The 121,976-nt window shown below is 39.1% G+C and overlaps 12 protein-coding genes and 2 long non-coding RNA genes across 26 annotated transcripts; 9 read left to right on the top strand and 5 right to left on the bottom strand.

Moving 5' to 3' along the window:
* The first annotated feature begins 4,093 nt into the window (after positions 1–4,093).
* LOC116601390 lies at positions 4,094–7,973 on the top strand. Of its 2 annotated transcripts, none has more exons than XM_048727452.1 (3): positions 4,094–4,167; positions 6,114–6,179; positions 7,362–7,973. In XM_048727452.1, the coding sequence occupies exons 1-3, from the start codon at positions 4,156–4,158 to the stop codon at positions 7,731–7,733; spliced, it is 450 nt and encodes a 149-aa protein (XP_048583409.1). In that variant the 5' UTR covers positions 4,094–4,155; the 3' UTR covers positions 7,734–7,973. The 2 variants fall into 2 exon arrangements, with proteins under 2 accessions (XP_048583409.1, XP_048583408.1); XM_048727451.1 differs by lacking the exon at positions 4,094–4,167 and adding an exon at positions 4,210–5,483.
* A 5,268-nt stretch (positions 7,974–13,241) lies between these two features.
* LOC5517590 (protein fem-1 homolog B) lies at positions 13,242–20,421 on the top strand. Its single transcript, XM_048727449.1, has 3 exons — positions 13,242–14,075; positions 17,890–18,067; positions 18,978–20,421. Exons 1-3 carry the CDS (start codon positions 13,463–13,465, stop codon positions 20,080–20,082), a joined length of 1,896 nt encoding a protein of 631 aa, XP_048583406.1. The 5' UTR covers positions 13,242–13,462; the 3' UTR covers positions 20,083–20,421.
* Positions 20,151–25,575, bottom strand: LOC5517589. The gene is made up of 3 exons (XM_048727450.1): positions 25,340–25,575; positions 24,812–25,258; positions 20,151–21,889 (listed from the first exon to the last, which is right to left on the bottom strand). The coding sequence occupies exons 1-3, from the start codon at positions 25,490–25,492 to the stop codon at positions 21,566–21,568; spliced, it is 924 nt and encodes a 307-aa protein (XP_048583407.1). The 5' UTR covers positions 25,493–25,575; the 3' UTR covers positions 20,151–21,565.
* A 3,067-nt stretch (positions 25,576–28,642) lies between these two features.
* Positions 28,643–32,673, top strand: LOC5517599. Its single transcript, XM_001637616.3, has 2 exons — positions 28,643–29,587; positions 32,270–32,673. The coding sequence occupies exons 1-2, from the start codon at positions 28,844–28,846 to the stop codon at positions 32,567–32,569; spliced, it is 1,044 nt and encodes a 347-aa protein (XP_001637666.2). The 5' UTR covers positions 28,643–28,843; the 3' UTR covers positions 32,570–32,673.
* A 572-nt stretch (positions 32,674–33,245) lies between these two features.
* LOC5517598 lies at positions 33,246–40,880 on the bottom strand. The gene is made up of 5 exons (XM_032362159.2): positions 40,679–40,880; positions 36,738–36,895; positions 34,858–35,052; positions 34,088–34,348; positions 33,246–34,045 (listed from the first exon to the last, which is right to left on the bottom strand). Exons 1-4 carry the CDS (start codon positions 40,737–40,739, stop codon positions 34,124–34,126), a joined length of 639 nt encoding a protein of 212 aa, XP_032218050.1. The 5' UTR covers positions 40,740–40,880; the 3' UTR covers positions 33,246–34,045; positions 34,088–34,123.
* A 5,274-nt stretch (positions 40,881–46,154) lies between these two features.
* Positions 46,155–47,295, top strand: LOC116601402. The gene is made up of 2 exons (XR_004290002.2): positions 46,155–46,198; positions 46,906–47,295. It is a non-coding gene; the product is annotated as an uncharacterized LOC116601402 (long non-coding RNA).
* Positions 46,353–55,184, bottom strand: LOC5517592 (aldehyde dehydrogenase 1A1). The gene is made up of 12 exons (XM_001637551.3): positions 55,038–55,184; positions 51,969–52,073; positions 51,718–51,858; positions 51,119–51,245; positions 50,565–50,755; positions 49,691–49,804; positions 49,066–49,350; positions 48,498–48,662; positions 48,096–48,253; positions 47,677–47,751; positions 46,777–46,816; positions 46,353–46,616 (listed from the first exon to the last, which is right to left on the bottom strand). The coding sequence occupies exons 1-12, from the start codon at positions 55,086–55,088 to the stop codon at positions 46,584–46,586; spliced, it is 1,485 nt and encodes a 494-aa protein (XP_001637601.1). The 5' UTR covers positions 55,089–55,184; the 3' UTR covers positions 46,353–46,583.
* On the top strand, positions 50,602–53,058 carry LOC125563167. Its single transcript, XR_007308180.1, has 2 exons — positions 50,602–50,744; positions 51,122–53,058. It is a non-coding gene; the product is annotated as an uncharacterized LOC125563167 (long non-coding RNA).
* A 1,833-nt stretch (positions 55,185–57,017) lies between the features above and the next one.
* On the bottom strand, positions 57,018–89,082 carry LOC5517595 (neuropeptide FF receptor 1). 11 transcript variants are annotated; one of them, XM_032362149.2, is made up of 9 exons: positions 88,965–89,082; positions 88,388–88,460; positions 78,537–78,643; positions 73,337–73,391; positions 65,340–65,509; positions 61,204–61,395; positions 60,468–60,634; positions 59,716–60,040; positions 57,018–59,299 (listed from the first exon to the last, which is right to left on the bottom strand). In XM_032362149.2, exons 5-9 carry the CDS (start codon positions 65,503–65,505, stop codon positions 59,055–59,057), a joined length of 1,095 nt encoding a protein of 364 aa, XP_032218040.2. In that variant the 5' UTR covers positions 65,506–65,509; positions 73,337–73,391; positions 78,537–78,643; positions 88,388–88,460; positions 88,965–89,082; the 3' UTR covers positions 57,018–59,054. The 11 variants fall into 11 exon arrangements, with proteins under 11 accessions (XP_032218040.2, XP_032218041.2, XP_032218043.2 ...); XM_032362150.2 differs by lacking the exons at positions 88,388–88,460; positions 88,965–89,082 and adding an exon at positions 85,004–85,156; XM_032362152.2 differs by lacking the exons at positions 88,388–88,460; positions 88,965–89,082 and adding an exon at positions 84,297–84,457.
* A 2,849-nt stretch (positions 89,083–91,931) lies between these two features.
* Positions 91,932–101,729, top strand: LOC5517597 (ras-related protein Rap-2b). The gene is made up of 5 exons (XM_048728082.1): positions 91,932–94,914; positions 97,657–97,713; positions 99,288–99,361; positions 99,585–99,761; positions 100,799–101,729. The coding sequence occupies exons 1-5, from the start codon at positions 94,848–94,850 to the stop codon at positions 101,138–101,140; spliced, it is 717 nt and encodes a 238-aa protein (XP_048584039.1). The 5' UTR covers positions 91,932–94,847; the 3' UTR covers positions 101,141–101,729.
* Positions 101,652–104,426, bottom strand: LOC116601409. 2 transcript variants are annotated; one of them, XM_048728083.1, is made up of 6 exons: positions 104,270–104,426; positions 103,555–103,644; positions 103,047–103,115; positions 102,833–102,907; positions 102,164–102,272; positions 101,652–101,827 (listed from the first exon to the last, which is right to left on the bottom strand). In XM_048728083.1, exons 2-6 carry the CDS (start codon positions 103,628–103,630, stop codon positions 101,812–101,814), a joined length of 345 nt encoding a protein of 114 aa, XP_048584040.1. In that variant the 5' UTR covers positions 103,631–103,644; positions 104,270–104,426; the 3' UTR covers positions 101,652–101,811. The 2 variants fall into 2 exon arrangements, with proteins under 2 accessions (XP_048584040.1, XP_048584041.1); XM_048728084.1 differs by having other exon boundaries at positions 103,062–103,115; positions 104,270–104,425.
* Positions 104,427–104,613: 187 nt separating this feature from the next.
* Positions 104,614–108,130, top strand: LOC5517594 (RIIa domain-containing protein 1). Its single transcript, XM_001637613.3, has 4 exons — positions 104,614–104,932; positions 106,772–106,848; positions 107,291–107,337; positions 107,885–108,130. Exons 1-4 carry the CDS (start codon positions 104,834–104,836, stop codon positions 107,971–107,973), a joined length of 312 nt encoding a protein of 103 aa, XP_001637663.1. The 5' UTR covers positions 104,614–104,833; the 3' UTR covers positions 107,974–108,130.
* Positions 108,131–110,517: 2,387 nt separating this feature from the next.
* On the top strand, positions 110,518–112,385 carry LOC5517588. The gene has a single exon (XM_032362177.2). The coding sequence runs from the start codon at positions 110,777–110,779 to the stop codon at positions 111,335–111,337; it is 561 nt and encodes a 186-aa protein (XP_032218068.2). The 5' UTR covers positions 110,518–110,776; the 3' UTR covers positions 111,338–112,385.
* A 2,930-nt stretch (positions 112,386–115,315) lies between these two features.
* On the top strand, positions 115,316–117,334 carry LOC116601412. Its single transcript, XM_032362173.1, has 5 exons — positions 115,316–115,499; positions 115,979–116,092; positions 116,226–116,363; positions 116,458–116,592; positions 117,028–117,334. Exons 1-5 carry the CDS (start codon positions 115,359–115,361, stop codon positions 117,151–117,153), a joined length of 654 nt encoding a protein of 217 aa, XP_032218064.1. The 5' UTR covers positions 115,316–115,358; the 3' UTR covers positions 117,154–117,334.
* Positions 117,335–121,976: the final 4,642 nt, after the last annotated feature.

Raw genomic sequence — 121,976 nt, 5'->3', positions numbered from 1 at the left:
GCCGTTATTGTCTCTAATCTGAAGAAGGGTTTGACAAGTGTTGCAAAAGGTGTTGGAAATGGTCTGAAAACAATAGGCAAAAAATTAGGAGAAATACTCCCAGGAATGGTTGGTGCGATAGCTAGTTTCATATTTAGAACGGCAGGTAAAGTTGTTGGATTTTTAGCTAAAAACGCATGGCTTCTAATCGTTGCTGTCGTCCTATATTTTGTAGAACGATTTAAAAGGAGACGAAAATCATAACAAATGGTATTACTCTACATTGAAGGTAAAGTTGGTGACTTCACCGTCTATTTAGAACAGCCTATTGAAAAGCCGTGGTTTATTACGTTGCGAGGTTGTACGTTTTATTATCGCTGGAATAATCTTTCAAGTGAGGGAACTGTTTCTGATGGTGAAAACATTATACTTAGGATCCCTGCGGGACAGTATACGGTTGAAACGCTAAAACGTCAAATAGATGAGGGTTTGCGTCTTGGTGAAAAGTCAATCTCTATTGAAAAATCATCACTCAAAGCTCATCAAAACGTTGTGTTGAACGAATCGCTTGCCGACCTGTTAGGACTCAAAAACAAAAAGCTGAAAGCAAAAACTCAACACGAGATACAGATAAAAGGTCTTGAGGCTATTTTTATCCACTGCGACCTTGTGAACGCATCTGGCTCCCTCAAACAAGGAGCTCCCTCACAAATCTTAGCATGTATAGAGCTTGATAAAGGAAAGATAAACTTTAGTCCACACAGTCCGATACAGCTTAGTGCCACATCAGTTGATTACGTGAGTAGTCTTCGTTTTAGTATGAAGGACGGTGATGGAAATACAATAGAGAGTGGTCTCTACCCGATACGTCTAATTTTAGAAATTACTTAAAGAATAACCTCTCTCCATAATAAAAATATGGATGAATACAATTCAATCTACCCAAATGTACCACAAAGTGGTGATAACTTCAGACTTCAAAAGACCTATGATGCTTTGGGAAGTTTGGAAAAAGAAGTTAAACATTATGAGAACGTGAGAAAAAAGTATAAACGAACACAGAGCACGTTTTCAAAGGTAAGCGTAGGCTCAGGACTCGTATCCGTCATTCTTGGGTCTAGTGGTTTAGGAACTTCTCTGTCAGGTTTGGGTATTGTAGTAGGAGTTCCGTTAGGTGCATTGGCCGGTGTTTTTGGTCTTACGTCTGTAGGCTGTGCGGCGGTTTCTAAACGACTGTCGCAAAAAGTCTCTAAGCACGACCAAACGGTGGCAGTGGCAAGGGCAAAAGTAAATAGCATACGTGACTTGGTTTCTAAAGCTTTGAAAGACAACAAAATATCAGATGAAGAGTTTTCTTTGATCTTGAATGAGGTGGATAAGTTTGAGGCTCTAAAGCTCCAGATTCGTCAAAAGTCAAGAAAAGAGGATGAAAAAAATGTAAACATTACCAAGCTGAGGGAAACAGTAAGAGAAGAGATTTTGAAAGACCTGGCGAATCGACCCGCTCGGTAAAATTTCTGTTTGAAAGAACACCCTTTGGATGGATCTATGAATTGAGATATGCAAAGAACTGATTTAGCACCGTTCAGTGCCAAAATCTCAAAGTGATTTAAAAATCTTATATGTTTAATGAAAAAACATATAAGATGAAGTTTACAGAATTTGTGAAAAGGTACCCTTACTATTCGCGCTTTAGGTTCTCTGCTGATGAGCATGGCGATGTGCAATTCAATTTCAATGGAGATGAATATGACCCGTTTGACAAGAATGGGGATCTAGTCAAAACGTTATACCGCTTCCCTGGTAATAGCTGGAAACCTGAGAATATCCAGGATTTTCTGGTCACCGATGATGCGCAGGCATACAAGGAAACAATTCAGCAACTCTTTGGATTTCCAAAACAATATAGATTAAACACACATGCAGAATACAAAATATCGTCATGGGATGAAAACCCTACGAAAAATGATTATGTCTCTTTTGATGTTTTTATAACACCGAAGCTAAAGACACACTTTGTTTTTAGAGATATATTCGCTGATAGTGAGCTAGTATTCAGAACAGCAAAGGAGGCTAGTAGGTGGCTCGACGCCCCGAACCTCAGTTATTGGAGTCAAGCCTTAAATTTTGCTATGTTTTGCGCTACTGCTGGATGTGGTGTGACGCGTGACATGATTGACGACTCTCAAGTGGGGTCATTCTACAGATTTCATATCATTTTCACTATCAGACGAATATTAAATGAGCTACAATGTCCTCTTCCTAAAGATAAGCTCTTTAGTTGGAATAAAAACTTCTACAGCAAGGCAGCTTACCAAAAATTAAGAACAGAGTTTCGAACTGGAAGTGATTTCCGGTTCCTTGGGCCGATAAATCAAGGGTTAGGAAATGTTTATTCCTATGATTATCATGGCTTGTCATCTTCTAATGACTCGTATAATCCCTATAAATCCGTTGATCAATTACATGATGAATGGAATGCTGCTAAAAGTGATGATGAACATATGAATCATATCGAGATTGAATATTTAAAAGATCCTAGAACCAAGTTTCAGTATGAGTGGTTCTTTCCAGAAAAATCAATGGGGCTAAGTAAAGCTGGGTTGTCTAGGATAAATCAAAGCATTGATAGAAAACGATATATCAAAAAGTATACAAAGGTATCAGTTTGCTTTACAACAGGCGAGGCAAAAACTAGACTTGGCTTTCGCCCTCGGTTGTTGGTTGAGTCCATCGTATCTTGTGATAAATAACAACACTTCAATCGCTGATTATAATAACAAATTACAAAAAGCCACTACTGATATGAAATTGGGACTAAATCCAATAAATAATGAGATAAAAACGATTCCAAAACATAATATGGGTCATTCAAAGATTGTGTTACATCATACCGAGCCAGTCACGACTCTCAAACCGAAACCGGATGTGAAGACTCAGCGCGTGACAACAGATCGTCACGAAAATAACCTTGTTATGATCACAGCCTTCATGGCTGGTTTAGCTTGGTATCTATTTCGATAGCATGTGAGATGCACGCGGACGGATGTGACGTATTGCAAGAAAACAATAACTGTTCACGTGCTAAACAATAGACTGCATACCAGATATCCCTAACAACTACGAACTCTCGATGTAAATACAAAATCTATTTTCAGAATTGCTCGTTGTTAGGGAGGTTAGGAATGTATGACGTCACACCGAAATGAGTTTTTGTTATCAATGAGGGTACAATATAATACAATACATAATGATAATTGATCCTGTTTAATTATTTTACTCATTGCAATTACACGTCAAGTTGGAAGAAGCTAGAAAATTATGCTCTAGGAAAAAAAATTACAAACACAAGTGTTAACAAGTTATGTGACTAATTTACCTTGATGACTAAAACGTGATTCAATTATGATTATGTAACATCGTACACGTGTCAGTGATTCTACTAGCTCCTAATCGTTCTACATAAATTTCAAACACAAATGATCAAGTGAAAATTCAAATTCAGTTCAGCGTGGGTCTGTCCAGTCCATAATACGTCTCTAACCTAATGAAATCATTAGAATCATCCACTTTAGCTTGTTGTTGGGGAGGGTTTAATGTCAATGAAGTTGTTTATATTCCGTGCATCCACCAATCGCAAAGTTTTTCGTTCGCTAGCATCCCTCAGAAGGGCAAACGCGTTGTCTTTGTCTTGTGTCCTGAAACGATCTAAGTCCTCTTGATTTGGGAAATATTTGACAGCTCTATTTACCATTCCCTGAATTATCTCTGCAACGGCACTTATGTCTTTTCCTTCAAGTTCCACTCTATTGTTACTATTTGGAGCTTCTTTTCGATTAAGGTAGTATGTTTTTTCTTTTTTATCCATCTCAAAAACTCAACGAGTGTAGCGTCTGTAGTAATAATCGTCAAAAACTCAACGAGTGTAGCGTCTGTAGTAATAATCGTCAAAAACTCAACGAGTATAGCGTCTGTAGTGATAATCCGTCGTATGTTATCAGCAGTTATATGCGAAGTTAATCCTGCAACACTCTCACTATCCAATCAAGTTTCTCCTTTAACCCCGAGAGCGTGACGACCATGTTCTTTTCACGTGATCACTGCTCACTGCTCACGTGTTAAACAATAGACTGCATGCAGATGGATGTCTCATGACCGGAAAACAATTCCAACTAGATGAGTCACAAGGTAAATTTAGTTATGTAACACAAGTCCGTGTTACATAACCTAGTGTTTTACTAAATTAATCTTGTCGTGTCTCTTGTGTTGCGTTACAAGCTCTACAATGAAACTTTTGTCTGTTGTGCTCGCATATTTGAGACCCTCCGCATAACTTACAAAACCATCTCTGTCTGCCGTGGATACATATCCCTTTTCCACCACAATCTTTACAGAGATATCTCACTCGTTTATGCTCACAGAAGCTACTACCGTTACATGCTTTGCAATATGATTTACGGCAGTTATGAGGGCATATTTGAGACCCATGACACTCTTTGCAAAAATATTTTATTCTGCTATGAGGACATTTCTTAGGATCGAATATCGATTCATCATGAATACTCGATGATGTGTTAAGGACAATATCGCGTGGGGGTGTTGGTGGCGGTGGCGTATTATCCAACGCTTCGATGAGTTCGGTTGGTGGTGGTGTATGCGCTTCGAGTTTACCCAAAGCCTCAATGAGTTCGGCTTTACGTAATTTATAGTATCCTTTGATACCTCGCTCTTTGGCGAGAGCTTTCAAAACTTTCACGGTTTGTTTCTCCATTTTTATTAAATAGTTATATCTTTAAACCAGTTTTCAATTTTAGATGTGAGTCATATGTGGTTAATAATGATGTTGCTGTGGCTCGCTCGCTGGCGCTCGGCCGCCGCGAGTCATTGTTTAAGGGGAGGGGTGGGTGTTATACCAATAACGTAAAATTACCGTCAATCCCGTAATTTAAGCAGTCTGCGCTCGTTGCCGCCTTCTGCAACTACTACTTGGGAGTTTGTTTTTGTTTTTCAAGTTATAGCCCGATATTGGAGAGCGATTTCAAAGTTAGAATTCGATAATAGACTTTAATTTGAAAGTTGGAGTTTGATTGTTATCAAACAATTGCAATTTGATTGTTGTCACAAAGTCGCAAAGTGAAATTGAAAACTAAACTTCACGCGTGACCGGCCTGGGCTTCCGTACAAAGGTCATTGGCCAAAAAAAGATTAGAGACAATTTTATTATCGGAATTGAGCAACGTGTCCATGTTTTATTTCTATTTCAAATATTTTCTCCACAAATGTATTTCTGCATTATTCGCACTCGCGTCTCAGTGACTGGAATTTGTCTAGAAAACAAACTTATATGTACGGTGACCCATAAGGGACAGCCAGTTTTAGCACCGCCAATTTTAGAATGGGCGATGAAAAATGAGCAGCAAATTTCAATTAGGTGCGTATCACGCATGCGCGAGTTGCACGTGGAACAAGATGGCGTAAGCGAGCCCCGTGGCGATAAAGAGAAGGTGAGTCTTTCCCCTACTTCATTAACCAAGTAATTAGTCCAGAAATCTTGTGAAATTCAGGTAACGATGTAATGTATACCTTGCCGTGATTTCTGTGTTTGCCTTTGCTGGATGAAAATAAGAAACGCGCTTTCTCGATGGAAAACAGAGATCAAACGCTAGCATATGATTAATTCCACTTTCATCTTTTGAAATCTGCAAGTTGGCCGTTGAAAAGAGCATCTTAGAATTAGGAAATCTGCCATGTTTCATGGTGAAAAGTTGTAAAACTGGGGAAGGTACAGCCCCGATTTTTAAATCAAGAAACGATGTTTCTTATTTTCATCCAGCAAGGGCAAACCCAGAATTCACGGCAAGGGGTATACATTACATCTTTAACTCAATTTCCAAAGTAAACTCAAACAACAAGTCTAGCTCACCTCTTTTCATCTGTCATTGTTCATATGTATTACAGCAACTAGATAAATTTGCGGCAGTATTTGCAAATGGATGCCTTGACCATCAATGCCTTTGCTCATGCAAAGGCAATGAGCAAAGGCATTTCATTCAACATGCAAACATTAATAACAACACATGTGGATGTGACTGTGTACAGTTCCTCAAATAATATAGGTTTTTTTGTATTCCTAGGTTGTTGGGTTTCTGGAAAGCATAGGACTTACCACTGTCATAATTGAGAAATTCCAAAAGGAAGGCGTAAGTACCACAGTATGTAAAGACTGATCAGCAAAGAGGTCTGTTTTGCCGGGGAGGGCCGGGGGGCGGGGAGGGGGGCAAAAATGCTTTTTATTTCCTACCAGAGACGATTAAAATTGTTTATACCACAACACACATGTTTCTGAAGCTCTGATTGGCTAGCATCCATGAGTAGATGAGAGAGTACATACCATGGATGGCGCCATAACAGTGCGCGCCATGAAGAAAAGCGTTTGCTGTGCACTTTGCGACTTTTAAGCATTATTGTTGCGGTATAAAAAATGTTCTCTGGCTTGCTGTGGTATGTCCTCTTATGTACCACAAATTTGCGTCATCAAATGGTCACAATTTATTGCAGATTCACTAAGCAAGGCGACTCGTGAATCCACAGAATTTTGACTATTTGATAACGTAAATTTGTGGTACATAATAGGACATACACAGCGCACCAGAGAACAATTGTTAAATACCCTACCACAGACCTAAGATCAAAATGTATTTATCTCCCTATGGTTTAATGTGATATATTTTTTTAAATTCTTATTTCCATTTTGTGGGTAAAATAACATTTAATGTAAACAACTAAAAATCATGAACATAAAACCACTTTTGACATGAACAAAAATAACTGGGTACCAAAAATTCTGCCTCCCATATGAACTGAACTAGTCTTGAGATGGGCTTCAGCAGACTGGTTCATAGTTCAGTTGTTTATTGCTTGGTTGCATATAGTTGCATGTTCTTCACTTTTTGAAATAATTTTGGAACAAAAATTCCATGATAGTAAGAAAATTGAATCTGTTGAATACCGAAAATATACCATTTTTATTTTTAAATTGCTTTAGGATACATTTTGAAGCCAAATTTCTGTGCAATTTCTCCCTATCCACCTGCTCATGAATTGGCCAAGTTTTCTGCATAATAATAAGCTCTTCAATTTTCGCATGATTTTCTATATTTTTCCCCACTTTCAGATGCCATGATTTATGGGATGATGTATGACGATAATGATCTTTTTGGTGTGATGATTCAATCCATAACTAATTGGCCTAGATCCATGCCTATTTCTGCTTATAATAATTGCTGATAATAATATTGTGTAGATCTCCTGTAAAAGAGAGAGGAGAAGTCCATTTTCCTGTTAGATGTCACCATAGTAACTGTTGTTTTTATTTTTTTCAGATGGATTGGCTTGCCGTCATTCACTCTCCAGAAGACCTGTTGATGGAATTAGGTGTTGTCAAAAGAGGTGACATATATGCCTTAAAGGCAATGTGTGAAAAAGAAATGAAAAATAACGAATGGGAATCCAGGAAGAAAGCGCTTCTCAATGAATGCAAGGCATCAAGCTCAAAGAGGGTTGAAAAGACAAGTAGTAGGAAGCCTAAGAACACAAGAAAAATCTCTCTTGGATGGAAACACTTTGATCGGAAAAAGGGAAAGTACATTACTGTTGTCCGCTCTAAAGGGGATTTTTATGAGAAACATAGACGTCCCAGACACAGCAAACAAACTGTATCTTATAAGAGATGGGAAAAAGATATTTTTCCCTAATAGACAGTCTTACCATGGGAATGTCAATTATAATGATTTCCTGCTGATAAACTTCAAGAAGGAGGTAGTTCCTGATGATTTTACTGTGCAATCCTACAACAAAGAACACAAACTGTCAAAAATGCCATACAGCAATGACAATCTCTCCCTCACATAGAATTGATTCATTTAATGGCTGCATCATACACATGAGGTCCACATGTGAACCAAAAAAATGTTCAAGAAATATTTAAAAATTTTCAAAGGCATTCTTATTTTGTACAGGACCCGAAATGATCCCAGGACCCGAAACGATCCCCAAAAGTCCCCCAAATGATCCCGGGCCCCGAAACGATCCCAAGGAGTCCCCGAAATGAACCCCGTGGAATTACCAGAATGGACAAAGGGAAAGTGGAAGGAAATACTTTTTGAAGCATCATAAAAAAAATTAAAACAAAGGCCCGATACTAAGGCAATGTACACTACTCAACCACCGGCCTCGATGACGAGTGCCACTCAATGTCACTTACGTCATAGATCACGTGACTTTAAAAAGCTTCAATATCTCCTACCCTTTAAACCCTAAAGGCCCGATACTAAGGCAATGTACACTACTCAACCACTGGCCTCGATGACGAGTGTCAATCAATGTCAATAACGTCATAGGTCACGTGACTTTAAAAAGCTTCAATATCTCCTACCCTTTAAAACCCAAAGGCCCGATACTCAGGCAATGTAAACTACTCAACCACTGGCCTCGATGACGAGTGCCAATCAATGTCAATGACGTCATATGTCACGTGACTTTAAAAAGTTTCAATATCTCTTACCCTTTAAACCCCAAAGGCCCGATACTCAGGCAATGTACACTACTCAACCACTGGTCTCGATGACGAGTGCCACTCAATGTCAATGACGTCATAGGTCATGTGACTTTTAAATATCTCCTACCCTTTAAACCCTAAATGTTCGACACTCAGGCAATGATGACGACTTTCAATGTCTATGGCATTTTATTTAAACCTCCGCATGTCCTTATATGAATGGTTCTTTGTGAGAACTTAGGATACTATGTTCTTGTTATTCGTAAATTAACAGTGGCGGTCATAATTATTTATTTTCGTTTTTTGTTATTTTGCATAGTTTAATACCATTTCCTCTTTCCTGCTTATTTTGTTTGGTGTGTTGTTTTGTATCGTGGCACTTAATTTTTTGATATGTAAAATTATTTGTTTTACAATAAAAACCTGTTTTTGATAGCCTAGAGTGGTTCTTATCTGGGGGTGGTCAGGGTAGGTTCTTGTCAGTTTTTACTCGCAATGTCCACAGTTTGCGATGACGAGTTTCAGTCAAGCAGCGTACAAAAGAAAATCACCCGATACTGAGGCCAGTAATTAGTTAGGCAAACGGCATCACAGAAATACTGTATAAATGATTTCTTATAAAAGTTTTAGTTCCAGAGAATTTCCTTGAATTAAACCATCAAAGCTGCATCATGTATATCAAAACCGTTATTTTTGGTTTCCTGTTTAATACTCTGCAACACTTCTTTTTAATGAGTGCACTGGACGAAGAACTTGACAAAAATCGCATGGCTTAAAAAACTAGAGCTTTGTCGGAAATAATATGAATACGCTTGTGAGAAAAAAAGATACACTTTTTTGTCAAATAAATCTAGATTTCTCCAAGAACCGGAAATGATGTTAGCCTTTTTATAGGTGTCATGTGTAACGGAAGTGCTAGTGTTCAGAGTGAGAGAATGGTCAGCGTTACTCCTCAGATTCAGTTTGGTTGAATGTAGGTTGTAGGTTGTGTTATATTGACTCTTGGTAGCAATTTAGTTGTGGCTTTCTCTTTAACCCTACATTCAGAGATTTTACTATTTTTATACAAAAAAATCAGATTGGTTACTTCTATTAGTAAAAATCCCATCAATGGATTGGCGTTTTCTCCTCGTTTATCTGGTGTTAGTGGTCTTAGTGATACCCACGTGCTTCGGGACAAGCGATGATGAGTCAAATCAAGACAAGAAACAGGACAAAGATGAGGACAAGCAGGTAAATACCTATTAATATAAAAACATGCAATGTGTTTATCACATAGAATTGAAATGGATTTTGCTCAATGGGCAGTCAACTAAACCCAGAACCAGCTTCAGGAATGTTTGGAATCTCAAAACATGGCCATCTGCAAAAACAACGCGAAACTTAGCGATAAAAATCAATCAGATAAGTAAAAAAAACCGGCACAGAGGTGTATTGTATTTGCTCTGCTGTTAGCTTTACTAGGGGTACAATAGGTAAATCCGAGACTTGCCGAGGCCGTGTTTCAGAATCCGGAAGTTTTGTCAAATTTCGAAATCCGAGCCCGAAATTTTCCGGTCTCAGCTTTTTTTTTCTAACGAGTTTTCGGATAACTTGATCGAGGTATGTCATAAACATCAGTTGAAAAAAGAATAAATAGAGTTACAATACATTCTTGCTACATAACGCAAAAGAAGGGGAGCCCGTAGCATTGTAACAACATAAAACAGATCGCGTTTAATTAAAAATCCGAGACCGTGGTAAGAAAAAAAAAAGGTTGGCTCCGAGACCCCTAAACTTTTGGGGAAAAAACGAGATTCCGAGACCTTTTTGCAATTTTTTTGCGAGACTTTCGAAATTTCGTGGTACCCATCGCTACTCTTTTAACTAGGGGTCATCGAGTGGGGACAGAACTTTCCTTCCTCGAACCTTGTGGTAGCCTCCAGTTATAAACGGGAATTTATTGACAAGTAAATATTACAATTTCCTAAGCACATCGATGGTTTCCAATAAAATCATACCTATAGTACCTTTGCGGTGCACATAGGTTATCTGCATTACAAACATTGCTGTTTTAACATCAAATGGTGTTTTCAACATCCGGTGAACAGTACCAAAGACCGGTGTGTGTGTGTGTGTGTGTGGGGGGGGGGGGGGGTATCTATCCTACACTGACTCCCCCCCGGGAGTAATGTTAGTAGAAGCAGGCATTATAACAGCTGAGATTATAGAATTTTTCTGATTTAACATCATGTGATGACGTTATTGCTTCATGACCTTATAAAAATTCAGACATTCAAAAACAATGATGACATGCCTAAATTAATTAATTATTTGGCGAAATGATCGCATCCAAAGTCTCTCTATTAACGTATACTGACGTATATGAAGTTTGTTTAATGCGCATTGATTTAACAAGACTCTACAATATACAAGAGGAAACAGCACCAGGGCCGTAGCAGGGGGTGGGGCACTGGGGGCACGTGCCCCCCCCCCCCCCCCCCAAATATTAAAAAATATATATAATGAAATGATCGATAGGGGCGTGGCTGTGCCCCCAAATATTTTCTTAATGTTTCTGTATTGTGCCCCCCCCCCCCAAAAAAAAAAAAAAAATCTTACGTGGCCTGCTACGGCACTGGGCACCGATGAGTTCTCAGCGTTTATGTACAAAGGCTATGGGGCTATCATTTCCAAAACGATACCGGAGAAAATATGTGAAAAATATAGAAATGAACTAATATGATCTGTGTTTATTTATGTTTAGTTTATCTCAAGAAATGTGCCCCTTAACGAAGACGAGTACGATGCCCTGTTTTCCCTTCTAAGTGTTGTAGCATCGTTGAAAGACTGGCCTAAAACAGAAAACAAAGCTTTACGGCAACGAGTGTATAGAAAGCTGAAAAGCAACAAGTTCGAACTGCGTGAGGTCCATGATCCAATGACAGCGATAAAAGTCCGACGTATCGTGCACACAGGAACAGGATGCATCGTTGCTAAGAAGTCAGAGCTCCCGAAAGTTGTTGACAAGTTCTACAAAGAAAAAAAGGGCGGAGGCGCCAGGAAGCTCAATCCCACTATCCGTATATCATTTACGCCGGTTGATCTCGAAAAAGTATTCAAGATATTGAAGCTTTTTAAAGTCACGTGACCTATGACGTCATCGACATTGAGTGGCACTCGTCATCGAGGCCTGTGGTTGAGTAGTGTACATTGCCTTAGTATCGGAACTTTAGGGTTTAAAGGGTAGGAGATATTGAAGCTTTTTAAAGTCACGTGACCTATGACGTCATTGACATTGATTGGCACTCGTCATCGAGGCCTGTGGTTGAGTAGTGTACATTGCCTGAGTATCGGGTCTTTAGGGTTTTAAGGATAGGAGATATTGAAGCTTTTTAAAGTCACGTGACCTATGACGTCATTGACATTGATTGACACTCGTCATCGAGGCCTGTGGTTGAGTAGTGTACATTGCCTGAGTATCGGGTCTTTAGGGTTTTAAGGATAGGAGATATTGAAGCTTTTTAAAGTCACGTGACCTATGACGTCATCGACATTGAGTGGCACTCGTCATCGAGCCTGTGGTTGAGTAGTGTACATTACGTTAGTACTGGACCTTTGGGGTTTAAAGGGTAGGAGATATTGAAGCTTTTTAAAGTCACGTGATCTATGACGTAAGTGACATTGAGTGGCACTCGTCATCGAGGCCAGTGGTTGAGTAGTGTACATTGCCTGAGTATCGGGCCTTTGTTTTATTTATTTTTTTTTTTTATAATGCTTCAAAAAGTATTTCCTTCCACTTTCCCTTTGTCCTTTCTGGTAATTCCACGGGGTTCATTTCGGGGACTCCTTGGGATCGTTTCGGGGCCCGGGATCATTTGGGGGACTTTTGGGGATCGTTTCGGGTCCTGGGATCGTTTCGGGTCCTGGGATCATTTCGGGTCCTGGGATCGTTTCGGGTCCTGGGATCGTTTCGGGTCCTGGGATCGTTTCGGGTCCTGTACAGGTGGGCTGTACAATCTTTGTCATACATTTTACAACACAGGGCCCAAACAAATTGCAGATCTCAGGTACCAGTCAACCTTGCGCGCAGGGTCTAGTTTTATTAAGTGCGTCAGATTTTATTACAAAGCCCTCAAAATGTATTCTAAGGTATTACAAAGTGCGTCAAGTCCGTTACGTTTTTTTTTTATTACAAAGTACAATGTATTGGAAAGTGCGTCAATTTGTACAAAGTGCTTTGGTGTAGGCCCAATGTTCGGTAGAAGTGAAGATGATTGAGTAAGTAAGTATTGATCCTATGAGGTCGATTTCTTTATTAATCTAGCCTATTAATCCCCATTGACCGATCAACGTCTACGTAATATATTCTACAGTATAACACACCTTTCTCAAGTTGCTATCTAATCGCGGTTTCGATTTGCATCCCTTATGTCTTCAACGTGCTCTGCATCTAGAAATAAACGTTACTTATGCCAGATCGTCAAAGTCCAAAGCTTTTTGTACTGAATTTCTGTCAAGTGTCCCCCTCAGATAGTCCGTTCTTTATACGACACATTGAAATTCGTACCTTTCCCAACACAGTTTTGTAAAATGAACATAAGTCGAAAATTGCGAGGAAGGACTGTCTGGTGCCCGTTTAACACATGGTAGTTGTCTAGCGCTTCTGGAGTGTACTTTTAGATATTTCTATTTATGTGGGAGGGGGCTAAGTATCTAAGCTTTGGTTTCTAGTGGAATTTTTTGCAACGTTCAGCGAACTGAGAAAAAACAGCGCACTTTCTCGGCGAATGGCGTCAAATGAGAGGTCACCGGGTTATATGATATTATGCTAAACCATCGATAATCAGTCATTCCAGTTCTAAGCACTCGTTCTACAGTCGATGTATAAGCGCGCTGGAAAACACCAGCTAAATCTGTTCCCACTCTTGCCTCGACGAGTGAGAAATGAATGGTGCCCCCGCGAGAAATGAGAAAGCAGAGGGGGAACCCCACACTAGCGAGAAAAGGGATTCCATGAGCAAACTAAAAGACGGTTTGCAACTCTTGCGCAAATTAATCGACGACCCCAAACTTACGGAGGAACGCAAAAAGGTGATTTTGAACGAGACACTGGTTCGTGTGAAAGACAGCGTAGGAACGCCGTTGATTTTAGCAGCGTTAAATGGATACACTGAAGTAGTTGAGGTGCTTTTAAGACACGGTTTGGTAGATGTAGAGCAGACATGCACGGTCTGTCTAGATGGAGGAACTCAGGCGGAGGGTGTCACTGCACTCTGGGCAGCGTCGTATAGTGGACATGTTGATATTGTGGCTCTTCTGCTCCGATTCAAAGCGGATCCAAATCACACAACTGCCTCGAACTCGTCGCCATTACGCACAGCGTGTTTTTGGGGATGGAAAGAGGTTGCAATGTGTTTGATACACGGCGCTGCGGATGTGAATGGAGTCAACAGTCAGGGAAGCTCATGTCTAATGGCCGCAGCTTACAATGGGCACAAGGAGCTGATAACAGCTCTAATCAACAAGGGAGCTCTCATCAACTCGCGGGACAACAAAGGTAAACAAGGAAACTTATGATTTACGATAGCGGGGGGACGACCACAGCGCGCACACTAGAGAATTCAGCGCGTGTTATCGTATGCTGGTGCTATCGTATATTTTCTTAAAATTAGACCAATCACGCCGCCATTTTATGCTCCCGCTCAATGCCGAATCACAGAAAGAATCCATTTTCATCGGCTAATTCAAGTATAAAATATCATTAATAAAGTATCAGACTTCAAGCGTGGATGGCTATTTTGAAATTTTCTTGCAACAAATGAACAGCGTATTTTCAATTGTAAACAATAACAAAAGAGAAGTTGATCTTTAAGCACGCGAATAAATCTTACGTGCGCGTCCGTCTTCGACGTCCTCCAGCCGTCTTTAATCTAATGTCACGCTGGTCAAAACAAGAAAATTTATTTTGCTGTTTCTGCTCCTATTTGAGCTTATGCCATAGTATGAACCGAACCTGATACAGCCCCAGTACACAGCTAACATTAATTTTGATTTATAAACAATGTACTTAAGCGAAGTACATTTTTGCTCAATAATTTTATTGATTATAGATAACTGCCCTAAGGCGATTTAGCGTTTCCAAAATAACTTGTTAAGTTAAGTGTGTTATGAAATAATATTAATTGACCTTACGGACTATTTGCTATTTACTTCAACCCGACTATTTTAAGTTCCTTACACCCTTTTTATTATAAGAACGTCTAATTTTCTGTTAAGGGTGAGCCGTCCTTATTTTTTGCAGAATTTTAAGGCTGATGATGTTCTTAAATATAATACCCAATGAATTATTAGAAAGAGAATTATACTAATGATCAATAGCAATAATAAAGTTTTTACTATAAGCACAATTTGATTCTGCCTTTAAGAACGCATCAGGACTAAAAGAGATTTTTTCTTTGCAATCTGAGCCTCGGTATGTTCTTAGCATGTTTGGTGAAATCTCAGCCTGGACGTTCTTATAAAAAAGGTTCTTATAAAAGTGTATACAAGGATTTACAATATTTTGGCGGGAACAGCATGATTTTGCCTAACGTTTTTGCCAATGTATTCCATAATAAGTTGGTTTCAGATCATGCGTTTGTCGAGGTAAAACCACAGAGACCCCCGGCCAAGATTAAATCCCTCTTTGCATTCAAGGGTCTTCCATTTTCACCAATCACACGGCGCTCTTTATTATACATGTTGCGTCTCGGGCTAGCTCATAAGCTGACACATGTTCTGTATCCGTCAGGAAACACAACGCATATTACGTGTCCGTCTAAGGCTAGCTCTTAGGCTAGATGCTCCTCTGGCAACACGAGGCTTTATTATACATGTTGCGTCTAAGGCTAGATGCTCCTCTGGCAACACGAGGCTTTATTATACAAGTTGCGTCTAAGGCTAGATGCTCCTCTGGCAACACGAGGCTTTATTATACATGTTGCGTCTAAGGCTAGATGCTCCTCTGGCAACACGAGGCTTTATTATACATGTTGCGTCTAAGGCTAGATGTTCCCTTGGCAACACGAGGCTTTATTATACATGTTGCGTCTAAGGCTAGATGCTCCTCTGGCAACACGAGGCTTTATTATACATGTTGCGTCTAAGGCTAGATGCTCCTCTGGCAACACGAGGCTTTATTATACATGTTGCGTCTAAGGCTAGATGCTCCTCTGGCAACACGAGGCTTTATTATACATGTTGCGTCTAAGGTTAGATGCTCCTCTGGCAACACGAGGCTTTATTATACATGTTGCGTCTAAGGCTAGATGTTCCCTTGGCAACACGAGGCTTTATTATACATGTTGCGTCTTAGGCTAGATGTTCCCTTGGCAACACGAGGCTTTATTATACATGTTGCGTCTAAGGCTAGATGCTCCTCTGGTAACACGAGGCTTTATTATACAAGTTGCGTCTAAGGCTAGATGCTCCTCTGGCAACACGAGGCTTTATTATACATGTTGCGTCTAAGGCTAGATGTTCCCTTGGCAACACGAGGCTTTATTATACATGTTGCGTCTAAGGCTAGATGCTCCTCTGGCAACACGGCGCTCTTTATTATACATGTTGCGTCTAAGGCTAGATGCTCCTCTGGCAACACGAGGCTTTATTATACATGTTGCGTCTAAGGCTAGATGCTCCTCTGGCAACACGGCGCTCTTTATTATACATGTTGCGTCTTAGGCTAGATGTTCCCTTGGCAACACGAGGCTTTTTTATACATGTTGCGTCTAAGGCTAGATGTTCCCTTGGCAACACGAGGCTTTATTATACATGTTGCGTCTTAGGCTAGAACACGGCGCTCTTTATTATACATGTTGCGTCTAAGGCTAGATGCTCCTCTGGCAACACGGTGCTCTTTATTATACATGTTGCGTCTAAGGCTAGATGCTCCTCTGGTAACACGAGGCTTTATTATACATGTAGCGTCTAAGGCTAGATGCTCCTCTGGTAACACGAGGCTTTATTATACATGTAGCGTCTAAGGCTAGATGCTCCTCTGGCAACACGAGGCTTTATTATACATGTTGCGTCTAAGGCTAGATGTTCCCTTGGCAACACGAGGCTTTATTATACATGTTGCGTCTAAGGCTAGATGTTCCCTTGGCAACACGAGGCTTTATTGTACATGTTGCGTCTAAGGCTAGATGCTCCTCTGGCAACACGAGGCTTTATTATACATGTTGCGTCTAAGGCTAGATGCTCCTCTGGCAACACGAGGCTTTATTATACATGTTGCGTCTAAGGCTAGATGCTCCTCTGGCAACACGAGGCTTTATTATACATGTTGCGTCTAAGGTTAGATGCTCCTCTGGCAACACGAGGCTTTATTATACATGTTGCGTCTAAGGCTAGATGTTCCCTTGGCAACACGAGGCTTTATTATACATGTTGCGTCTTAGGCTAGATGTTCCCTTGGCAACACGAGGCTTTATTATACATGTTGCGTCTAAGGCTAGATGCTCCTCTGGTAACACGAGGCTTTATTATACAAGTTGCGTCTAAGGCTAGATGCTCCTCTGGCAACACGAGGCTTTATTATACATGTTGCGTCTAAGGCTAGATGTTCCCTTGGCAACACGAGGCTTTATTATACATGTTGCGTCTAAGGCTAGATGCTCCTCTGGCAACACGGCGCTCTTTATTATACATGTTGCGTCTAAGGCTAGATGCTCCTCTGGCAACACGAGGCTTTATTATACATGTTGCGTCTAAGGCTAGATGCTCCTCTGGCAACACGGCGCTCTTTATTATACATGTTGCGTCTTAGGCTAGATGTTCCCTTGGCAACACGAGGCTTTTTTATACATGTTGCGTCTAAGGCTAGATGTTCCCTTGGCAACACGAGGCTTTATTATACATGTTGCGTCTTAGGCTAGATGTTCCTCTGGTAACACGGCGCTCTTTATTATACATGTTGCGTCTAAGGCTAGATGCTCCTCTGGCAACACGGTGCTCTTTATTATACATGTTGCGTCTAAGGCTAGATGCTCCTCTGGTAACACGAGGCTTTATTATACATGTAGCGTCTAAGGCTAGATGCTCCTCTGGTAACACGAGGCTTTATTATACATGTAGCGTCTAAGGCTAGATGCTCCTCTGGCAACACGAGGCTTTATTATACATGTTGCGTCTAAGGCTAGATGTTCCCTTGGCAACACGAGGCTTTATTATACATGTTGCGTCTAAGGCTAGATGCTCCTCTGGCAACACGAGGCTTTATTATACATGTTGCGTCTAAGGCTAGATGCTCCTCTGGCAACACGAGGCTTTATTATACATGTAGCGTCTAAGGCTAGCTCATAGACTGACACATGCCCTGTATCCGTCAGGCAACACAGCGCTTCATTACGCCGTTGAGCGGGGCCAGCTTATAATCGTCAAAATCCTGATCAAACATGGAGCTGAAATGAACAGCAACCAGGATGGCATGACTCCACTGAAAATGGCTTGCAATGCTTGCCGGGATGATATCATGAAGTTCTTCGTCCTTCTGCGAGATACATCACGGTACGTCAATCATGCAACACTCCGTATACAGAATGTGCGCGTACCAAGAAGTGGGTCATTTCTTATTAGGGAATCTTCAAATACTATGCTTTTTCTATATGATACCCATGACTGCGCACCCTCCCCCCCCCCCCCCACTTGGCGGCAAAAAAGTGGGTCATTTCTTATTAGGGAATCTTCAAATACTATGCTTTTTCCATATGATACCTATGACTGCGCGCCCCCCAGCCAATCCTGGGTACGGGCCTGTACATTGACATGCGGACAAATGCCAAAAGACACGTATAATCATTGCTGTCTTCAATCATTATCAACACTCATTATTACTATCATCATCACTATCAACTTCATCATCATTATCATCATTTTACTATCATTTCAGTATCGTATATATTACACTATCAATACCATACCATCATCATTGTCTTAACGACAACGTATCGACACCATCACTGTTACCATTATAGTCGCCATCAATGTCATCATATACCACATCATTAAAATAATCAACATAGCATAATCTCTATCTTCATCATCACCGCCATCACCATCAAACCGGTAGAATGTTGTTATCTTCATCATGTTTACCCTCAATGCCACTACGTCACCTTCTTAATCAGCAACACCTTTTTTATACCGAGGTCCGTTATTGATCCCTTTGTTTTAAACATAGCATCATCTCTGTCTTCATCATCACCGCCATCACCATCAAACCGGTAGAATGTTGTTATCTTCATCATGTTTACCCTCAATGCCACTAAGTCGCCTTCTTAATCAGCAACACCTTTTCTTATACCGAGGTCCGTTATTGATCCCTTTGTTTTAAACCCTAGCTTTGAAATATATAGCTTCCAAACTGTCCTAGTGTGTCCCATATTTGATGATGGACATGTGATATTGCTTCTCACAGACACGACATCGTCGAGGCTTTAGAACTCCTAGGAGCAACGTACGCAAACCACCCGGAGAAGAGCAACCTTGATAAAGCATACAAGTTACTGTGCAGCGCAATGCAACATCGCTACCATGACCCGGGCGCTGACGTCCTGCATAAGTTCGTTCGCCCTCCCGTCAAGGCTTATGGCTACAGAATGGAGTGTCAGACACCCGAAGAAATCGAAAAAATCAAGGATAACCCTTACGCTATCCAGATGGAAGGTTTGATTGTAAGAGAAAGGATTCTAAGAGCAAGGAATCCATCGTTGACATCGCATATCAGGTATCGCGGGGCGTGCATGGCAGACGAGGGGCAATTCCAGTGGGCCATGGATCTTTGGAAATACTCTGCGAAACTCGATCAACGAAATGGACATTCAATTTATGATCAGCTTCTTCGGATTGGCCGATTGATGGTTCGGATGGTGCTCGCTGAGCGTTCGCCGACGTTCGCGCAAATTGAGGAGGCGTTTAATATGCTACTGCACGATTTGGAAAAGTTGCCCCCCGCAGAGGACATGCCTGTTACGGAAAAAGCTAAAACACGAAGTGACTTTGAGAAAGCCCAGCGGGTCGTTCTCTACTACCTAGCCATCGCGTTACAGCTTGACATGCGGAGAAAAGAGGAACGAAGGTGCGTCAGACTGATTAAGAAGTTTCTAGTATTTGAAGAGAAACACATGGACATAGGGAGCAACTCCTTATTACACCTAGCAGTCTCAGAACAGACCCTCTCGGCCGACAAAGACTTCCTGCAAATCTGCGAGTTCCCAAGCGTTGACATTGCAAGGCTTCTAGTAGGTGCTGGCGCGGATGCTAACGTCACCAACGAGCACGGTAGCACCCCCCTACACATTATAGCGTCCCTAGAACCCACTTTCGATCCAAACAGGAGACTTAGCACTGGCTCGATTCAGCTTGAGATCGTGCATGATCTGCTCGAGGCTGGCGCCTCGACTGAGGTACCCGACGAGGAACACAAGACGCCCGTGGACTACGCCAAATTGCAAGCGATAAAAAAGATGATGAAGCAGTTTTCAGTGGAGACTGAGGAGGACACTCTAGATATGCATATATAGAAATCGATAGAAATGAGGCTGGACCCGAGCCGGGCCCACCAGTGTGACTAGGTACACCCCAAGTGAACTTCTTGTGAACACCTTTTATTAAGAACTTAAGTTGCTCGTGCAGATGTTGTGTACACAATAAGTAGAGTTGTACAAGAAACGTTGGGTAAGGTTGGCCTGGTAGACGTGTAAACGACGATATTGCGTAGTTGTGTAAAATCAACTGGGTATTTCCCATCAACTAGGTATTTCCCTAAGTTCTCTTGTGAAAACGGCCCACTTTAATTGTCGACTGAATGTTGCTAGTGTAGACGGTGTATGTACACAAACAATTAAAGTTGTCAACTTTAAGTTGTCCGTGAAGCTTAAGCAAGTCCCCTCCAAGCGTCCAATTCCACAGTTAAGGTGGTGGTGGTGGAATGGGGGGGATGCGTTCGTACCTCGATTTGACGCGAAAAAGTGGGTCATTTCTTTTTGAAGGATCTTCAAATACTATCCTTCTACCAAATGTTTCATATGACTATTCATCTCTCCCCCACATCCCCGTAAATTCGTGGGTACGCCCCTGATTTCCATGTTGTTAAGGTAACTCCTATGAGATGTGGTGAAGTAAGTAGTGATTGTAATGCGCCTAAAAGACTTTTATCGTAACAAGGTCGGTCTTAGTGCGATAACAAGACATAAAAAGGTTGATAATATTCCAGTGCACCCCAAGCCTTGAGACCTCTTGTGACATTCCATCATTTACTGTTCTTCTTTAAAGAGAACAGTGACGTATGTCGCTTTAATACTATTCAAGGGACAAAAATGATTTATGACCATAGCCAGCTTAACTATAAGGACGGGAGACGTTGTTCTTGTTGTCATCATTGTGCAACGGTTAAAAATGATAAAAGGAAAGTAAAGTTTAGCCTATTGGAACTAGTAAACAAGCATTACCTGTAAGTCGTAAAGCATGTGAGCCTACGCACATCCCTTGCGTTACTCCCTATGGGACTACTTACATCCCTTGCGTTACTCGCTGGGTCTACGTACATCGCTTGCGTTACTCATTAAGGCTTCCCAAATCCCTTATGTACTTACGAATTCTACGTACATCCCTTGCGTTACTTACTAAGTCTTCCTTTATCACTTGCGTTACTCGCTGGGTCTACGAACATCGCTTGCGTTACTCGCTGGGTCTACGTACACCCCTTGCGTTACTTACTAAATCTACGTGCATTACTTGCGTTACTTATAGTCTACGTTCATCGCTTGTGTTACTTATACACTACGATACCCATCGTCTTTAGACTAAATTACATAAGTGTGTTGATCGAATGTGACCACACTGTACCCTGGGTACCACAGGCTTGTAGAACGCTGGCTTCAAATAATTTGCCGATAGTAAGTCGCGGGAAGCAGACGACCGACCGCCCCGTCTAGAGAGAGGCACGCCGATAGGAGGACGTGAAACATTAACCGTTAAGGCAGAGTTCGGCCAGTTAGAAAAGGCTTATCTCTTGGGTTTGACCATCGTGATTAGCTCCACCCACTCCCCTGATTGACAGCTCTTATGGGAGCCAAGCCGGCCTTTCCCGTACCAAGTCTCTAATACCCGGATGGGGTCTTTTGGGCACCAGGACTTGACGCCCATTAAAAAGCACTCCTTCAAGGGGAATACGTCCCTCTTGGCGTAAGTGACAGTTTTTCCTTCTGGCACTGAAATCAGATTATCCTCCTTCTCTGTGTAGTGATAAAAGTCCATGAATACTGAGCCTGCAATAAGTCTGGCTAGTGGTTCTTGGATGGAGCATGCGTCCACCAGCTTGGCTACTTCCTGCGGATAAGAGGATATGTTTGTGGTCAGTGTGTCATACAGGGAAGCTAGAAGGATGAGGAATATCTTTGTGTTTGTGGTCACTTTGTCGTATAGGGAAGCTAGAAGGAAGAGAGGATATGTTTGTGTTTGTGGTCATTGTGTCGTTCAGGGAAGCTAGAAGGAAGAGAGGATATGTTTGTGTTTGTGGTCAGTGTGTCGTACAGGGGAGCTAGAAAGATGAGAGGATATGTTTGTGTTTGTGCCATACAGGAAAGTTAGAAGGATGAGTGGATATGTTTGTGTTTGTGTCATACAGGGAAGCTAGAAGGATGAGTGGATATGTTTGTGTTTGTGGCCACTGTGACGTACAGGGAAGCTAGAAGGATGAGAGAATATGTTTGTGTTTGTGGTCACTGTGTCGTACAGGGAAGCTAGAAGGAAGAGAGAATATCTTTGTGTTTGTGGTCACTGTGTCGTACAGGAAAGCTAGAAGGATGAGAGAATATCTTTGTGTTTGTGGTCACTGTGTCATACAGGAAAGCTAGAAGGATGAGGAATATCTTTGTGTTTGTGGTCACTGTGTCGTACAGGAAAGCTAGAAGGATGAGGAATATCTTTGTGTTTGTGGTCACTTTGTCGTATAGGGAAGCTAGAAGGAAGAGAGGATATGTTTGTGTTTGTGGTCATTGTGTCGTACAGGGAAGCTAGAAGGAAGAGAGGATGTGTTTGTGGTCAGTGTGTCGTACAGGGGAGCTAGAAAGATGAGAGGGTGTGTTTGTGGTCAGTGTGTCGTACAGGGGAGCTAGAAAGATGAGAGGATATGTTTGTGTTTGTGCCATACAGGGAAGCTAGAAGGATGAGAGAATATCTTTGTGTTTGTGGTCACTGTGTCATACAGGAAAGCTAGAAGGATGAGGAATATCTTTGTGTTTGTGGTCACTTTGTCGTATAGGGAAGCTAGAAGGAAGAGAGGATATGTTTGTGTTTGTGGTCATTGTGTCGTACAGGGAAGCTAGAAGGAAGAGAGGATGTGTTTGTGGTCAGTGTGTCGTACAGGGGAGCTAGAAAGATGAGAGGGTGTGTTTGTGGTCAGTGTGTGGTACAGAGGAGCTAGAAAGATGAGAGGATATGTTTGTGTTTGTGCCATACAGGAAAGTTAGAGGGATGAGTGGATATGTTTGTGTTTGTGTCATACAGGGAAGCTAGAAGGATGAGTGGATATGTTTGTGTTTGTGGTCAGTGTGTTGTACAGGGAAGCTAGAAGGATGAGAGGATATGTTTGTGTTTGTGGCCTGTGTCATACAGGGAAACAAAAAGGTGAGAGGATATGTTTATGTTTGTGGCCTGTGTGTCTTACAGTAAAGCTAGATGGTGCAATCAATCTTTTGGTGATCTTCATAGTCACTAGGTCACACATTTTTAGGCAGAAAATAACAATATCAATTACAAAAACAGCAGCAACAACAACAACAGCAATAATTCGATATATAACGAATTTTCCTGCTATCACTACTAGCTAGGATGAACAACCTAAGAGAAAATGGTCCGCTAAATGGGTAAACGACCAACTTCCCCCACCCTCCCCGCTCAAAACCCCCCTCTCCCCTCCCTGCTCAAAATTCTGTCTACAGGTCTGCTCCCATCCTTGGAGCGGTAATTTTTTTTATTGATTAATCATCAAATTTAAAAACTTCTTTTATGATATTTCATGTGTGCACACCCCCCCCCCCCCCCATCTTAAGCAAATCTGGAAACTTAAAATGACCTCTCTACTTCCCTAACTTAGGGCATGTTTTTTCCCTATCATTCTGGAATGGGAATGGTTGGTAGAAAATGTTCAGAATGGCATTCGAGGCATTCTGCTACAGGCAGCAAAATTGGTGGAATGGGCTTCATTCCATTCAGGAATGGGAATGCGGGATAAACGAATGCGTGCTTTTTCTATTCTAATCATTCTCATTCCGAAATCACGAGTAAAAAAAATGTGCCTTAAAATTGACAGAATGCTACTTGAATATTGTATATGAAAAGAAGTAGAATGTACCCTTTTCCCATTACCTATAGATGAATTCGGGTGCTTTTCAGCTTATTGTCTAGAGTTTACTTCAAAGCGGGCTGTGCTTATCAAATAGAATCATTTTGGATATTTTTAGCCTTCTATGAGAAAATAAGGCAAAGATTAGATCCCTACTAAATGAAAGAAATCTATTTAGCAATTTTGATAGTGTCAATCAAATGCAGTAAAAGATAGAAGTATTGTCTATGATTTTTCGTGTCCACACCACAGGCTTCCCTGTCGGTTGATTTGTATTTTCATTTCATGCAGATCAGCGGTCTTTTTAGCGCATGTGCGAGTTTCATATAGTGGATGTGATTTTTTGTGTCCACACCATAGGTTCCCCAGATGGCTGATGTGTATTTTGATTTCATGCTGATCAGCGGTCTTTTTCAAGAACCCCTGTACTGAAACATGTTCGTCCCGTCCTCCGAGCATTCACTTTTTATTAGAAACTTCTAGTTTTAGTGTTTTTGACACGGGTGCCCTATGGTTTTTGGAATACAAAAATATTGGAAAAAGATATAAAACAGGGGCAATTTGCTTTGTTTCGATACCCAAATGGGTCTTTAATCAACTTTGACCAATGGTCTTTTAAATGTACTGATTGAGACGTGTATTTTTTTTCCGTTTCAGCGACGCGGGTACCCTGTGGTTTTGCTACGAAATGGAAAAATCACATATTTAGAGTGTTCCACCAAAGGGGACTTTTAGTATGTTTACTAGGTTGTATCACTTGTTTAAAATCCGCTTAGAGAAATTCTATTGCAATTACTTCTACCTCAAACCCAGATTGACTGGATTTATATCTGGTACAACCGCGCGTACATAATTCCATAAACAACACAAGAAATAGTAAACCACTGACCAAAAACAAACCTTACCTTGCCAGCACAATCAAATCTTCGTCTATCATCCATAAAGACATTGTGCTCGGAGTTTGGTAAGACAACTAAATGAGGTAATCCGTCATTTATGTCAAAATGACCTCGAGGGTCGCATATATTTGCTATTCGTTCGAGCTTCAAAATACCATCGTAGCTAACCATGATATCTAAATCGTGGTCCCATGGCAAAATATCCGCTGTTCGCTCTACGCCAAGAAGGGAACCGTACATTAAAGAATATGTTATATTGTGATGAGATGCAATCAGATTCCACGTTCGTAAAAGAGTTACTAACAGTTTACGCTTTTGGAGATCATCTTCGCAATTTTCTTCGCCATAAATTTCTTTCCATCTATGTTTCAGAGCTCTTCCCCATTTAAGCTTAGTTCCATTGGAAAGAGTTGAGGAATACGTCGAATACGAATCAGTGATAATTTGCAATCCCTGTAGAAGTAAAAATAGAAGTTACCATTCACGCGTAAATACGGTAAATACCCACGAGAAACACGCTTCATAAACACTAACCATGAATTTCGATGAATGGCTTCTTGGATGAATTCGGCCTTTCAGACATATTAAAACCGATACTCCGACTATCAATATCAAAGGAAAAACGCGTTTAAAGAGCGAGAATGGGTGCTTGCGGCAATGATTTAAGTATACACACAATCCGATCATAATTCCTCACTCTTTCTAGCAGTGCGATCTGTACCATTTTTCAGTTGAATGAGTCGATGTAAACGGGCACAATTTGCCCGAGGGGGTGGGAGAGGGGGTAAAACAACGTCACCACGCAAAAGACCTCAAAACCGGGAAAACAAGTAAGACAAATATTCCACACACATCTATGTAAGCAGAGGGGACCATAATCTTTATTATTTTTTATTGTTCCTTAGAATAAGAATAGAAGTTCCCACGTTTTCCAGTGTTTGTAAAGCACCTAAGTTTTGGCACAATTTCAGTGCAAGGTGCGCCGAGTATGTGCGCAATCTACGCGAATATTTGACTCATTAAAGCGCACGTATATTCCGAAAGGATGTGTTTTCCCGTGGGCATTTCGTGAAGAAGGTTAGCGAATAGTTTAGCCTAGTAGTGTTCATTAGTCCCTAAGGAATCCAAAACTACTTGTCGACAATTCTGAAAAGCGTTTGGGGGCTACTTTGGGGAGGTGTAGAAATGGCCCCTTCGAGCCAGCGTGGAAACGAGGCTAAATCATAAAGAAGTTTAACTCTGTTTAACGTCATCCAATCTCTGCCAAACTTTTGAAATGGTCATGTGACCATTTTTGAATGGAAACTAGGCTCAAAGCCAGAGTCAGCAATTTTAATTTACATCCAGTAGCAGTCAACCTATCTGTCCAAAACTCACCAGTTATATTTACCTCTGTTAAGGTCATTTAACCAAAGTTTGACAGGGAATGGATGACGTAAAACAGAGTTATACTTATTCCTACGATTTTAGTCACAAGAAACCGATAGTATATAAAGGCTGGTTCACACTAGCGACATAACGGCAAAGTCACGCACACTCTTATTTCCTATGTTTAAACTGACGAATGGTTCAAAATAATGACATAGCGACAGAGACATGGAGAAATAACATGTCTTTTTCTCTTATGTCGTTATATAAGCACATTGGGGCGCGATGTTATGTCGCTAGTGTGACCAGTCTTAATAATTTACATGTCGTTTTAATTGATGAATAATTTAGTATGCTCAAATGTAGCACGACATGAATAGAAAGGCATCATCTTTTTTTTTTATATTGACGCACTGACACGTAGGTGATAGGTGACCCGTTGGCTCACCCAGCCCATTTATAAAGTAAGAATCATTGTGACGATTTTTTACATTTTGTTAAGATATTTCTAAAAAAAAACAAGTCGTAAATGACTGTATTACTGTCGAATCCGTTGTTTTGCGACCCGTGTTTTCAAAACACAATCTGTTTTGGTTTTCTGTTCCGTCAGTAAAACCATTCTGAGTCTTGCTTTGTGCACTTCCCTGATCCTCTGGACGAAAACCAGACAGTGTCGCGACAGAAAGCCAGGCAACTACATTAGGCGAGAGATGGCAAGAATATGATTGGCTTAGAATGATTTGACTGGCGGAACAGAAAATCCCAAAAGACAAAAACAAATCGATGTTTTGAAAATGCGGCGTCGCGATACAACGGATTCGACAGCAAAGGAAAAGCAAGCTGATTTTTTGACAGGTGCTTTTACACGACGTTTTATTATGCTCTCTGTACTTCTTAATATGGAAGAGACACAGGTAGCCCAAGCTCTTTATTTGTCCCTATCTTTTACGGTAAACATAGGGCGAAAATCAAAATTAGTGAAAATAAAAAAAAATAACTTGTTGAAAAGACGTGTTTAGTCTTCTTTCGGTTAACATTTCAAATCGTGAATCTTGTAAAAGGCGCTTTAATACGACCAAAGAACACGCAAAAAGTATGACATAAACACAACACTAGACTACACACACACGTCTTTTCAACAAGTTGTTTTTTTATTTTTCACTAAGTTTGATTTTCGTCCTATGTTTACCGTAAAATCGATGATAGGGACAACTAAAGAGCATGGGCTGCCTGTGGAAGAGACAGGTCTCATGAAAATCGCGGGGTGGAGGGCTGGCTCGCATTTGACTCGTCATCCCTTATGGCCTTTTCTTTATAGGTCCGTTATCAATAATTGTCTCGAGAAAGAATAACACTTGAAAAATATCACTTGTGCATTGAGAATTAGCGGAGTAGGTGGCAAGAGAGCATATGCGCTCTTGGCTGTTGGATTTTTTTTTATATTAATTGAAAATATTGGGGGGGCCCTAATTTATGTGACAAGTTACTGAGGCGACTCTTTAAATCCATCTTAACTTACTTTTGTGGAAGGGAGAATATTACATTGGTATCAAGAGAGCATAAGATAAGAGAGGGACACTTTGGTATTACCCGCGCGCCATGTCGATTCCAAATCCGGCTATTTTTAGTAACCACCACCCCACCACTGCGCGTGAGGATTTGCGATAAAATGGCTGTGATACTGCGTTTGATTCAAATCCCGACTCCAGCACTCCAGCTTGTATAATAACAACATAATGATATAACATATAAAAATAACAACATCAAAGAAGTACAGTAATATCTACCTCTTTATTTTCTAACTTTTACAAAAGCTCAGATACTTCAGCTTGCTGGCTTTGATCATCACAAGGATAGTTTTATGAAATGTATTTTTCTTGGATTCCTTCTCAATTCACCAGAATATTCACAAAAAAATCAATATTATATCTAATGTCTAACTTACAGATTTCGTTTGACCATTAGAAAGATAATGACTGTTGAGAAACCACGGAGAAGCAGCAAGTTAGAGCAAAAACGGTGATTGAAGCACGAGGTTTTCCGCTCTTGATTTTGAATGAAGTCTCGTTTTGGAAATCTTGCAATCCTCGAAGTAATACATCCCCTTAATAAACTGCAACTGCCCGTATCCTTGATGCCAGAATGACATTTCCGATGGTATTTGTGCGAATAGGGTGTTTTTTTCGGTTTCAAGTCACAAAACAGCGGCAAACAACAAGATGTAAATGCCAAAGCGCGGGGGTAGGGGAGTAAAAATGCTCACACGCAGTGATGGAGTGGTGGTTACTAAAAATAGCCGGATTCGGAATCGACATGGCGCGCCGGTAATACCAAAGTGTCCCTTTCTTATCTTATGCTCTCTTGATTGGTTTATAATTTTCAAAAATGAAAATACGCGCGCAAATTACAACGAAAAACATTCTCGACGACTTGCATTGCTGACTCCAGGTACCAGTCCTCGCTGAATGGGGCGCCACGCGGTAACATTACATTTTCTCATCTCAACATGGCCGACTATTAACACATATGGTACAGCTGAATACGCAATCTTGAACTTTACGCTTCTTTAACCGACCTATCCTACTATAACGTTTGTACTCCATCAATTAAGACCAAGGGTGGTACAGAAGTCATTTTTATCAATTTGAATGCTCTTTTCGAAGCGTAAGAATGGCATTTTCTGTGCAACAACAACAACCGTCTCGTCTTCGATGCCTCAAGCTCTTTCTTCTTTTTCTTGTATCGACGGGTGTAATTGTGGCATTAATGTTTATCGAGAATGAAGAAAATGAATTGCCTTCCGTGAGAGCTGTTGGGTACTGGTTGGAATTATCGAGAATGAGCAAAAGCAAAGTAATTAAAAACGAGGGTGTATTATACTCCATCAAAACTTCCGATAAAAATGTTACTCTGTCTCACACGAGCGCGACCCTTCCGTCAACTACAGCTGCGACTGAAATTATGCCAAGTTCGACCACAGAAGAGACAAAAACGGCTACTACCACGCCAGTCCCTAAGTATTTTGAGTATAAAATGCCGGCGAAGTGGGGCAAAGATGATCCGACACGTTGGAAGGAAATTTACGGGGATACAAATTGCCCAGACAACGGGAGACGGAAGCCCCTAACGGCGATTTTGCAATACTGGACCGAGATCACCGCTAAACATAACATCACTTATGCGCTTATGTGGGGAAGTTTGATAGGCGCAATACGCACAAATGATGTGATTCCTTGGGATCATGATATGGACCTGGTAGTACCCTATAAAGATATACTTGTACTTGAGAAATTAGGGTGGCCCAGGTCTTCGGACCCATACAAAAGTGACGGTCGAACTTACATTAATGCTATTCCTAGCTCTGAACATAACAAATCTATGGATGACCGATTACGCTGGGACTGCAGTGGAAAGGTAAGACTAAAATTTAGAAATCACAGGCTTATTTGCCAAGACATTCATAATTATGCAAAATACTAATTAAAATAGTAGGGGAAGAAATCAGGGAGGCTGTCATGTGAGTTTTTATTTTTTTTGCGGCACTGGATTCTGTAGTCGCTCCATTTGTTTTATTTTGGTGTTTTCGGTAAAACACAAATTATTAAAGAAATGATAATTAATTCGAAAGTGCTCAAGAGTACGGTAATAACAATTTTTATCAACCAATCATCAGAGTATTTGAATTGGAAACAACCCCTTTATTATTTTTCTACATTTTATACACTTACTATGTAAATTGCTCGAAAACAAATATTGAATACGTTTTATGAATGTTGAGGGATGGGTGCATTAAGCCAAGCATGCGTTTTAGAAATGATTGAGAAATTGTTTTTTTTTTTATTTTTCAAAGGTCCTGAAATCCAGATTATTTGATATAATTTTAGTTTCTAATACATTAACCCTAAATCCATTCTTGGCCATATGAAGGAGAATTTAATAAAAAGGAATACAAAAAAAATATTGCGTTTAAAAATAACTTGGCGACAAAAAAAAATTTTTTTAGAAAAGGCAAAACCGGAAGTGAAACAAAGCCAGCGCGTGCTCATTTGGTCTGCTCAGACACACTGATATCTCACATGATGAAATTTAAATGAAGTTTAAAAACAAATTCCAATAGTGTTTCGTGGTATTTACACTTCAAAGGAACGATATCCGTCATGTCATTATGAAAATGGAAAAAGTATTTTAAAATTCTGATACAGCGCGCGCTACTTTGAAATAAGATTTTCAATGCGTGCGCAAGCGTTCGGTGTTTGCAGCATGCGCAGGTAGTGAAAATTGAAAACTTTGGCTTCAAAAAGGTTGGCTTGACTAAATCTTCGTTTTTGCAAAATATGGGAAATATCATCACCCGAAAAGGCTGAGATCAACTTAAAGTCAATTTTTGGGAACTTGAAACACATATTTTTGCTTCTTTTACTTCAGGAAAGCTTGGAATGACGAATTCCGTGTTATGTATATGCGCGCGCTCAACGCCATCAGCGTAGCAACGTCGTTACTGAGCAACACTAATGTCAGTACACCCTTAAATTAATGAAATTTTAAATATGGGGACAAAATGAAAATTTATAAATTTGATAATCAAGTCTTAACATATGATAAAGTGGAGGTGATTTTCTTTGTTAACATGAAAAAGAATGGGTTATTGGTTCAGACTGCTTACATTCTTAGTGACCTATCTGATTGCTAAGATACCAAAAGCTCTTGAAGAAACAAGTCCATATGCTTTTATATCTGCTTTATATCTTTATATCTTTATATCTGCTATATATGCTTGGGGCATATTGGATGATTTATTAATTTCTAAATTTTATGTCTCAATTAATTTCTAAATTTTATGACTCAAATCAATAATTTTCAAAATTTTTCCCAAAACAGCTGATAGAAATGGATTTCATTCTTAGTATTTTACTAGGGTAACAAAGAAAGGGCTGATGAGACTCTTGAAAAATAAAACTTTGAAAAGTATCAGCGCGGTAGCATGGGGCACGTGCCACACCCCCCCCCCCCCCCCCAATATTTAAGAAAATTATGAGAAAATGACCAAGTGTTAGATTGTTTCATTGTGTAGGAAAAAAAACTTGTCATCGATACAGAGAAACTGGTGTGGTTACATGGGAAACTGAGAAAAGAACTGCTATGTTATGATATTTCTCTGGACAAGACACATTAAATAAGACACATTGAATATGACAATTCCTTACAGTACAGCAAAGTGACAGCAGACAAAATGTCAAATGCATCTTTTTATTTGATTCAAGTTTGTCTCATTGAAATTTGTAGCTTTCAACCCAGTTTTTATGAATAACATGAACTTAACAAATTTAGCTGAAAAGCGTAAATCTTTAAGTAAGAGCTTAGGCATCCTCACAGTATCAGTGTTTTGAATAGAAAAAAAACACACAGAATACAAGGAACCAATAGCCATTGTAAAACTTTGTAGCTTTTTTACAATCAGTTTGTATTTTGGGTGTTTCTTAAGCAAACTGTTTGAATTTTTTTTCCCTTTTTTGGGTAGTAAAAGAGTGCAAAATGAGTAGACTAGACTAGAAGTGTGTGTCGATTGCCTTTGCCAGTAACTTACCAGAACACATGATATCTACACTAGAAATCTGACACCATATAAGAGGATACAGCCTGGTGTTAGCATTGATTCCATCATTATGATTGTCTATCTTAAATTTGATCTCATGCACATGATATCTATGGCATTTTCCTCATTTCACCCATTTGATACATGCCAACTAGCTCAAGGCCTCAGATAAGCATTAGCAAAGAGCTGTAGCAGGACATGATATATAAAACATTAAATATTGGGGGCAAACCAATGCTTGGAGGGGGGGGGGGGGCAGGAAAGATTGCATGTGTGAAAGGCTGCAATTGTTCTATGGAATTTAGGGCACAAATTAACAGAAATTTTTGAGTGCATTAGCACCCACAAATAGGGGTACATTACATAATAGTTGCAAACAAAAACAACTCCAACAGAATATGGTACTTGATATTTTGCTTTACTGCAAAGCATTGAACTGTTTGGCATCTTGGGGCAAGCATGGGTCTGTATATTTCTAAAATTTTCAAATGTTTCATTTACAGCTGACTCCTAGCCATGTGGATCTCTGCTCAATCCAGGAACCAATAGTACGTCTTTACAATAATGGAGCATTTCTAGATGTGTTTCACTACTATGACCAGGGGGAAACGGTTGTCACGATTCCAGAGGGACACAAGCTAGAAATGAAGAGAAATGACTTCTATCCAATCCGAGAGTGCTTATTTTTGGGTATTAAGTCAAAATGTCCTAATAACCCAGCTTCTCTATTATCAAAATGGTATGGTTTAAATTTTATAAAGTCACCCAAAACCTGCAAAGATGGTCATTGGGTCAATGCATAGCTAGTCAATTATGAATATTAATAATATCTCTCCAGTCATCTCTGAGCATATAATTTTATGTATTTTATAGAAATTTTGGAATAAAAGATGGCCAAAGAAAAAAAGACTGTTTATGAGTTCATTTTTTAAATTACCTGAGCTTAGATGATCTTGAAATGTTTTCCTCTGCTGGGTACAAAAGGACTGCTGTTTTACCAACGCATTAATACCCATTTTTTGAACCAGGGTTACTGTTTATTTTTTTCCAGACTATAGTACTATTATTTGAAATTTGAAAAAAAAAATACATTTGACTTATTAATAAGTATGATTATAATCTTTATTTTGTTTTTTTTATAGAAACAGATCATCAGCAAAATCAATTTTAACCCTAAAGAATAGCGCTTTTGGTCAACAGCAACCCTAGACAGCACAGTATGTGTGGTCAAAGCTATTTCTAACTCCAAGCCATAAAATTGAGCTCATTTTCGGTTCTTAAAATTCTGGTCCTCAAGCACATCCCTCTACTGATTACATCAATGTCCAGTTGTTGTGAAGTGATGATACACTAGTATGAGACCCCCTTGAGGATAGCAGTTTGTAGCGTTTTATATCGTACAGACAGAACGATCGGTGCTGCTTTTTCCATTCACCCAGCTTCGGAAATAGATACCTTTAAATTCACAAACTACACACGTTTAATAAAGTATTCCATTTTATTAATGATCAATTTTGTATAAACTTTAAATTAACAGTAACTATTGTGTGTGATAGAAAATAGCGTATACTACATCGCACTATAACATATCGTACTAATATTAGCTCCTATATTCTCTGATATGTTGACCTTCATTGATCGATACTGTAACTTTTTCACTTCCGCTGAGGTTTACAAAGTTTCTCTCACAGAGAGCTAAATAATTGGAGACTCAAAAATCGTCAATACAAATTATACTATAAAACAATACATTTCAAAGTATTTTCAGTCACTAATTAAAATTTCCCCTTTCTTTGTTTTCAAAAGAATGTATTTACATTTTTTCGTTTTATTGCATTAGTCACTACGATGTTATCAAAGTTAATGACATAAATAACGTATCAAAAAGTGACCTGAATTTATGAAAGATAACTTTATGAATATATAACCTTAACATATATTTACAAAACACGTTGCTTGATACACCGAATTTTCAGCGGAAATCACATTTTAGTAGCTGCCTCACCAAACACTACTGTAATTTCAAAAAAACAATATCCCACTTTTTAGAGCTGGAATTAAACATTGAAGTTGAAGAAAAAAATGTTATAATGTATAAGTAGGGGACAAATTCAACTGTTCCAGAATGCATTGCATTGTTGTCAAGGAAAGCCTTTAAAAAAATGGCAATTGTTATAAGAAATAGCACTCATAGCAATGCATTATGGGTAGGTCGAGTAAGCCTCTTTAAAAAAACGTTTTTACCATCGTGGCTCACGGTAGATGGTAAAATGGATAGTGGCACGCAACCCCTTCAAGTGCCTTCCTAACTTACTCTAAGTTAAAGAATGACGCATCAGTACAAAACGCAAGTAGCTTTAGAAAGGAGAGCATCGTGTTGTCCGTTTGCTGCGAAGCAGGAACGACAGGCTGTACGTCGGATTGCTTCGGGTGCCGTCGAGATACACAATGTATACAACGAGTCGAAATCGATTTCTTCGGTCAGAGTCAACAGTTGAGAGCTTGTAGACCGGGCACCCTGTGGCGGCGGACTCGTAAATCGAATCAAGGTCCACGGAGAAGTATTGATGACTTTGGTAGTCCTAGAATAAAGTGAAATGCAGCTATCAGTGATATACTTCAAAAATATTACTCTTGCTATACATCTATGGGATTTGCCACCATTGTCCCCATCCTTGACAGGCTAACTGGGATCTAGTCCCCCTTGTGTTTCGAATGCATCTCCAACCTCTGCAAGTTGCAATGTACACGCACGACTTGTGCGAAAAAAGCAAATCTTACCCCCCCCTTCCCTCATTTTTATGATTTTACCTTCCCTTTCGCTTTTGAAATGTTTGCTTTCCCACATCGCATGATTTTCCCTGATCCATACGCGACTTATTTTTGTGCCCCCCTTTTGTCCCCCGCAAAGTGTTTACCCCCTCTCCCCCCTCTTGCCTGGGCAATAGCTGCTCTCTTACCACTGTTAACATGATGTTATCCATACGCGACTTATTTTTGTGCCCCCCCCCCCCCTCGCTGCCCCTTTACCTCCTCCGCAAGGTGTCTACCCCCTCTACCCCTCTTGCCTGAGCAATAACTGCTCTCTTACCTCTGTTAACATGATGTTATCCATACGTGGCTTGAGAGGGACTTGTCCATTGTGATCGCCGCAAAGTTTAGCGGCCTCCGGGATTCTCTCTACGTACACCTCGAGTCGCTGAATCTGCGCGCTATACGTCACCATCATATCCACTATCGCTTGCGTTATGCGTTGCTTTGAGTGCTTGTTCTTGCGACATTGCACCTGGAGACAAAATGGAAGTTGTCATGAGTTGGATAGGCAGCACAGTATGATCCTTTTACACATATTTCTCTCATTTTACTTAAATATATCCGTCCCTCCCTTCTTGTTACCGCTCCTCTTCCGTTTCTTGTTATCATATTTTTGCGAGTCTCTTCCCGTATCAACAACGTTAGATTTAGAATACGGTGGAACTCTATGGCTATATTTGTCACGCCACACCCTAATACATGGAATAGACTTCCGGTTTATGGTACGTGTGGTACACACGCTTTGTGCTTGTTTCTATTTCCGTACAAATGTTCTCACCTATGACAGATATTGATTTTACTTATTTATTGCTTAGATAGTACTGGGCATTTCTAAACTACTTTAAGTTATGTTTCTTTTTTTCTTTCTTCAACTTTTTTCTTTTACTTTTTCAACAAAAAGCGAAAATCATCTTTGGGGTGCCTGTGGACTCTCTAAAACTTGTTCCCAGGCTAACACAGTACCCCAGTATTTCAAAATGGCGGACCAAACTAACCGGATGATCTTCTCGTATAATCAAGCATTCCAAATCTTGAAGTCCTAGAACGTGCTAGTACTCATTTTCGCTCCAACCGAAAACTGAAGTTTACGGTACGTATGATCAACTCTTTTTCTAAACATAATAAATTCTTTTTCATGAACATAACAAATTAAACATCGATGTCTTTAGGTGTATTACTCTTATTATCGAATTAAAGTTAAAAAAAATTTTTTTTCTCATTTGCATCCAGCAAGTCCAGCCCTCTTGTTTATACATTGATCAAGGTAAATATATATTTTTAAGTCATATAAATGTGCAAAGGAATGAAGGAATGTCATCATTGTACCAATCTTGCAAACTATACATCGATAAGCCACTTAAGACTCCGGCTTTGGCTCTTCCTATCATAGCCATAGCAGGCCTCAAATTATTAGGGGCACGATACAGAAACATTAAGAAAACAATGCGGGGCACAGCCACGCCCCTACTGGTCTTTTCCTTATAATTTTTGAAAATATTGGGGGGGGGGGGGGGGGGGGCATCCAGCAAGTCCAGTCCTCTTGTTTTTACATTGATCAAGGTAAATATATATTTTTAAGTCATATAAATATGCAAAGGAATGAAGGAATGTCATCATTGTACCAATCTTGTAAACTATACATCGATAAGCCACTTGAGACTCCGGCTTTGGCTCTTCCTATCATAGCCGTAGCAGGCCTCAAATTATTAGGGGCACGATACAGAAACATTAAGAAAACAATGCGGGGCACAGCCACGCCCCTACTGGTCATTTCCTTATAATTTTTTTTAAATATTGGGGGGGGGGGGGGGGGCACATGCCCCCAGTGCCCCAGCCCCTGCTAAGGCCCTGCCTGTGAATATTATAACCAAGTTTTACCAATTAAAAATTGATTGATTGATCCTTGTTTTATCCTAATGTTCCCAGTCATGGTAATCTAAATTTAAAGTTGTAACAAAGGACTAAAACGAATTTATCATAGATGTTTAAAGTTTTCTTGCAAATACATTTTTAACTTCTTTAATGAAAACAATGTCAATTTGGCTAGAAAAGCAGGCCTCTTTACTGGTAGGTTTGGAAAATTGTATGGTAGAAAAGCTAATACAATAAAAAAAACGGTGACAAAAATATTCAACTTAAAAAGATTTGAAACCTTACCTTTTCATAAACACTTCTCAGATTGAGAAAATGTACACGTTCCCAGGCGTGTCCTGGATGAAGAGCATGATATGTACTAACCGTGTTGCTATAGCAACACGAAGAGTACGTTTCATGGTCTCGTTGCTCTCGTTTTGGTTTCAGGTCTTCATCGCATCCTAAAAAAAGCAAAGGAAATTATTACATAATAAAGATCAAACTTAGATAGAAATAGGGTCTAATGAACCCAGGGGCACTCTGATAAAAACAGACGGGGTGATTGTTGGTAAAATCAATTTTAACTTTAGGGGATAGAACTTTGTGTGTGATCAACAGAAATTCTAACTTAAGAGATGGCAAATCAGGTGTGGTCGAAGGGATTTTTCAACCCCAAAACTTAGCAGAATCGGAAAAACCGCTACACACCCTTTAGGTAATAGCAGTTGGTCGAATTTTATACCATAAGAGATAGCAGAATCGTGAAAACAATAAAAAAATCCTTTTAGGAATAGCAGTTGGTCATATTTTATACCCTAAGAGATAGCAGGAAATCTTATACCAGCACGTGGACTTCTCTGGGAGGGTTTAATTACCTTTATTTAAATACTATAATAAAGTTAGAAATGTGCACTTTTCATGTGTGGAATAGAAATTTCTAGAGCCTCAATGTTGTAATGCTTTTGGAACACTATACCAAATCCCAAGTTTGTTGTTAATTCATTGAGTGTATAGATTTCTTCCAAAAATAGAGTGAAATATTATTTCTGTGAAACTGAAAGACCACACAAACGGAGCCTCCCAATCTAAGTATTTGTAAATAGTCATTGTAAAAATCAAAGATTTCATAGTATTGTTTTACTGATAATTGTGCTCACATAGATAACTGAACTTTGGTAGATAACTGAAGTTTGGTTATTCAAAGGCGTTGGTTCTTCTCTTTACATTAGTGATAATTAGGCTTCAAATATATCTCATTTTTTACTCGGTAATAGGAAATGCCTTGTGAATGTGGTTTAACCCACATTCAATCGTTTGTAGTAAAAAAAAATATGTCGCTGTTCATCCAAAGTGGCTCTCAAATGACGAAAGTTGTTGTAAAATTTATACAAAAATAAGCCAAAATATTTGTCTGTTTAACAAAATAGTATTTAACCTTTAAGATACACCTTGACAATACGTTTTTTCGCACTTGAGTATAAAAATAACCATTCGAATAAAAGATTGTTTATGCTCTTTATACAGCATTCCAGAGGTCCGAACTTTACATTTTTCCGGCATTGACTAACAAACAGTGATCTCGATCAAAAAACGTGCTTTTGCTGATTATCGTTTGTTTACGGGGCGTAACCAAACTTGGGCTATATTGACTAAGGATAAGATGGCTGTATTGGCATTTCGATCAGGAAAATTGACACCGAACAATGGAACTTCAATTAAAATAAAACAGTCGATTTCCCTCAATTTATGTCTCTCGTGTTTGGTAACTATGCGTTAATTTACTTAATTTTTTTCATCTTGTTGTTATAGTCTTCTTTCATAGAGAATCCTCGAATTAAAGTAAGAGCGATGACAGAACGCCGATGCAGACTATTCGATACCCATCAGAATTTCTAGTCTATGGTTGTCGAAATCATCCTCGCCTTTTCCGGATCTTCAAATATGAAAACAAACTTCAATTAGGCTCTTTCTACACCCTAAAGGCATTTCCGTATCTAGAGAACAAACGAGTGCCAGTGGAAGAGTCGGGAAACCTCCACAACAAGCTGAATAAAATGCAAATGCTCCTATACAATCAGGAAATATATGGCCAAAATGTGCCTCAGTCGCACCGCCATGAAATATTGTTATGTTGATCTTCGCACAACACTCGAAAAGGTACTGATAATGATATTGAGTTTAGAACACCGACAAAGCTGTAAACAAATCGCAATTCAAACTCGTTTTGACTAAGATCTTAAACGAAATCTTTAACAAATTGAGTAAAGCTCTTTTTATTTTTAGTGCTCGTGTTTGCTTGGACACTATTTTTCTTCTTTATCTTAAGATGAATCTTTGGCAGAAGGATAGAGAGATAGTGGTTCTTTAAGCCTTAAAATAAATGTTGCTTTGTCACAAGTCTCGTCAAGTTCACGACTACCCCCAAAACTAGAAAAGCTACTAAACGAAGGCCCGGAAAGATGCGGTCATATGATGATCGAAGTCGGAAGGAAAGATTTGTTACAGTGTAGTTACATTTTCACATGGCGATCACTGCAAATGCATTATTTCCTGTCAAAGATAAAACTCCTGGACAGTCATATTTTGTTAGTTTGTGAATCTGTTTCGTGAATCTGTTTTCTAATTCGTATGCACTTACAAGCTAAGGTAAACATCCTTGTAAAAGCTCACTTTTCCTTTGTTTGAGTTTGTTTACACCGCTTTTGGAAATGCCGCGCTTTGCACCCGAGTAACAAAGCAAACTTGGCATCAAGATTGCATGCAACTTGCACCACGCTATTGTCTAGTTAAATGGCTAATACTCTTTACTTTCTAAGGATACGCGTCCTTTATTGCCTTGTTTTGTTTTCCATTGAAATTGGTAAAGATATTCAAACAACAAAATACTGCCAGTCGCACCTCTAGTTATATGCAACCGGCATGCTGCGTCACGAATTGCAAGCAACTTTTAGAACAGTGACTAAAAACAATCAATTTAGAATAATTTTCCATTTAAGTCGTTAAGTTTTGAAAGTATTAAGGTAACGTGCGAGAAGAAAATGGCTTGCCGACTCAAAATGCTTTTAAATTTGTAAACATGCAGTTGTATTTTCAAAATTATCCACTGAAGTTGCATAGAAAATTCAAGCCAAATTCCAAGCGCTATTAGGATCCAAACCTAGACGTCACGCCGTCAAACAAAAAACTAATAATAAAAAAAATAAAAAAAATCACACGTATTTTTCAATCCATGTACACATCAGATTGTTTGCTTTTTTGAAGGTTTCACAGAATGGCGTTAGGAAGAAAAAAGTTGTTATTTTGTTGGGCAAAATTGAAACAAATCTTGTCTTCTTAGGATGCCACCAGTAGAATGGTTGGAGATATGAAAGCGAAAACCGCGCATTTTTCTGTCTTTAGTTTGTTGTAAAGACCGATGAGCCTTAGCTTTATAGGAAGTGGTTAGAAAAGTCACTTTCGCATTTAGTCTTTATTTTATGGCGAAAAGGAAAACGTTTAATTTTCTTATAGACTTAGAAAAGTGAGCTCTAAGTGTTATCGATGTCTTGTTTTTATTCTGCGCGAATGCGGCAGCATAAAATTTGAACTTCCTCTCTCTCTCTTCTCAAACAAAGAAAAAAAAATGACCAAAGACGATTATTAAACAATTCTTAGCGTGGTGTTTAAGAAACATATCCTGTAAACAAAGGCATGTCGTAATTTCAGAGAAAAAAAGCATCGATAAAAGGAAGAAAACGTCCGACCTCTCCTTGTTTCTTCATGCGTGAATTCAACTGTCTAATGGATCACGGCCTGTTACACCTTAAGAGAGCAATGATGCTCAATTATTATAACATCTTGTATCACGCTATTTCAGTGAAACCTCTCCTCGAAATCGCAATACACTTTTTATTAACTTTACAATGTTTTGCCTTCATGGGTTCTGGTTCCCTTCAAACAAACAAAGCTGGCAGCAGATTTTTTGGGGGAGGTTTTTGACAGACCATCTAGGATTTCTCAGAGGTCAGAACACTTGTGACAAGAGAGCCTGGTTTGTTGCATATTGCCTTTTGTGATCATCAGTGTGAAAAGCTAAGCAACGAAGCAACGTGTTTTTTTAACAATTATTAAATTTGACAACTTCACAGCCCTATTGCAATATGTTGACTTTAAATAAAACAAAAAGTATTTCAGAGGAGCTCTGTGAGATTTGGGCGCTAGATACATAGGTCTTATATTTGTAGAGTATGGAATATAGCACCTACCATATGTAGCCATGATGTATCTTTCGTTATCATTGAAGAAGTCCCGTAGAATATCTTCCATTCCAGCGCGGAGGTGACGATTAGCCCCAAAAAATCAGAGGATAAGACACAGTTCTAGGCCGACAGTTTTGGGTGTCTAAAGACAAATGGCTGAGAATTGACTGAGATTCGCTTGCAGCGTTATAAGCTCTTGCTAGGTCTGTCTAACGAGTGCTTGAATGTTATCCGTTTTATACAAGGGTGGGATGATTTGATTGACAGCTGGGCGGGGAATCGATGATGACTGTGTAATCAACAAGCCACGTGTCTCGAGTCGAACGCAAACCTCGAGGGATTTGCTTCCTGGTTAAACCGTCTTCGGTATTATTATAAATTCAGGAACGATTTAAAAAAAAAAGTCTGGTCTTGATCAGAGGGTTTTCCATAGTTGAAGGAGCCCGGTGAGCGAAAATTTATATTAAGATTTTGAAGTGCCCAAGCGATGACCCCAAAGATAGGAAGTTTACAATAAAACACTGGCTTAGTTGAGAGTTTGAACAAAGTTCGCCAAGAGACTCTATATACGGGCAAGTTTGAAACCGGTGATTCGGCTTTGAGTTAAACTTTTCCATCAATTTCCGTCTTTTATGTAAATTTTCATTTGACTTTGTCAAACAGATACAATGCAGGAAATTTACCATGGCCCTTTATTGCTTTGTAAGTTTAGCTAGTATCGTTTGAACTTTTTATCACGCTTTTCTGACTGCTTTGTCGGAGAAAGGGAACGGCCGGAAATCCGACGTCCGAACTGGTCGCCATATTTGGGAGAGCTTGCCGCACAGGCCATGAACTGTAACAAAGTTTCCCCCTGTTTTTAAGGTCTCAATGTACTTCCCATCTTGTCGTAAAAAGCCTAACAGTTAAACGTAAATATTGCAACAACAGTTGCTTTGATTGATTCAATATCGGACTGTTTATTACCTAACTTGCAAGTCGCATGTAACTGGCATGCATGTCGCACATTCGGTCAACAAGCCAAGCCTCGCTTTTTTGGCAAAATTTAATAGATCATTTCAATTTGAAATTCAAAACTCTTTCGGCGCAAAATGCAACACAAGTTTCAGGAGATTGTCATTGATTGCCGTGAAAAGTAGAATATGCGTCTTAGCAATCAATAACGATTGCATAAATAACGAATCACCGACTATTAAAACTTGGTTTATTTAGAATTGAAATTACCGGCATTGCTTAAACATGCGCCTCGAAGTGAGAAAAACCGTTTAATTCCTGATTAGCACAAGCTTAATTTGTTTATAATAGAAATTGCCGGCATCGCTTAAGCGTGCGTAACAAACAAAAAAAGGAAACTATCGAGCTAAAGAACCGGCAGTTTCAAATTTCTTTCCTTGCAAAAGTTTGCATTACAATACATCTATAGACCTAAGGCTTCGTGAAGTGTTTTTTTTCTTCATCGACATAGCAATTTCCTGCACAAATCCTCAATGGCTTGTGTCCTTAATTAAAAGCACAAAAACAGGCAGTTTTGGACGCGTTTTTCTCTCTTCTGACAGTAATTTGCCAAGATAACCCCAGTCACAAGTCAAAGCTTGTCTTTCGATTATCCACAAGGGACAAGCGCGAAGATGCTTGCCACTTGGCCAAACGAGGAAGGCAGACCGGAAGTTTATATTTTTCCAGCTATTACTAAGTGTTTAGTAACGTCCTGAGAATACAATGACTCCGTCGGTAAACTCTTTTCTTTGTTACAGTAATGCGAAAGGAATTTGGAGATTTTTGTGAAAATATTTTCCGTATGGCATTGGGGAAATTCGCGCGCTTTAAGTTAGAAAAAGGTATACTTGTAGGGCTTCGAGACGATGTAAGGTTTCGCTTTCAGTTGTTTCTTTTGTGTGGTGTATTTTCTAGACGGATACAAGCTTCAGCTGGATGCTACGACGAGCTCAATGAAATTCGCTTTTACCTTTAGGTGATACGTATGGAAAGTATGTTAAAAAATAAGTCGATGAGATTATTTTTTTTCGAAAGTAGAAGAGAAATAGGGGTCTGATTCGGGAGTTGTAATGAATGAGGAAACCCTGACCCTTTTTGCTCTCAAAAGTCAAATGGCTCGTCAAACACTACACTCAAACTCAGGAAACGTGAGCCATTGATCAGGAAGAATTAAGATTTTGTCAGATAATCTTAAATTGCAATTTTTCGTCGGCTCCCTGAAAGATTTTGCAAAGATAACCAAAAAGGCCAGCAATACTGATACCTCTTGCACGTGGAGGCCGAGATTCAAGCTAAAACTGTTTTTGTTCTTTTACTAGTAAACAACCCACTCGGCCATTGTTCATTGAAAATGCGAGAATATACCGAAGTTGCCTAACCATGGTGATTCTTTTTGTTTTTATTATCTTTATAATAAAAACTCAGCCAAGATATTGGTGATATGGAAACTATTTCATAAAGTTTAGCTCAACAAAATATTTGCGTGATGAAAATTTAACACTAAAAGTTTACCAAAATATTGGTGTGATGGAAATATGTAATTAAGAGCTCAACAAAATATAGCCTAATGAAATATTGTTTCTTTTTAGCTTAACAAAATATTGATAATCATTAGCTTACCAAAATATTCGCGTGATGATTTTCTTTTTACAAAAATATACCAAAATATTTGCCTTATGATGAAATGGTTTCCTTCAATGCCTCACTTAAACAATTGTATTGTTATATACTTCTATGTTAGACTATAGCTAAGATAGATACATTCTAATCGAACCCTGTTTCCGTAACTGGATCTACCGAATGGACTCGGTGTGAAATTTGGTGATATATTAGAGATAGTTCTAACTTAAAGTTAGTTATATATATACTGTATATATGTGTGTATATAAAAGTCTCGAATACTTTGCTAGAGAAAGTTCTTTTTTTTTTTTCATGGGTTTGATTGACTTTAATTTGAAGCACCTTCTTGTATTATGTTTATATTAAAGAGTATATACTGTTTAATATATTTATTATATAAAGAGTATATGCTATACGATAAGGCATTTTTTTATTCCGTGAGTGCGATAATTACTTTAACTAGCGTTGGTCTCGTAACCCAATACTGTATCGTAAAGAACTCAAAAGTGATAATATAGTTTGACCTAGCAACCGACATACTTGATGCAACTCCCTTTTGACTGTCCAGATAATATTTATAGACACTGGTATCAACATTGAAGGGCCTACAATGATCCCCCTTTCCGAAACACGTTAATGGCATATTTCGTCGTTTAAATATGTTCTGATAAAAATATCCATTTTAAAAGTTGCTGGGAAAAATTATCTGTTTTTCCCAGGAGGGACCATTCCTTTTTTTCCCCAGCAAGCATTGGTTGGGATTTTTTCCTAGCCAGCAGTGGTTAGGCATTTTAGCACATGAATAATTGCCCGTATAACCGGTCGGGACAATTTTTATCCCAAGCATTCGCTCCAACGCCCCCCAAAATATCCCCAGCACAACTAGTTCGAGAAATTTGCCAGCAGAACCATTCGTGACAAATTTTTTTCCAGCAACCGAGGGGTCTAACATCTTCCCAGTCAGCAAAAAACGGGCTGTGGAACAGATATTTTGCGGAACAGATCCGTTTTGCGCCCTTAAACATTAATGCAATAAAGTTGAGGTGATAAGTAAGACTTGGCTAAAAAGGGCACACCTTATGCAAATAAATGCTAATTTGGGTTGAAGCCTTGTAACTTAAACGAGAATGATAAAACCGACTAATAATAATTTTAAAAAACTGAGAATAGAATACTCGAATCCTTTTAAACGTTCATTAAACTTGGTCATAAAGTTTGAAAAGGGAAAATTAATGACGAAAGTTTAGGATAGTGAAATGCTAAAATATACAAATATGCATAAATTGATTGCTTTGTGCTCATAGATGTAGGGAGACAGTTGAAGGAAAAAAATCTTAGTCTATGATATCTACTTCTAAATGCTAAAACACTTGTTTAATCGCTTTGCGGTTCAGAGACACGTTTTTCTATTGAAAAAACACAGTACGCTTTTAAAAGCATCTCGTTAGGCAACCTATAGGACGTCCATCAGAGAAGGAAAAAAGCACACAAAGAGAGGTGTTTCTCTCTGTCTCTCTCGAAACCTACAAATGCATAAGCCAAAAAACAAACTCAACAGGCTTAGCTTGGTCTTTATGTTTCTATATTGAAAGTTTTTGTCCGGAGGGGTTTCTATTGTATAAAGTGCACAAGTTTCTAGATGTTGATTTTGCAACACAGGTGTGTGCCTTTATATACCTTCTTCAGGGAGGCAATCGAGGGCAAAGCATCGCTAGGGTAACAGTTCTTTGCGTTCTCTAGACATGCAGTCCTGACAATGGAGCAACCGGCATTGCAAGACCATTGTCGTCTCGCTTTTAACATTAATGAGAAATGTGTCATGCTATATTTTGGCAGTGAAATGCACAGTGCTTTCAAAAAGGGGTGTGTCAGCATTGCTGTGTCTTTTGGTGCATAAAAGCTTTAAACGGTCAGACCAGTGATTCTCACGTCTATCGTCGAAACGCTTTTTGATGCAAATTGGTCTGCGCGTAAAATTAAGATTATCACAGGCTTGAACAATTACGCAAAGACTTTATTAAGATTTTGTAGCTTTTTGCGCTTACTAAGGGGGTGGTAGTCGGGAGATCAAAGTCGGCCTTATACACTAAAGGCGGTCAAAGTGAGAGTTGAGCATACCAATTTAATTCCCTGAATATTCTTACAGAGCGTGTCAGATTCTTTTTGGCATTAAAATATAATCATTCCATATACTTTTTTTAATAGCGTTATATTGGGACCTGGAATCTACTCAAGTAACACTCAGGGTATGATCGAGGTAATTTTTGATACAACATTTCGTGTCGCTTTTCGTCCTAGACTGTTGAAAATAGCCGTTATGATTGTTATGTTTATATAACATTAATCATGCTTTTGGGTTATATAATTCCTGTTTGCTTTATAAAACACAAATCACAATGATAATGGGTATGATAATAATGGTTTTGGGTTCGTCGAAATGACCGCAAATTGGAAGCATGTACTTATCTAACAAGCAGATTCTCCCCCCCCCCCCTCCTCCGTGTGCAAACAGCGCTACCGCCTATATTGAAATATTATGTCAGTGTAGAAACACAACCTGTTGGCTAGTCCTCGCTTGACTAGGGTCGATTAACGAAGCTGCACCCGGAAGGTACTTGTATACAGTCTTGACGTAAGTGAGGGGGGTCGGTTTGATTATTTTAGGGGTTGCAGAGTTTTACTGCTATACATTGAAATGTAAAAATATTTCATCCAGTTAAAATGAGTTCTTCTGTGTAAACCTGAAGCAAAAGGAGGGATGGCATACACTGGATGCATTTCTATTCACGTACACGTTATAACGAGCCTCTGGCTCTTAGGTGTTTTAACGTGGTTAAATATACTATTATTATTCACGATTATTTTCAGTCGCGTGACGTTGCGAGATAATTGGCTTCAAAATTACAAGAGGTATAATGAAACCCAAGGATGAACAATGAATCCTCCCCACCCCCTACCCTTTTCTGAAATCCTTCCTCGCCCACCTCCCCCTTTCGAAACTCCTGGATGCACCCCTGTTTTGACTTCATCGCTCAATGATTGAAACAACCACAACAACATAACATTAGAACCTTTTTTCTATAATTTTTTTCTATAATTTTCTATAATTTTTTCTATAATTGTCTATATAAATTACGATTTTTATTCTAGATTAGGTGTTTCTAGCAGGCTATTTAATTTCTTCTCTTCAGTAGCTTGAGATTTTGTCGTCACTAAATGACTTTTTAGTGTTACTTTCGTGATCAAGAGATGATGTCAAAACTTCTCCTCTGTGGCTTGAGATTTGGTCGTCTCTTTAATAGTTTTTCAGTGGTACTTTCATCGTCACCTACGAATAAAAGAAAAGATATATAAATGTGACGAAAAAGGCGGTTACCGTTCTACCCACTTTTTCCGTCACTTTTGCAAAAGTTTGATAGAGAAAAAAATGATTTTATTTATATTTAAAAAGTACTCTGATTGAAATTCCTTGCATTGTACATACATACCGTTTTCACTTCACAATAGGGTAGCACGCCGTATTCCCCCCTGGAAAAAAATATTAAGATAGGGTATGGGGTAAATAAGGACAATTTGCACCATGACGCAGTAAGCCAGCAGCCATTTTGTCATCTTAGCAAATTACAAGTGCTATAGAGAGTATTCATCTCCATCGGCTGCTGATTTTGAGGAGGATACTGAACACCTTCGGTTTAATTTGTAAGTGAAAGTATAAAACTTTATAGATGGTCACTTCGGGATGAATTGTCTTCCAGTTTTGGTTAAACAACGATAACAACGTTGTGGCTGACTAGAGCTCTTTTAATCTATTTTCGGATGACAAAAGCTACAACAACAAAAAACGGCATTGATTGGGACATGGGCTGTATCAGTGGCTGTGTATAAACAAGAGAAAGGATGAGTAAGTTGGACTTACGATCGGTGGTATTGCACGTGAAAAGAGATAAAAGTTGTTATGTTCGATTGGAAGTAAATCGGTTTCAATTTCAAAAACCCTGAAAAAACGTTAAAATATCACGGAAATGGGGCAAAATGTCATTCATTGCTTTAAATCTCCCAAAAACATTCTGGCATGTTATTCTCTGAGTAAAAGGATTCCGGCACAGACCAAATCCACCCCTAGGGTGTGTGGCACTGGGGGAACCTGCTCCCCCCCCCAATATTCCAAGGCCCGCTACAATCCTAACCCCCCCCCCCCCCCCCCATCAACACAGACGTGTCGCCCCTTAGTACCAACCACTACCCCCCCCCCCCCCCATCAACACAGACGTGTCGCCCCATGGTACCAACCACTACCCCCCCCCCCATCAACACAGACGTGTCGCCCCTTGGTACCAACCACTACCCCCCCCCCCATCAACACAGACATGTCGCCTCTTGGTACCAACCATTCACGCCCATATCCAGACATCTTGTAGCCCCCGAAGGGTGCTTGCGGCGCCCCGCACTCGTAACAGTTGATCCTGAGGAACCAAATGACAGTAAAATTATTACCACATAACAAGCTCTACCAGTGGTATGTATAAATAAGGGCATACTTTGATAAAGAACACGACTTTTCAAATCAGTCAAAATCTCTGTTCCCAATGCATTCCGTACCAAGAAAGGAGAATTCAATAATAGGAATTAGAGCCTTAGAAATAGCTACTTATGCGATGAATTTATTACATTTATATCTATTTTTAGACTTGTAATATCAAAGGCACCCTACTACATGGAAGATGAAACAACTCAGGAGTAAGAGAAATACTTTTGATTCCATTTCTGAAAAAAAAAAACATAATTGGCCGGCTAGCATTTGTCTTACCAAACAGTCCCTGCTCGCAGACCGCTTGATACTGCTATGGCAGTGTCTATGTTCTTAGTGAAGACGCCTGCTGCAAGTCCATACGTCGTGTTGTTGGCCCGTTCAATAACCTCGTCCACCGACTTGAACTTGATCAACTGCTGCACAGGACCGAAGATCTAAAAGAGAAGAAGCCCAGAATACAAAGTCTGAAAGAAAGGATAATGCCTGTATTGGTTCCATCAAGAAGTCTTAAAACTCCGCAAAATCGGTGTTTAGAGAAATCTCAAAGACTTTGTTTGTTCTCGGCGATTGGCTAAGCTCAACTACACTGTCATCAGATTACCAACATGTTGATGGCAAAAAAAAAACATATGGGAATTACCGCAGCATGAAAATAAATATAACATTGAAGGCTATTACCTCCTCTTTTGCAATGCGCATGTCATCTGTGACATCAGAGAAGACAGTCGGCTGGATGAAAAACCCCTTATTCCCATGGCGGGCTCCCCCGCATTGCATCTTAGCACCTTCTTTTTTCCCGCTCTCAATGAGGTCCATGATTTTGTCAAACTGCTCTTGGTCGATCTATGACAAACCAATACATACCTTTTCAAAGCTCGAATGGTTAAGGTTGAACACGATTACTATGTACATTGAAGGTATGCAGCTCCCAAACTGTTGTTAGCTTAATGTCTTCAGCCTCCAAGAAACCCACATCTCCATTACCTCCCCCCTACGTTGAGCTACTTTGTTAAAGGAGGCTCAAGACAAAATTTCAAAATGGTAATTTGGGATGAAGGCGTATAGTTATGGGGTCCTGGAAAAACAGCTAGGTAAAGATTTGATCAAATTTCATTAGGAGACAGTGAGTGTCAAAGCGCGCTTTTATCGAATTTCACCTCCATAAGCCTCTCTTTCCTTTATCTGCTATGTCCAGGTGATTACATCAAACAACATTCTCCATTGGGGGTTATATTTGTAAAAATACCTGAGGTCCCTGCTCTACTGAGTCAAAGGGATCCCCCACAGTTCTAGCCTTGGCCCTCTTCACACTCTTCTTTACAAACTCATCATAGATCGTATCCTGGACGAACGTGCGGCTCCCTGCACTACAACACTGCCCTTGGTTGAAGAACAGAGCTTCGTGGGCCATCTCTACTGCATAATCCATGTCACTGTCAGCAAAAACAATGTTTGGGCTCTTGCCGCCAAGCTCTAAGGTGAGTCGCTTTAGGTTTGACTTGGCCGATGCCTCTTGGATTAGCCTGCCAACCTACAGGTGATCAGATGTGGACCTTTTAAATACTCAATATCACTACATTCAATTATAGAAGAATTGGGATATTTTTAATGTTAGGAGTTTTCTGCAAAAAACGTAAATCTCTACAACCAACAGATGAATACAAGAAAGATGCTGTACTATAAGGATCTGATCTTGCTCCCTTGTAGAATTTTGTTCCCAAAACAAAACACACTTCTTCCATTTGTATACGTTTCAGTTGTATATTTGTCAGTTAAATCCAATATCATAAACCCAGCTTCGACCCAGTGAAAATGACTTATCGTTAGATCCAATAGATAGATAGATATCATTAACTCAGTCTCATTTTTACCTCAGTCGACCCAGTGAAAGAGACTTTGTCAATGTCCAGGTGTGTGGTGATGGCAGCGCCAGCCGTAGGGCCATACCCAGGGATGACATTCACTACACCAGCTGGAAACCCAGCCTAAACAACAATTGGAAATATTATACAATAATTAGTTATGTTGATATATTTGATATACGAGCCCTTTATTGAATTCCCCTAAAAAGCCAGCTGAAATTTCCAAAAAAAAAAAAATCGTCCAATAGCACAACTATCCTTCAGAAAAAAAATTAACAGTAGAAAAAAATTACCATCCAATATCAAACTTTAAGTTCCTATTCTGATTATTTTTAGGAGGCTTTCTGCTAATTACTGTTCAGGTAGTGTTTTAGCTAAATGTTTGGGCAGTATTTTCCTATTGAGTAAGGAAGTGACATCATATAAACTCTCGTACCTCCCTTGCTGAGTTACACTCTTAAATAGAAAGGAGATCAATGAGAAAGAAGAACTTAGCTGCTTTGCTACACAGCTCTCCAACTTAAGGGGTTACTGTATATACATATACAAAGAAAAGCAGGACAATAGCCAGGAGGAGATCAGGAGTACCCCCCTGACCCAACCCCCAAACACACACACTAGGGTGTGTGGTCTACACAAAAATTAATAATGGTCTGCTTAAGGGGTAAATAAACCCTCAGCTTAACTTACTAACTATGGGCAGGGCTCAAAAAAGCGGCCGGCTGTTTTCTGGTCTTTGCCTGCTTTTTTTTCTGCATCACTCTTGTCATATTTTTACTATGCAGGCTTTTTTCCCCAACAAAATCCACAAAGCCGGCAAAATATAGTGCAGATTTTGATTTTGAATATTTTGAACCCTGATGGGTCTGTAAAATAGTCTCACCTCTTTAACCAAAGCACAAAAGTAAAGAGCTGTTAGAGGAGTTTGTTCTGCAGGTTTCAAGATGACCACATTACCACAAGCCAGGGCTGGAGCGATTTTCACAGATGCCATGTTGAGAGGGAAGTTCCATGGGGTGATTGCACCCACTAGACCCACAGGCTCATGTCGAGTGTACACAAAGTATGGCCCATCTGTAAATAGTACAAATAGAGAGCACCATTTTGTTTACATAGACTGATAAGGATTGTCAAACAATATCTTAAGCCTAAGAACTAACTTAAAAGGTCCATGTTTCTGGTATGTGGATAAAAACACCTTTCTATTACCCACAAAAGTGAAAAGGTTACATGCCATATGTCCCACACCGAACACATACACTCCTTCCCTAAACAAAATCTAAATTTAAACTTTTTATATTGATAAATATGAAAATAACTTTTAATTAAAAAAAAATCTCATCTGTACAGCCTTTTTTAATTATTTATTTACTCAAGATCTCATTGGTTATGTAAAGAAATAATATATATATTATATATATATATTTCTTCTTTTACCAGCAGGGATGGTCTTGCCCGTGACCTTATCCGCCCAGCCAGCATAGTATCGAAAGCAATTAGCACTTGACTGCATATCACCGACTGAGTCAGAGAATAGCTTGCCACTGTCAATGGTCTCAAGACTCTGAAAGAAAAATTCACAATGACGACACACATTCCTATATAGTGAAGACTGAGAGAAGTAAGAATGCCTAGAGAGTGAGATATGAGAGTGAATTGTCATTCTTCCTTCTCCATTCATTGAAGTGCCTCATTAGAGGTTCTGTTGGTGCAAATTTTCTGTTTTTTCTTGGTTTTGCATTTTCATTTCCTTCCATTTTATCCTTTGCCATGATTAACATTGATCAGAAAATGTTTGGCTTGGTGACTAAATATAAAAAATTGAGAAAGGAATTAGTTCTTTACTCCAATGTTTTAATAGTGACAATTGCAGAAAACTATTGTGATTCATATTCTAGCAGCCAACAATGAGTACACATTTTTATGAAAATTGATTTTTCTGGAATCACACATATAAAGGGATCACACAATTGCACACATAATGATTATGTAAGTAGCAATGGTAGAACCTTATTGTTTTTGGCAGCTAAACTTACAGCAAGGTAGGCAATATCCCTGTCAATAAGCTGTGCTAATTTGTACAGTAATTTGCCTCTCATGGAAGCATCCATTGTGCGCCAGGCACTGCCCAACTTAAAGGCCTCTTTGGCTGCTTTCACAGCTTTATCGACATCCTCCTACAACAAAAATAGTAATTGAGAATTGAATGACATATATGAAACAAGCGGGTAAACCGACCAAAAAAAGGAATCACAGACACAACAAAAAATATACATAAATTTCTAACCTTATCTCCTTCTGAGATGTCACATATCTTTTCTCCAGTTGTTGGATTGATTGTTGGAAAAACCTTACCGCTGGTGCAGTCAACAAACTCATTGTTAATAAACAGCTGCAAAGGTAAAAAAAAACAGTGATTAGTTTGCAGACAGTGTAAATTATTGGGCAGGGTTGAAGCAGGGTAAAGTCAGATGCGTTAAAACATGCATCACTATTAATTAGCTATGCAGGTGGGGGTTGATTTGAGGCTGACACTAAGGGTCATTAATTATTGGGGAGGGCTGCTAAGTTGAATTTTTTTTGGTTCAAAAATTTGGACCCTCACCCCACCCTGGTTCCAGAGCCTCGTGTATCTCTCTATTTAGTGGCCAGTGAGGTGGCCACTGAATAGAGACGCTCGAGGCTCTGGGACCAGGGTACCCTCTACCCAATCTAAAGCACTAAAATGGTGACTCTTATGCATGCCCATGAAGGGGTGGCAGAACTGGCTAAGCCAGGAAGACTGTTGATAGGAAGACTGTTGATAGGAAGACTGTTGATAGGAAGACTGTTGATAGGAAGACTGTTGATAGGAAGACTGTTGATAGGAAGACTGTTGATAGGAAGACTGTTGATAGGACGACTGTTGATAGGAAGACTGTTGATAGGAAGACTGTTGATAGGAAGACTGTTGATAGGAAGACTGTTGATAGGAAGACTGTTGATAGGAAGACTGTTGATAGGAAGACTGTTGATAGGGAGACTGTTGATAGGAAGACTGTTGATAGGAAGACTGTTGATAAGAAGACTGTTGATAGGAAGACTGTTGATAGGAAGACTGTTGATTTTGAGCCCACATTTCGGGGCTGTAGTTTTGTATTGGGGGGTCTGGGGACATGCTCCCCCATAGAAATTTTGCCATTTTCAAACATTTGGAATGCTCATTGTTAAAACCTAAATAGAAAACAGTATCATTACCTCCTCCCCAACTGAAATCTTATTTGCATATCTTTTTTTATATCATCAGTCTGAGAGGTTAGTGGGGGGGGGGGGGAACTTTGACATGAATGGAATTTGTAAATTCATGTTATTATAATAAAACCATAACAAAACCAAAACTGCAAAAGATAAAAATAAATTAGAAGCTACACTTAGGGGACAACGATTTTCAGGGCCAGCAAAACGAAAGTTATGAAAATGCAAACAGAAGGTGCATCACATTCATTTATCTATTTTGTAGGGGTCTGGTGTTATCCCCAGAAAATTAAAAAAATATATATAGGAACACCTGTTCAAAAAACAAGGCCCTCCCCTTTCCATGTATTAATATTGTAGGCCCTCCCATTAATCTGAGGTAAAAAAATCGCAACTATCCCCCCAAACACAGCACTCCCCCTGTTAAATAATGACCCTGAGGACTGCAGCACAGGGGACTATGTAGCCTGCGTAGCAGCTCAAGGGAGTGGGATGGGGAGAGGGGGCGAGAGAAGAAAAAGCTAGGATGCAGCTGTCTACTACTCCCCTTCCCTCATATGTATGTTGGGCACAAAAAGCTTTTAATTTTTCTTTGGTAATCATTCCATGTCGAAAATAGACAATCTTCAAGGGTTCTTTGTGCTTGCTTAAAGAAAATAATTTGCGGAACAGCAGGCATTCTGTACAGGACCCGAAATGATCCCAGGACTCAAAATAATCCCAGGACCCAAAATGATCGCAGAACACGAAACGATCCCCAACTGATCCTCAAGACTCCCCAAAATGAACCCCAAGGAATTGCAGTAATGACAAACAAACAAAAGAATGTGGAGGGATTGGCCTTCAGTTTTAAAAACATATTAAACATTTTAGCATTATTTGTGTTACTATCAGGAAATTTACATTAACTAAAACCATAGTATTAAAGATTTTAATATACAACTGCGCAGGAAATAAAGTGGTTGGGTCAGAAATTGGGGTCAAATGACAATTCCCGTGAAAGTAATTTGAAGAACCAAGCGTGAATAAATCATTTGTAGATAACAAGACTTAAAAGAAAGTCTCCACATTGATCCACAGATAAAACCAAAGGTTGTTCTTAAGGTGACTTTTGTGCATGTTTGTTTGTATTCGTTGAATGAGAGACCTATCATGAGATCATGCAGGGTTTTACGGCCAACTACATGAAGAAAATTAAAAAATCACATAAATATTGCTTTCAACTAAAGCCACATTTTGTAACGGTAGTCAAAGGGTTGTTCGAGTGCATTACTTAGTGTGCTTTTGTCTTTCGCCATCGTCTCGGCCAAACCGGCTGCCTAAAACATGTCAGTAAATATTAGCTCATGTGGACATGGATTTTGTGGTGAAATACACGTTTGGTTGTCAAATGAATATGGATTTTTAGGGGTGATGTTTACCGGAAAAGAGATTTATAGTGTCAGAGTCATGTGTCGGAACTGCAAATGTTTAGAGTCTGATGGAAGGTCAACAATTTGTTCTTATAAGCAAGGCTGTGCTATGTTTATGTTGTATTCCTTTCAGTAGCAATTAAAAGTTGTGTACTTGTTGTGGACTCTGTTTATGGGTTTACTGCCGGGGCCAAAACCCTTTATCAGGCTTTAAGAATTGCAAGTGATTTTTTCCGCTTTCCCTTTGTCCATTACCAAAATTTCTTGAGGTTGATTTCGGGGACTCGGACTCCTCGGTATTGTTTCGGGTCCCGGGATCAGTTGGGGTACTTTGGGGGATCATTTCGGGTCCTGGGATCGTTTTGGAACCTGCGATCATTTCGGGTCCTGTACAATTCTCCTGCTTTCGAGAATGACTGCTTTAAGAGACTTGACTTAAGAGTGGACTAAATATTTGTTTTGTAAGCAGATCTGGACTACGCCGGCTCAATAACAATTCCCAGAGAAAACTTATGTGTTCAGCTCTGTTTTCATAATTTCGTTCTACCAAACAAAAGACGTTTTGTGGTGCAACTCGCCGTTGCAAGATACACATTTCTTAAACCGGAGTAGAGCCTGAACACTGCAGAAAACAACTTTTCTCGAGCAGAAATGGCATGCATTCACGGCTAATGATGGTAATGGTAGGTAAGATACACGATTATAGCTACCTTTGTGTATTTAATCTGTGGATTTCTGATCGGTTCGACATCTCCGCTCATTTTGAGTTCAAAATAAAGCTGAAGTGAGTATGAAGAAGATGGAAAGATGGTACCAAATGACGACCACCCTAAAAGCCCTAATGAAAACAGCGATCAGGCGTTCCTTGATTACAAGGAAATCCCTGAAACAATTATTTTTAACAATACAGACACAAAAATAAGGTCAAATATTTATAGGTGTTCAAAACATAAGAATATTCGATTTGTCGAACAAATGGTATTAAATATAGATTCTAGCAGGCAGTTTTTTAGGCTGTTCTAGGCAGTGCTTTCCAATATGTGTTGGGTTCCCTGTGGAATTTGGGGCCGAGGAATCCTAATCTTTGATTCCGCGCGTATCTGCGTATCGGCGTTTATTTGAAAAGTACGACTCACTGTTTTCTATGACAGTTTCAAGTTCCCTGTTCCTGTATAGGTAAGCTGTTGCCTTCCAAAATACTTGTTTTCCAAACTAGAATTGATGGGGATTGCCCTAGCTTGTAACAGTCGTCACATAGAATGCTGTTGTTAATTTTCTGCTTGCTTGACATGAAAAGACTTCTTGCCATAATGGTGCATTACACCAAACAATCGATAAGGATATGGGTTGTCCATCAGGCCGTGGCATAGTCCAGCAATGGTGATTTTAAAACTTTTTTTTTAAAACTTAGATTAGGAACCTTCGATTTGGGTGGTATATCTTCAGGGGCAGATCTAGCTTGTATTACCCGAGGGGGTATTTATTTTTTTATTTTTTGTTGTTGTTGTTTTGTTGTTTTTGTACATATGTCTTTCTGGCAGCACAAAGGGGGGTTTAAACGCCCTAAACCCTCCCCCTAGATCCGAAGAATTTCTGATGATCCAAGGACAATTCCACAATTCAGCCAGCCAGCCCTTTTCAACTCTAAAAGATAAAGTTTTTTTTTCAAAAACATTCTAAAAATTCCAGCCTGTCTTGTCTTACTGAGGATGGGATACCGTATACATATACAATCCTGTTTATTCATTATTTTACATTGTCACGTAATATTATTTTTTTTTTGGTGAGCAAAATCTTTATTTATTAGAAAATTCCCTTGTGAGGATGTAAGGGGGTTGCATCAAAAATTGTGGATGGGGTTTTATTTGCAGGGCATGCAGTGGATGCAGGGTGGATTACACAGGGTGGTTTTGCAGGATGGATTCAGATTTCCAAGTTTGTGTTTATAGGTTAAAACTGCCTCACTATTCAGGGCCGTAGAAGGCTTCGAAATATTCGGGGGGGGGGGGGCACACAATACAGAAACATTAAGTAATTAGCGGGGGGTCACAGCCACACCCCTACTGGTCATTTCCTTGTAATTTTTCAAAATATTAGGGGGCATCTGCTACGTGCCACACCCCCTGCTATGGCAATGCAGGTGGAAACAGATTCAAGGCTGACACTAACTAAGGACCGCTCCACAAGGAACTACGCAGGCACAAAGAGTGTTTAGTTTTTCTAGGTAACCATTCCCTGTCAAAAAAGGGAATCTTTCAAGGTTTTCTGTGCCTGCTTGAAGGAAAATAATTTACGGGACAGCAGGCATTCTCCAGGGTTTAATTTGATTGGTGTAGCATACACTTATGAAAAGAAAGTGTTTATGTGGAGGGATCGATTAACATTTTCCTCCTCCCCTCGTTGATAATGGCCAGATAGAAGGCCTATAACTGATCCAGTGGTTCTTGATAGGTCACTTACATAGATCATTTGTGGGTTCTTACAAACTATAAATGAAATGGAATATAAATTAAAGACCTCTTCACTACTGTACAGGGCCCGCAGAGACCATTTAGGGCTATATTAGCCCCTCCCTCTCTGCCCTGTGGTCCCTGTGGTAGTGGTGACCCTAGTGACAAGAGAGTGGTCATATTCTCAGTGTGATGTGCTCATCCCCTACCTTGTGCTAGCCAATGCTCATATAGCAAAAATCTTCATCCTTTTTGTTTATTTTTTACTTTTTTGCACAATAAATAGACTATATACATCTTCCGGTATGGGTATAGTGCAAGGAATTTAACTAATGCCAAAAGGCAAATCCAGGCTACATATTCTTTTTAAAGAGAATGAAAAAAAAACAAGCTAGTTAGGATATACTATGGATACTTGTTACTTACTACTTTATCGGAATTAACCTTTTTCCTTGTGATTGCAAAATCATTCCTGAATTTCAAGACATAGCAACTCCACAATTGGGGACTTCCCTAAGAGATCACATGACCTTTCTGGGTGGCAAATTCAAATCAAAATAATCAAACAAAAAAATCAGAAATGACTGCGCTGTCACACCAGAGAACTAATATATTAGTAAAACTAATATATTAAAAACGATAAAGATTAAGATTAAAAACTCAGATATTAGTAAAACTAATATCTGTAAATGAAACTAAACCCTTTCTGAAATAAAAAGAATTCTGGCTTTTTTCGTAAGCACTGAATAAGTTGTTTTTTGTTACTGTTATTTTCCCGCTAAAAGCCTGAGCGCGTGCTTGGTTGTCACACGAACAGTCAAGTGATCTCTTAGCGCAAATCCCCCTATTATACCTTGTCCATGGCTCAAAATTCAGCTAGATGTGCAGTTATGTTCTGCATGTTGACAGAAACGGCTGGAATTGAGCCTTTTTTTACATGAAAATTACTTTATACTTAAAATTTATCTTCAATCCCTGGATGAGCCTCAGAGCCTACAAGTAGGAACAATTAAATAATACAAAGCATAATTTCACTGCTTCAGTCTAACGTTTCGAAAGCACCTTTATATTTTGACTTTTGCCCATTTTCTCTTCCATACCATGGACAACTACAATTTGGTATTATGACTTTGGTTGTGTTGACAACTGAGTTTGTTCTTTTTAAGCAAGGAACATTTTTCTTGCTTAGAAAGTACTTTTGAAATTGTGACTGTAATTTACTACAATTAAGCTGTATTGCAGCTTTTTAAAACATTGTTAGCAATAAAGTAAATACATATTTTTTCTTTTTTTGTTAGTTATTTAACCAACAAAAATGTTACAAACATTTTTTTTCACTTCATTCTATAACTTTCACAACCACCCTATTCCATTGCTTTAATTTCTCATATCATTATAATTATATTTTAGTACGCATCGAGATCAACTTACTAGAATATAATTTTAAGTTCGCAATAACCCTTTCTACTATTTTCTGGACGAATCATTCATGTCTCTTAAAAATCGCGAGTTTTCAGCATTTGAATAGGAGTTTTAGAGGGCTTCATCAAGGGAAACAAGTTATAAAAAACTCTAAACTAATTGAAATGATTAAGAAACTGCTGCTCAAAATACAAACACTCCAGGATGTGTGTAAAATTCATGAAATTGATAGTGCACAAAAAATATAAATTATGAAATTTCTCCGTTCTTTAGTGGTAAAATCTCTTTCTTATCTTTAGAAGAAATAAGCTTATAAAACGATAAAACATTAAAGTTACCGTGAACAATAACATACTTTCTGATCCTTTATACTTTAGATTATGGTAAGGTTCATTATTTGTTTTGTTTTAATTTCGATTTTACGTTTAAAAAAAATAGTGTCGTCGACTAAAGTTTAACTTATTTTGTAGATATTTCAAAGATATCAAATGAATAACGAATTTCCCTTTCATGATAATAAAATAATGATGCGAAGATAATAAATGATTAACGAATTTCAATAATGAATGTGTCGATTTCTTTTTAAAATCTTTTGTTAACGATAACATTAACCAACACACATGTTTTTGTAAGCCATATTTTCATAGTCGGAGTTGCCAATATAGCATAACGGCTATATACTTGTCTAATAGGTGCCTGCGTTCATTTTCCAGCTGTATGTTCTCGCACACATAACCTGTTCTATTTTTCACGTGATTCCTGGCTTCTTCATGGAACATTGAGTGGCAGAATCAGGCAGTAACTTTAACCGAAACCACGCCCAAGAATATATCGTAGTTTATCCGCCTATTGTATTCATGCTCTAGATGCGTTCTTCACCGTAGTATTGGCTGTATATAATTGTTGATGTTGTTCTGAAGAACTGTGTGTGAAGGAGAGCTTTCGCAGTCTCTTTAATTTATTGCAGCCGAGAATTTTGTTGAACTCTTTGGAGAATTGTTCACTGAAGAACCAGTAAATAATTGGATTGACGCAGCTGTTGAACCACGAGATGATTTGGGTGTAGCAGAGAAGTATCCAAAACCAAGGGGTGATGCTGCCTGCAAGACAAAATGTCAACGAGTCAGGTAACCTAACGTATATTGTGAAACGATGGAATTCCCTATAGGAAGACTTAGCCTCATCCACCAGCATGTACACCTTACCCCTTATCAGCCTTTTTGTTTTCCGGTCTATGCCTCCCTACCCACTACCTCCTTCCTAATCTTCCCATTCACCCTATACGCCATGGTAAGAACAACTGCATCACTATCCAGGACACTCCTTTTAGTCCAACTCCACTCACTGTAGCATTATCCCCATAATTACCCTCACGACCTCACCCCTGACACCAACCTCTCTCCACCCGTATCACAACCATTATCCTCCTTTTATGTCCCCCTTCTCCCCAGGTGCCATGGTACGAATACCCGCTTTTAACCAAAAACAAGAAATTCTCCGTGTCGCTAAAACATACCTGTGCCATAGTCATACCAGATAAAGGCCGCATGATAAGGCATCAGACACACTCCGTAAGATAACACTACGATCGCCATCATCTTCAGAACGTTTCTCCTTCTCTTGATCGATTGCGGGTCTTGTGATATACCGCTGGACGCTACCGTCACCTCTTCTTGAACGATCCATAGCTTGAGGATCATACGAATGTATGCGGGTAACAGCATAAGGAGAGGGACTACGTAGATGGCAATGAATAGGAACATTGAGTAGATCTTTTGAAGCTCAGGAATGGGCCATTGTTCTCCGCAACCGTATTCTCCGGTGAGTGTGTACGCGCCTACCTGGTAAAAAAAGACATCTCGACGTCTAAATCACAATTTAGCCATTTTTAGTTTTAAAACCCAGAGCCCCTATCAGCCACACCAAGGCAATAATGTCTTCATTTAATAAAGGTTCTGTATTTTTTTATCTATGAAATCCAATCAAAGATATCACAATTATAAAGCTCCCTCGAATCAGCCGATGGAAATGGATGCTTTCCTACACATGGTTTTCTGCCAGGATGACAAAATGAAGGCTCACAGAGAAAGAGGTTCCATTTTTCCCCATAATATAATACGAACTGCGAACACAGGTAGCCCAGGCTCACTGCGAATTGGTAAAACAAGCGTCCAAAAGAACAGGCCCGTACCTTACAATTTTAATCGTGCCATTTTTTGCTCGGTGTCGGCTCAGTCTATTTGTTGGGTCCTTATTTATAGTTCTCACCTCAGGAAGTGCGACGAAGAAACCAACCATCCATGCAAGGGCGATAGCGAGCTTGGCGTGCGTTCGGGAGATTGGGTTCGACATGGGCATGCAAATGGCACGGTATCTCTCGACTGTCATGGCAACCAAGGAGCCCGTAGACGCAGAGATGTTAGTGATCTGTAAAGCTGGACCAGGAGGGAAGAATTTGTGAGTGCAGTACACAATTGCCATGGGAAAGGGTTGGGACAGTTTTTAGATAATAGGGGTCCTGTGCAATTTGGCGGCAACTTTTTGTTTCAAAATTTCCTCATTTTAAGAAATTTTACCAATAATTTAAAGCTTAAAGGGTTATCCTAAAACAAATCAAAAGCTGCGAGACGGCTGTTACAGCTTCAATCCGAGCAAAAATCTCGCCTCTCCATTCAAATAACTTAGGAATCCCTTTCACGAGTCCAACCATTTTTTTAGCTCCCGGTTCCGCCTCTGTTTTTTTTTTACCATGGGCTCTAAGTGTGTGAAAGTCCTCATACATTAACATATTTCAGACGGAAAATATAAAGAATGAATCATAAGACTTTCCATTTAAGTTCTTCACTGTTTTATGCTGATATTACTGTAGTTGGTATCACATTTCGCTCTTTTGTCAAAGCTGCAAGACGGCTGTAGTTAAAGCTTCGATTTCCGCCTCTGGTAACTCGGCAGATCTACGCACCCAGAGTGCGAGAGTTTTCGTTCTTATCTAAAGCCCACTTACTCGGTAGCATCTTACACCAGACGAGGCCAAAAGGCCAGTACTGTAATTGAAAGTAAATAAGCGTGAAGATGATGTTGAAGACGCACACGAAGATGTCACATACTGCGAGGTTCACGAGGAACATGTTCATGGCGGTGTGCATTCTGTGGTTTTTGTAGACGACCACACACACGAGGATGTTGCCAACCACACCTGTAGATAAGAATGTTATGAGAATGAGAAGTTATTACATTATGCTGGTTCCCTCTTGGACGTAAGCGCAAGCGCAGCGCACGTTATTATCCGATTCTCACTAGAACGCAAGCGCAAGAAAACGCAACTGTTTGATTTTCTTGCGCTTGTTTTGACCGATTCTCACTTGTGTTTCGCTTTCGTTTGCGCTTTGCGTCCTAGTGAGAACCAACCTTGATTTTCGCGCACTTAAACAAAATTCGCGAATTTAAATACTCGCGAAAGATAAATACCGCGAACTTTGATCTCGCTCAATTTAATGGATATAGAAAAATCGCATACTTGTGTTTTCATAAATTTTAAACAACGCATGTTCAAGGCTTGGTACCAGGAGATGATTTTTTTTTTAGATTTAAAGATTCGCCTGTCAGCTTCGCCCTCCTATATGACCTTTGTGCAGTCGTCAAATCGAACATATGTCCCGTTTTCTTGTAGCGTGTAGTAAACGAGCGTCTTTTATCCTTCCATTATATCTCCCTGCTCCTTGGTGTATCGTTCATTTCACATATCAATTCAAATTCGAGGAATTAATTAAACACAATTTTTCTCCGCGATCGCGAAATTAAAGACTCGCGAAATGTGCCGACAAAATTTGAGATGAGACAAGCGAAAATATATAAGAATAAGGTAGTTGGTGTACCAAGGAGTATAAGCCTGGGACCACGAATACCTTCATTCACTTTATTTCTTTTATAAAGAAGTTTTTATAAAAGGCCAATTCCGCCACCATTTTACACGCTCATACCGAGTTGGTTGTACTAGACATCTTTTTTCATCAGATAATTCAAGCGAGTTACTGACATAATTTGAATCAAATATTTTTACCAATTATAGGAATTTTAAAAATTGTGTGCGGTTATTTTGTAGTTTTTTTTTTAACGTGGACTATTGTGTTGCTGTTAACAATAGCAAAGGAGTGACTGGTCGACATTCCTTTATCCGTCTCGTTTTTTATCGCACCCTATGAACCTGTATTGGAAATCAAAGAACCGCTTGTCCGTAGAACTATCCTCAGTGATAGTGTTCACACGCCAGCCCAAACTCATGATTGTAAGCTGGCGTGGGGCATTCCGTACCCATAACAAGGAGTAAAGTCAATCGCATATGAAGGGTATCATACTAAACATTTCAATTTCCTTCAAATTCTCTGGCATTTGTGGAAGGTGACTCCGAATGAGTTGAGCTGTCTTAGAGTGCCTGGGAACAAGGCTATATCTGTTCCAAGAAAACAGAAATGGCCAAGCTGTAAGCTGAGTAGTAAAATTGACGTTCTTACATAAAAAGAGCGTATCAAAGCGTCCTTAGTGTCGTTATTACTAAGTCAGTTTGGTGGCACAAGGTCAAGTGACGTTCTTGGTGGCACTGTGAGTAAGAGTTAGTGCGAACGTTTCATACCAAAAGGTTAGGACCTGCACTGATTCTCTGTGTTTTTCTGTAAGACCTGTCACTGAAATTGGCATCATTAGACCTACGTCCGCAGTAAAGGTGTTACGGATTATGATATCCAAGTACCTGACGTTCCCTGTATACAAGTCATGTTTCCAACCCGCGTAGCAAATGTCCTCTTCTTCGCGAGATCATAGAGAAGACAGACAAGATGGCACTTTGTAGATGTATCTTTATACTGATATAAACATGACCTAACAGACATCAAATCTGCGCTCATATCACATCGCCGTAATTAATTTCTGCTTTTCGCGGCGCCTTTAATGAACTATGTGAGATAACACTTTTTGCTAGTGTCCGCTTGATCTCTCTAGAACAGTAGAGGCAGGTCTTTTTTAGCTGAGATTTTAGCAACATAGTTAAGAGAAATCACGTATGGATTGAGTCCACCTTAGATCCAAAGCTGTCTCTTATACTTCAGCAATTTCAGGCTAAAATATTTTTACCGACCTAAAAAAATCCTTAATTTGAATGTCGTTTTTACTACCATAGACACGGACAAGGCCAAAGCGTGTTAAGCGTGCTGGCGGGGTATATGTGTCTCAAATTTTAAGAAGTTGTCGAGGCTACACTTTTTGTAAGGGATCTGATATAAAAAAGTGTAGATAAAATTGAATTGCATAAATTTTGAAATTGGAAAACTTTTCAAGCCCACAATTTTCTCAGTTCTTTTTTCCTTCGAGTGATATCATCTACAGTAATTTGCACTTTTGTCATTTGTGAAGTGACCCTAACAGTCCATCTTCCGTTCGGGTCCCCATTGTCTGATCGCGTCGTTAGGACTGTTGACCCATCTTGTCTCGGAGAGGAAACCTTTTTGCGCCAACGCCAAACAGATAGTTCACACGACTCTGAGCTGTCATTAACGCGTTTTAATCATTAATGAATTCAGCTAAAAATCTTCTGTCTCAGCCTGACACATGGAGACTATGTTTTTATCCATCAGAGTTAATATGCCCTGCGGTAACGTGGTTTCCAATGATGTTTCTGCAATGTTGATGACCCCTTGCCCACTCACTAAGCACAAAAAGACGGGAATTGTTTTAATTTGGGTTCTCTAAAAAAAGCTCTATCTTTCATCAAGAGAGGTTATTACCTAGCTTCCGTTAGAAGTATTTCTTAAATGTTGATGCGCCCTTGCCAAAAAAGTTCAAGAACTATATTATCTTCCCCACAGATTCCATATTTTTAAAACTTTTAACTTGAAGCTTATTCCTGGACGGAGTGATGACCATGGGAATTAAAAAAATGGTATCCCTGGGCCATTCACGTCTTTAGTAGTTATATATTCCTTTTTGCGTGATCACATAGTTATTTGCCCCCTTGAGTGATTGTGCTAATGGATCGTTTAGCGCGACGCACAAGCTGAAATCACGCAGACCCTTTGTCCATCCCATACGCAAACCTATTTAGAAGTCATTTGCAATCTTGTTTATTCCAAACAACACACCCTAGATCGTCTTACTATCATTCTCTTAACTCAGGTTGTTCTCTAAGGCTATAGTAAACCCAATATACCCAGTAAAATGATATGGTTCTCAGCGCTGGCTTTAGGGGGTTTTAGCCGGATTAATCTCAATTCTATTGTCAAATGTAACGTGGTAGATCCGATGCTTAATTCAGGAACTAAGAGGATTAAACAGCTTCTACAAATACAAGTTTTGCAATGTTTAGCTATCATTACAATTGCTGAAGTTTCGTGAATTGTGTGCTTTGATAATGGCGATGTGATAATGATTGTTTGTCAAAGTTATAAATCTAAATCGCTATATTTTATTTTGTTAAAGCAGGATTTTAAACGGTAACGAAGGAAAACATTTGCCATCCAAAGGCTAATCGCGATTTGCGTGAAATTTGTCACGTGAAACACAATGTCAACAAACGTGATAAGCCGTTTTTTTAGCTGCTTCACGAAGGACATCTCTTCTAACGACAATGTTTTATACTCGATTGGTCAATCAATAAAGCAAGGAGCAGTCATTGTGTTTAGTTTACGGAGAGGTATATAAACGATTACACCACACTTGAATTCAACTCAGCCATACAACACCTTATATTGTATAAACTATGGATATCTTAAGAAAACAAAACCTTGTAACCTTTATCCGGTGAAGTGACCCTCGGCAAAATTCTCTTTTTTGAATGTGTGTTCTTTTTTCACGCTAGAGCGTTTCATCTAATTTTTTCTTTATGCTTTAGATGTTGGTCTGTGAATTTGCGGAAGCGGGAACTATATTTTAAGTGCAAGACAATTTTAACAAGGAGTGGGCACTTCAGTTCTTTGCAGATGTTTAGTACGGTTAGGAAAACTGAACCTTTCTTAAACGAGATTTTCACGATAACAACAAGCACGCATTCTATCGCATCAGAGTGATCTAGTAATTATTCACTTCAAAATAATATTCAAGTAATTATTTCGTTTAATTAGATTGTTAAGTAAGAACGCCTGATTGACTTACCGACAAGAAAGATTGCAGAAGAGAGGATGTAGCGAATGACTAGCGACCAAAGGGGTTCCTTCGCCAGAAGCATTGCCATCCCTTCAGGACCCAAAGCGGATCCATTTGTGGTTAAATTGCTTGTCCCGTTGAGAAATTCGCTTGGCCCTAATGTCGTGAAGTTCATCGTTCTACAACAAGACACGACAACACTGGACTCAGAACACTCTTGTGTAAGCTATTTCAATTCCTAAGATGCCTCCTTTTGTTCAGGATCCCCCGTGTATTCTCCCCTCTTTGCTGTTGTATCTTGGTCAGTTTGTTGTAAATGTTGGTTGTATTTGGGGTTGTCAGTGCATCGAGTCCCTCGCGCGCGAAGCAGCCAGGTCTTTTCGCATACCGTTCAGTGTTTAGATTAAGTCAAAGTGGATTCCAGATCTGCGAGATAGCACAGCGAATCATGGAACTCGCGTTGCTTGACGGAAAAGTGTCTTGATAGAGGTCACGGAGAAAACTGTAGGATGATAGACGGCCTGGTTGATTAAAAACGCGATACAGAATTCAAGAAATCGCCCCTTTTTGCCGCACGCCCCGATACCTTTCAACTCACGTCAGAGCGTACCTTATAGTCAATAATCTCCCTCATCAACCGTACTTTACCGACATTCCCTCCGTTATAAAGACACTTTGCCTAAAAAGCGCCCCAAATTACCATCTCATCTATTTACATTGGCTATAATGATGCTAAGTCCTCTATACTGACGTCACTAAAGGAAGAAAATTGTTTTGTGGTAAAGTCTTTATCACGGAACAATACCAGGATTTTCATTTCTATAAAATACGTTTTAATAGAATTTTCGTTTACACACTAAAAGTCCTTCTAAATCAGAGCTTTTACTGAATGTAAATCCTTGGTTAAAGCCACTGGATGGATGTTATTTTCCTGAAAGAAAGGTAATTTCCAGGCGGTGTAGGTCTTGTTAAACAAACGCTACTTTTTTGTGATTGTTTAATTCGTAAACAAACACTAATTTTAATCGGCTTTTCATTGTTCCAAGAAAAGGATCCAAACTATGAGAAAACACGTTAAGAACTTATCAACTTGAGATGTAAGGTGGCAATAGTCAACCCATTCCTTTCTTGCACAATGTTCAGGATTTGAAAATCCAGTGTACAAGTCTAGTTTGACAGTACTCTTTTTGCATGAATATTCAAGACTTGCCTATGGTTTGTACAAAACCCAATTAGCTACAAATGAATTTTTTTTAACAAGCCCAGGTGCAGTTGATTTGCAGGGAAAGAGTGAACATAGGGTCATTTCGGAATACTGTGTTATCGCATCATAGGTTCGATGTTTTTATATAGAACGGCAAAGCCATATGGAAGTGATAACGGTGGTTAATCCCAAGGCATAACACGACACATCGAGACAATGGCGGGGCGATGGTCCAAGCCCCTGGCTATTTTGACTTTTGTTTGTCCTTATTCTCCTATTTTAGGCCTTATTCTCCTTCCCGATCTGTTGTTAGAATCCTGTAAATAGATACAGTAGAATGATGCGACGAATGATATATTAAGTTCAAGGCCGGTTTTTATAAGCATGCTCTATGGTTTATACGATTGGATAGATGACGACAATACCTCCTCTAAACTATATCATTCCTAAAGCTACAGAAGTCAACCATAGCTACCTACTCCGGTCTGGCTACATGCGTACCGATAGGTTTCAAGGAAATACAGACAGGTTTAATAATTTTCTTAGTGTGCGATTTCAGTAATATTGCGTAAAGTAGTGGCGTGCAGACCCTTCACTGTAATTCAGACTTTTGTCTGCGAGGGTGTCGTAATAAACTATTATTAACTATTATAATATAAAACTTTGTTATTGTCTTCTGTTGTTTCTTTTTGAAAAACTGTAGATATGTCTTTGTATAACACCATCTCTGAAAGTCTTCAAGAAAATAAGCCATAATATACTTTGCGCTTATGTTTTTTAGGCAAACTTCTTATGTTGCAAATAGAGGCTTCTGTTAGTGACTTCTGATAAATCGAACCTCCAAGGAAACACGAACCCGAGTTATCAGGAAATCAAAGATGTATTATTCATGATACATTTTGAAGACGTCATTCCCTAAGGTATATAATTACGAACTAATGTTTCAAGATAAATTTTTCGGATATGATAAACAATACGGGGAACAGTAATGTTTGAGCTGCATTCTGGAACCCTATGGGGCGAGGTCCGTGTTGTATCGGTTAGGGACCGTTCGGTATTTTTTTAGGTCCTGGAATCTAGTTGCTAGAGCCCCCATCTTTGGATTAAGGGAGGTTGTGGTGCGTTCTTCTCTTACCCATCCCTTATTTCTTTTTTTCAAATAATGAAAGGTCACTCTGGTTTTTCACACCAACCTGAGATTTCAAAATCGGTTACTATGTAATATGATTACTAAGGTTTAAAGTATACTCTTTTTTTCACGTATAAGTAGAAGCCACACATTTTTTTAATGACTTCAGATCGATTGTTCCGATGAAATTTCGAGTTAACTATCAAAAAATATAATAATCTTAAAACTATCGGAAGCTCTAGATAGGGAAAAGCTGATACTTTCCTTTGACTTCGTGGACATAAAACTTTGCAATGCATTTGCGTGACAAATCCATCAAGATTGCGTTACCTACCCCATGTCGGTAACAGACCTATCAGACCTTACACCATCCCCCGCCTATAGTCCCTAGCCTCATTATTAGATTATCAAACCCAAGTTGTCTTATCTATTTTGTGGTGCAGGCCTGTGCCCATTACTTACCAAAGCGGCCGCTTTGACTTGGATTAGAGACCGCGAATGGCTTGTACCTGATGATAATTTGGTTTGACATGCTTGTAATTATATAGAGCCTTTTTCTGCCTTTGCGGTTCTTTGCGGTTTCTTATGTCAGCCTGACCTGGCGTTTTGAATACAGCTTTTACAATCTTTCAGCTTAGGAAACAAATCGAATTTTTGTGCCACTATTTGCTAGCTGCAAAGTTTTGTTTGGACTTTTTTTAGTCTCTATTTGCGAGATTGGCATATTAAACAGTAATGTAACTTACAATTAAATCAAATTTAAAAAATTCAAAAATCGAGATGAGCGAATGTGAAAATTATCTAAAAGTATTTGAGGGAAACAAATCACTTTGGTTGTAAAAACCGATTCCTACTAAATTTGTGTTTTTTTTTTTTTTTTCTATGTTGAGACCCGACTTTCGATTTAAAATTTTCTTGCCCTTTTTTTGTAGAGAAAGACGTCACCTATCACGTGATTGATCACGCGTCCATGTCACGCAGGTCTATAATTGACGTGGAAGGTTTTTTTATTCACGCATCTTACGTCACGTACTATGGCCCTTGAAATGGGCGTGTTAACAGCTTGTTATTAAAGACGTAAACAATCCGCTTAGCTTTGTCGAAAGAGCCACTTAATCGGATTAATGCTTCCCAACAGAGCCATCACTCGGAGGTGTTTTGTAGCGCTTTACATTCCTAAATGTTCCGCCACTTCATTCGGCCACGAAAGCGGAAACATATAGCAGGAATACGTCACTGCCAAGTAAATGTCCCACATGGTAACCGTCAAACAGGGATCTCTTCCTGTATGTTCTTAGTAGTTATTAGTGGCTACGTCAAGAGTTGTCTGTGGGCCACGTTTTATTCAACAATTCACCATTTCAGTTTGCCAAGTAAAGCGTAAGACATAGCCAGTACGTTGTTGCAGCCAAGAAATGTTCGCATAGTAACAGGCTACCCGAGCTCTTTCTGTAAGGCCTTTAGGGAGTGTTCATTAAATACACCGAGGGGGGGGGATTGAGGGGAGGGGGATTTTTAACCACCAAAAGGGGGTGCTCCGAAAAAAAAGGTCCTCTAAGGCGAAAAAGAAAGAAAAGTTTGGGGTTCTATAAAGGGGGGGAGGGGGTAACCGAAAAAAAAGGTCCTCTAAGGGAAAAAAGAAAGAAAAGTTTGGGGTTCTATAAAGGGGGGGAGGGGGTAACCGAAAAAAAAAATGTTTACAATGTATCATCAGTGAAAATCTCCCCCCCCCCCCCCCCCCTCGGTGTAATTAACGAACACTCCCTACTATGTTATTTGAAAGGGCCTACGTGATGGGTTTTTCTAGGGCCACGGCTTACTCAAAAATGCCATAGGGGGTGACGTAAGCTATCATGGGAAGTTTATTACGGATCGTTAGAGTTTCTATCGAATGAGTAGTTTCGACCATAAGCGTGTCCCAAGGAAAACATAAAGCTCAATGTGCGCAGGCCAGATGCGCAGCTGATAGGCCCTGATGAAAGTTCGTAGCAACCCCAAAATTTTGTATAAAACGCGCCAGCATTGCTGGGCCAGCGGCTTGTCATTACTGAAGCTCCCGAATTCTCAGTTCCTTCCCCAGAAGGGCGTGAATCTTTCTAAAGGAAATTTCTAAAGGAGAGTAAAGTCTTTTTTTACCATGCATAGCCACATTCAACTTAATTGGCATAGCTTTTAGATTTTATGTCTGACCTTCATATATCGTTGTTTTTACGTAGTAGTTTGCATGTTAAGAAGGAAAAAATATGATTTTGATCCATAAGCTCTTTTACCCAATGTAAATAAATCCATTTGGATTTAGAGATTTCATAGTCTGATATGGCTTAAGCCCTTACGTAAGTATAAACAAGCCTGTCCTTCTCGTGGCTTGCGCGGCCTCAAACCTAACGCTTGCATCAATATTATATATCTTTGTAGAAGTATATATAGTTAAAGTAAGAAGAACAAGATACACACTTTTAAAAAAAACCTTTTTTATAAGAACGTCCAGCCTGAGATTTCACCAAATTTTTAGAAAATGCTAAGAACATACCGGGCTCAGATAGCAGAAAAAAATTTCTTTTTATTCCTGATTCGTTCTAAAATGCAGAATCAAATTGTGCTCATAGTAACAACCTTATTATTGCTATTGATCATTAGTGTTATTCTTTTCCTTATGACTTATTGGGTACATTGTTATATGCACTAAAATTTAAGAACATTAAATTAAGAACATATTCAGCCTTAACTCGACTGAAAATTAGACGAAAATTAGACTTATAAAAAAAGAGTGTATGTATTATTTAGTTATTTTCGATTATCCTTATTATCTTATCTATTTTTTCAAACTTCGCAATAGAACATGCCTTTAACGCGTTAAAACATTGTTAAGTTTCTAGGAAAATAACCGGTACCCCCGAATTTCACCAAAGAGTACCGAATAAAGGTAGAAAAAGGATAGTAGAGTTGTTTATTTGTGTAGCCCTTTAGTTCCGTTAAAAGAATCAAAGGTGTCACCCATACCACCTTAGTTGAATAGTTATCTTCAACTTCTCAACGAAATAAGCGGGAGGTTATATTTGCATGTTTTTAGCACGAATGGCAAATGACAGTTTTACTATTGGAGGATATAATGGATTACCCAATATTTATATATTGTATGCAGAAAAAAATATTTGATAAATCTTACAAATAATCAAAACTTATAAGCAGCAGTTCGCCTCTAGAACAGTTATTTTCCATTCGTTGTACAAACGTTTTTTTTTTTAAGGAAAAAGGTGTATTTAGACTAGAACTTAGGCGCAAAGGGGATTTTCTAACCTTTTTTTAATGGATGCACTGCGACTAGTTGTATGATGGCGTCGGTACTGGCACTGGATGGCGTGGCTAGCACATCGAGTGTTTTGAAGAAAAGCTAGACAACCTTGGTAAATCAATTACCTTACATTTTACTTCAAAGACTAAACGGTTCTAGGCAACCTAAGTGAATGAGCTTTTTATATGACTCAAGTCTGGTCAATTAGGCCAATTAAAAGATTTATCCGTCGAATAATCAACCGTGTCCATATCAACCCTTTGCCGCAAACATATTCAAGACAATTTTGATAGGCCTCCTTAGAATATAATGGAAAGTGAATCAACGGATCTAGTCGAATTTAGTGAAGTCATGGTGTTTTTAAACTAAAGACTTGTTAATTCAAAGATGTGCTTATTTTGGTTTCATTATTTGACCTAAAGTTTTAAGAAGGATTTATCTATTTAAAAATAACGTAAATTTGATCAATTAGACTAAATGACGATTGCACTTTTCACAAAAAAGATGTACTAAAAGATAACTTATTCTAGTAAACGAACGCCTAGAGTTCTACCCGCCGTTTTCATAGCAAACACGAATACTCGATTTTCCCGCCATTTCCCTCGGTTTCTCGTTGTCGTGCGAAATACTTTTGTCCGCCCACGAAACGCATTAGAGTAGAATTAAGACAACGTACAAAAAAGTTGTTTTCGAAATTTTATTGGGGTTTTAATCTAATCAGTATAGCTCCTTTTTCTCTCTTGTTTTGTGTTCTGGCAAGAGAATTGCCTCTTTTCCTTGTATTTCATAAATGTAAATTTGTTTCTACAAACTCTGTTGTTATAATTAGCGAAAGATAAGCGTTTAAACTGGTACTGTGTGATTAATTGAAAGATTGCTTTTTGCTTACTGACGCCTTTAAAAAAAAACAGTTCTGAATCTATCTTCTGTGTCTATCCTTTCGCTATGTTAATGTTTTTTTTTATTCAGTTTGTCTTCTTATGGAGAGTTGAAGCGTAGAAAAAAGGTAATTGGAAATGGTATAGTTTTAAAAATGAATAAAAATTGTGTCTAACTTTCCTTCGTCAGGCATTTTAATGCTGTCACTTTTTTTTATAATTATTATTATAATAGGGTTGAAATGCCATTCACTCTTCATTTTGCCTCCAGGGTTTTGTCATGCAATCGACGCTTGTAGAATTATCCAAATCCCCTTCTGAATATAGAAAAGTCTGGAAATGTCTTGATGATGCTATTAATCTTTAAACCCAAAATAAAAAAGGATTTTTTTAATTTTATAATTTTTAAAGGCTTTGGCCGTCTTCTGGCTAGTTGTGAAAAATGCGATGTCGTGAATGAATGACGTCATCCCTGGAGCCATCATTCACAAAGGAAGGTGATCGATAGCGTCACTGAATGAAAACAGCTTTAAATACCAGCTGAGAACGGGGAAACCTTTACCACTTAAGACAATCGTGTATTGGAGATTGATTTTCTAATTGGAGTATCGTTTTTTGGTGTTATATTGCGGGTTATCCAGTCCTTGTTTTTTAGATAAAAACATCACAAACGTTTCCCTGCTCTAACGTGAAGCATCCCGATTTTTTATGCATGAACATTTTTTTATCTTATAGCAAAGTGAAAGGTTGTATTTGAGCACGCTTAGAAAATTTACGAATTTTATAAGAGAAGCGAGCATTAGCTATTTTACGATGGTCCTTTCTTAAAAAAAAAGAACAAATAAAAGATAAATAAATTTATAATATTTTGTTAGTCCCTTCTATACTCGCGTGTTTGTGTGTGGCGCGGTAGATGTTATCAATCAATCATGAATTCGACATTCAAGTTTATCTTGGCGCATGAAGTTTTTTGATTTTCTCCACTTGTATTCTTCATGGCTTTTTACTCTGTTTGATCACGTGACTCCGTATGTTGGCTACAGGAATCGGGAGCTTTATAACTGATCACTGGAAAACCTTATCGCATTCTTCAAATAACAGTTTCATTAAATCCAAAAAGTTATTTGTTTACCCAAAAGTGTTGTAACTAACTCATTGAAAAAGTCTCGGAAAACGTCGCGTAGTAAGAAATTGAACACTGAAGTGCTGACGTTAGCACAATTTCGTTAGCCATGTTGTACAAAAGAACACACGAATGTCTTGGTGTGCGCGCCAAATAACTACAAGATGGCTGCTAAAAATCCACCGTTATTTAGATAATGCTCAAAGTTAACTGACTTATTGCCTGGTACCGTTTTCCCTTAACAAGACTAGAGATAATTAAATACTGCAATGATCAGATTCGCGTAGCAGATGCATTTGTAAGCATGCCATGTTGCATGCCAGTAAATTTGTTAGATTTTGGGAAACTATTTCTTTTCAATGCAATTAGATTTATCTCACCGATTCTACAGCTTCAATGAATGCTTGGTGTCTAATATTTAGTTGTTGAAGTAGTCTGGAATGAAAGATAACATGCGTCATTAGGCCATTGCATTCTCATTCTAAATAGGGGTTAAAAATTGAGGAGTTACCCGGTGAATCTTTGTGTGCTCCTAGTGCCATTTTCTCCAGAATTCATCTAAAAGTGTTAAACTCTAAATGACTTTTTCCCCATCCTTCCGTCGACAACATTGACAACCGTTTCCTCCGCTTCAACTTTAGCTTTCATCAACTAGACATAATGGTGTTCATATGACACAGACGCCTACGTTTGAATCAGTTAAATTTTCGAATGAGAATCTTGGACTTGTTTTCCTCCAAAATGGCACTATTTCAACCTCTCTTTGAGATGATATCCTAGGAATTGCATTGTTCTTAAGAAACACCTCATCATTGATGTTGTTTGTTTTTTGGATAAATACAAAGTCTCCATATAAAGCTAGGCTTTAAGTGCGAGATCATCGTTATTTGACACAATCAACAGAATTCAAGTGGTGTAAGCTGAAAGAAAAACCGGAACAGACTGGATACTTTTTCTCATATATTCTAACTTTACCAAAACAAAAATTGTCCCCCATAAAAACCAAACATGTATGTTTTGGTATCAATTCGTGAAAAAGAATTACTTGGATTCATAATATTTTTGGAGCAATGATTTCGGAGAGAACACGCATGCGCATATGGGTAGAATCCAGGCGCGTGTGGAATTGTGGGTAGAATTTCCAAGCTCAGAAGTTTAGGCGAAATTAGGATTGAGAACGTTTGGAATTTAGTTTTTTGTTCTAATTTATGTTTATTTCTTTGGTTTTATCGTTTTTTAGGTAAAGATCAGAATACGTGATAGCTTGATTATGCAGAGCTTGATTAGGATTATCTATGTCAGTCAGCATTATCCAATTTTCAGCTTTATGTAACTTATGTTTTTTTTTATCACGATCCTCCGTAGAATTATTTTTATAGCTTCAAGTGTTCAACAAACACCCCCCTCCGCTCCCCCCCCCCCCAAAATCGATCCTACAAGAACTTCGTCTGGCCAATGTTTTAACACACACAAAAAGAAACAAACTCTCACACAAAAAATCCGATCCTATCAGGAAAGATGGCTGCTGCCTGAGGCAAGTTCCTATGACTTTGACTCGAACGCGTTGTATTCGCGTCCCCCGGGTGGGGGGGGGATGTGGTTCTTCCTTTGTCGAACCGATAGGGATGCTCGTCGTATTTTTTCAAAATTGGGTATTTTTTAGGGGGTATCCGAGAAAAAAAAGGCTTTTCTCTCAGAAATAGTATGCTTTTCTCTCAGAAATAGTATGCTTAATGCTTCTGAGGTATTTTTTAGGGTAGCAATTTTTGGTGGGCAGGTATTTTTAGGGGTGTTTTTCGAATTTCCCGAAGAGCATTCCTATCACTTTTACCCTGAAGAACCCCCCTACCCTCCCCGGGATCTGCGCCCTCGTTGTAATTACAAATGTTATAAGCTTGACAATTGGTTTCCACATACATCCTATACTGGAAGGTATGGGTATATGACCCAAAAAAATTAAACGACAACATTTGGTTTCAAAACAGTTTGCCTAAATAGGATATGAACCTATTTGAACCTATGATCTTTGACAAAACCTAGTTATTATAGACTACTGTGGATGTCCCTTCACTAAGAATTGCACCTCGCTATCTAGGACAGACAGGACAGAATTTCGAAATTCTTGCTTTAGAAATACGCCGAAAGATCATGAACTCCTTTCTCGTGAAAAATGAAATAAAATAAAACAAATTGTCAAGAATTGATTTGAATAATTTTATCTCTGGCTATCTGCTCCGGTCGTTCTATTTATCATCGCTCGGGAGGCTTTGTAGATACATAAGCTTGTCTGTTTTACCCCCTATCGCGTTATCTTATAAGAAAATCGCATCACAGGGTGCAGTTTGACACTAATTCCATAAACAGGGTATTACGGACCACTCTATTGAAGAGCACTGAGTTCCATTGTATTTCTCATATGTAAAGATTTTGTCTAATGAGCAGCAAAATATTAAGAGAAGGAATAAATAAACTTCCGTTTCCTCCAGGCGCGTATCCTGGGTTACTAAGGGGGGGAGGGGAGGTGGTGTCATTGGTATTTTTTTGAAAAGCAGGATCCTTTAACCAGGGTGTGGATGAGAGGGGGGGGGTCTGCATGTCGGTAGTCAGTTAAAATTTCCATAATTTGTCGGTAGTCGGTAAGAATTATCGGTCTTTGTCGGTAGTCATTGAATCCAAGCTAGTATTCGCTTTTGTTCTAGATTTCACGTATAAACAAGATTAAACATTTTTTAGGATTTATAAGTAATTAATAACTTATTGATAATAAATTCATTATGGGTCAATAATTGACTGAAAAGTTGATGCAACAGGAAATACATAGTACAGATTCTGTAATGGGCGAATTTAAGTAGATTGACGATGGAAGTAAAGAGTAAAAATACCGGTTATAATAAAATGTCGGTAGTCGGCAAATATTTTTTGTTTAGCCACTAGTTTTTTTCATGTTTTATCGTTAGTCAACTATATACACTATTTTATGCTTGCTTGGTGTGTCCAAAGACTGTCTAAGTAGAGTCGTTATGTTCTGTTAAAGTGTAAAGACAAAACAAAAATTTCCATTTATAGACGAGTTGATTCTTTTCAAGTTTGGTACTTTTCGATGTTTTTTAAAAGGTGTCTATGATAAGTTAGCGATCTCACTGAGAAGAAGCATGGGTATATATCATGATTGTAACGTATATCATTTAGACTAGTTGATCCTGTTTAGCTTTGGTACTTTTCGACTTTTACTATGTCCTGTGATAAGGAAGCGATATCTCACTGAGAAGAAGCATGGGTATATATCATGATTATATAACGTATATCATTTAGGCAAATTGATCCTTTTTAGCTTTGGCACTTTTCTACTTTTGCGATGTCCTGTGAAAAGGGTGTGATGCAGATCCCCCTGTCTTCTTATGAAAAAAAATACAAAGAAGATGAAAAGGAAATTATACTTAATCTAATCGAGAAAAGACTGACAGGGAAAGCTTCCGTCCCAACCAATACACCGCTACTCCGACTGAACCCCTTTTCAAATTAAGCTGGTTGCAAATTTTTTGCCGCGAAGACGGGGGTGTGTGGGGCAGGTGTGGGGACAAAGGCAGTTTAAACGCGAAACCGCCCTATAAAAGGGATAGGGGCGCCCCCTTTTCGCATCTCGAGAAGTTTGAGATAAGAACCAACATGGCGGACTAACCGTTAGGCAGAGCGATAGACACAAAATTTCATAATAAAACTCTGAATACGTCCTTTAAAACCCAAATAACTTCCTCATCTTTCTCAACTTAACGTTTCTTTCTACCTTTGCTAGTTTATATGGAACCAATATTCGATTTCGGAAAGAAAAACGGATACATCTTGACAGCTCGACGGCTGAGCAACAACTGAAGGTGTCGCTGTCCTGTCTCCCCCACCCCGCCTTTATATGTATCTCTTTGTGTGCAGGTCTAATGCGAGAATAACGGTATATGCACCCTAATATTTTGTTTGTAATGTTCCATTTAAGTGCTTAAATATCGAAGCGTCATCAACTGAGAGGTTGTCTTACTCTCGTATAGACGCAATGCATTATGGGTGATTTCAGTCGACTATTTTCAGAAAAAGTAAACCGGTGAAAAATTGTAAAAGTGAAGTCATGTGTTTTAACTACATTTTTTCGTGAATCATTAGTTATACATCCTGATATGGTTATTATTTCAGAATTTTGAGGTCGGCTTGTTTTCTTTTTTTTTCATTTCTCATTTTTACAATCACCTTTGAAAAAGCTAGTAAGTTCCTTTACCACAACTGTCAATCTCTTGTGTCGCTCGAAAAATCAAACAAACCAATTTGAAACTCGAAAACACAATTGCAAATAAGTGTGTACATCAATATTTAAGTATTTTAATTTTTCTAGTTATTTTATAATTACCTACCGAAAAAAAATATCTCTGTCAATTTACGATGATAAGCCAACACAAGACATGCCCTGAGTTCTCTCACGCCCCCCCCCCCCCCCCCCCCCCCGGGCCTGGGTGCCCTAATCACTTCTAGCGTTGATTTATTTGTTGTGGTCACCCGAGGGAAACTCAACCGAAGGACCCGAGGGAAACTCACTTCCTGTGGCCGCATGTAGAGTTCAATTAATTACAATCTTCGGATGTAATCAAGTTGTTTTGTAAAGCTTTGTTGGAAAGCTGCGTGTGGCAAAGTCATACTTTTTGAAACATTTTTTTGAAAATTTGACAAGATAGTTAATAAATATGAAAATGAATTTAGAATTAAATACACGATAACATATTTCACGATAAGCCCTTGTTGCTTTGAATAAGAATCGTTTTCCACGTTATATTTATTTCTTGAAGTATTTTTTCTAATATGGATATAAGTAAAAGTAAACATTTTATCTCTATGAAGTCTAAACTTCATGAGATAAAGTCTAAAAAATGTTACTAATCCACGACATAACCTAGTATTTTATGAGGTATTTATATTTCTAAAATACGCGACCCGATGAATGAAACAGATTTTAAATTCACGTTCAAGAGATTATAGTTAAGAATATTATGATACTGACGTTATTTCTAATTCCCTTAAATAAGTATTTGAATTTCCTTTTTGTAATTACACTAACCTTATGGACGATTTTTTCTTAGCAGTGGTAGAGTCAATTGAGTTTATAAAGTATTTCTCTACCCGATATTCCCCTTTTCTTGTTTGAACAACAAAAAAGGCTATAGATCTAAACTCGCAACCATCTCTTATTTATGTATCGCTTTGACCTAGAATTGTTTACAGGGAATTACATTTAAAAAAAGGAAATGTAATTATCGATTTTATATCCTGAAATATTCTTTAACTCAATAAGAGGGCGTTTCTCTGTGACGAGTGCTTTATAATTGGTTTCAAATATTTTTTTTTCCACAGTTTCAATCACCTCAATTTATGGCGAGTTTCAAGATCTCCCGAATTTAGATAACAATCATACCTTACATTTACTTCTCTTGCTATATGTGGAAGAAAAGCTTTCGAATTCCCTTTTGGAGGACTTTTGCTTCTTTGTACCATATTACTGTGCTAGTTACTAAAATATGTTAAGGAAATAGGTATGCATCTCACCATTAATTGTCGCCCTCGAATAATGGAAATAAATCAGTGAAGACTCGCTGCCTCGTCGAGGCTATCGTCTAAGAATTCTCCTGCTAGTCACGACTTTATAATTTTATCTGCAATTAAATCAGGGACATGGCAGTAAGAATAAATTACGTGTTCATTGGGTTCCGGCTGTTTAACACAAGTGAGATTATTACTTAACACTCAATGATACGCAGATTCTAAATACGGAGAGCCTTTTCACCCATTGATGTCACAGTTGTTGTTTTTTGTTTTTGATTTTGCAAGTATATTATAATGTAAGAGTTGTTTATTGATTTTAAATGGACATGTTTTTTTTTAGTTTATCCTGATCCCAAGCTACCGGGTTTCTTTCCAAGTTCGATTGTTCCTTTATTTGCAGTAACGTCATGTAAAATGTTCTTCATGAAGGTTTCCCTTTTTATGCTGATCATATTATCTCTGGCAACTCAAGCTTTAAATTTAGATGTCTTGAAAAGCAATACTTGCTATCACTATAACAGTACCAAGAAGGTAATACTAAGTTAATCGGATGTCTTCGTGAAACTTTAAAATTCAGCACACAATTTCCTGTTATTTCGTCTATTTTCTTTTTTCATCCCGATTAGAATAAACCCAGAGACACTTTTGTTCTTTATTTATCCTAAATCACATCTACCGAGATTGGAGTCAAACCGAGCTTCTAAACTTCAGTATGGATTATTTGCCGCGCAGTATGTATAGGCAACATAGGGTTTCATTTGGAGTCTGTAGGCTTCCGCTTGAAGTGTTCTTTGGGGCTTCAGGCAAATGATAAGGAGAATCTGTTATAGATGAAGTGGAGAGCATGACAGCAGGACTACGCCTACTGCATCTAGATCTCATAGATACGAACTCTGCTACTGTGTCACAATCTGAGTCTAGATGTCATAGATACTAACTGCACCATTGTAAGAAAATAGAAGTCACCGTAGGCGCTGGTGACGTCATTGTATGATTCACGAAGCTATTAGTTTAGCTTTGGTGTACTTCCAGGAGTTCAAATACGATGAAATGTATCTGTTTTTGTGTTGTTAATGTGGCTGAATTAAAAAAAATACAGATAAAAAGGATACAACAAGATATATTCGGTTTTAAAAGCGTCGCTAAAATAAATATAACTTATAAAAAGGAATATTATGCGATCCGATTTCGAAGACGTAGTAGAAAAAAAATTTGAGAAATTTAGATGAATAAAATGTCGCCACTAAATTTAACAATTAATTTTTTAAACTTATCGACTGAGATCAGATTTATTTGGAAAACAAGAATTACAAACAATCCGTCCAATATAGCTGTAGATTAATGCCATAAGAGCCCATAAGCTTCGACGATTTGATTTGTCTTATGACGTCAACAGTTAAATATTAAGGGGTTAGGGGTACGCTAGCAAATCGTATCCATTCCAAAATGGATACTTTTGTTATAAGCAGCGTATGTACATTCTCTTCCTCTTAGTATTTTGTTAGCTGCAAGATTAGCCTGTGTAGCGGCTTAAGGGAGAGGGCATGCGAAGTGGGGGCGAGAGAAGAAAAAGCGAGCGCGCGGCTTCTTCCCTTGGGCCGCTACGCAGGCTACTGTAAGGTTACCGGAGTTGATTCTGCGGATTCTACGCATTTCTCCATGGTGAAGGGTAGTGTCTACACCCCTCGGATCTTTAGACAATGGCCTGGTCACTCGTGTTTAACTCGTTACTAACTCGTCATTGACTCGAGGCGTGACTAACTCTATAAGAAACATTTCAAACAAAATGGCGTGTAGATGTTACTCTGTCAACAGCTTTTCGATTGTTGAAGATGTCCCTACTATCGGCGTCGAGTCGTGTGTCGATATGTGTTGAGATTTTAGTTATTAAATGTACTGTTTACTCTATGCTTGATTGCTTTTTATTATCTAGCTGTCCATGTTTTGCCGAATTGGTACTGGCCATAGAGTTGGGCAACAAAATTCGATATCATTTCAGCAATACTATTTGGCGGCTTTGATTTATTTTTGCGACTTTCTTTTTGAACATTTTGAATTAAAGCTTGTTTATACTTTGTACAATACTTACTGCTTTTAGCTTTCACAAACACCTACTTCAAATGGTCAGTTAGTTATCTATCTGATATACATCCGTATTTATTGTTACCATGAATAATACTTAACAATTATACCATTTCCATTCAGATGGATAGTGGCGAAATATCTACCGAGAGCCAAAGGCTATAATTGTTTTAGTATATAAAACGAGCTTTAGAGCAATTTTCTTTTGGGAAACACTTGCAAATAGGCTGTTATACCCGCCATATTGCATTTTATGCCGAGTGTCTCAACCAATCAAATCGCTTGTTCTTGCAAGGTTCCCGTGTTTTTATACTAATTGCTATTATAGTTCAATCACGCTAGTGATATAACATCGATGCTGCATTCTGATTGGCTGGTCTATTAGTAGCCTATAAGTTATCCTATCCTATCAAAAGCGAAACGTACGAAAAGCTAAAAATGACAAATGATCTTACTAGACAACGGTTTTTGGCCATAAAAATTGATCAACCAGGGAGATTTGACTGAAATAATTATTTCTCTTATCCGTTTGGGTATCCACAAATAATTGTTAATTAGATGAGCTTCTCAAATACCTCTCATAAAAAGGATTTCTTCTCTGAAATAGCCTTCCAGCATTTTTCTATTATGCGATAGATTTAGTTTTAAAAATGGGGACCCACTTGACAAAAACCTCCAAACACTAATGGCTCATTTCCCTATGTTTTCTTGAATATATGGATTAAGTGCATACCAAGTTTTTTTTTTCTAAGTGCAAATATCTAGATTTTTTGCCTCCAAAATGTTTGCTCCAATCTATTTATTTTTGCTTTTGTTTAGGTAGGGTTTTCGAGAAAAAACACTTGAAAATTACGGAAAAAGAACATAAGCGAAAGTGTGTACTTCTAATGCTTTTCCACAATAAAGAATAGCAGAGAATAAAGGCTAAATGTTTCTTTGAAATTGTTGAAAAAGATTAGATGTGATAAAAGGTAGTGTACATAGAACTGTTGCAATACAAACATCACGTGACTATCACTCAGCATAAACTTCGTATTTTCTTATGTGATTTTGTTTTTTGTGTGTGTTTTACGCTCCCATCATTCGGCAATTCCTTTATGTTTTGCTTACCTTCTTTTCGCGTTACTAGTTTCTAATAGAATATTCAAATAGCTATATCTTGAAAACATAAAGTCTTTTGGTAAATGATGGTCTAGAAAATCAAATAGCTGTATCTTGAAAACTTAAAGTCTTTTGGTAAATTATTATATAGAAAAATCAATTGAAATCATAAAAATAGATTATCAAAAAGTGATGCAAATGTTTTTTTCTCATTTTGTGGTGCAAGAGAGACAAAAAGACGAGAGGAAGAAACTCACCGTTACGGTGCACAGCGCATCGGGGAAGCTCAAATTACATGTCATCATCTCCACCAATATCATTTAAGTCTAGAAAAGTTCCATTATATGTCTACTGAAGATGTAATTCACTTTATCATTCTCTGTAATCTCGAGCTCATTGATAATGTCTTGTTTTCAAGACTCGATCTTGTAAGTGAGATCCATCCATTTGTTTTGAAAGCCGTGAGAAACTCGTCACGCAGCGGTGTCAGTTTGAGAATTGATTAAAATGCAGAAGAGGGATTAAGGTCACCTTTCCAATACGATCGAGTACTGATCTAGAAAAACAATCGTATTTTCAAATTCACCAATCTTCATAAAAGATGTTTTAGTGATATTGAACACAGTTTTGTGTGATGTGTTACGAAAAGGCTAAGTTCTCACTATCGTGAAAAAAACCCTTAGACTCTGGATTAGCGATAACCAAACACCCAACTAGATTCCCCTTTTTCTTCTTTTATTTTAAACCCGAGCAGCTGAATAGTTTGTTTTGTTGAATTTTAATTCCATGTCTTCTCTTCATAAAAATTAATGTCATGTAAGAAAGGGAAGACAACAATAAGGATTTGTTTTAAGCATGCCCTGTTATTTGTTGTTATACCTTCAATCATTAAAAATAGCTTTTGAACAATATTTGTATAGTTTCGTTTACCAATACAGTTGATGTTGATGTTGGTGCTTATGTTGGTGTTGATGGTGGAAAAAACCTCACGATTTTTTTTTCCTATTTTAAAGATAAAATACAGTGTCTAGCCATCCTTAGAATTTTTTTTAAGATGTATGGTGGAGACTTTTGACATCTCGGTAAACTGTTAATAAAAAAAACGACTTGAGAACGATACCAATAAACGTCTCTGCTATTCTAGAATAAAGGCTGTATGGTTTAAAAAAAATACGGCTGCCCGTTAAATGGAGATAAAAATAAAAGTAGATGCTTAATGCAAATGATAGCAATAAGCAAAATACCCCTCAAAAAGGACTAGAAAAGAAAACAGTTACCACTTGCTTAGTTATTTTGTGTAAAAGCAATAAAAAACAACAGGAATTCATAGAAAAAAAAATCTAAAAAAATCTGTTCAGCACGCTGCCACCATGCAAGAAATTCGAGAAAATTATTTTAAACGCAAAATAATTAAACTGAAATACCGAAAAAAATGTATGACGTCGATTAGGACTGATTACTTACAACGTCACCCAAGTTTATTTTCTTATTTAGTTCTATACGACCTGAGGAGTTACTATATTTTGGCGTGTTATTTTTGTCGCCTGACGTCATTGTGATGTGATCGCTGTCGATTTATTTTGAGATTCTTCGGGGTCTTTAAGTATGCTCTTAGGCACACATCTCAAGAAATCGTCGCCGAAAGTCGTGCAGTCCGCTTTGTCGTTATAAAGGCAGTTTCTATTTTTGTTATCCCAAAGGATAAGTTGGCGGGGATGGAATAATTCGCGCAAGATTTAGTTTATTATAGCCAGACGTGTGCTTGGGCTGGTGTCATTGTTTTAGTCATTTTTTATTTCGGGAGTGATTTCCAGAGATTGTGACTGATGTCACTAATGGGCGATTTCTTTAACCCGGTATCGGAATTGCTTTCCTGTTAATTTGCTTCCAAATGTCTTTGCTTTTCAAGTGACAAAGTGCCTCTTCTTCATCCATTTTCTTACTAAGGCAAATATTCGTGTGTGAGGTTATAAGCCTGCAATATACCCGTCAAAGAATTTAAAATGGTTGCTATGTACATGGTGTGTTATATTTTTCAGAGGGGAGTGGGGGGGATCAGAAGAGGGTGGGTTGCCAAGGGATTTTGTCTCACCCCCCTGAAGAATTGAGTGATTTTGCTGCCATACCTCTCATTTGTGTTCTGACATCCTGTTATATATACTGGTTGAAATAAGGGCGTTTCCGGGACCCCTTGAACTCCCCTCCCCCTTGAGTGCTCTCCCTTTTTCACCTATTCCAAAACCATCGTCCTCAGCACATCTTTTTCCAAATCGTTTTCCGTGGTAAATCTCTTGGTATTTTTCCATAAGATGGTTGTACTTTGTATTGCTCCTCGCGCGCGATCCTTCGTTCCGGCTACTCTGCATCAATTTATATATCACTCACAAAGATCATTCTCTCGCTAATCAATATTATCTTCGCTCATCAATGAAACGTTAGTTGTCGGTCGTTTAAAGCTCTAAAGCGGCGTAAGTCTCGGGAAACACCCAAATGAAATTGGCATTAATGAGGAAAACGATTACCTACACTTTGGGCTCCGTTAGCTCTAGCCTTTGATAACTCGATCATTCCTGCGAGTACCTTTGTATGCATGTCCTTAGCCTTGAGAAGTGGAGCTTGCGATAACTCGAATTATCCTCGAGTTGTGTTTCGAGTTAACGGGTTAAACTGCGAGTCTCTAAGTTTCCATGTAAACAATAAAAATCTAGTATGTTTTGGTGTAAAGCTGATGTTGGCAGTCGTTTGTCAGTAGTATTTGTGGCGCTCCGGTTTTCCTAATATCATCACATCTTCAAAATCTCTCAAGCAAAATATGAATATTCTTTTTTTTTCACTAGCATAACAATACTAATTCAGTGAACAAAATATATACTCATAGCGAAGGCCACTCCTTCAACTTACCTCCATGAACCAATTTCCAAAAGTGAAAAGCAGCTTATTATTCTAAATATAGAAACTTATTGGATGAGGTTTCTTGGTGTTTTTAATCTCTAATAAAAATATATTGAATTCTTTAAAGGGAAATATTAGTCCAGCGGAGCAATTAAAGCTAGCACTAACAGCTCTCCAAAATCCTAACCGACAACCTTAAGAGCTGTGCGACTTTAGCCCCCAAAGATAAACTTATATCTGTAATGGACATAAAGTATTACGTACAGCGTAAAAAAAACCTGCAAAATTTGGAACAGAACGCCTCGAAATCTTGCCTCTAGCGTAGCAACTTTAGATTGATTTTCCACAGCAAATTAGTTGTACTTCGCCTTGCATCTTGTACTACAAGTACTTACTTTTTCGATGCCACTATTATGTACCCTTGCCTATTAAAAATTTCTAAGAGGAATCTTCAAGTTTTCGCAGGGTCTTTGGCACCAGCGAAAGCCAAACTTCCTGGGTCGTTTTCAATTAGAGAATCTGTGTTTCCTTTGTCGTTGTAGATACATCGATGATTTAAAACCAACCAGCAGCAATTAACATCATGTGCAGTGATAAAGACATTTCTTTTTTTTGTCAGTTTGTCATTGGCGCCTGAAAGCCCCAAAGCAATATTATTCACCCATAAAAACCAAGGACACACAGAACACGTAGAGAGAATAGTAGTTAATCTCAAAGGACTGTGCAGCAATATTTCACGTCGCCTTGTTTTATTTATTTCTCTGTGCTTAATTGCCAAATAGTGACAGTTTTTCGTAAAAAAAATCTGTAAATAATCTGTCTTTATGGTTCAAAAATTGAATTATCTGAATGCCAAAAATATTATTTCTAAAAAACAAATGTCAATAAAAAAGAGGCATTGGTCTGTTTGATCCTTTGAAAAATAATCAAACATCTTCCCCTTGACTTTGTATTTTATTGCGTGTCTGTATTCACCAAAAAACTAAACAGCCTGTGAATCTAACATCAAAGTTCAAAATCTCCTTATCATTAAAATCTCGTATCTCTGTGAAATCTTTAACAGCCATTTCGATTACATGACAAATATTGACTCTGTGCGTCTCTTTTTCCAATTAAGTTTAGCGTTGCCTTTTGTTCACTACCCATTTCTAATTAACGAGTACGACTTTCGCACAGCTCATAGCATTTATAGCATTTACAAAACAAACTTTACATTAGGTTTCCACTGTGATATTTCCTTATTTACCATCCTACCCTAAAAGTAAATTTTGAGATTGACATTCTTAAAAACTCTGCATTTCGGATTTGCAAAACTGCAGTATTTCCTCACTGATTTTATATCAATTAATTATTATCTCAAGCACAATCAGTTGCTTGCCTATTTTCTCGTTCCCTTTTTTCTCACTTGCCCTTTTACTACTATTAGTTAGATTTCTTAGAATTCAGATTCTTCTATTGCTCCTCTTTTTATTACCTCAACTCCTTGAGAAGTCTTGTGTTCGGTTTCAGTCTTCGTAGCCCTGAATTGAAAGCTGAACTGTTTTTTTGCTTGTTTTAGAAGATCTCCAGTTAGCCTGTACAAAGCACCCAGATTATTTGAAAAGTAAAAAAAATACCCTTTTTATATTAATACTTTAAAATATTAATAAAAAAAACTTTACCATAATGTTTATCTCTTGACTTTTAACTCTATTTTACTTGCCGTCACAAAGTCTAGAATCTTTAAGCCGGAAAAAAATTAGGAATGATTTCAAAAGGGCGTATTGGCTCTTTTTATGACAAAAATGATAACCAATGTCTTGAAAGTAATTCTCCGCCGATGAATATCGGTATATAGTGTTGATGAGGTGACGAGATTTGTGTGGAAAGAGTAGAAACATTTTACAAGACTGCACTACTTATTAACGATGTTAACAGAGGGGCCGGAATGTATCATATCTGGGGTGCCAAAAAGCAGTGTTAATTAAAGATTAGCTAGTTTTTACACCGCTATATACTTTTGTTTATATATGTGCACCTCCAGTCACTATAGTGACACTGGGGACCTGTGAGAACACTTTTGAGCATCAGGCCCGTACCCAGGGGGGTGCAGGGGGTGCGAACGCAATCTCCCCCCCCCCCCCCCACAAGGGCCAAAAGTCCACTTTTGTCCTCAATAGACGTGCTATTTGTAGACAAAACTAAGAATAATAAGCTAGATCCCTCTTGTATGTAGCCAAATCTAAAATTAAACGTCCCGTGGAGATACTGCGAAAGGCATGCTTCAAAGGCAGTCTTGGTGGTTAAATTTTTATCAGAGAACTCCCTCCCTCCCCTCCCCCCCGGAAAAATTAGGTCCACTCCGGATTTCGCACCCCCCCCCCCCCCCCAAGAAAAATCCTGGGTACTGGTCTGGGGCCGTAGGTTAGCTAACCGACGGATAACTCACCGTCCCCGAAAGCCAAGTAATCCCCCGAATTACTAGCCCTGGATTAAACGAGTGAAAAACTGGTTTAAGGAGTAAAATTCACACAGGGTACCCAGTATATCAACAGAAAGAACTTAAATTTACCTTTGGTGATTTTATTTTCGCAGAAAAGCCCCAAAACACCTCTACATTATCTGTAATTACCTCCTTTTCATGGCCAAAAAGTGTCATTTGCAGGATTCGAGTTGGTGCGTGACACTAGCGAGACAGATTCATTTCAAGTATAAATTTCATGTAACTTTCTGTCTGTCCCAGCACAATTTTCAAGTCAGCATCGCAACGAAGGTCACATAATAAAGCGAAATGTTAGGATATTTGATCCCTACATTGTTTTGTGTAACGTCTTTTTTGTCGACAACTTTATTTTATGAAGCTTTAGTTCTACTACAAAGTTTGGGAGGCCTGTGTTACGCCAACTAAACAGTGGGTTGGCGAGTTAACCCACCTCGCGAACAGGGTTAGATTTTACCTCCAAACTGACCCAGAGTTAGCGCTAACCAGCGTTTCGGGAACGGAACTAATCTGGGGGTAAAAATTTAATCGTGGGTTAGGGCAAATTTAACCCTTGTTTAACGCAAATCGGCTTTTCAGGAACCGACCCTAGTTGATAAATCGGTGCGTGTAAGTATCGGCGCATCAATCAATGGCTGTCGTTTTTCTAAATGGTCTAAAAGAGCCTGGGGCGAGCGCAGGGAGACCTGTGATATTCTATAACGTTAGGGACTAGGCTCCATTTCCAAGATGGCTGCCAGCAAAATCGTAGCTAACACGAATTCCTGCAAGTTTACGTGGAAATTCTCGGCTTACCAAGTTCTAGAGCGATAAAAAGGGGGAAAAACTGATTGAAGCGGGCTCCCAAATATGGTATGTAATGCCTAATAAGGAAATGACCGAGCGAGCTAGAAAAATGACAGATTTTAAAACAAGATTGGCTGATATGCGTAGCTAGAAGTTTGGCGCAAGCGGGCGGGGCGTGGAGGGGAGGGGCGCGGGGGACACCTCTATCCCCAACAGTCTTTTCTAATTATGATTATTGCCAGGTCTGTGACATAATCTATGACTGCGCTACCTGCATTGTGGGTAATTGCATATTCCCCCCCCCTCCCCACACGTCAGTTTATAGCTGACTACCACATCCCTGTAAAACTGCTAAAAGATAATCATTCGAAATACATATATAACGGGGATGGTTGAATCTTGATTAACGCATATTCCAGGCTTTAACAACACAAGGTTTAAGAAACCAATTTTTTGATATACCGTAATTAATGCTATGTTTCACCTTGCCACAGCGATAATGTTATTTACTAACCTGTGTGTCTTGTTTAAGGCCAACGCGTGGAGATATTTACAACCGTGTCTTTTGGATGGCTGGGGAACAACACCTAAACGGAAAAGAAGACACACACATCAAAATGTGAGGTAATGAAGTCCTTCGCTACTCTTTGCTCATTGCTTCCCCAAGTGTCTCCAGCATTTGTATCGACATTTGGTATTTCCATCCTTGCACACACCGTCACTCTAATCTAATCCATATTGCCCTTATTATACTTACATTAACTCGTATTTGCCGATCCACTAGTGAACCCCTATTCCCATATGCTTAGCATTCTTTCCTAATAGCCGTTTTCATTCGCACGAGTATCATAGCAATCACTTACGTTTAGAAATCCAATCTATCTTCAAGTTTAAGCCCCTTCGGAAACAATTTCCAATAGGGACGTCAAACTCTCGAAACATTCACTTTTCAAATTTTCCAAGGGCGTAGTCTTATCCACAAATCGAAAATCCAAGATTTGTAACTCCGGGGAATAATCACCTTACAATCCGCGTTAGCTAAGCTATCACATGAACAATCCAGATTATGTCCACTGTAAACCTAGACTAACCTTTTAAAAGGCTTGCTTGTCAGGCTTTGTGTTTAGTTAGGCCTACAAGGTCATCGCCACTGTGTAAATGTATGTGAAGAAACTGTCGCGAAATCGACGTTTCCTTCCACACACTTCACACTCGATGCTGTTTTTGATCTTAGATAAGTCTCGCTCTGTGCTGTGCTTTTGGACATGTTTTAGTCTCCGTGTTACCCCACGTTTCGAGTGCACCGACTAGGATTAGGATCTTAACTAGCGAATACCATTATTGAAAACTGGATAAAGCTTTCAAGTAGCTTTTGACGGTGTGACCTTCTGACCTCTTTGTATACAACGACATGTAGTAGCACCACTGTTTCTCAAGAAACTTAAACATACGGCACAAGTTTGAAAACAGGAGTTTACATTCTTATAATTCCTCTTTTGACGCTGTCGAAAATACTGTGTGTTTGATGGCTGGGATCAAGTGCAAGTAAATAAACTCTGAGTTCAGTGAGTTGGGTATAAGATTATAAACGAGTAGATTAATAATACGATTTAAATTGATTAAAAGTAATATACACTTTATTGTCACGCACGCAAAATATAGGCGAAAGACATATCATACTAAAAAATCATACTAAAATGGATTCTCCGAGTTGGTTACTAGTGATCAGCAACAAGACATACTATTGATTTTTAAAGAGTTCCGTCAAATTTGCGATATCACAAAGTTATAATGTCATTTATATCCGGAAGATATTCATCTCAACGTATTGGGAATACACTGTTGTCCAAGTGATAAGTATTGAAAAGCAGATGCACAGTACAACGAGTAGAATCACTCCATCTGTAGAATGCTTTCGAATTTATCTTTCCAGCTTGGAATTACACGATTCTATGTCCTTTTTATAATATCGTTATTTTGTAATTTGAATGAATTACTGGGTTTTCTTGAAGACCCAAATCAATCATTCAATCATACATTAACACTTCCTTTTTTTATATAAAAGTATAAGCATCTTGTTGCTTTTTTCTTTTCTTTTTACATTTGATAGGGATAAACTAAATAAACTAATAGTCCGTGGGCCAGAAAGTGAAACCCTCCCCCCCCTCCCCCCCCCTCGGAGATTTTACCCTTTAACAATCTCTGGGTTCTGCTGTACGGTGTGGTTGTTTATTCGAGTTAAAAACCACAGTTTACCCACGTCTGAATTTTTCGAAAAAAATTGTTTATGAACTAATATTTAGAAAAAGTATACCAAACATTACATTCTTCATTCGAAAACCCTTTATATACTTGTTCACCGGAAAGTTTGACTGAGCAAAGAGTTTAAAATATCCCTGAAACCTATGGGCACGCTTGTTACGCAGACTACTTATGTTAAGAACACTGTAACACTCAAAGTAAGCCAACAATCACCAATAACAGATGGATTATAGAGGCATACCAATTTAACATAAAAGTTTACTTTATAGTGTTATGTTATTTAATTCCACTCCTACATGTTCTTTTTTTTTTAACTTGGCGACTTTATACAAAAAACTGCACTAGCGACTTTATACAAAAAAACTGCACTAGCAGGTCCAACGTTTGCGCTTGAGTTTGTCACTGGTTTCTCTCCGAACGTGTACTGCTAAACAACCAGTGCTTGTGAAAATGGACTTTAAGATGCAAGAATGTAATGTTTGGCTCACTTTTTTAAATCTTAAGCAATTATTTTTAAAAAAATTCCGACGTGGGTACCCTGTGGTTTAAGAGTAAACAACCACGCCGTACGGCCACACCCAGAGCTTTTTGGAGCATAAACATATATTTTTGGAATCACTATGGAAAGGGCTTTCAGATGATATATGTCTCCCAAAGTCTCTAGGGGGGGGGGGGGGGGTCACTTTCTGGCCCACGGACTAAAAGTGACGATATGTTTTCCAATTAGACACCTAGTCGTGTTTTGTTTTAATTTTGTTGGGTAGGCAATAGACAAAACAAAATGAACAAGCACTGACATACAAAGGACTGACAGAATATATACATTACGGGTTTCAAAACAATGCCGGTTGGGTTTTGACTGGATATTTGTTTTGATAGGAGAAACATCTTGACATTTTTGGGGAAAGTCAATTTAGTAGAATCTTTGATTTCTTTTGGCAATTCTTGCCAGGTATTTGCCGCTTGTACGGATGTAGTGGTTATGGTGAGTGTAAAAGCTAATATATAATCTGCGTTATTTCTTTAATTGGATTAGACTAATCGTCTATGATCGTAGCTAATATGGGAACTCAACAACAAACTTGCTATGATGGACACTAGAACATGGGTATGTTATAATGGGGCCTGCGTATACCGGACACCAAGGTACCAATACGATGGGGCCTGGTTATACCGGACACTAAGGGAACAAGACATGGGTATGTTATAATGGGGCCTGGGTATATTGGACACCAAGGTACCAATACGATGGGACCTGGTTATACCGGACACCAAGGGAACAAGACATGGGTATTTTATATGGGAACTGGGTATACCGGACACCAAGGGACCAAGACATTGGTATGTTATACAATGGAACCTGGTTTTACCGGACAGCAAGAACCAAGACATTTGTATGTTATACGATGGGACCTGGTTATACTGGACACCCAGAGACCAAGACATTGGTATGTTATACAATGGGACCGGGTTATACCGGACACCAAGGGACCAAAGACATTGGTATGTTATACAATGGGAACTGGGTATACCGGACACCAAGGGACCAAGACATTGGTATGTTATACAATGGAACCTGGTTTTACCGGACAGCAAGAACCAAGACATTTGTATGTTATACGATGGGACCTGGTTATACCGGACACCCAGAGACCAAGACGTTGGTATGTTATACGATGGGACCGGCTTATACCGGACACCAAGGGACCAAAGACATTGGTATGTTATACAATGGGAACTGGGTATACCGGACACCAAGGGACCAAGATGGGACCTGGTTATACCGGACACCCAGAGACCAAGACATTGGAATGTTATACGATGGGACCGGGTTATACCGGACACCTAGGGACCAAAGACATTGGTATGTTATACAATGGGACCTGGTTATACCGGCCACCTAGGAAACAAGACATTGGTATGTTATACAATGGGACCTGGTTATACCGGCCACCTAGGGAACAAAGACATTGGTACGTTATACAATGGGACCTGGTTATACCGGCCACCTAGGGAACAAGACATTGGTATGTTATACAATGGGACCTGGTTATACCGGCCACCTAGGGAACAAGACATTGGTATGTTATACAATGGGACCGGGTTATACCGGACACCAAGGGACCAAAGACATTGGTACGTTATACAATGGGACCTGGTTATACCGGCCCCCTAGGGAACAAGACATTGGTATGTTATACAATGGGACCTGGTTATACCGGCCACCTAGGGAACAAGACATGGGTATGTTATACGATGGGACCGGGTTATACCGGACACCAAGGGACCAAAGACATTGGTATGTCATACAATGGGACCTGGTTATACCGGACACCAAGGGACCAAAGACATTGGTATGTTATACAATGGGACCTGGGTATACCGGCCACCTAGGGAACAAGACATTGGTACGTTATACGATGGGACCGGGTTATACCGGACACCAAGGGACCAAAGACATTGGTACGTTATACGATAGGACCTGGTTATACCGGCCACCTAGGGAACAAGACATTGGTATGTTATACAATGGGACCTGGTTATACCGGCCACCTAGGGAACAAGACATTGGTACGTTATACAATGGGACCTGGTTATACCGGCCACCTAGGGAACAAGACATTGGTACGTTATACGATGGGACCTGGTTATACCGGCCACCTAGGGAACAAGACATGGGTATGTTATACAATGGGACCTGGTTATACCGTCCACCAAGGGACCAAAGACATTGGTATGTTATACAATGGGACCTGGTTATACCGGCCACCTAGGGAACAAGACATTGGTACGTTATACAATGGGACCTGGTTATACCAGCCACCAAGCGAACAAGACATTGGTATGTTATACAATGGGACCGGGTTATACTGGACACCCAGAGACCAAGACATTGGCATGTTATACGATGGGACCGGGTTATACCGGACACCCAGAGACCAAGACATTGGTATGTTATACAATGGGACCTGGTTATACCGGCCACCTAGGGAACAAGACATTGGTACGTTATACAATGGGACCTGGTTATACCGGCCACCTAGAGAACAAGACATGGGTACGTTATACAATGGGACCTGGTTATTACGGCCACCTACTGAACAAGACATTGGTATGTTATACAATGGGACCTGGTTATACCGGCCACCTAGGGAACAAGACATTGGTATGTTATACAATGGGACCTGGTTATACCGGCCACCTAGGGAACAAGACATTGGTACGTTAAACGATGGGACCCTTTTTTATACGATGCAATTTTTTTGTTCTTTCGTGATTCAAAAGAAATATAAACCTCGTGCTAAAATTAAAGTTCATAGCATCCACAACAAAGATTAATTTATGAACAAATTGTCAACAAGTGAGCGCACCACCTTAAAGAGCCCTTGTCAGCCACGCCTTTGTTATGGTTTTCATTTCATATTAGAAGGCACATAATGTGTTAAAATCATGAAATAATCGTCTAGAAACAAAGTTTGATGCTTTATTTGCCAAATGCAATCGAAAATATTGCATTGGCTTGCCCAAATCAGCCGATGGAAATGGATGCTTTATCACACTTGGTTCTTTGCTAGGATGACGACATGGCAGCTGACGGAGGTTGTCTGAGCATATGGCTGACAAAACAATATAAGTGAAATGAAATGAGTGAAATCGACTAGTCGCGGACGCATCTTGTTTTGTCTAACCGATTATCTTCCCGCCAAAAGGCAATATAATGATTGGTTCGGGTTGTCTTCTTGGCACTGAGCACGCGATGACATGCGCTCTTTCAAGAATCTGTTATCGAGGTGTTTCCCCTGGGAAACAAACCAGCTAGCAGAGAGTATCCACTTTAAGAAGGTTCAGAAGTACTTTTCGCGCGTTATTACTTCGTCAATAAATACAAGACTTGTAGAATGTTTGGTCCCATCTCGTCTTAAAAGAGTGGAAATTGCACATGACTGATTGCTCCATGATTACTCATAACAAACCGGAACCCTGAAAAGTCAGAGTTCAAATCAGCCCTAACAGACGTTCGTGATTTTTGAGATATGAAACACGTACACCTCATCGCCGGCCAGTATCGATTTACAATTCTCGCTAGTAGGTAGGTAGGGACTTGGATAGTTCTTGCGCGTCATCCGATCACGCCAGAATACTACACCTTTGAGTTCCACTTCCCATATTGAGCAATCCGTAGATTATAAATCCTTCACCATTGCTCAGAGGGTGCAAATCGACGTGTGAGAGGTTTAAAAGGAGTTATCTGGATTGCGGGCCTGGATATTGGTGGAACGCGACCTGTTTTAGAGCGCTGTTTTGCCTCAGTTTTACTCTACCTAGGTGATTAACATTTGAATAACTTCACAGTGAGAAGGCAATGAGTGGAGGACTCGCGACAAATTTGTGTTGCAGATATCTGGAGATTGTTTGAGTCGTGAAATATCACTGAGTTGCGGTTGGCTTTAATAACAAACAAGGAACTTCTTGAGGACCTCAGCTACCATAGATTTAAACTTAGTCATCTTTTCTTCTAATATTTGGCGGGGAATCTCCACTCCTTAGGCCAGAAGCAGTGCCAATATCTGGATGAGTATCCAAACCGATCTCATCTGTGCGGTTTGAGAAACTCTCGCAAGGAGGAACTTCTGACTTTGAGTGTTATACCAAACCTAAGAGGGTTAGCAAACGCTGAACCCGGCTTGGAAAGAAACCAAAGAAACGCAGACATGAAGGATACAAGCGCTGATGCCATAAAAGTGGTGGTGTTTGGAGAAGCAGGCGTGGGAAAATCAGGTAAAAGTCCTACTCAAAAAAATATCTATATTTGAGCCGTAAAGTAGTTTTTAACCTACTTAATGTCGGTTATTGTCTTTATTCGGAAATAAAATATTGTTACTTACCACTCAAAGTATAAATATGCTGTCACAATATCAAAAGATATTGGTTGGAAATGTTGTCAGCTTTTACGGTTAGATTTCTTATTAAATCTCTCCTCAGGTACAGTACAAATGTTCATCCTGCTTCACTATTTATTATTGCCAAATATTACATACTTTGTATGTATTATTTATATTTATATATCATCTAGATTATTAACTAGATATATGAGGTAATTTATATTAGACTTCGCCATTTTTCCAAACGGGAGTTGAATAACTGTTTATTCACTGGCCCTTAGCCAATTAAATCCCGCAAAAGGCACCATCACTGGTTATGGGATATCCGATAAGATAATATTTTTAAGAGGTAAAAAATACAAAAAAAGCTGAAGCCTGTGATTGTGTTCTGTGAAACTTTTTGAGCCGATTTGACCCTAGATAGCGGTAATCATGAAATCGATACTATAGTAGTATCAGTTATGAGTAACATTCACTTTCTGCTCATGCATCTTTGAAATTCTTGGGTAATCATTTCCATATTTCATTGACTTTCTTCTTGTTATTGCATTAGTGGGGCTGATGAATCACAAGTTAAAAATATAGGCAGTACTATAATCTCATCACTTCAAAACTGCGTTTTGATACTCTGATAACAGAAATAGTCATTTTTCTTGGCTCGCCTTACGCGGTCGCCGACAGTTCAAAATGTGGTTTGACCGGATTCCGAAAAAAAGAATGATGTGTTTCCATGAAAAAACCCCTGCGCATCAACAGGGTTATTATGATCTAGCACTATATCCCTAAACCCCAACCCTACACAAAGTACTGTCCTAGGCAGCTTCAAATCGGACCTTGTCGTGTTCTATTTCAACCCAAGAAAGCATTTGTAGCACCCCCTCCCCCCTGAGGTTAGGATGGATGAGGAGAGAATTCTTATCCCTCCCCCTGATAGTTTAATATGTGCGTGACGCCATCCTAACGGACATACTTGTGGGTTGAGTATAACAAGTGGGCGAATGGCAACACTCTTATAATATGCCATAAAGAGGACTGTATTGAACTAATCCTCGATGGCCCTTAACCACGCATGCGCCCACTCGTCCTCATACTTAAACATAATTTGTTATGTTGGGGTTCCTGTGGTTGGCTTCTATTTTTTTGGGGTTGAGTATATCAAAGGGGTGGATGGTAACACCTGTATGATATGTCACAAAAAGACTGTTTCGCATTAATCCTCGATGGCCCTTACCCACGAATGCGCCCACTCGTCCTCATACTTGAACAAACTTCGTTATGTTGGGGTTCCTGTGAATAGCTGAAAGGCGAGAGGACTAGGAAAACAGCTCAACAAGATGTCTAAAGATAGATGTGTGAAACATATCAATTTTTATCTTGATTAAAAATGTGTTTATGTTTCATATTCATGACCCTTTGTTAAAGGTCTTTTTTTACTGCCCTTCGACAAATGTCGTCCTTAGAAGAAACACAGGACTGAGCAGTCGCCTGTATCAACTGTATTTTTTCCATTAGTGGGAGCTTTCAATTTTAAAACGTTGCTGAAGATTTATATAAGCGAAAGAAAATTACCGCGAAAACAATTTACAACAACTTTACATTTTCCCGTGCGCGAAAATAATAGCTGAATAGACTACGAACGCTTTTTAGAGTAATAATCAAATTAAATGTGTGGTTAAAGGCGTTCATCTTTTCGGTTAAAACTCACCTCAAAAGTTTCAGTTACTTGTACTCATAGGAATTATAAGAATCCCAGTTTCCTCTTAGCGGAGTGCCATTTTTTACTATTTTCATGTTTAGCGAACAGCTTTTAAGGTTTCGCAGTCCTGTTGAGTATGGATGTGTCTATTTTTCTAAGTGCCTTCTCAGACATTTGTCAAATCATTCACCGTCGTATTGATATACTTGAGCCCACTGACATACTCAGTGGAACATATTTTTGGCAGTATAAGACCCATTCTGCTATTTCCGCTGCACGTTGCTATTGGAAACACTTCAATTCGGCGACGAGTTCATTCGATTTGATGTTTTCTGACATGTATAATTGGGACCGGGAAAGCTTTAGAGTGTGACGTTGAATTTTAAGACCGGTTACATGGCTTATTATCTAAGTGATAGGTTAAAGAGATACTCCTGTTTGACTACGAGCCGTACTTTATTATTCACACAGAACCCTTGTCTTACTGAAGTCTGTCTTCACGTTGTTATTTATCTCCTCTCTGGAAAACTCTCCTGAACTTTTTTTGCAGACAATTATTCTTTTTAGTAACTATCTTAAGGTTTAGCGGTCACATCAAGTGTTTTATAGGTCTGAATGTCTTTCAGCGAGGCCTGATTTGATGTGAAAGTGGTATATTTTGCGTCCTGCTTTCTTACTTTTTAATTAGTCTTTGTGAATGGCGAATGAAACAAATAACGCCGGCTGCTCAGACTCCGGTACAACACGTCATGTAGGAAAATGATTGGCTGACAATTTATAATTGATATAAAAATAAACTACTTTGAATATGATCAGAGTTTGAGCAAGTAGCTGTATAAGATTTCTTTTCTCCATGATGTAAATCTCATGGTCTTGATTACCGGAAGCAGGTTCAACAAGCCCATCACACTTTGTCGTACTGAAGCATCTTTTGTCTTCTAGCGCTCACAGTTCGTTACGTGCTTCGTGAGTTTCAGTCCACCTACCAACCAACAATAGGTGAGTAGTGCGGTTATTACCATTCAATAGTTATTATCCCGGTCGCCCTGCCATAATCATTATCATCGTCTTCCTTGTTATCATCAACATCCTCTTGCATCATCCCTGGCATCGTTATCATCCTTGTCATCGTCTTCATCCTCGCCATTCTTATCATCGTGATCATTCTTATCATCGTCATCATTCTTATCATCGTCATCATTCTTATCATCGTCATCATCCTATCATCGTCATCATTCTTATCATCGTCATCATTCTTATCATCGTCATCATTCTTATCATCGTCATCATTCTTATCATCGTCATCATTCTTATCATCGTTATCATTCTTATCATCGTTATCATTCTTATCATCGTCATCATCCTATCATCGTCATCATTCTTATCATCGTCATCATTCTTATCATCGTCATCATTCTTATCATCGTCATCATTCTTATCATCGTCATCATTCTTATCATCGTCATCATTCTTATCATCGTTATCATTCTTATCATCGTCATCATCCTATCATCGTCATCATTCTTATCATCGTCATCATTCTTATCATCGTCATCATCCTTGTCATCGTCATCATCCTTATCATCGTCATCATCCTTATCATCGTCATCATCCTATCATCGTCATCATCCTTGTCATCGTCATCATCCTTATCATCGTCATCATCCTTATCATCGTCATCATCCTTGTCATCGTCATCATCCTATCCTCGTCATCATCCTATCATCGTCATCATCCTATCATCGTCATCATTCTTATTATCGTCATCATTCTTATCATAGTCATCATCCTTGTCATCGTCATCATCCTATCATCGTCATCATCCTTGTCATCGTCATCATTCTTATCATCGTCATCATCCTTGTCATCGTCATCATCCTTGTCATCGTCATCATCCTTGTCATCGTCATCATTCTTATCCTCGTCATCATCCTATCCTCGTCATCATCCTTGTCATCGTCATCATTCTTATCATCGTCATCATCCTTGTCATCGTCATCATCCTTGTTATCGTCATCATCCTTGTTATCGTCATCATTCTTATCATCGTCATCATCCTTGTCATCGTCATTATCCTCATCATTCTCATCATCCTTGTTATCGTCATCATCCTTGTCATCGTCATCATCCTTGTCATCGTCATCATTCTTATCATCGTCATCATCCTATCCTCGTCATCATTCTTATCGTCGTCATCATTCTTATCATCGTCATCATCCTATCATCGTCATCATCCTTGTTATCGTCATCATCCTTGTCATCGTCATCATCCTATCATCGTCATCATCCTATCATCGTCATCATCCTATCATCGTCATCATCCTTGTTATCGTCATCATCCTTGTTATCGTCATCATCCTCATCGTAGTCATAATGCTTGTCATCGTCAATTAATTTACTGGTTATAAAATTGACTTCTAGGAGTCGCAAATCTCGTCCGATTTCAAGAGAGAATAATAGAGAGTTTTGCGACTGCTAGAAGCCAATTTTATAACGAGTAAATTAAAAAAAAAATACTATAAAGAATTAATAATTAGCAGCCAGAAGTGATGATCCTGACTTTTTTTTCCCAGAGGACTCTTACCCCGCTAATGTAGAGGTTGATGGCCGCCCAGTCAAGCTTGAATTATTGGACACAGCTGGACACGTACGTCAAATTGTTTACCTATTTTTGTCTGTTAAATATCGCCTAAAACTGTAAAATGTTTCCCTAAAAACCGGAAGCTCTAGGCTTTTACATTTTATACAAACCAGGGGGGTCGGTAGGGCGGTTTTTTCATCCCCTGGACCCCCGGGGTACCTGAAAAGGGACGTTTGGAAAAATCGTCCAATGCCTCGTGAAAACTAATTGAAATAATGTTAAAACTCAGGGCGTGTTTAGCCAGATGCGTGAAAGCTACATCCGGTCAGCGGACGGCTTCGTGCTTGTGTACTCGGTGACTGACGAATGGAGTTTCCACGCCATGACAACCATCTGCGAACAGATCATTAGAGTGAAGAGAGAGAAGACAAGCGTGAGGCCGCCTATCGTCCTAGTAGGGAATAAGGTAAGATCTACCTAGAGTGAGCAGGCGAGGCGAGAGAAGACACGTGACTTCTGGCAACAGACGAGTACACAGGGGTAGTGCGCAGGGTGCGCGCGCACACCCCCCCCCCCCTGGCGGCCAAAAAGTGGGTCATTTTTTATTAAGGAATCTTCAAATTCTATGATTTTTCCATATGATACCTATGACTGCGCACTCCCCCCCCCCCCCTCTTGGCGGCCAAAAAGTGGGTCATTTTTTATTAAGGAATCTTCAAATTCTATGATTTTTCCATATGATACCTATGACTGCGCACTCCCCCCCCCCCCCCCCCCTCTTGGCGGCCAAAAAGTGGGTCATTTTTTATTAAGGAATCTTCAAATTCTATGATTTTTCCATATGATACCTATGACTGCGCACTCCCCCCCCCCCCCCCTCTTTGGCGGCAAAAAAGTGGGTCATTTCTTATTAAGGAATCATCAAAAACTATGCTTTTTCTATATGATACCTATGACTGCGTACCCCCCCCCCCCCCCCCCCCCACTTGGCGGCAGAAAAGTGGGTCATTTTTTATTAAGGAATCTTCAAATTCTATGATTTTTCCGTATGATACCTATGACTGACTGACTAAGACTGCGCACGCCCCCTCGAACAATCCATGGAAAGCGCCTGGGCAAGGCTTTTAGGCAAAAACATATGATAGCTTACAATAAAAAACAAACGCCCTAAATTTAACACCTTAAATATTTGCTGTTCTTTGCAAACAGGGCTCCCGAGTCACTAAAAATGCTCTGACTGGGTTTCCTGGTACAGAAGCAAGCGTCAATTTGCCCATCTTACTTTTTTAATCCAAATTTGATTTGAATTGAGTTAATATTAGATCTTGAAATAAGGACATGATGTTCCATTCGGGAATTCAATTTTATTCAAAGAAAGTAAGAGCGGGCGAGGGTAGGGGGGGAGGGCGCAAGAAAGTGAGGGTGCGCGAAAATTTTCGAAAATTTTCCAGGAAAATTAAAGGAAGGGCTTACTGGACTCCCTGTGTAATCATGTATTTTCAGTGTGACCTAGAGAGTGACCGTCGCATTTCGTACCAAGATGGCGTCCTTCTTTCCAAGCGATTCACCTGCCCATTCTTTGAAACATCAGCAAAAGACGACATCGGAGTCGAAGACGTCTTCACTGAGCTTACACGACATGTCAAGCGATCACGGAATACGTCACGAAATACGTTCTCTAGAGACAGTCGAACTAGGTTTTCCATGAGAGGATTGACGATAAGTGAAAGAAAGTGCAAAGAGAGGCTACACGCGCTGAAAAAGAACGAGAGAAGCACGGAGTTGCGACGGACTGGGTCCTTTAGGAGATTCGTATGCGGGGCTGGAGCCTTGACGCAACCGTAATGAATGGAACGAACCATAATCGAAATGAATACTTTAGAAACTAGAAAAATAAAAGCAACCAGGCCCGTAGCCACCCTCCGCCCCCCCCCCCCGTCCCCCCCTCTGACTAAAGGTCCGCTAAAAAATATAGGCGACACTTGCACTAACTGATCATGTTACTTTTTGTGTGGCAAATTCAAGCCAAAACATACACAGAAATGACTGCGCGTAAGAGCAAGTCGCCGGGTACCCGAGTAAATGGTTGATCGAATCTCCTCTCTCACTTTTTGGCCACGGGTCTGGGAAGGCTGTAGAAAAATTTAGTTGGTCTGCGATCAAACACGGAATAAATTAGGTTTCTCGGGTGCCTGCGTGATGGTTTAGTGATAGGGAGATTCAGATATCGAGAACGATCTATCCAGAAGTTTGTTTCCGTATTTGTAACGATAGTAATAGTGTAAATAGAGTCAAGTAGGCGTATAAGCCAAGTAGGCGTTGTAAAGTTTGATAAAAGATAGAATAAAATACCAAATCATTTTTTATCAATTTTATTGAAAACGAGAGCTGTTTTACAAAGATTATATATTAAAAAACAGTTTTACAGTTTTAATTTTTGTAATTGTCTATCAATACTAAGCACAGTGCGTTTCACCTCTACTGGCGTACATTCACCCGTGCGCATCTTGCAGATTTTAACTTCTTGGTAACCTGGAGGGGGAAAACCTTTTTTTAAACTTTTATAATTGTCAAATTTACGCACCGAAAGTGGGCCGATACTTTCTCGAATAGAACCGATTTAATTACGAGTCGTAAGGAGGCCCTTCCAAGTCGAACCAAGGAAGCCCTTTAAGCATTCACTCCAAACAATAAGAGTAGGTCAATCGTGAGTTGTACTCGAATAGATTCGAGACTTTGCAAGTGTCGCATTAATCCCGAGTACTTCCCGAATAGACCCGAGCCAATATCGAAGTATTCCGAATATTTCCCGAAAGGGACCGAGTGTTACCGAGTCCCTTCCGAGTATTGTACTTGATGAGCTCTCACCTGACATTGAACATTTTCATCATTTTCTCGCTGAGGGAGCGCTTGTGGTCGGATTTACCGATACCGCCTGATGCGTGACTGTACTGTGCATGAAATGCTTGGCGTGGGGCTGCAAACAGGAAAATAATTGTCACACAATCCATAAGTCACGCTATATGTTGAATTGTCCAACGTACTTGTCAACACTTTCACTTTTACCGACACTATCGTCTGGTCAACATCATGACCTCCGTTATCATCATGATCATCACATCGAAAACATTATTATAACTATTATCCCCGAATTTTCAAATTAGCAATGACCTCGACCATCATCATTATCATCATCGCCATTATAATCATCGTCATCATAATCTTCCCGCCATATCATAACCATCACTACTTCACTTGCGCGAACACAGTGAGGGTGGGGCGTGCTCGCCATTGGGCGCCAAGAGCGGATCATTTCTTATTGGAGGATCGTTAAATAAAGCTATTTTTTATCCATATGATACCCAAGACTGCGCATTCTTTAAGGTGAACGACAGTATTTGTGTGGATAAAAACACGCCTTGTAAATCGGACAAGACAAGTGCACCCGTCTTGAGATTTTTTTTAAACTCAACTAATAAAGGTAGTGTTATTGGTGTGTGTGTTGGGGGGGGGGGGGGGGAAAGGAGTATAACTCACCTCCAGGTTTGCGTCCGAAGTCATGCGCATGCATATAGACGCCTCTACTATTGTCCACGAACTTCGGCTTGTGATCTGAGGGGAGATTGGTGAGAAGATCACACAATCAACGTATGCACATTACGGCGCTGTTTCGTGACGCATAGCTTGTCACAAGAAACGCATAACGCGCCACGAATAACGCGAGGGCAGCACACGTAACCGGTTGCATTACCTCGCATTGCATTACCTGGCTCATCGTGGGCAACATGTACTGCAGGGTTCCCATCACCTGATCCGGCAGCTAGTGAAAAACATGGATAGAATCAGTGTATATATTACCAAGCTCTTTGTGGGCTTTGTTAGCGGGTAGCAATTCGTGAAATAGACAATAGACGTACTTTAACTCTCGACATGTCCGTTCGATTTTTCAATTAATCCTCTCTGTTATGTCCCACCACCACATACATATTTTGCCGTATGTAAGTCTTCGAGGACTGCATCGCAAGTAATTTGCGGGTTTTCACTTTATGCATTTTCTACGAAAAGGTGGTATCTATATAGACAACAGTGTCTTGTATGCAAAGTATGCAATTCAGGGCTAAAGCACGCAGGGGGCGGCGCACTGGGGGTATATGTACAGTGTGTTTTTTTGTTTCAACTGCTTTTTTCTGTTGAGACGATAAGGTTGCCCCCCCTCTCCCCCCTTTCATCATGATTTAGCTGCGTTGCTATTACATCACCTTCTATGGGCATACAAATTGCGCATGTCACCAAGCAGATAAGAACAATCGCCACCACTTGTACCATAGTAGTCATTTAGCTTTTGTCAGCTGAAGAGAAAGGAGAATGTCATTGTATTAGGAAGCGAGGCGACAGTTGAATCTAGGAGAAGAGTTTACGGGTCTGCTCGGACTGCCATGGAAAGTGTTTTAAATTAAATTTTGAATTGCGACATGCGGGATTTCCGGAACTAAAAGACTGAAAAGCCACAAGCGGCGAAAGGTTTGGCTGTCAAGTGGAGCACGACCGCTGGGAGCGTTACTTGATTGAATTTACAAGCTCTTATAATCTTCACTTATTGTATTTGTCTCATGGCTTCAGATTATATCTCTCTGATCTCTCTGTCTCTGATAATTCTGTTATTTCTTTAACTTAAATGTGATAATTGCCTATAGAAAGCTTATCCGGCTAGGGTACAAAGGTGGAACGTGTGTTTGTTTAATCGATGTTTTAGTAGATTTCGCTCAAAAGAAAATGCACATTTGTCCGTGAAACCTTCTTAAAATGAGTGATATATTTTCGAGTCTTTAGAATAAAAACATTGCTTTGTCAAACACGTGAGCATTAGAACAAGAAGCTTTGTTATCCAGATCAAAGTCTTGGGCCAAAAAGGGGGAGCTTATATAACAAAGTCGCCGTCCAGACTTGAATATTAGAATTTTGACTTTGGCTTACCTTAAATGTCCGCTATTGTGTTCACTCCTTTAAGGTTTCTTTTACAGCGTCCTTCATGGATTCCTAAAAAGGTACTACTGATAAATCATTCATTTTGTTGAAAGCATGTGCCATTGTGTGGTTAGGATCAACCCGCTACGGGACACAGGTAACCCAAAGAGAAGCAGCACAGGGCTCCCATGGTTACTTTAAGAAAACATGACCTTTAGATTATAGTTATCTTAGTTACCTAAGTTATAAAGCTCTCCGAATTTAGCTGATCTAATAAAAATAATCGGGCTCAGTCCAAAGCTCTCTAATGCAAAATTTTTACATTTCAAAAAGGGTCCCTATGGGTTACCTGTGTCAAGACATGGTCGCTAAGCAACCTCAAGGACCTTCGGTCGAAAAAAAGGCGCGAGCTAAAAGTAAAAACATTGCAAAATACAAGCAGAAATAGCCTCTCTAATCTAAATATAATGAGCACTTGTTAGTTCAAGGAACTGATAGAAGCACCTGGTATTTCAGAATTGTGCTTTAAAGCGCGTTTTGTGCAAAATTTTGGGCTACGTTTTGGAATTCAAGATGGCGGGCAAAAATCAGATGTGTGGAATAAGCGGGAGTGAAGGGAACGATGCAGGGGCTTTAACTGCAGAACAACAAACGAAGCTAAACCAGTTCAAGGTAAAATTCTCCCAGATTACGACGATTCCACTCTTAGATTCGTATTTAAGATACAGCCACTTCCTTAAAGAAGTCGATAATCAAAGTGTTTCATGTTCCCCACAGTACGCCAGCGGTTTTGTAAGCTTCTTGAAAAAAAAAAAACCTGCGACTCTTACCATTCCAATGTGTAATAAGTACACATGTTTAATTCATATAATTCCTGTACTTACACATAAGGAGTTTACTAGGAAGGTAGGGGCGAATAACGGATATTTCAGGCTTTAATGAAGAACAATTTAAAAAGTACTAAAATGATACCTTGGGAAAATTGATACTTTGGCAGTGAGTCCAAAGGAAATGAGTCAACTATATCCCTGACCTTTGTTCTCTATGCCTTAGAGATATTTTTTTGTCTTTTGCTATTTGTATCAATCGGCTGCCAGACTTCTAGTCAATGCATTTATTCATCTTGTCTCAAAACCCCAGTGATGGTTGATATGGTCTACTTTACCAGCTATCTCTTATCCAAAATTCGTGTTTTTGTACTGCATTATATACACATGGAGTGATTCCATTGTTTGAAACATGCCTGGATCACTTGATGTTGTGATCTTATTGGGGAATACAGTCCTTTGACAAAAGGTTGCCGCTACAAGCCCTGTATGTAAGGCAGTGTTAGTTAAATACACCAAGGGGGGGGGGGAGGGAAGATATTGGGGGGTCCAAAATTTTTTAGCCACTAAAAGGGGGGGCTCCAAAAAAAAAACGGTCCTCTAAAGGGTGGCTCTGATTTTTTTAGGAGCATGATCTAGTTTGTAGCACAAATACAGATTAAATAGTAAGCCTAATGACAAAGGTATTTAATACTTCTTTATAACTGTCCTTATCAACCATAATATAGATACTTCCAGTATATAACAGTTGGATTTGCCAATACAGTTTATTATCAGAACAGGAACAACTTGAAATAAACTTCTAAACAGTGGTGAAGCATGCGAATCCCCAAAACGATTTACATACAATTTTTTTTACGTTGGCTTTTTTACAGAAAAATATTCTTAACATATTCTTAAGCATGGGTAAAAACCACTGAAGCTCCTAGATGTATACAATGTATATTAGCCACTGAATAACTTCAGACTTGGACGCGGTAGCAGTGGCTAATATATGCAGTTAAGCGCTTCAGTGGCTTTTACCCATGCTTACATGCAGGCTTGTGGTGTAGTCGCAAAGCTGGTTGACAAAAACCTTTTGTCAAACGACTGTATACTTACTGTGGTCGCTCTACTAACTATGCTGTGGTTTTACTCTCATAATATGTCAGCTTCTGTATTGACAATAACACAGGGTATTTTTATAAAACAATACTCATCTCAAGAACGAGTCAAAACAGCAAATCTTAAGATAATTTTGAAGCCAAATTTATACAATTTTCAAACGTCCTTTTTGTATAAACAACATACTGTACGTTCAATCTTCCAAACGAATGTTTGCACCCACATAATTAATAGAGATCAGAACAAAGGCTTGTACACTTTTCTTACTATGGGGGGTGGGGTGATAAGGAATTTTGTGAACATTTCCCCAAGTCATGGGTTCAGTAACCCCACACATGAACTAGTATGATGGTAGCAGTCACCGATTACAAACAATGAAATAATCAATAATTACTCATTGTGCCTGGATAAGGGCTGAGTCGGCTAGCTATACTTCAGTCTACTAGTAGGAAAACCAATCAAAATGCAGCATTGATACTAGAACACTAGAGTGATTTAACTTCAACTGTTCAACAAATTATGTATAATAGGAATTAAATATTTCCATTTAAGCTCACATTGGATGATCTTGTTATTGCAGATAGACACCAGAATTGAAAATGAAAGATATCTGAGAGACCATCCAGAGGTTTCTTGCCTACTTACTGGCTTTTTAGGGTATGTTTTTGCCCCAAGGGAAAGGGGGAGGGGTCTTTCTAAGGTATGTTGCTGCCCTCAAGGAGGGGGGGACGTCCTAGGTTATGTTGCTTCCCCTAGAGGAGAGAATAGGTGGCTTACTGGGGTATGGGGGTAAGGGGCATCCCAGGAGATGTTGCTGGCCCCAGGGGGGGGGGGGGGGGGGTATGGTGCATGTGTCAGCCAGAATGGTTGCAGCCATAGGGGAATAAGACTTTAAAAAATGTAAATAAAGAAACCTTCTTTTACAGTTTACAGATCTTTGCATTTGGTGAATAAATATTTGGGGTGTATTTTACAACTTTAGTAATAGGAAAAGTAATATGATGTTCTTATGGAAGAGAGAAGCACATTTTTTAGTTATCTACCAACTAAGGTGTGTGCACAGCAAATAAGATTTTAATATTCGCTGTCATTCTTTCAGGAGTATTCTACAAGAAAGGCCTGAAAATGTCAGAGAATTTGCTGCAGGTAAGAACCTGAACTCAATAAAGGAAGGGTATGTGGAGTTTGGAAAAAGAGGAAAATGGAAAAAAGTTGGTTACAAGACTTGAGGTCCTTAGAAAGAGGGTTCAAGCTCAAACAAAAATTAGAATTTTGAATTGTTTTTATAAAAAAATCAGGCACGTGCAGAGGGGTTTGTGCACAAACCTCCCCTTAATAGCCAAAAACTTCTTATTAAGGAATCTTCTGATACTATGCTTTTTCCATATGATTCCTATGACTGTGCCCCCCCCCCCCTTGGCCAACCCTGGGTATACACCTGAAAATGGGGAGTATGATTTGTTATTCGCAATGCTTTTGCATCCCCTTCCTATAGAGTAGAAAGCTGGTAAATATGCAAGAGGGAGACTGTGGGCTCCCCTTATGAATCAAGGCAAATTTTACTCTTCCCTCAAACAGCATGTGCTGTTTGATGGTCTGCTTTATATCAACATATTTCTGATGTACGAAAGAACGCTGCATTATGGCAAAAGGGAGTCGATCCCAATAAGTAATATCAATCTATTTCTTGTAGGATACTTCTCGGACAAGACTCTACCTGACAGAGTCGCTGTCCAGGTGAATGAAGTCAAACAGAAGCTGAACCGCGCAAAGAAACAATAGATAGTGGTGTACCAACTTAATCTGCATTGTGTGCTAAGAGTACAAGTCATCATGACAAATGTATAAACCGAATCACATAGTGTTATTTTTTGTAATTATATTATATTCCTTGTATTTATTTCTCTCAAAGTTGCGATTAAAGTCAAACGAAGTGATATATTTTTTAAAGGTTAAGCTAAAAAGCGCAACACAAGTATCTTTAATTATTATTTAGACCAGAACACACAATCAAGCGCTAGAGAACACCACTGATGTTTTTTGGTGATTTTGTTCATTTTTTCATTCATTACTTTGTTCTTGCTTGCATCATAGTAACCTAAACTACAAAAGTCAAAACTAATCATTGCACTCACATAAACTAAACAATAACCTTTGACTTTCACACTTGACCGCAGTATTAAAGCTCGTTACACGCAGAATCTTAGTCTTGTAATGCACAAACTTAGTCTTGTAATGTACAAACTTAGTCTTGTAATGCACAAACTTAGTGTTGTAATGCACAAACTTAGTCTTGTAATGCACAAACTTTGTCTTGTAATGCACAAACTTAGTCTTGTAATGCACAAACTTAGTCTCGTAATGCACAAACTTTGTCTTGTAATGCACAAACTTTGTCTTGTAATGCACAAACTTAGTCTTGTAATGCACAAACTTAGTCTCGTAATGCACAAACTTTGTCTTGTGATGCACAAACTTTGTCTTGTAATGCACAAACTTAGTCTCGTAATGCACAAACTTTGTCTTGTAATGCACAAACTTTGTCTTGTAATGCACAAACTTAGTCTTGTAATGCACAAACTTAGCTAATTAATACAAATTGATAACCAATTTTAATAAATTTGATAATAATTGATATCAATTTACTAAATGGGTTTCAATTTATTATCAGCAACTGATAACACTAGATGCTCGATCAAATTTGTCCTGTTATCAATACATATAAATTACCATTAGCTGATTCAGCGCATTCCAGCTATAAATTACTTATTGATTTATATCAATTAAATTGACTTGATTATCAATTGTTATCAATAAAATAACTTAACAGTTTCTATCAATTAGAATTTTGATGATCAACTGTTATCAATTTTTTCTATCAATTGATAATCATTTAATTGGTTTCAGTTATTGTCAAACGATGCCAATTGTCAGTCTTCACTCTCCCTGTACCATACACAACGTCTGATCTCCACCTTAAAATCTACTTATAATCGTCCTACACTCAAGAAAAGGGGTTATTTTTTCGTACATCTTTCTCCGACACCCAATCTGGTCTTATAGTAAAGTAACTACGTGCATGGTCCGTCCGGCTGTAAAACGCATTATTATGCAGGAACTTGTAGTCTTTTTTTTCTCCCGACCGTGCAGCCGGGACATACCCGGGGATAAGCCCGCTACGTGGCTGCCCTCGGATGTTATCCGGGACTCTACAGTACATGAAGCTGGGTGCCAGTTTGATCACACTTATGTGAGTGTTTTTGATTTTGGGAGTAAAGTTAAAGCCGTATTCCGACTTGGCTGGCGGAGATTTGGACACTGTCATGGCAAGGAGCGGCGGAAGCTTCAATTTCTCTTCTTTGTCTCTCATTTTGTTTGTTTTCTGTGTGTTATTACCTTGCTTCTTGTGTCTCACAAACGCTGCTTGGTCGCAAAACTTCTCTGTCACAGACACAAGATTACCGCGAAATTTCCAATCAATGTATATCAGAGCACAAAGATATGACCCCGCAGTGGCTGTAGCGCTGCTAGCCGAAGTACCCAATTACAAGCGTCCTTTTCACACCCCTTTAAAGGTTCTTCGTATCTTCACACTTATTGAAGTTATGAAGTCTTGTTGGCTGCTAATTTATAAACACAAGCGATCTATAAATCGGCTTTTCAAACTTCTTTCCGTAAGGGCGTGCCGTTGATACTTCAGGATTCGTGCCTCATTCTTTTGACACGTTCTTTGGTGCTTGTTTCACTTACTTCTTTGTGTTAACGAGTATATTTAGTTTTCTATAAAGATACTCCTAACTTTAATCTCTTGTGTTTACGCACTCGTTTCTGTGGTAATGAGCTCACGGTTCGTCAGTCCCATGGGAATGAGTTCAGATTAGTGTGGTCTTGGACTTTCTAGCGTTTCAAGATTTTCTTTTAAAGAATGTCGAAATACAGTGTAAAATGAAGCAGACCCGATAGGGAAATTGATTTTGGCTCAAGTAGCTGGTGCTTCGAGCCCGAGGATTAAATCGTTGCTATTTATTTAATAAACTTATATGTTGATATCAAGGCAACAGAGCCTTTCATTAGCGACTAACTTATAGGTAAAAATTTTGGTTTGAATTTGCCTTTTGCAGTAATTTAGAAATAATGACCAAAAAGCCAAATGAAATACGCTATCCGTTGATTCTTAATATCTAGTTTTAAAATCTCCTGTCATTGTTCAGTCTGGTTGTAAAATGAATGATTTTGACTACAGTACTTAAGAATTGTATGAAATCACTTGACCTATATTACCACCATTGTTCCCAGCCGCATATATCTTCGGTAGCTATGGTGACGGCTACTGTAATGCAATTCTTATGCGGCAGTGGCCTTTTTCAACATAGCATGGCTCTTTAGGATTTCACAAAAATGCTCTTTAGAAGTTGACGATGGTTTAAGGATCAACTGGTTCCGGGTGAATGGCAGATCGAACTGCCTTTAGAAGGAAAATAATATTGGATTATTTATCTGCGGAGTCCCGACGTCGACTGCTTCTTCTACTGTGTTTGTTGACCTGTGAAGTTACCTGTGAGTAAATTCATTATCAAGCCTAAAAATGCCTATGAACCACAGGGGAGATCCCAATCTGCTAAAAGAAACTGTTACTAGGATAGTCTATCGATCTGAGTATAGATCGAACTACACGGGTACTGAAAACCCTTTACAAAACATCAGACTTCATTCACGGTTTATGAGGAAACCGGCATGGGAGAGCGACCAGAAACCCGGTACTTCACGAATGATACAAGTCCCTCTAAGAAGCCGACCGACAAAGATCAATCTACAAGGTCTTGAGCCAAACCCGCAGATGTTTCGAAGCAAAAGTGCAAGCTATTCCCAGAATAAGGCTTTATCTGTAAAAAGTTTCGGGAGCTCACGGCCTTATTCGGGTTTATCGGCAACCAGCCGAGCGCAAACCGAACAATTTCCGCAGCGTCTCGTAGCACGTCGGATCCAGAGCCAGCTGTCGCGATTTCCGAAGGAGTTCCGATACATTGATAAACAGTGTTTCTTCCATCCTGCTCAGAAACCGAGGAAGACATTTTTTGTTATCAGCCCCGACTGGGTCTCGGAGAAGCAGCAGAATCATATCCGTAAGAACAATGTGTTTGGATGAGAGAAGGACTGTTCTGGCTTGGCTAACTTTCAAATGAACGCAGAAATAATACCCAACAATAAGTTGGGAACACTGAGAAGGGCGTCAAACAAGGCAAAGGAAAAGTGTTGATGAAAATGTATGTTTTTTTTTTCACGCCAAAAAGCTTGAAGTTCCCGGATAACGACTCGCGCTACATGACACCACACGTGGTCGCCTTCATGTAGCTTTTTTCTTTGTTGTGTTGCAAACCATGGGCTGCGTTTGAGATTTGCAATCACGTTTTCCTAATATTTTTTTTTTCAGGCTTGGGCTACCTGTATTGTTTGTGTTGCATTCAAGCTAGTGTTTTTTCCAGGTTACATTTATTACATTTTTGATAATTATCATCATATATATCGGAGCCACGATACCCCCCCACCCCCACCCATCCCCCACCTCGATAACTTAAACCCTCCGGCTTAACTAACACGACATTTCTGCACTTGTGTATTTGCGCACGCGTACACAGGGGGCCCGTCAAAAAAGTAGGACATTTCTTATAGGGATCGTCAAATGCTATCTTTTTCCCATATGACACCTCTGACTTGCCCTATCCGCGCACAAAGAACGGCTTATCAGCCAAAAACTAGGGGCCCCGAGTGGTCTTGACTAGCACTTGCGAGCACCCCGTTTTTTTATGCGATAGACCGAGCATTTTTAGTTGTTAAGAAATCGAGCAGGGAGCACATCGAAAAATACAATGCGAGCACGGCGGAAGAAAATTCGCGAGCATGCGAGCATTACAGATAACCAGTTCCGTATCACTTCATATATCAAAACTGCTCTATCTTTTTTGCGGAGGGCCCAATGCTCATGATTTTTTCTAAGACGACTACAAATTTACTTATGCATATAAAATACACCGAAATGACTACGCGTTTTCAAATTTTATTGATTTATGTTTTTTTTTCTGTTTGCACATAGTGGTCCGTAGCAGCGGTTATAGTTCCGTATCACTCGATAATTCTGTCGTCTAGAACGAGTTATTTTTTCGTTTGAGAATCAATAAAAACATAAGAATAACATATCACATCCCTTCCTTTTTGCTTAAAGTTAATGTATAAAAACGATTTTAACTTCGCAATGCAGCAGGTTAACGGACAACAACCGTCAATGTGCTTTCGCTCGCGTGTCGCTAACAAATCCATATTGCAAGAATCAAAACGGTCTGATATAAAATAAATGCCACAACCCCCACAAATACTAAAATGGCAAAATAAAAATGTAGAGGATAACAGGATAAGGTGAGACCTAGAATTGGGTGATTTATTTTGTTAATTTTCGTGCACGAGAGCTCAACCAAAAAGCCGTTTTAATTTACAAGAACAACAATGTAGATGGTACGGCCGCCAATGCGTTGTTGTAGTTCTTTTAGAGTTCTGCAATAATCCCCATATCCCTTTGTAAGTTTAGCCAGCTAATGATTTAACTATGGTTAATCTTGGCCGTTTTATTTAATCATCCTATCATATTGATATATCAATCACCGTTTCATCAGTAATTATTTTAACACATTGACCCCTCAACCGGCCTGTACCGGCTTTGTGAGTACCCACAACCCAAAAAATTCATTAATGCAAACTAAACACAACAAGATGAAGATACTCAGGCATCAGTCTAAGGGATAAAGTGTCTTGAAGATATGCATCCAACCAAGGTGTTGGCAACTACTCTTAAGCCAAATAATAGCACAGGTTCCTTGACAAATTTCAAATCGAACAAGGAAAGAAACGCAGAATCACCGCTCTCAATAAAACGCTCAAAATACAACACAAGGGAGAGAAATCAGCAAACACAGCTCAAGACACAAATAGATACCTTTATTCTGATCCTCCAGGTTTATTTCCATGGCCTCAAAACACAATGTCCACTCCTTGAAGGCTTGTAAAACCACGAAGATGCCTTTACGGATTGAAAAGCATTCTGGGAGATCCAGGGGAAAATTCACGAGGGGAGGGCCAGTCAACACTCCTCTCCCCAAAGCCAGATGGTTTTTTATAAGTCTTTTCACCCCGAAGCCAAACAAATCAATTCCAGGTCATACAGACCCAGAATAGCAGTGTAAACAATTTTGAAATCAATTTGGTTTCAGAAAAGACAGCATTTAGGAGAGCTGTGGTGATTCATTAGAAAATTATTTTCTCATCCAGGCAAAGCAAAACAAGAAAAAGTCATCGTGAATCCACCTTTGCTTGCCAATATCCATAAGCAAAGCACTCAATTATGCCCCAAAAGACTTCATGATGTCCTGAGACACTCTCCTTATATGCTCATAGCTGTATTTTTGATGAAAAATACAAGCAACCATCAACTTGTGCTGGCTTCAGCACAACGACGAGGGATTAAAAGTAGGGACCGCAAAGCACTGTTGGAAAGCTTGGATACCGCTGACTAGGTGCAGCTGTGTTTGACTTTGACGGGCTGTATAAAACTCAGAATAGGGGGGGGGAGGTATCTGTTTTCAGTATGTTTTTTGTAAATTCAGCTCAAAAATAGCCAGGAGTCAATGGGTTAATATAGAATAATGTTTTATCGAGCGCTAACATAATAAATTTAACCGATAAGATTTGACGTTATTGGGAATAAAATTGTTAATTTAAAATGGGATAAACAAATCAATCCTTTTCTTTATTTCTGCAGTCGAACCTAAAAAACACACTATGGCCAGAAAAAAACCTATACATATTAACAGACATTCGTTCTTTTAAGCATTCGTATAAAAATAAGGACATTTTTGTTAAAGGAACTATCTGACTCTCGTGACGCGGGTCAGTTCACTGTGCAGTAAACGCTGCTCATTTTAGCAACAATTATGAAAATCGCTTCGAAATAACGGTACTTTCTGAACAAACCAATGGAAAAAAAGCTGGATTTATATCTCAGGAAAGGTTAATAGTTTTGTATCATTTAGGTAGTTTTGGATTGTTTAAATCTACAATATTCGAGTCAAAAAGAGTGATACGGAACTATGACTGCTACCGACTGGTTATCGGACTGGCACATCGAAATTTCGGGGGACCTAAAACTACTTCTTCGGAGAATACTGCATTCTTACTTAGCAATACACAAAATGCTAACACAAACATATTTGACTTTAGAGAAATATTTTGCATCCTTTGCATATTCTTGTAAAAAAAAGAACTTGAATTACTGACAAATGTCCAAAACTCGACATTTAAACGTATCGTGGGAAAAATTCAACCATTGATGTTATCGTATTCTTTGGGAAAGGGAAGTCCAGTGGGCTTATAAGTCTATCTACCCGCGGGGTCTTAATAGTGATGACTTTTTTTTGTAGTAGGAACCCACGTAGAGATGTGTAAATTCTTTTTATCCATAGCGCGCGCTATTCTAGAAAATGCGCGTTTTTGTCAGTTGTAATGTTTTTGCGTCTCGCGCCACTATTCTGATGTAAATAAGCTTGTAACGATTCACCTTCTTCAGTCTGCCCTGAAAAAGTCTTATTAAAGGCGAAAATTTGGCAGAGTCGATTTCCAGTTTTTGGTGTATTGACCCTCAGCTCAAGGTGGATAAGAGCGTGCGCCCAGCTTTCGTGAGATGGGGAACCAATAATGGCGCGAGGGTTATCATTTAATGGATTTTAGCCCCCATGTATTCCCTTTTAAGTCCCTATCCAATCTCGGTATCACTGGGCCCTCTAATGGAACCCCGAAGGAGTTTCTATGTGGGATTTAACTGTTCATATTTGTTAGGTATAGTTCCCACGCAATGATAAAAATAACTTGTTTGAACGATAAAATGACAATGCTGTTATAATCTGGTGAAGTCGCTAGGTAAGCTGACAAAAAAAATCAACGTCGAATTATGGCTTTTAAAGCAACAAAAATACCTTCGATATTCATTCCACGATAAAAAGACATGCCGTCAACATTTCGCAATTTGATGTTGATAGACAAGTTGACAAAGAAAATTCAAAGGCGAATCGCTTATAAAGAGATGAAACTACCGTGGATATCCATTCCGTGTAGTTGCTCCCAACATGACGGTATACATGGCGTGTGTTCTCGTGACGTTGCTTCTAGCTTTAACGCTAGTAGAGGCACGGCCACCTCAAGACAATCCAACTCAAATACCAAAGTGGAGAAAGGCAAATATTGAATCCATCGATCCGTATTTTTATGTAAGTAAAGAGAATTGTCTTCTTAGAAGCCGCTCGTGTTGGAGTCACGCAACCGCTTATGCCACCAAGCGCCTCCTTCAAACCGACATACATACACTTTTCCTTTGTTTTTGGTTTGCGTGGATGAGGTCTCTCTGAACCAATCGCCGTTGCGTTGCTTGGTGACGGTGAGCGTTGCGTGGCCCAAAATACACGACTGTTGCACGGAGTTTCAAACAATGCTTACGTATTTCTGTCCTTGCTCCCGGAGTTCTTTTTCATTCTGTAAACACGATATTTTAGTCTGTGAGCACAATTTATCTTATTCTGTGAGCAAAATATTTTATTCCTTGAGCACGAGATTTTATTCTGTGAGAACGAATTTACTTTACGTGCGCATTGACACACATGAAATAGTGCGCGCAAATTCATAACTTCCAAATACAAATTCTTTGTTTGCATATTGAGCTCCACAGTCAAACCAATGCTTGGTTTTGCAGCTAGCTCTCATTTCCGGGAATGTGTGCAAGATTCCCAACTTTGGCTTCGAATGTGATCGCTACACGTGTCCACAGGTCCTCACTCTAGATGTATTGGGGGCGCAAACGATTCTTGTGAGTATGAATTTAACTTCGGTGCGCATTGATACAAATAAAACTATTAGTGCGCGCAAATTCATAACTTCCAAATACAAAGTCTCTGTTTGCATCTTGAGCTCCACTGTCAAACCAATGCTTGGTTTTGAAGATCTATTGCAGATCCTTCAAATGGTGCGATATGTTAAGGGTCAACAACACCGCAGGGAATTATGGTCCTTGCGTGAGTTGGCGTGAAAGTTGTGTCAAGGATTTCCACTCTCGGTTGGGAGCGATAAGGATGGATACAGTGAGTACGAATTTGTTTCGGTGCGCATTCGACACACATGAAACAAAGTCTCTGTATGTACAAAGTCTCTGTTAACCAATGCTTGGTTTTGCAGCTATTATGCATTTTTGACGCTCGTACTTGCGAGCACGCATCCGTCGACGATAAGAGGATATTTTGTAAATGGAAGGAATGTGTATGTCCTCGCCCGGAACCCAGCACTACAATTGAAGTAGTTCGAGCCCGTTATGTAAGTGAACTACTGGATGATATTTTTTCCACAAAAAGGTCGTGATCCATGCAGACTGGAAGAGGCGTTGGCAAGTAAAAGTACTGGGAGGGGAAAGAAGAAGTCTTTATCATCTATAAACCTGCCATGAGAAAAACGTACCATACCGTTTTTTGTTCAATGGCCCAAAATACACCACTGTTGCACTGGATTTCATCAATCTGTGCTTAAGTATTTCTCTCCTTGCTCCCGTAGTTCCTTTCTATTCTGTAAGCACAATATTCTATTCTGCGAGGACGAGATTTTATTTCGTGAGCACGAACTTTTCGGTTCACATTACACACATGAGATCAAGAGTTGGTAGATTTATAGTGCGTGCAAATTCATTACTTTCCAAATGCAAGTTCTGCTCGAAATAACATTAAGCTCCAAGTCAAACCAATGCTTGTTTTGCAGATAAAATGCCTTGCCGACGCTCGTGAGTGCCTTAACGCCAGAAGCATTAACAATACCTCTTCTTGTACTGATGGCTTGTTGGTGTGTTTCAAGGATATCTACGTCCGTTATTACTGGGAGGCATGAGCGAACGAGATGCGTCAATTGGGCTATAAGCCTCCGACTGATAAAGAAAAAAAACCTGTTTTTACGCAAAAAAAACCCTGTTTTTATGTTTTTGTTGTAATTCATTGTATTTGTAATACAATACGAAAGTCTTTAAACAGATAAAATTATATTAAATTTGACAATAAACATATTTGACATATTTTCGTGATCGTCATGATTCTCTTTTATTGGACAGTTGGAAACCCTTATCTATATTTAGTGCAAAGATGATGTAATCCCCTAAGGTCCCGACAAACTCTGACATTCGGACCACAAATGCTGACATTCGGACATTTTTGTCTGACATTTGGACATTGCTGCTGACATTTGGACACGAGCTGACATTTGGACACGAGCTGACATTTGGACACGAGCTGACATTTGGACTATGTATGCTTACAATCGGACATTTTCTTTAGTTGCTTTCAATAAAAAAAAACAATTACAATTACAATAACGAGAGGCTGTCACTCCAAGCACGTTTCTGTACCTTCAAGTGCGCTATAAAGAACTAGCAAAAATATGCCGAAACCTTCCCCAGTGTCAGTGCACTTCAACGGTCACCATATTTCGGACCTCACTATCAAGGCAATAAAAAAAATTATCCACGTCCTAGGACCTCACCAGTGTTGAACGTTTATGGATAAACAAATTACGAACTTTGACCCCTGATGGACTCAACCTTAAGAAAAGAACTCTACTATTATTAATGTTTTCCACGGACACTCTGGAATGCCCTTTTTTCTGTAGCGTGCGCTACTTATGATATGTATATACGCGTTATCTTGTAACGGCTTTAGTAGCCGCACGGATGAAGGACTGAAATTAAAGCCCGAAACGTTGGACTCTTTCGACTTCTGTTTTGTCTGCTTTCCCTATACTAATAACGTGAGACTGCAAACGCTCCTGGAATGTCAGTAGAATATTGAAAAAAATCGAAAAAAAAACCTTTTGTGAGCTCATAATTGCTGTAGAACGCTAAAATTCAATTCAATCACAACAATAGTCTCAGTCAGAAGTTGCGTGTAGACATATATTACCTGTAAGTTGATAAAATTGCCAACTACAACAGCCAACTATACAAATCTATTAATGACTATCCTTCTCCTACCTTTGCCAAGTAATTAGAACATTTAAAGTTGATGTAGGGGATATTGGAGCAGTTCTCGTATTGAAGCCAAGTATTTGAAGAATAAAATCACCCCCGAAATTAAATCCGAACACCGCATATTTTAGTCAGAAGTTGAATCTTGGCATTTTCTAACTATTTCATGAGAATGGTTATGGAGATCTTGCCTATGTAAGTGTTGTAAGCAAGCGCATTAGAAATTGAACAAAAAAGGCTGAAAAATCGGTCAGAAATGATGAAGTTTATATAATTACACCGTTGCTAGGAAACATCACTTAGCAACTAACTATACAAATCTATCAATCACTTTTTTCTCCTATTTTTGCCAAAGAATTAGAGCATTTTATGTAGGGGTTATTGTCGCAGTTCTCATAGGGCAGGTATTGACTAAAATCGCGACAAACACCCTATGATGAGCTTTTAAGTGGTGGAGAATGCTAATTATATCCAGTCACCTCCATATATTATCTGTTACGCTAGTTGAATATCCTGCGTATGAATATCCTGCCTTTTATAGACTTCATGAGCAAATGTAATCAAGGATTTGGTCTAATTTGAACAACCGAATGTTGCTAGGGAACATCACCTAAAGAATAAAAGCATTTGGGGTTGATGTAGGGGGTATTGTCGCAGTTCTCGTAGGTGAGGTATTGACCCTAAATTTGAAGAGTAAAATCGTGACAGATCCCCTTTTATGAGCTTCTAAGTTTTGGTTTGTAAGGTGAAAAACAAATATTCCCAACCCATCCAATGTTTTATTTGGAATGACCACCGTCTATGAACAGATATCGAAACAATATATGATATTCGCAGCTGCTATTTTGGCACATTATTCACCAAAAAATACATGGATCATCATTTTTTTAATACCCCTAAGACCACAAATCTTAGTTAGAAGTTGTATCTTGGCATTTTGTAATTATTTAAGAAGACTGGGTATGGATATACTGATCAATAACTCAGACTAGAAATTATAAACAACAAATGATTTTATTTTTTTTATTTTTCTGCTTTAGACCAAAAAGCTTAAATCTATTTTTTATGGTTGTCTTCTGATCCTTACAAACGAATAAAGAATAATCAAATCATGAAAAATATAACCCGCAACTCTTTGTAACAAAAAAGGCTACCACGCCTAGCAATGAGCTGTTTGCATATTATAACGCTTTTTTTCAAGAACAATTCATAGCCGAGTAACAATCGAACATATTTCCTAAAATGTTCCGATAACCGTTCCAGTGATAAGTTCAAAATTAGGCTTTTATGAAGCTTTGAAACCATATAAACAAACAGGAGAGGTTTTTCTGCTGTAGTATATAGTAATGTTTCACGATAATTTGGTAAAAACTACCCTACAAGCAGAGCTTTTTTCGTGTTTATTCCTATCTGATCACTTTGCCGTGTCGAAAGGCCAAAAGAACAAATACCCTACATGGCTAATTAACAGCTATAAACATACAGGAAATAAGCTTCGCTAGCAGGGCAGGCAAAACCCCGTCCTTAACGTCCCTAGATATCTTTTTACATCCTAACAAATAAAGTGTGCCTCAGATAGAAAACCTGAATTTTCGCCTCATTAGCCCTTCATTAGTCTTCACAAAGATCCCCTTGCGCGGTGTCGAGATTGTTGCGCTGGATTGTCGCCCACGACAAACCATTTTTTTTTTACTTTTTAGTTTTTACCTTTAAATCTTTAAACTAACATGATTATATTAATAATAAAACTGTTTTCTAACACCTTATCATGTTTTTTTTTTTCACTGTAATTATTTGTCAAATCCAGAAGCCCACTGGTTTCACTTGTTCAAACAAAAGGATGGCCTTATTCGCATCTCCTTCACATAATAGACACTCTGAAACCGACTTCTTCCGCTAGCCCCTTCCATGGCTTGATAGGACATATTAAAAGCCCTTCTAGCAAACTACTTTTTTCTTGCTGGCAATAGTCACCGCAAGCAACAAAGTAATGTCGCGGCACTCTCAGCTTAGTTGAATCTCCTTTACACACTAGAAACTCTGAAATTGATTCTCTCCGCAAGCCCCTTCCATGGCTTGATATGACATAGTAAAAGCTCCCCAAGCAAACTACTATTTTCTGGCTGGAATTATCTAGTCACCGCAAGCAACAAAGTAATGTCGCGGCACTTTCAGCTCGCTGAATCTCCTCTACACACTATAAGAAACACCAAAACCGACTTCTTCCGCTAGCTCCTTCCATGGCTTGATAGGCACGTATATTGCTAACAAGGGGTGCGAACACACCCCCTGCACCCCCCTACCTCCCGTGTACGGGCCTGAGCTGTGGCGGTAGCTACAAATATTAGCCCGCTAAAACTAAATTATTTACCTACGCCTAATTAAATACGGCGTCTAAAACTACCACTATATTTACGTCGACTAAAATTCGAATTTTATACGGCGCGACGTTAATGCAGCAAGTTCAAACGTCGTATTATCCATGAGCCGTATTAAATGCAAATGCATGCAAAAGAAGATGTAACAATCGACTCGATTCATTTGCATGCATTTGCATTGAATACGGCTCATGGATAACACGACGTTTGAACTTAGCCTAAACTAGGCCTTAGACTTTGTGTTTGTTCTGGACCGACGCGCCAAACATCACCTTAAATTTACGCTTTAGAATCCACCAAAACAAGGCTCAGATAAAGTAAATAATCTCAGTAGTAGTGAGATCCCGGGGGGGGGGGGGGGGCGACTTCGAGAAAAACAGACGGGGGTGCTCGACAGCAAAATCAGTTTTAACCCTAGGTGATAGCACTAAGGGCGTGGTCAACAACAATTCCTACCCCTAAGAGATAGCACATTGGGTTGTGGTCGAAGGAATTTTTAACCCCAAGAGATAGCATTAAAAAAACAATGCTCGTTTTAATTGGCTGATGAATCCTGTATTGTTATGTTACCGACAAAAAAGTCGAAGTATTAATTAACCGATTAGTCGACTTGTGGTTTATTGTAAAATACGTTTCAAGCGATTGGGCCAACTTTAGCGTGAGACACCTTTAAAGATAAGAGAATCTGAAAAATCCTCCTCCCCAGGCGTAAAACCCCTAAAAGATATCAGAATCGGAAAAATCCTAAATCACACCCTAAGAGATAGCAGTTGGTGAGAATTTTATACCCTAAAAGATAGGTAGAGCACCAACCGTCTACTTTTCTGGAGAGTCCCCCTCCCTGGGGGAGTGAGATATGTGTATATGTGTGTTCGTGCTGTACTCAGGCCGGCACCCAGGATTTTCTTTGGGGGGGGGGGGGGGGGGAAGGATGCGAAATCCGAAGAATCGACCTTAATTTTAAGGAGTGGGGGGTAGGGGAGGGTGTGAGTTAACTGATACAAATCTGACCACTCCCGTAAGAACAGAGAGGAATTTTTTTATGCCATTGTAGTATCTCCACGGGACGTTATTATCGGATTTGGCTACAAAAAAGTTTGCTATAGTGTCTTTGTCGACACATAGCACGTCTATTGCGAACCGGAACCGCCGTTGTGGGGGGGAGGGGGTGCAAAAGGCAACCTTTGCACGGTGCGAGCCTGGTACCTGACTGATTTCAAAAATCGACCTAAATTTTAAGGGGGGTAGGGGAGGGTGTGAGTTATCTGACCACTGGAACGCTGGGAGAACAGTTTCCCTTATAAGCTCATAAGCCACAG

The sequence above is a fragment of the Nematostella vectensis genome, chromosome 5, assembly GCF_932526225.1.
Source record: "Nematostella vectensis chromosome 5, jaNemVect1.1, whole genome shotgun sequence".
NCBI classification, from domain to species: domain Eukaryota; kingdom Metazoa; phylum Cnidaria; class Anthozoa; order Actiniaria; family Edwardsiidae; genus Nematostella; species Nematostella vectensis.
Note: the sequence above shows the minus strand (reverse complement) of the source record. Positions and strands in the feature narration are given on the sequence as shown.

Bases quoted from the DNA above. Each gene is read 5' to 3' on its own strand.
- LOC5517592 (XM_001637551.3), bottom strand. From the start codon at position 55,088: ATGAGCGGAGATGTCGAACCGATCAGAAATCCACAGATTAAATACACA. The intron at 52,074-55,037 runs GTAGCTATAATC...TTACCTTTGCAG, and splicing joins CACAGATTAAATACACAAAG to CTGTTTATTAACAATGAGTT. The intron at 47,752-48,095 runs GTAAGACAAATG...TTGGTTCCTCAG, and splicing joins CTGCGAGCAGGGACTGTTTG to GATCAACTGTTACGAGTGCG.
- LOC5517594 (XM_001637613.3), top strand. From the start codon at position 104,834: ATGGCGGGCAAAAATCAGATGTGTGGAATAAGCGGGAGTGAAGGGAAC. The intron at 104,933-106,771 runs GTAAAATTCTCC...TTGTTATTGCAG, and splicing joins CGAAGCTAAACCAGTTCAAG to ATAGACACCAGAATTGAAAA. The intron at 106,849-107,290 runs GTATGTTTTTGC...TCATTCTTTCAG, and splicing joins CTACTTACTGGCTTTTTAGG to GAGTATTCTACAAGAAAGGC.
- LOC5517598 (XM_032362159.2), bottom strand. From the start codon at position 40,739: ATGGAAGATATTCTACGGGACTTCTTCAATGATAACGAAAGATACATC. The intron at 35,053-36,737 runs GTAAGGTTTCAA...TTTTGTCTCCAG, and splicing joins TGAGAAGTGTTTATGAAAAG to GTGCAATGTCGCAAGAACAA. The intron at 34,349-34,857 runs GTAAGAGAGCAG...ACTTTATTCTAG, and splicing joins ATAACATCATGTTAACAGAG to GACTACCAAAGTCATCAATA.
- LOC116601390 (XM_048727451.1), top strand. From the start codon at position 5,259: ATGTATTTCTGCATTATTCGCACTCGCGTCTCAGTGACTGGAATTTGT. The intron at 5,484-6,113 runs GTGAGTCTTTCC...TTGTATTCCTAG, and splicing joins CCCGTGGCGATAAAGAGAAG to GTTGTTGGGTTTCTGGAAAG. The intron at 6,180-7,361 runs GTAAGTACCACA...TATTTTTTTCAG, and splicing joins AGAAATTCCAAAAGGAAGGC to ATGGATTGGCTTGCCGTCAT.
- LOC5517595 (XM_032362149.2), bottom strand. From the start codon at position 65,505: ATGAACTTCACGACATTAGGGCCAAGCGAATTTCTCAACGGGACAAGC. The intron at 61,396-65,339 runs GTAAGTCAATCA...TCTTATCTACAG, and splicing joins TTCTGCAATCTTTCTTGTCG to GTGTGGTTGGCAACATCCTC. The intron at 59,300-59,715 runs GTATGTTTTAGC...TTTGTCTTGCAG, and splicing joins CTGGTATGACTATGGCACAG to GCAGCATCACCCCTTGGTTT.
- LOC5517590 (XM_048727449.1), top strand. From the start codon at position 13,463: ATGAATGGTGCCCCCGCGAGAAATGAGAAAGCAGAGGGGGAACCCCAC. The intron at 14,076-17,889 runs GTAAACAAGGAA...TGTATCCGTCAG, and splicing joins CAACTCGCGGGACAACAAAG to GCAACACAGCGCTTCATTAC. The intron at 18,068-18,977 runs GTACGTCAATCA...TGCTTCTCACAG, and splicing joins CTTCTGCGAGATACATCACG to ACACGACATCGTCGAGGCTT.
- LOC5517599 (XM_001637616.3), top strand. From the start codon at position 28,844: ATGGCATTTTCTGTGCAACAACAACAACCGTCTCGTCTTCGATGCCTC. The intron at 29,588-32,269 runs GTAAGACTAAAA...TTTCATTTACAG, and splicing joins GCTGGGACTGCAGTGGAAAG to CTGACTCCTAGCCATGTGGA.
- LOC5517588 (XM_032362177.2), top strand. From the start codon at position 110,777: ATGCCTATGAACCACAGGGGAGATCCCAATCTGCTAAAAGAAACTGTT.
- LOC116601409 (XM_048728083.1), bottom strand. From the start codon at position 103,630: ATGACTACTATGGTACAAGTGGTGGCGATTGTTCTTATCTGCTTGGTG. The intron at 102,908-103,046 runs GTAATGCAACCG...ATCTCCCCTCAG, and splicing joins GCCAGGTAATGCAATGCGAG to ATCACAAGCCGAAGTTCGTG. The intron at 102,273-102,832 runs GTGAGTTATACT...TCCTGTTTGCAG, and splicing joins CTTCGGACGCAAACCTGGAG to CCCCACGCCAAGCATTTCAT.
- LOC5517589 (XM_048727450.1), bottom strand. From the start codon at position 25,492: ATGATCGGATTGTGTGTATACTTAAATCATTGCCGCAAGCACCCATTC. The intron at 25,259-25,339 runs GTTAGTGTTTAT...TTACTTCTACAG, and splicing joins GCCATTCATCGAAATTCATG to GGATTGCAAATTATCACTGA. The intron at 21,890-24,811 runs GTAAGGTTTGTT...TCTTATCCGCAG, and splicing joins GATTTGATTGTGCTGGCAAG to GAAGTAGCCAAGCTGGTGGA.
- LOC116601412 (XM_032362173.1), top strand. From the start codon at position 115,359: ATGACGGTATACATGGCGTGTGTTCTCGTGACGTTGCTTCTAGCTTTA. The intron at 115,500-115,978 runs GTAAGTAAAGAG...TTGGTTTTGCAG, and splicing joins CCATCGATCCGTATTTTTAT to CTAGCTCTCATTTCCGGGAA. The intron at 116,593-117,027 runs GTAAGTGAACTA...CTTGTTTTGCAG, and splicing joins AAGTAGTTCGAGCCCGTTAT to ATAAAATGCCTTGCCGACGC.
- LOC5517597 (XM_048728082.1), top strand. From the start codon at position 94,848: ATGAAGGATACAAGCGCTGATGCCATAAAAGTGGTGGTGTTTGGAGAA. The intron at 94,915-97,656 runs GTAAAAGTCCTA...TTTGTCTTCTAG, and splicing joins AGCAGGCGTGGGAAAATCAG to CGCTCACAGTTCGTTACGTG. The intron at 97,714-99,287 runs GTGAGTAGTGCG...TTTTTTTCCCAG, and splicing joins CACCTACCAACCAACAATAG to AGGACTCTTACCCCGCTAAT.